This window comes from Myxine glutinosa, chromosome 3, assembly GCF_964187855.1.
Source record: "Myxine glutinosa chromosome 3, kmMyxGlut1.1, whole genome shotgun sequence".
Lineage (NCBI taxonomy): Eukaryota > Metazoa > Chordata > Myxini > Myxiniformes > Myxinidae > Myxine > Myxine glutinosa.
The window spans coordinates 58,647,043-58,791,221 of record NC_136263.1 but is presented as its reverse complement, the minus strand read 5'-3'; the positions used below and the strand labels follow the sequence as shown (position 1 = coordinate 58,791,221).

Sequence of the window (144,179 nt, the reverse complement as noted above, 5' to 3'; positions counted from 1 at the left end):
AAATTCGTCTCCACAATCCCTCTAACCAAAATTTGCCATCACCCAATTCATCATCAATCCTCATAAGGAGGAAGAGATGGAACAACAAAGCACAATGTCACACCCACGTCATGATGCGTCTCACAATCCAAACATTTGCACAGTAAAAAATAATCAAAACATGGCATGGTGTGGAGTTCCTGTCACCTCAGGTGAGTGGATGCAGATGGTGCGAGGAGACTCCAATCCTAACTATCCTCTAAATGATTTTAACACACTTTACACTACCCGGGGTCTCTCCCTGCCAATCCATTGGCCAGCTTACACTATGGGTTCTAAAAACCAATTCCCATTGACCAAACTGTGGTGCTTCTCAATTTGGGGTCTCACTCCCCCGATTCATCTCCCGGTGCCCTCGCACAATTTCTGGGCTGCGACGTGTAGCTCTCCCAGCAGGTCTACCCACCTGCACACCTCCACCACTGCAGTTGCCACCCGAGCTTACCTAGCTCCTCACCCTAACCTAACTAACTGGGGAAGGCCCTCTCCTGGCTCTGTCACCCCTTGGTGCCCTCTGGCACTGGGCTACCCGGGTCCGTCCTCCGGATCCTCGGGCCCCATCCACAACAACTACTACCGGCTCCCAGAGCCCACCTGCGGCCTCACCTGGCCGACATCCTCACAGTGGTGGAGCGCCCAACCAACTACACACACTAATAGGCTACACGCCCAGCCATTTCCACAACACTAATGCACCCATCCAATCACCATTCTTTCACCCGCACCACAGATGCCAATATCCAACCACAATTTACCTGTACCCTCAACCTAACACTTACACTACCCGCCCCGGGTATTCGTGATGGGGGTCCACTCTTCCCCCATTCACACCTTCGCACCACCCACTCCACTCCATCGTTTCCACCATACTCACTCCACGACCATCCATTCCAATACTCCATTTATTCCACACTACCATTCTCCATACCTGCTGTTGCACACCTGTGCCCTCACACCTGGTGCCACCTGCACCCTCCTCCTCTTCCTGAACCATTTGGTCAACACAACACACATCACCATCACTCACTCATACACTGCTCCACACACCTGTTCAGTTGCACACCTGTGCAATCACACCTGTTCAATCACACCTGTTCAATCTTCAAACACACGGCATCATCTCAGCTAACTACTCCCCTCTGAAACTTGCGCTTCCCAGTCGTCCCTTTAAACTATTGCGCTCCCACGTCATTATCATCCACACTAATCTACCTGCGTCCCCACTACAGGTATCAGTCACTAACTAAACCTTAACGTCACCTAATGTCATCTTCTAGGTCCCTACACAGAATATCCTAACCCACCCGGGCTAGTTTTCACTGCCATCAACCCCATAAGCTAGTGCTCCTTTGCCCCCATGTGAGGGATGGTGGATTTGCCATCCCTCCACATCGGGGAGGTCCTACTATCAATTTTGCACACCTAAATCCAACCAATCAAAAATTCTGCCAATCACTCTACCATCATCAAATTTTGCTTTTTTTTTCTAATTTCGGGTCCAAACCACTAACCTCATCACCCGTCTACTTATTAGATCCTCTCGGTGCGCCAATTCCCTTCTAAAGCTCGGCTTCGTACAGCCGAGCAATGAACGCGGGTTCTTTGGTGCCGGCGGCTGGATGCGTCCGGCACTCGGTGCAGGGACGGGGGCTTACCCGTGCTGAGATCCCACGCACCACCTCGGCGCGTAGCCATCCAATTTCCCGATCTCGACCTGCCGGCACGTATCAACAAAAAGTGGTCGCCCTGACGACCCTTCCTATCGGGCTGCCCGCTCCACCTAGTGGAGCCCGGACGCGGCCGTTCCGAGCGAGGCACAGCGTGGATCGCGTACGGCGGTTCTTTCGAAACCGCCGTGGTTCGGATCCCCGCTGGTCCTCGCGGCACGCAAAGCTGCCCGACGCGCACCGAGGGCCCGATTCGGCTATAAGTCGTTCTAACCTCTAACCCGGTTACCGTCGATGCTTCACCTGCATGCTTACAAGCATACGCTACCCCTTTCTTGCTCATACCTCCAGCTGTTCCCATGCTCCTCGTACCTTTCCTTACACACCCAGGTACACTCATTCCACTCCCAGCCTTGGTCACACACCTGACCACCGAACACCTTGGCACACATTCGTCGCTCGCACACCTCACCAACACACCTCTTCGCGCCCCCTCCTCGGTCACCTCCTCTGTGACAACCACAGGTGTGCTCTCACCCGCACACCCAACCACGTGCCTCACGACCAACTCAAGTGTGCATTCCCACACACGCTCTACCATTCCAGGTGTGCATCCTTCCATTCCAGGTGTACATCCTCGCTCACCTGTCATAACCAACTCACGCTCCGTGTCACTCTCTCTACTCTCACCTCCACTCTTGACAACGCACTCACCCTTACTCTCGACAGCGCACTCTTTCCCCATGCACCTGTCCGTTACACACCTTTCTCGCGCACACTCTTGCGCACACTCTCCCGTTACACCCTCTGTAACACTCACCACAGGCGTACACTTTCTCGTTACATCCTCTGTAACACTCACCACAGGTGTACACTCTCTTGTTACTTCCTCTGTAACACTCACCACACCGCGCTTCCATGTACCCCCTCGCACACGCGCTTCGACCAACTCACTCTTGACGGCACACTCACTCCTTGGCGTGCACTTTTTCCTCACACACCCCATGGTCGGACATTCTCGCACACCTCTTTTTTCGCACACCAGACCTGTCGCACACTTCACCAACGGCCTCTCACGAACACCCGGATCCAAACCAATCCCCAAGCCGACTGAAGCTTTCCTCACATCATATACATTGCCACTCACCTCCGTACCTCGTCTCCGCACCTCCTTTGCCACCTGCAAACTCTTTATTTGGTTAGTGAGCATCACATTATGAGTTGAGCACCGACCTTGCACATATTCCATCACCTCCTCCTGGATTTCTCTTTTAGTTTCTGTCCGTCCCTTCTTAATTTCACTCACCTCTTCTTCCACTTCCTCTAATTTTCGCTTCACCTCTTTTATTTCTCGGTGCGTCTCCTCAAGTTCGTCCTCTAAGGCTACCGTGACCGTCTCTATGTGCATCCTCACCTGCCGGTCCTTTGTCTCCATTATCTCTGTCACCTCGTCCACCCTCATTGTCAGTTCCTCACGTACCATCTGACATTGCCTCTGTGTCGCTATTAATTCGTTTTTAATTTCTTTTTGTGTCGCCTTTAACCCTCCTAGTACCGCAGTGTTCTTTTGAACCTGCTCCACTAGTTCTTTTTGTCCCTCCGTCAGCTGTTCCACCTCCTCCGTCAGATCTTCTATTCCCCCCTGTAACCTCGCCGTATTATTTCTCACCTCTTTCTCCATACGCTTCTCACCTCGCTTTACCTCCTCGCGTAGCCCCGAGACCTCCTCACCCACACCTCGTTGTATCTCCTCCTTCATCTCCTCCATCTCCTTTGTAGATGCCACCCTCATCTGTCCCAATTCATCCCTCTGAGCATCCAGTTTGGTTTCTACCCCGATTCTCACCTCCTCTAGCTGGTTCCCCATCTGTTCGATTTCCCGGGCGGATTGCTCCCCTATTTCCCGCAATTTGTCTTCCATCCTATTTTCTAACCCCATTAACCCATTTTTCACCTCTTTTATCCCATTGTCTAACTCCTCAAATTTCTTGTCTAATCCCTCACCTGTCTCGTCCTCACCCCTCGCTTCGTCCCTCATTACCCCCATTTGGTTTCCCAATCGCTCACCCTGAGCATCCATCCGGTTCCCCATTACCCCCATTTGCTCACTCTGAGCCCTCATTTGCTCACTCTGAAGGTTGAGGGACGCCTGCATTTGTACCATACTGTCGTTTTCTTTCTGCATTTCCACCATGAATTGGGCCATGAAGGCTTGCATTTGGGCCACCGTTGGTAGTACAAAGGGTGCGGCCGCAGCTGCCCCAACCTCGTATGCGAGAGCGCCATTTTGCGCGCCCGTAACCTCGTGCGCGAGGGCGCCATTTTGTGCGTCTGAAACCTCCGCAACCACATTGCCATTTTTCTCCTCCTCCCTTTCCTCCACATACATTTCCCCGAGGTCCTGGGTCGATTCCACCCTGTCTATCTCTCCCACCGACATCCGATCGCCTTGATTGTCCATGGCGCGATCTCAAAATTCGGGTTTTATAAAACAAAATAAATTTCGGCAGCTTGTAATTTTGAGCGCGTTAAGCGCGCTTCGGGTCCGATCCCACTCCTGACACCAATTGTTACAGACGCGGTTTAAGAGATGTTATTTTACCGAGCGGTTGGTATTACCGCGTCCGAACAGTTACTCCCCGATTAGAACCCGATTCCACCCGACGTTGACCAGATCGCACCGCAGATATTCAATCGGGAAACCTCTAAAGCGACCGAAAGAGAAGGAAAAGAGAAGAAGACAGAGTACGGAGGAAGAACAGATTTATTATACACACACAATCAAAAAGAAAGAGCGACCAAAATTATTTACAGCAATGGATGGAAGAAGCAGTCACACAGTGCATCATTAGCTTAAACTATTCAATTTACTTAACCCCAGGACAACGAGTAGGACAGACGACGTTCACACTTACACGGGGGATATTGCAGGCAGGTAGGGCTTGAGGTGGATTGCTGGAGAGGGAGGCAGGGTCGGAGGCAGCAGCTCTCAATTCCTCGCGGTTTTGGCGGGAAAACCCTCCGTCGCGTATCCGCTGCCGATGCTGTAGACGTCACGCACTGGCTCGGTCACACCTGCTCCTCTCCTTCTGGTGGAGCCGTCTCCCTCCTCTCAGCGCGTCTCTCCACAGCTGGTTTCCTCTCCTCTTTGGCTTGGAGCGTCTCGCATCTCACCGCTCACAGCTCAGCTCACAGCTCCTTTCGTATGTCACCTCTTCGCTCATCTCTCATCTGGTCATCTTTACAAAGCAGTCCCTTCCAGTCGCTTTTATCACTCCGGGCGGAATCAAGCCGCCGGCTGCGAGGGCACGCCTACCGGGTCGCTAACCGCGGTGCTGGTTGGCCAAGTGGGGTTGGCTCACTCCTCCCCTCTATGACGAGGTGGAGACACGCCTTTCTTCTCCGAGATTAGCACATGGGCAATGGCGGCTTGCGGGATTGAACACCACTCGCACCGCTTTTGAAAGGAACTTTGGAGAGCGGAGATGATTGGGGAAATTGGAAGGGCCTATGCTTATTTCGTTTGGTACAATGCAGAGTCGAGTGGGAAACACATATTTAACCTACATAGAATAAGGAAATACACTATTTAAAAAGATATATCGTGGCCTGCGTGTAAGTTTCATGAAATTAACTAGGAGGACGGCTGCGACCATTATTTACATTACGAGGGTGTTACACATAACAAACCCATACTTTTCACATTCGTTACACTTCCTCCAAAATTGTTACACTTCTCAAAAACCGTTACACTTCTCAAATTCGTTACACTTCTCAAAACCGTTACAATATATATATATATATATATATATATATATATATATATATATATATATATATATATATATATATATATATATATATATATATATATATATATTACTAGCCGAAAGCACCCGGTGTTGCCCGTGTTCTTTTTGAATGAATTTACTACCATAATTCAGCTTTTACTCACAGCCGTAAAAGATTGACTACTATAATTCAGCTCAGCTTTTAATTGTGAAATGCGCCCAGCCTGGCCGAAGGGCCCTCGACCGGCCTCTCCACCTAGCCTATAACCTTCCTGGGGCCCATCCCGACATTTTTGGTTCTTCTTGAATGAATTTACTACTATAATTCAGCTTTTACTTGCGGCTGTAGAAAATTGAGTACTACAATTCAGCTCAGCTTTTAATTATGAAATGGGCCCAACCCGGCCGAAGCGGCCTCGACCGGCCTCGCTACCTCACCTATAAACTTCCCGGGGTCTGTCCTGACATTTTTAGTTCTTTTTGAATGAATTTACTACTACAATTAAGCTTTTACTCGCGGCCGTAGAAGATTGACTACTATAATTCAGCTCAGCTTTTAATTGCGAAATGGGCCCAGTCCGGCCGAGGTGGGCCTCGACCGCCCTCGCCACCTAGCCTAAAACCTTCCCGGGGCCCGTCCCGACATTCTTTGTATTCGAGGTTTCCTCCTATCTTTCACCGTTCAGGAGATTAGCTTGAGCAGACAAACAAACAAACAAAAACTGTCTTTTATATATATAGATATCGAAGAATATATATATACACAAAGAATTAAGTTAAGCACCCCTACACAACGAATTAAGGTAAGCACCCCCTAATATATATTCTTTGTGTATATGTATACATTGGCATATATTCTAAGGTATGTGAGATCAAATAATGATTGGTATGACATTAGTTATTGTCGTTATTGACGTTATTGACGTCACTTACACGTTATTGACATTACACGTTATTGACGTTATTGACGTTATTGACGTTATTGACGCAAAGATCGCTAGAGGTCTTCTCAGAACAATGACTGTACGTTAGAAAACATAAACGTCATCCACACTGTCCGTGATGGACCTATAGCTCCATACTTAAATTGAGGTGAAAATATGCCTAAAATTCCCAAAAATTTTCACCTTAAATTATGCAGAATAAAATATTGAAAACGGCATGATTGTTATGTTTTTATGTGACCATAATATCACTTCTCCAGAAAATATAGCAATATCATGGGTATATTACACTGTTTTGACGACAACAAACTTGTAATGTGCGAGGTTGTAAAAAAACGGGGGGGGTGCTTAACTTAATTCTTTGTGTATAGAATATATCGAAGAATATATAGAAGAAGATAATGTTAAAAAAAAAAAAGAGCCTTATCTTCCAATGGTAAAAAAAAAATCCTACAAAAAATTCCTGGATCCGGAATAATATCCTGAGCCTCACCAAAAACTAATCAATTCTTCCTTATCCCAAGGGCAATCATCCCACCAACTTTCATCCAAATCCGTTCAGAACTTTTCCAGATATCTTGTTCACAAACACACGAACATACGAACACACATACACACACACACACACACACACACACACACACACACACACACACACACACACACACACACACACACACGATCGAATGCATTACTCCCTGGCGGGAGTAAATATTCTTCCCAGTCCTGTCTCTTGTTTAATTGACAATTTGGTACAAAACTAGGAAGAATTTTGAATACACAGAGATCTTTCAAGATTCATTCATTCATTCAAGACCTTCCTTGTTATGTCCACCTGTTGTCCCATTGTATGTTTGCTTTTCTTCCCTCTGTTACACTACCTCACTGCTCTTCCATTGGCCTATACTCTGCATACAAAAACAAACCCACCACAGGCCCCAAAAACGCAAAACACCGTAAATACCCAAAAGACACAGATGTTCAAAAAAAAACCAAAAACCCCTAAAGACCCTGAACACCCAAAATACCCTGAAGACCCTTAAAATACCCCGAAGATCCAAAAGACCCTCAAAGACCCCATGTCTGCAATTGATATCCACAAGCAGAAACAGAAATGGAAGGTTGAGAAATGGAGCGAGTATGTGCCAATCTCCCAATATATATATACTGTATATATATATATATATCTCTCTCTCTCTCTCTCTCTCTCTCTCTCTCTCTCTCTCTCTCTCTCTCTCTCTCTCTCTCTCTATCTCTATCTCTATCTCTATCTCTATCTCTATCTCTATCTCTATCTCTATCTCTATCTCTATCTCTATCTCTATCTCTATCTCTCTCTCTCTCTCTCTCTCTCTATCTCTCTCACGTTTGCTTGGAGAATCTCAACGTGTGCAAGAGGTCAAAGGGCATGGATTTAAAACAACGACGGCGAGCTATGACACGATGGAGATACTAACCGCATGCCGAGACATCACCGCGAACAAGATAGCCATGCTTTGATGAGGAAAACAGTGCAAAGTTTATTTCCTTGCCACCTCCGCGGCATGCGCATCAATCAATAAAATGGCATTAGTTTAGGCATTCGCACGTGGACACCGGCCAACGCTGTCTAGAGCATCAGAGGGAGGCTTGTGGTTAACTTTTATGGATAGACGAGAGCTCCTTCCAAATGCTGGCTTGACTGATGTACGGCGGCCTGCCCTTTCCTCCTCCACACACTCCCCGACTCCGTTCACGCCATTCTCATCGTCTCCTGATTTATGGTGCCTTGTCCGCTTCAGGGAGTTCCCGTTGCGGCTGCTTTGATGGATCAAGCTGCCTAGGTCGGCAGTGAGCACCTCTGGGCTTGTGAAGGAAACGCGTCAGCAGCTCCCACATTCTCCTTATCCCACACGTACCTCGCCATTACTGCTATTACCGTTGCCTTTGGGGGATGCTGGGTTCGCCTGACAAGCAAAGCTCTATCCTTGATATCCCAAAGGTCTCGGATTAGCTCAGCAACCAGGACTTCTAAATCACCCCCTCAAGGATTCGGGGTTTTAAATGTCCATGTTTTCAGTGGTACACACGTTTTGTGTCAGGTCGAGGTGGAGGTTGTTTGTCATCGCACGTCACAAACGAAGTGCAATGATCATGACATGGTGTGAATGTGTTAGTCAGCCATCTCTCCAAGCAGAAGTGAAGGCCACCACAAATTGAGTGCACTTCCGAGATCATTTCCACCAGTATGTTGTAGGTAGGGCACGGTCAGTGGGTATACCAGTTCACAAAGACTAATGATCAGCTAATGCATCAAGACAAGGATAGTAGAGATTTTTATTTGGATGTTTTTTTTTATAGAGGAAACGCCGCCCTGTGCGCAATGGTTATGGCACATTTCGATTTCATGTTGACATGACAAGTAGCACCAGCAGCCATACATCTTTGGAAACGGTGCCGCCGCTGCATCAATTCCATGCCATTAGACTCAAAAGGCCACTGGTTACTGCTCTCTTCACTGCCAATGGTCAGAGTCGTCGTGATTTTACAATTCAAGCTGCAGAATGCTCTTTCCATCTGCTACGCCCGACGTTTGTTATTTGCATCAGTTTGTTTGCACATAATGATTTCTTATTTTGTCACACTTGCTCAAGATATTCCAATAATTGCATTAAAAGCTTGCTGCATGTACGCCTATGGTAAACCAAACCAGGTATACTGTGACCCCACTTTGCCCCTAGAATTGGCCACCAATCTTGAAAATTACCATTTATACAAAGGTTTACTAGTTTTCCACAAAACGAGCAGAGATACATTCAAAGTATACCTTCTCCAGAGGGGGTGAATGCCAAATAAATATTCCACGCCATTAGACGCCATCAGACCTCCATCATCAATCCTCCAGCACGCGACATTGCCACCCAGAGATGATGCCATGCAGCACATGGAGACAGAATTGGGAGGGAGGGGTGTACAATAATTGATTGATTAATTTATTAATTGCGTAATTAAAATAAATAAATAACAATCGTAAAATAATTAATTTCTTAATCAATTAGTTAATAGCATAATTAAAACACCACAGTTTCATTCGAAACTAACTTTTTGAAAATTAATTAATTGTAAATTAAATATTTAATCGATTAATTAATTAATTAATCAAAAAATCAAAAATAACCTTTACAAGAACAGATACATTCAAAGTACACCGCCCCCATGCCAAATAATTAAATATCGTACAGCGCGGCATTGCCGGGGCACCTCCGGCGCCCGGCAATACCGCAGTGCAGCTCATCGAGGCTGCATTGGGAGGGAGAGGTGTACAATAATTGATTGATTAATTGTATAATTAAAATCAATTTTAAGATTATCACAAAATATTTTCTTAATCAATTGGCGAAAAGCATAACTAAACCACTAGTGCTTCATCCGAAGATGTATCTTATAGAAATTTAATCAAGTAAGTCATTAATAAAAAAATAAATAATTAATTGATTATTCAATAAATAATTAATCGATTAAATGATTAATCAATAAATCAAAAATATCCTTGATAGCCACATCACTTGGTCACTGTCATGTCCAAATATTAGCTTCCTAGCTCAAAAGATGCCTGAGATATTGGCCAAATGAGAAAGAAAATAAATAAATGATTAATAATGAAAATAAATAAATAATAAATAATGAAAATAAATAAATAATAATCATTTAAAAATCAAATTATTAATCAATTCGGTCATAGAACACATAAACCACCACCATTTCATCAGAATCTGTAACTTTAAAAAAAAAAATTTAGTCATTGATTGAATAATTAAATAATTAATCGAGTCATTGATTAATTGATTAATTAATAAATCAAAAATAGCCTTTGCAGCCAAATCACCTGGTCATTGGCATGTCCAAATATCAGCTTCCTAAATCAAAAGGTGCCTGAGTTAATGGTCAGAAGAGGAAGGAAATTTAATTAATTAAATAAGTATTTATTATTTATTTATTTATTTATTATTAAATAAGTACTTAATTAATCGCTAATAATTAAATAACTCCTCAATTAATTGATTAATCAAAAACAAAAAATACCGTTTTTGACAAAGGACTTGCTCACTATTGTGCCGAAATTTCAGCTTCCGAGCTCCAAGGATGGCTGAGATATCGCCCGGACAAACAAACAAACAAAGAAGTACAGATACATTCAAAGTACACCGCCCCCATGCCAAATAAAAAAATATCCTACAGCGCGGCATTGCCGGGCGCCATTGGCGCCCGGCAATACCGTAGTGCAGCTCATACAGGCTGCATTGGGAGGGAGAGGTGTACAATAATTGATTGATTAATTGTATAATTAAAATCAATAAAAGATTATCACAAAATATTTTCTTAATCATTTGGCTAATAGCATAACTAAACCACTAGTGCTTCATCCGAAGATGTATCTTTAAAAAATTTAATTAAATAATTCATTAATATAAAATAAAATAATGAATTGATAAATCAAATAAATAATTAATCGATTAATCAATAAATAATTAATCGATTAAATGATTAATCAATAAATCAAAAATATCCTTGATAGCCACATCACTTGGTCACTGTCATGTCCAAATATTAGCTTCCGAGCTCAAAAGGTGCCTGAGATATTGGCCAAATGAGAAAGAAAATAAATAAATGATTAATAATGAAAATAAATAAATAATAAATAATGAAAACAAATAGATAATAATCATTAAAAAATTAAATTATTAATCAATTCGGTCATAGAACACAAAAAGCACCACCATTTCATCAGAATCTGTAACTTAAAGCAAAATTTTTTCGTCATTAATCGAATAATTAAATACTTAATCGATTCATTGATCAATTGATTAATTAATAAATCAAAAATAGCCTTTGCAGCCAAATCACCTGGTCATTGGCATGTCCAAATATCAGCCTCCTCACTCAAAAGGTGCCTGAGTTAATGGTCAGAAGAGGAAGGAAATGTAATTAATTAAATAAGTACTTAATTAATCGCTAATAATTAAATAACTCCTCAATTAATCGATTAATCAAAAAACAAAAAAAAGTTTTTTGACAAAGGACTTGCTCACTATTGGGCCGAAATTTCCGCTTCCTCGCTCAAAGGATGGCTGAGATATCGCCCGGAAAAAACAAACAATCTGTTCAAATCTGGTGTCTGGTCAAATCTGTTTCTGGTGTTTGTTCCCCCTCCATCCCCTCCCTCACCTCAAACGGCCACACGGCTGACTCCGCATGTGAAAAAGCTGAATGCCTCAACTCTGTGTTTGCCTCTAAATATTGTGTCCCAACCCCATCCCTCTCTGTACCCACCGTACCCAGTCGTACCCAGCTGCTCCTGGACTCTGTGTCCTTTCCTCCTGACAAGGTGGAAAAGTTTCTGTCAACCCTCGACACTGATTCTGCAACTGGACCTGACGGCATCAGCGCACGGGTCCTAAAATCCTGTTCTTCCGCTCTTTCACTCCCTCTCTCTGTTCTCTTCACCCTCTCTTTTGCTCAAGGTCATCTTCCATCTGCTTGGAAATCTGCAAACATCACCGCTTTGCACAAAAAAGGTGCAAAAACAGCTCCCAGCAACTACAGACCAATCAGCCTTCTCCCAATTATCAGCAAAGTCATGGAACCCATCATTGCTTCAGATATGAAATCTTTCCTCTTCTCCAATGGCTTGATCTCTGATCATCAGTTTGGTTTCAGACCTGGTCACTCTACTCTGGACATGCTGCTTCTGCTTTCTCAACAATGGATGGAGGTCCTCAATGCCAAACAGGAAATTAGAGCAGTCTCCCTTGACATATCATGTGGCTTCGATACGGTCTGGCACCCCGCTCTGCTCACCAAACTCTCCTCTTTTGGTATCCATGGAAATCTCCACGCATGGCTGGCGGACTTCCTCTCTAGTCGTAGTCAACGTGTGGCACTGAATGGGTTTCTCTCATCTCCTCTTCCTGTTCAGGCTGGAGTTCCCCAAGGCAGTGTTCTGGGCCTGTGCTTTTTCTGGTCTTCATCCATGATCTCTCTGACTCTCTTGAAAATCCTCTCTATCTCTTTGCTGATGATGCTACTCTCTGTCGCCCCATTCTTCATCCCTCAGATCGGCAGTCTGCAGCCTCCTCACTTTCTGCAGACCTGGACAAAATCACAGACTGGGCAAACAAGTGGAACATGTCTTTCAATCCTGACAAATCTCACACTCTTACGATGTCTCTCCGAAAAGACCGACTGGACAACCCTCCCATCCACTTTCTGAATAATCCTCTCCAAGAAGTTCTGTCACTCAAGCTTTTTCTCAAGGGTCTCACTTTCTGCCATGATCTTTCCTGTGAAAACCACATTCCAAATCTGGCCTCCAAAGCCAGTCGTCGACTGGGCATCCTCCGTCGTGTGAAGTCCTTCCTTGGCACACCTGAGCTCCTCACCACATACAAGGCTTTCATCCGCAGCTCAATGGAATACTGCTCTCCCCTCTGGGCTGGTGCTCCTGCCTCACTCCTAGCTCGTCTTCACGCTGTTGAAACCAAAGCATTCAGAATCATTGGAATCTCCCGCGATGAAGCTAACTCCAAGGGCCTCTCACTCAGGTGGTCTTTCTGTCTTCTACCAACTCCTCTCTGGCCTTGCCCCCCCCTCCCCCCATCTCTCTCTGGGCTCTGTCCCCCAAATATTCCTACAGGTCGCACAAGATCTGCCTGCAACCCTCTTATGGTTAAACTGCCAAAATCAAGACTCTCTGCCCCGCTTCACTCCTTCATTCCTCCTTTCTCCCGCCTCTGGAACAAACTCCCTCACTCTCTTCAATCCCACTCCACCCTCCAGGTCTTTAAAACAGCTGTTCACCACCATCTCTTATCTTCCCCCATCCAAAATCTTGATCTTTGCTACCCACGCTAATTTCACCCCAATTCCACTTTTTTGAAATACCAACTTCTGTCCTGGAAGTCCTTGGTGTCCTTGTGTTTTATACTTCTCCCTCCCCCCCCCCCCCCCACCCTCCTTCCCACGCCTCCTCCCCCCAAGCCCTCTCCCTTCCACACATCTCCCTGCTCTCAAATGTTGTGTTCGTGTGCTTCCCCTTCTCTCCCCATCTTGTCTTCCGCTCCCTCTTTTTATATATTTTGTTTGTTTGGTTGATTTGTTTGTGAAGTAAATGTTAGGTCTTTCACGAGCCTCGATTCAGTATACAAAAAAAACAAAAAAATAAAAACAACCAGAGTGAAAACTGCGTACTCCCTTTCAACGTGCATCACTGCCGAGCCCCCTTCGGTGCCCGGCAATGACGATTTGCAATGCCTGGAGATGGCATAGGAAAGGTGCGGTGTACAACAAGTACAGATACATTCAAAGTACACCACCCCCATGCCAAATAATTAAATATCCTACAGCGCGGCATTGCCAGGGCACCTCCGGCGCCCGGCAATACCGCAGTGCAGCTCATCGAGACTGCATTTGGAGGGAGAGGGGTACAATAATTGATTGATTAATTGCATAATTAAAATCAATAAAAGATTATCACAATATATTTTCTTTATCAATTGTCTAATAGCATAACTCAACCACTTGTGCTTCATCCAAAGATGTATCTTTTAGAAATTGAATTGAATAAGTCATTAATAAAAAATTAAATAATTAATTGATTAATCAATAAATCATTATTTAATTATTTGATGAATTTCTAAAAAAAAAAAAAACTTTAAGTTCCACATTCTGATGAAATGGTGGTGATTTATGTGTTCTATGACCGAATTGATTAATAATTTAATTTTTTAATGATTATTATTTTTTAATTTTCATTATTAATCATTTATTTATTTTCTTTCTCATTTCGCCAATATCTCAGGCACCTTTTGAGCGAGGAAGCTAATATTTGGACATGACAGTGACCTAGTGATGTGGCTATCGAGGATATTTTTGATTTATTGATTAATCATTTAATCGATTAATTAATTAATCAAATAACTCCTCAATTAATTGATTTTTTTAGGGGGGGGGATACAAGATCGAGGCTCGTGAAAGAGCGAACATTAATCACACAAAAAGTCAAACCGACACACAAAACACAAAAAACAAGAGGAGCAGCAGACAAGATGGGGAGAGAGGGGGAAGGACACAAACACAACATTTGAGAGCAGGGACATTGGGAGGACTTGGGGGGAGGTGGGAGAGGTATAAAACATATGAACACTGCAAGGACTCTGGGGTGAATTAGCGGGGGTAGAAAAGATCAAGGTTTTGGATGGGGGAAGATAAGAGATGGTGGTGAACAGCTGTTTTAAAGACCTGGAGGGAGGAGTGGGATTGAAGGGAGTAGGGGAGTTTGTTCCAGAGGAGGGAGAAAAGGGGTATGAAAGAGTGAAGGTGAGCATAGAGCCTAGATTTTGGCAGTTTAACCATAAGAGGGTTGCAGGCAGATCTTGTGCGACCTGAAGGAATATTGGGGGGACAGAGCACAGAGAGAGCTGGGGGAGCAACGCCGGAGAGGAGTCGGTAAAAGACAGAAAGACCACCTACCTGCCTGCGGTGAGTGAGTGAAAGGCCCTCGGAGTTAACTTCATCGCAGTAGATTCCAAAGATTCTGAAAGCTTTGGCCTCAACAGCGTGAAGCCGAGCTAGGTGTGAGGCAGGAGCACCAGCCAAGAGGGGGGAACAGTATTCCATTGAGCTTCGGATGAAAGCCTTGTATGTGGTGAGGAGCTCAGGTGTGCCAAGGAAGGACTTCGCACGACAGAGGATGCCCAGTCGGCGACCTGGCTTTGGAGGCCACCTTGGAAATGTGGTTTTCCCAAGAAAGATCATGGCAGATAGTGAGACCCAAAAGCTTGAGCGACACAACTTCTTCGAGAGGATTGTTGAGAAAGTAGATGGGAGGGTTTTCCAGTCGGTCCTTTCGGAGAGACATTGTAAGAGTGTGAGATTTGTCAGGATTGAAAGACATGTTCCACTTGTTTGACCAGTCTGTGATTTTGCCCAGGTCTGCAGAGAGTGAGGAGGCTGCAGACTGCCGATCTGAGGGATGAGGAATGGAGCGGCATATAGTGGAGTCATCAGCAAAGAGATAGAGAGGATTTTCCAGAGAGTTGGAAAGATCATTGATGAAGACCGGAAATAGCACAGGGCCCAGAACACTGCCTTGGGGAACTGCAGCCAGAACAGGAGGGGAGATGAGAGAAATCCATTCAGGGCCACACGTTGCCTACGACCAGAGAGGAAGTCCACAAGCCATGAGTAGAGATTTCCATGGATACCATAGGAGGAGAGTTTGGTGAGCAGAGCTGGGTGCCAGACCGTATCGAAGGCACGTGATATGTCAAGTGAGACAGCTCTGATTTCCTGTTTGGCATTGAGGACCTCCATCCATTGTTGAGACAGCAGAAGCAACATGTCCAGAGTAGAATGACCTGGTCTGAATCCAAATTGATGATCAGAGATCAAGCCATTGGAGAAGAGGAAGGATTTGATATCCGAAGCAATGATGGATTCCATGACTTTGCTGATAATTGGAAGCATGCTGATTGGTCTGTAGTTGCAAGGATCTGTTTTTGCACCTTTTTTGTATAAAGCGGTAATGTTTGCTGATTTCCAAGATGCTGGCAGATGACCTTGAGTAAAAGAGAGCGTGAAAAGAACAGAGAGCGGGTGAGATAGAGCGGAAGACCAGGATTTTAGGACCCGTGGGCTGATGCCGTCTGGTCCAGTTGCAGAATCAGAGTCGAGGTTTGATAAAAACTTCTCCACCTTGTCAGGAGAGAAGGACACAGAGTCCAGGAGCAGTTGCGTTCGACTGGGAAAGGTGGGAACAGAGAGAGATGGGTTTGGGACACAAGATTTTGAGGCAAACACAGAGTTGAGGCATTCGGCTTTGTCACGTGCGGTGTCAACTGTGTAGCCATTTGAGGTAAGGGAGGGGATGGAGGGGGAACAAACACCAGAAACGGATTTGACCAGACTCCACCAGGATTTGGAGGAAGGAGACAGGTTTGAGAGTTCAATCTTGAGTGTGGAGAGATAGTGCTTCCTGGCACTCCTGAGAGTGGACACACACTTGTTTCGAGCTTGGTGGAAGGATCTGAGATTGCCTTCAGTTGGATTTGCCTTCCAAGAGACAAAGGCAAGTTGTTTCAGGGCAACTGCCTCACCACAAGATTCAGTGTACCATGGACGGGAGGAAGGGTAAGACAACTAAAGACGAGATGGGATAAATCTGTGCTTGAGAGAGAGCAGTTTGCTTTGGAAGAATTCCCAGGAAGAATTGATGTCAGAGGCAGTAGAGATGGGAGACCAGTCCAGATGATTGATGGCTGCTTGCAGACCGTGCCAGTCGGCCTGAGGGAAATGCCAGACTTGTCGGCACTGAGGAGGCTCTCTGAGAATGGCCAGAGAGATGTCCACTTTAACAAGCACATGATCAGAAGAACCAATTGGAGCAGAAGAAGAACAGCAGACATTTGCAGGGAAGTTAGTCATAACCAAGTCCAGAAGAGAAGATACTCCATTGACTGAGATCCGGGTCGGGAAATTGACAGATTGTGTCAGTCCCAATGAGTCGCAGAAGTCCTTTGCTGAGGTGCCATGGCTGGTGAGAGATGAACCCACACCCAGCCAGCTGGCATGATGACAGTTGAAGTCGCCACATATGAGGATAGGAAGAGAGAGTTTGGATGAGTTGATAGAAGTTAGTCCATGTTGTCCGACAGCGAAATGTAAATGGAGTCATCACTGTTTGGAGGACGTTACAGAACACATATGAACAAAAGGTGGGAGCGGAGAGGAAGCCGTAGCCAGAGGTACTCCTGGGGGTGGGGTGGAGAGAGGGCAGTGCAGGCAGAGTTAGGAAGAGAGTTTTTGATAAAGATAGCCACCCCACCACCAGGACGAGGCTCGGGTCTATCGTACCGGAGGAGGGAGTAACCAGGAAGAGATATTAAGGAATCAGAGACATCTTGAAGGAGGAAAGTTTATGTTTAGCAGAGCAAGTCTGGTTTGTTAGAAGCAACCTGAATGGAGAGATCAATCAAGTTTGAGCGAAGGTCCCAGATGTTTGAGGTCCATACCGTGAATGAGGAGATAGGGGGAGCATCGGGTGCAGGACAGCGGAGGGGAGGGGAGGGGTAGGGTCAGATGAAGGGTGAGAGGGGGAGGTAGGAAGAGCAGTTGATAGTGTGTCAGAGATTGCAGAAGAGTTACAAGAAAGGGAAGGATGAGGAGGATGAAAGGTTTGATGGTGATGGGATGGGGCACAGTGAGGGGTTGTTTGAGGGGGGCAGAGGAAAGTAGAAGGTTGGGGGAGGTGGAGGTATGAGATAGAAGGGAGACGAAGTGAGGAGGAGGCAGATTTGAGAAGGAGGTGGGAGGAGGGAGAATTTGGGAGGGATGGTTGGGGGGTAGATTTCAAGGGGAGCGGTTGGGGGAGAGTTTTGAATGGGAGGGGCAAGGGGGGAGTTTAGGAGGGGAAGGGCAAGGGGGGAGTTTAGGAGGGGAGGGGCAAGGGGGGAGTTTAGGAGGGGAGGGGCAAGGGGGGAGATTTGGAGGGGAGGGGCAAGGGGGAGATTTGGAGGGGAGGGGCAAGGGGGGAGTTTAGGAGGGGAGGGGCAAGGGGGGAGTTTAGGAGGGGAGGGGCAAGTGGGGAGATTTGGAGGGGAGGGGCAAGGGGGGAGTTTCGAAAGTGGATGATTAATGAAAGATGAACATTTATAACAAATTGGGTTTGTTGTGATTTTCAAGTTAGCGATCCATTTAAGAACGATGGAGGAGGGGTGGAATGAATGAGAATTTAAAGCATTGAGTGATTTTGAATCATAAGAGATTGAATATTTTTTTGAAATGGAATGAGTTGAAAAGGAAATTGAAAGGAGCCTTTTAAATAGGAAGAAAAACAGCGTGTTGTAATATACGACTGAATAAAACATTCCAGGGGAAAGTTTAAACATATTTAAACAGAACCGTGAAGAACAATCTTATATTCACAAAAATACCAATGGGGAGAGGGAGCCTAGAGGGACGACCACGAGTCACTTCAACAGGGCAAAAGGTGGAAGGCAAGGGGAAAATGGGGGCGGGGCGAGACAGCGCACATGGGCAGAGGCAAAAGCACACAATGGGACAAAAGCACACGAGGAGAAAGGGAAATAAAAGTTTTTTGTTTGTTTGTTTGTTTTTTGCGGGGGGCGGGGGGGCGGTGTGGGGGTTACAACGTTAGACAAATAGTAGATGTTCGGTGAAGTTTGGGGGAGAAGGGAAAATCAAAAAACCGAGCAAAACCAGCGAAGGAAGAAACAAACTTCGATGGGGGAAACCTGAGGCTGCAAGGCCTCACACGCTGCGCGGCAAACAAACGATTAATTTATGAAAGATAAACACCAAGAACCATCCAAGGGACACACTATAAGTTCACACGCCGAAAGATAAAATACAGTGACGACAAAATACAATTGTGAACAGACTTAACTTTGAAAACGTGGAGACCGTGTGGAGCTTCGAAAATTTGTGACGTCGTCTCGAGATCTCGCCAATGACCAATTAATTAAAACAAAAACAATTTGTTTAATCAAAACAAAACATTAATTCATTACATGATTGATCAAAAACATGATCAAGAACATGATTAATCAAAAAACAAAAAATACCGTTTTTGACAAAGGACTTGCTCACTATTGTGCCGAAATTTCAGCTTCCTAGCTCAAAGGATGGCTGAGATATCGCCCGGCCAAACAAACAAGAAAACAAGTAAAGATACATTCAAAGTACACCGCCCCCATGTCAAATAATTAAATATCCTACAGCGCGGCATTGGGAGGGAGACGTGTACACTAATTGATTGATTAATTGTATAATTACCGTTATTGTATAATTACCGATCCACCGTTTGCCCTTCACGTGACTCGTGGTGGTCCCTCTCGGCTCTCCCCCCGTTGGTATTTTTGTGCACATAAGATTGTTCACGGTTCTGTTTAAATATTATTTAAATATGTATAACCTTTCCCCTTCAGTGTTTTACTCAGTGGTATTTTACAACACGCTGTTTTTCTTCCTATTTAAAAGGCTTTTCTCAATTTCCTCTCCAACTCATTCCACCTCAAAAAAAAGAAATTCAATATCTTATACGTCTCCCTCACTACATGGTCTAAATTCACATTCATTCCATCCCTCCTCCATCATTCTGAACCGGATTGCTAACTTGAAAATCACAACAAACCCAATTTGTTTTCAATGTTCGTCTTTCATTAATCATCCACTTTCTAAACTCCCCTCTTGCCCCTCCCATCCAAATCCCTCCCCTTGCACCTACACTCCTAAACTCCCCCCTTGCCCCGCCACTCTTAAACTCCCCCCCTACCCCTCCACTCCTGAACTCCCCCCTTGCCCTTCCACTCCTGAACTCCCCCCTTGCCCTTCCCCTCCTAAACTCCCCCCTCACTCCTCCCCTTCAAAACTCCCCCCCAACCCCTCCCATTCAAATCTCCCCCCATACCATTCCTCTCCAATTCTCCCTCCTCCCCCCTCCTCCTCAAAGCTGCCTCCTCCCCACTTCGTCTCCCTTCTATCTCATACCTCCACCCCCCCCCCAACCTTCTTCTTTCCTCTGCCCCCCCCTCAAACAACCCCTCACTGTGCCTCATCCCTTCACCTTCAAACCTTTCATCCTCCTCATCCTTCCCTTTCTTGGAACTCTTCTGCAATCGCTGACACACTAACAACTGCTCTCCCTACCTCCCCCTCTCATCCTTCATCTTACCCTACTCCTCCCCTCCCCTGTCCTGTACCCGATGCTCCCCCTCTCTCTTCATTAACGGTATGGACCTCAAACATCTGGGGCCTTTGCTCAAACCTGACTGATCTCTCCATACAGGTTGCTTCTGACAATCCAGACTTGATCTGCTTAACAGAGACTTTCCTCCTTCAAGATGTCTCTGATTCCTTAATATCTCTTCCTGGTTACTCCCTCCTCCGGTATGATAGACCTGAGCCTCGGCCTGGTGGTGGGGTGGCTATCTTTATCAAAAACTCTCTTCCTCACTCTCCTTGCACTGCCCTCTCTCCTCCTCACCCCCAGGAGTATCTCTGGCTACGGCTTCCTCTCCGCTCCCACCTTTTGTTCATATGTGTTCTGTACCGTCCCCCAAACAGTGATGACTCCATCTACATTTCACTGTCTGACAACATGGACCAACTTCTATCCACTCATCCCAACTCTCTCTTCCTCATATGTGGTGACTTCAATTGTCATCATGCCACCTGGTTGGGTGTGGGTTCCTCTCTCACCAGTCATGGCACCTCAGCAAAGGACTTCTGTGACTCACTGGGATTGACACAATCTGTCAATTTCCCGACCCGGATCTCAGCCAATGGAGTATCTTCTCTTCTAGACTTGATTATGACTAACTTCCCTGCTAATGTCTGCTGCTCTTTTTCTGCTCCAATCGGTTCTTCTGATCATGTGCTTGTCAAAGTGGACATCTCTCTGGCCATTCTCAGAGAGCCTCCTCAGCGTCGACGAGTCTGGCATTTCACTCAGGCCGACTGGGACGGTCTTCAAGCAGCCATCAATCGTCTGGATTGGCCTCCCATCTCCACTGCCTCTGACATCAATTCTTCCTGGGAATTCTTCCAAAGCAAACTGATCTCTCTCATGCACAGATTTATCCCATCTCGCCTTCAGTTGTCTTACCCTTCCTCCCGTCCATGGTACACTGAATCTTGTGGTGAGGCAGTTGCCCTGAAACAACTTGCCTTTGCCTCTTGGAAGGCTAATCCAACTGAAGGAAATCTCAGTTCCTTCCACCAAGCTCGGAACAAGTGTGTGTCTACCCTCAGGAGTGCCAGGAAGCACTATCTCTCCTCACTCAAGAATGAACTCTCAAACCTGTCTCCTTCCTCCAAATCCTGGTGGCGTCTGGTCAAATCCGTTTCTGGTGTTTGTTCCCCCTCCATCCCCTCCCTTACCTCAAATGGCCAGACAGTTGACATCGCACGTGACAAAGCCGAATGCCTCAACTCTGTGTTTGCCTCAAAATCCTTAGTCCCAAACCCATCTCTCTCTGTTCCCACCTTTCCCAGTCGAACCAAACTGCTCCTGGACTCTGTGACCTTCTCTCCTGACAAGGTGGAGGAGTTTTTGTCAAACCTCGACTCTGATTCTGCAACTGGACCAGATGGCATCAGCCCACGGGTCCTAAAATCCTGCCCTGCCGCTCTATCTCACCCTCTCTCTGTTCTTTTCACCCTATCTTTTGCTCAAGGTCATCTGCCAGCATCCTGGAAATCAGCAAACATTACCGCTTTACACAAAAAAGGTGCAAAAACAGATCCTTGCAACTACAGACCAATCAGCCTGCTCCCAATTATCAGCAAAGTCATGGAATCCATCATTACTTCGGATATGAAATCTTTCCTCTTCTCCAATGGCTTGATCTCTGATCATCAATTTGGTTTCAGACCAGGTCACTCTACTCTGGACATGCTGCTTCTGCTGTCTCAACAATGGATGGAGGTCCTCAATGCCAAACAGGAAATCAGAGCTGTCTCCCTTGACATATCACGTGCCTTCGATACGGTCTGGCACCCAGCTCTGCTCACCAAACTCTCCTCCTATGGTATCCATGGAAATCTCCATGCATGGCTTGCGGACTTCCTCTCTGGTCATAGTCAACGTGTGGCCCTGAATGGATTTCTCTCATCTCCCCTTCCCGTTCAGGCTGGAGTTCCCCAAGGCAGTGTGCTGGGCCCTGTGCTTTTTCTGGTCTTTATCAATGATCTCTCCGACTCTCTGGAAAATCCTCTGTATCTCTTTGCTGATGACTCCACTCTCTGCCGCTCCATTCCTCTTCCCTCAGATCGGCAGTCTGCAGCCTCCTCACTCTCTGAAGACCTGGACAAAATCACAGACTGGTCAAACATGTGGAACATGTCTTTCAATCCTGACAAATCTCACACTCTTACTATGTCTCTCCGAAAAGATCGACTGGACTACCCTCCCATCTACTTTCTCAACAATCCTCTCCAAGAAGTTCTGTCGCTCAAGCTTTTGGGTCTCACCATCTGCCATGATCTTTCTTGGGAAAACCACATTTCCAAGCTGGCCTCCAAAGCCAGTCGCCGACTGGGCATCCTCCGTCGTGCGAAGTCCTTCCTAGGCACACCTGAGCTCCTCACCACATACAAGGCTTTCATCCGCAGCTCAATGGAATACTGTTCTCCCCTATGGGCTGGTGCTCCTGCCTCACACCTGGCTCGGCTTCACGCTGTTGAATCCAAAGCTTTCAGAATCATTGGAATCTCCCGCGATGAAGCTATCTCTGAGGGCCTTTCACTCACTCACCGCAGGCAGGTAGGTGGTCTTTCTGTCTTCTACCGACTCCTCTCCGGCCTTGCTCCCCCAGCTCTCTCTGTGCTCTGTCCCCCAAATATTCCTACAGGTCGCACAAGATCTGCCAGCCACCCTCTGATGGTTAAACTGCCGAAATCTCGGCTCGCTGCTCACCTTCACTCTTTCATTCCTCTTTTCTCCCGCCTCTGGAACAAACTCCCACACTCACTTCAATCACACTCCTCCCTCCAGGTCTTCAAAACAGCTGTTCACCACCATCTCTTATCTTCCCCCATCCAAAACCTTGATCTTTTCTACCCCCACTAATTCACCCCAGATCCACCTTGTTTGAAATTCCAACTTCTTTCCTGGAAGTCTTGGCAGTGTCCATATGTTTTATACCTCTCCCACCCCCCCCCCCCCCCTTCCCATGCCTTCCCCCCAAAGCCCTCTCCCTCCCACAGTTCTCTCGATGTCTCCATGTCTCTCGGTCCCTGCTCTCAAATGTTGTGTTTGTGTCCTTCCCCCTCTCTCCCCATCTTGTCTACCGCTCCCGATGTTATTTGTTTTGTGTGTCTGTTTGTCTTTCTGTGTGATTAATGTTCGCTCTTTCACGAGCCTCGATCTTGTATACAAACAAAAAAAAAAAAAATTAAAATCAATAAAAGATTATCACAAAATATTTTCTTAATCAATTGGCTAATAGCATAACTAAACCACAAGTGTTCATCCGAAGATGTTTCTTTTAGAAATGTAATTAAATAAATCAACACCAAAAAATTAAATAATTAATTGATTAATCAATAATTAATCAATTAATCAATAATTAATTAATCGATTAAATGATTAATCAATAAATCAAAAATATCCTTGATAGCCACATCATTTGGTCACTGTCATGTCCAAATATTAGCTTCCCAGCTCAAAAGGTGCCTGAGATATTGGCCAAATGAGAAAGAAAATAAATAAATGATTAATAATGAAAATAAATAAATAATAATCATTAAAAAATTAAATTATTAATCAATTCGGTCACAGAACACATAAACCACCACCATTTCATCAGAATCTGTAACTGGAAAAATAAATTTTTTTAGTACTTTATCGAATAATTAAATAATTAATCGATTAATTGATTAATTGATTAATCAATAAATCAAAAATATCCTTGATAGCCACATCACTTGGTCACTCATGTCCAAATATTAGCTTCCGAGCTCAAAAGGTGCTTGAGATATTGGCCAAATGAGAAAGAAAATAAATAAATGATTAATAATGAAAATAAATAAATAATAATCCTAAAAAATTAAATTATGAATCAATTCGGTCAGAGAACACATAAACAACCACCATTTCATCAGAATCTGTAACTTTAAAAAAATGTTTTTTCGTCATTAATCGAATAATTAAATAATTAATCGATTAATTGATTAATTAATAAAGAAAACAGAAACCAGAGTGAAAACTGAGTACTCTCTTTCAGCGTGCGTCACTGCCGAGCCCCCTTTGGTGCCCGGCAATGACGATTTGCAATGCCTGGAGATGGCATAGGAAAGGAGCAGTGTACAACAAGTACAGATACATTCAAAGTACACCGCCCCCATGCCAAATAATTAAATATCCTACAGCGCGGCATTGCCAGGGCACCTCCGGCGCCCGGCAATACCGCAGTGCAGCTCATAGAGGCTGCATTGGGAGGGAGAGGTGTACGCTAATTGATTGATTAATTGTATGATTAAAATCAATAAAAGATTATCAGAAAATATTTTCTTAATCAATTGGCTAATAGCTTAACTAAACCACTAGTGCTTCATCCGAAGATGTATCTTTTAGAAATTTAATTAAATAAGTCATTAATAAAAAATTAAATAATTACTTGATTAATCAATAAATAATTAATCAATTAATCAATAAATAATTAATCGATTAAATGATTAATCAAGAAATCAATAATATCCTTGATAGCAACATCACTTGGTCACTGTCATGTCCAAATATTAGCTTCCCAGCTGAAAAGGTGCCTGAGATATTGGCCAAATGAGAAAGAAAATAAATAGATGATTAATAATGAAAATAAATAAATAATAATCATTAAAAAATTAAATTATTAATCAATTCGGTCACAGAACACATAAACCACCACCATTTCATCAGAATCTGTAACTGGATTATTTTATTTTTTTAGTAATTAATCGAATAAATAAATAATTAATCGATTAATTGATTAATTGATTAATCGATAAATCAAAAATATCCTTGATAGCCACATCACTTGGTCACTCATGTCCAAATATTAGCTTCCGAGCTCAAAAGATGCCTGAGATATTGGCCAAATGAGAAAGAAAATAAATAAATGATTAATAATGAAAATAAATAAATAATAATCATTAAAAAAATAAATTATTAATCAATTCGGTCAGAGACCACCATTTCATCAGAATCTGTAACTTTAAAAAAAAAAAAACATTTAGTCATTAATCGAATAATTCAATAATTAATCGATTAATTGATTTTGTAAATAAATCAAAAATAGCCTTTGCAGCCAAATCACCTGGTCATTGGCATGTCCAAATATCAGCTTCCTAACTCAAAAGGTGCCTGAGTTGATGGTCAGAAGAGAAAGGAAATTTGATTAATTAAATAAGTACTTAATTAATCGCTAATAATTAAATAACTCCTCAATTTATTGATTAATCAAAAAACAAAAAAATACAGCTTTTGACAAAGGACTTGCTCACTATTGTGCCGAAATTTCAGCTTCCTAGCTCAAAGGATGGCTGAGATATCGTCCGGACAAACAAACAAACTAACAAACAAGAAAGCAAGAAAACAAACAACGAGAGTGAAAACTGAGTACTCTCTTTCAGCGTGCGTCACTGCCGAGCCCCCTTCGGTGCCCGGCAATGACGATTTGCAATGCCTGGAGACGGCATAGGAAAGGTGCGGTGTACAACAACCAGAGTGAAAACTGAGTACTCTCTTTCAGCGTGCGTCACTGCCGAGCCCCCTTCGGTGCCCAGCAATGACGATTTGCAATGCCTGGAGATGGCATAGGAAAGGTGCGGTGTACAACAAGTACAGATACATTCAAAGTACACCGCCCCCATGCCAAATAATTAAATATCCTACAGCGTGCCATTGCCGGGACGCCTCCGGCGCCCGGCAATACCGCAGTGCAGCTCATAGAGGCTGCATTGGGAGGGAGAGGTGTACACTAATTGATTGATTAATTGTATAATTAAAATCAATAAAAGATTATCACAAAATATTTTCTTAATCAATTGGCTAATAGCATAACTAAACCACTAGTGCTTCATCCGAAGATGTATCTTTTAGAAATTTAATTGAATATGTCATTAATAAAAAATTAAATAATGAATTGATTAATCAATAAATAATTAATCGATTAATCAATAAATAATTAATCGATTAAATGATTAATCAATAAATCAAAAATAAACCACCACCATTTCATCAGAATCTGCAACTGAATTTTTTTTTTTTTGTAATTAATTGAATAATTAAATAATTAATCGATTAATTGATTAATTGATGAATCAATAAATCAAAAATATCCTTGATAGCCACATCACTTGGTCAATCATGTCCAAATATTAGCTTCCGAGCTCAAAAGGTGCCTGAGATATTCGCCAAATGAGAAAGAAAATAAATAAATGATTAATAAGGAAAATAAATAAATAATAATCATGAAAAAATTAAATTATTAATCAATTCGGTTATAGAACACATAAACCACCACCATTTCATCAGAATCTGTAACTTTAAAAAAAAAAAATTTAGTCAATAATCGAAGAATTAAATAATTAATCGATTAATTGATTAATTGATTCATTAATAAATCAAAAATAGCCTTTGCAGCCAAATCACCTGGTCATTGGCATGTCCAAATATCAGCTTCCTAACTCAAAAGGTGCCTGAGTTAATGGTCAGAAGAGAAAGGAAATTTGATTAATTATATACGTACTTCATTAATCGCTAATAATTAAATAACTCCTCAATTAATTGATTAATCAAAAAACAAAAAATACTGTTTTTGACAAAGGACTTCCTCACTATTGTGCCTAAATTTCAGCTTCCAAGCTCAAAGGATGGCTGAGATATCGCCCGGACAAACAAACAAGAAAACAAACAAACAACCAGAGTGAAAACTGAGTACTCCCTTTCAGCGTGCGTCACTGCGAGCCCCCTTAGGTGCCAGGCAATGACGTTTTGCAATGCCTGGAGATGGCATAGGGAAGGAGCGGTGTACAACAAACAACCAGAGTGAAAACGGAGTACTCCCTTTCAGCGTGCGTCACTGCCGAGCCCCCTTCGGTGCCCGGCAATGACGTTTTGCAATGCCTGGAGATGGCATAGGAAAGGAGCGGTGTACAACAAAGAAGAAAACAAACAAACGGAGTGAAAACTTGGTACGCCCTTTTAGGGCGTGTTATCGCCTGGAGATGGAATAGGGAGGGGTGGTGTACAACAGGTAAACTGACATGAAAGACTCATGTAGAGGGAAAGTTTGTATCCGCCACACCCAGGTGAATGTGGAGTTTTGCAAGATTGTCGGTACAGCTGACACGGTTGAAGCAGACGATGTTTTGTGCATACAGTCTGCAATTCAAGCGGATAGTTTGCCTTTTGTTACCTCCGCCACCGAAGGTAGATGGTTATGTTTTCACATCTGTCTGTCTGTTTGTGAACAGGATATCTCAAAACATTGTGGACCGATTGGGACAAAATTTTGTGGAGAGGTTGGCTGGGCGACAAGGACGAAATGATTAGATTTTGGTGAAGATCTGGATCTGGGTCTGACAATTTCTTATATGATTCTTCACCATTGATTCTTCACCTTCACCATTGAATGAGAACCACTATATCACATATTTCAAAAAGTTGTGGAGGACATATGACAAAAACTAGGTGGATAAGTTGGGGGAAGTAACAAGGACAAGCCAATTAGATTTTGGTTCAGGTCCGGATCCAGATCCGACCTATCATTGGGATACAAAACAAACTGTTCAGCTGGTGAAGGTATGCACTCTAGAGCACTGTTCTAGTTCTATATAATTTGGGAGCCAACACAGAAAAGGCTAAAATGGTACAATGTTCTTCAATTAACCCAATGAGCTTAATCGTCGAGCAAGGTCAGCTCAGATTCCTGCTTGGCTTAGTTTTCGCCATTTTGGATGCAGCGCAAGCATGGCATTAAATGCTTTATAGGTTATGGTTCTTCAGCCATTACTTCATTTAACAGACAGGACCAATTCGGTCGATAGTGAGCCGACCCTCAAAGTACCAGAGAGACAATAGACATTGCATCAGTGAAGCACCTTATAATTCCTGGCAATTCAAGCCAATAGTGGCCTGAAAAAGTATTCACCCCCTCCAAAGTTTTCATATTTTGATGCCACCTGAGTTTATTACCCCCATGCGCATGAAGCAAAAAGTGAGGTTAAGCAATTGGCATGTATGTACGTACGTAAGTATGTGTCTGCATTTGCTAAGAGCGTACATTGAAAAACGTTCAACGGAGGAAATTGAAACTTTACCATATGTTATATGACCATTTGATATAGTGACCCAGGAGACCCAAAAGCGCCCAAAAGAGCCCTAAAGACCCCGGAGATCCCCAAAAAATTAAAACCCAAAAGACAAAAAAAACACCACAAACCCTTCAAGACCCTGAAGAACCCCTAATGACCCTGTCGGAGGTGTATCAATTTGAATGTCCACACACCAATAGCAACTTGAACATTTAATTCTCCGGAGAAGATTTACTCGAATACACACAAGGATTACAAGAAAGTTTAACAATACTATGCCGGCATACACAACCACAGAGCATCACAAACGTTTCCCAGATAATCTTCTGTCGAGGGGTTGAATGTAGTTCCTTTTATAAAAAAAAGTTTGGCAACAAAGGAAATCTTCAGCTGTCTGAGGAGTCAGACTGGGGAATGGAAAGGTCAGGGGCTTTGCAGATAGTCTGGTGCCTTAGCCTCAATGAGGCATCTGGTTGTCATTACACTTGACCATTGAGGATAAGTATCTTAAGATAAAGAAGTGCAGACTTGTTGTTTTTCCCAGCATGGCACCTCCCGGAGGCTTTATCTGTTCTTGTCTGAAAACAGTTACATTCGCCTTCTGCACATTTCAATACTCTTTCAAACATTGTACAGTCACGTGAAAAAGTAAGTACACCCTATGTAAAGTTTTGACTTTTTCAATATATTTCAACATACAGCTATTTGATCTTCATTTCAACAAAATTGATAGATAAAGGTGATATAATATAACAAATATCATGAAACATTTACATTTTGTAGTCCATTGTATAATTAAAATGAACATAAATGCAAATTTTGCATGTGGAAAAAGTAAGTACACCCCTACATTTATCATTACTTCAAACACCTAAAATTAGAATCAGGTACACCAGCTCAGGTGCAAATGATTAGAACATAATAGAGAGGATCTTGGAGGAACCTGTCTTATTAAAACCTCAAACATTTAGTTTGGTTTGCTCTTTGTTGTTGAAGTGTGCGGCGTCCCCATGCCGAGATCAAAAGAGCTCTCTGAGACCTTCAGAAAGAAGGTTATAGATGCCTACGAGTCTGGGGAGGGATTTAAAAAGATCTCCAAACAATTTGAAATCAATCATTCGATTGTCCGGAAGATCATCGACAAGTGGAGAAGATTCCAAACAACTGCCAACTTGTTCAGACCAGGCCGCCCCAGCAAGTTCAGCCCGAGGGCAGACCGCAAGATGCTGAAAGAAGTCTCTATGAACCCCAGAATGTCATCACGGGACCTACAGGTAGCTCTTGCCACTGTTGATGTTAAAGTGCATGAGTCTACCATTAGAAAGAGGCTGCACAAATTTGATCTACATGGGAGGTGTGTCAGGAGGAAACCTTTGCTGTCCAGATAGAACATCAGGGCAAGACTAAAGTTTGCCAATGAACACCTCGGCAAAGACCAGCACTTCTGGAACAATGTGCTCTGGACAGATGAGTCAAAGGTAGAGCTATTTGGCCACAGTACCAGAAGACATGTTTGGCAAAAACCAAAGACAGCATTTTCCACAAGAACCTGATACCAACTGTAAAGTATGGTGGTGGAAATATTATGGTTTGGGGCAGCTTTGCTGCATCAGGGCCTGGGCAGCTCACCATCATATAATCCACTCTGAATTCTTCATTGTACGAGAGGGTGCTTGAGGATAATGTGAGGCCATCTGTCGGAAATTTGAAGCTCAACCGAAGGTGGACCTTGCAACATGACAATGACCCCAAACATACCAGTAAATCTACCAAGGAATGGCTGAAAAGAAAGAAATGGAGGGTTCTGGAATGGCCAAGTCAAATCCCGGATCTAAATCCTATCGAGATGTTGTGGGGGGATTTGAAACGAGCTGTGCATGCAAGAAACCCCTCAAAAATTGCACAGCTGAAAGAATTCTGCATAGAGGAGTGGGCAAAAATTTCTCCCAGTCGATGTCAGAGACTGCTAGACAGTTATAAGAAAGGCCAATTGAGGTTGTTTTTGCCAAAGGGGGCAATACCACCTTTTAGAGCCAAGGGTGTACTTACTTTTTCCACATGCGAAATTTGCATTTATGTTTATTTAAATTATACAATGGACTACAAAATGTAAATGTTTCATGATATTTGTTATATTATATCACCTTTATCTATCAATATTGTTGAAATGAAGATCAAATAGCTGTATGTTGAAATATGTTGAAAAAGTCAAAACTTTACATGGGGTGTACTTACTTTTTCACATGACTGTATCTCTTTCCTTGCATAGATGATCAATGTTAGCCTTATTTCCAAGTACTTCAAGCTACAGCAACACACAATATCTATAATTCATAATGCAGGTTCCTCAAAATTTGATCACTAATTATACTCTTCACCTTTATTGGCAATATACATTTTGAAGATTATGATTGGTGTGTCATGAGATATGTGGATTTAAAACAACTAGTAGAAGATACCATCATTTAAAATTTGCCATTGTCTTCAAACAGCAACGACAAATAATATTTATTAATGCTGAGAATTAAAACATATGATAAAACAAATTTGAAACAAGATGCCGGTGATAACTCACCTTCTTCTAACAAGAGAAACATGTCATTACAGGTGGGAGTCTAATCGGACTCCCACAACCCCAAAGACCCAAAAGACACAGAAGTTCCCAAAGACCTCAATGACATAGGGATTCCAAAAGGCCCTTAAAGACCCAAAAAATCCTGAAGACGCAAAATACGCAGAGGTACCAAAAGACCCCAAAGAACCTTAAAAACACCCAAAATACCCCGAAAACCCATAAAGACCCCAAAGATCCAAAATACCCTGTGTCTGCATTTTGTTAAGAGCGTACATCGAAAACCGTTCAACGGAGGAAATTTAAACTTTACCATATGTTACTTGACCATTTCATATAGCGCATATTACTTGGATGATGCCTGCCACCTCAGAACTTACATGGTGAATTAAACAAATCCTAATGCCCATAGGCAATGTCACTTCCTCATGTGAGAAATTAGAATCATTGCAATTGCTTCAGCCTTTATTGTGCTCGGCTGGTGGAAAAAAAAAGGCGAAGAGGAAGAAGTTAATTTGCTATTTTAACGATCTCCTAATTAATACTTTAGCGATCTATTCTGGCCTTTAACAGGGTTGGTAATTATGAAAACACTTGATAAACACGGCAGACACGAGAATAAAAACTACTTTGCAAAGGCTTATGATTTAGCGATCTCTTTTGCAGACTTTTCAAAGTATAATTTGTACACATTTACATCAGAAGTGTAGAGTTCCGCCTCAAAAAAGTGCCGCTCTGAGAGGACGCCACTTCCGATCAATGCAAAACTTTAACTAATTAATCAACTACCCATGGGAAATTTCGTTTGATAAAAGTGATGTCTTCGGTCACGTGGTCTGGCAGCCATATTGGATCAAAGGAAAAAAAAACAACAGAAGAGTTGGTTCGCACCAAGTCCGTTTCAAAACTGCGTGAGGTAAATATTCTATGAATACCATCTATTTTCATGATGCTTTCAAAACAAACTTAATAGATAGAGTCTTGACAAACAACTCCAAAGTGAGAAAGCTAAAAATTCACATAAAATGTGAATACGTCAGATTAACAAAGGAATTCAGATGATTCTCAGTTGCATAAGTATTCAAACCCAAATCCAATCTCACCCCTCCCCTCCAAATCTTCCCCATCACCCCTGCCCTCCAAAACTTCCCCATCACCCCTCCCCTCCAAATCTACCCCCTTGCCCCTCCCCTCCAAATCTTCCCCATCACCCATCTCTTTCAAATATTCCCCCTTGCCCCTCCCCACCAAATCTTCCCCATCACCCATCCCTTTCAAATCTTCCCCCTTGCCCCTCCCCTCCAAATCTTCCCCATCACCCCTTCCCTTCAAAACTTCCCCATCACCCCTCCCCTCCAAATCTACCCCCTTGCCCCTCCCCTCCAAATCTTCCCCATCACCCATCTCTTTCAAATATTCCCCCTTGCCCCTCCCCTCCAAATCTTCCCCATCACCCATCCCTTTCAAATCTTCCCCCTTGCCGCTCCCCTCCAAATCTTCCCCATCACCCCTTCCATCCAAAACTTCCCCATCACCCCTCCCCTCCAAAACTTCCCCATCACCCCTCCCCTCCAAATCTACCCCCTTGCCCCTCCCCTACAAATCTTCCCCATCACCCATCTCTTTCAAATCTTCCCCCTTGCCCCTCCCCTCCAAATCTTCCCCATCACCCATCCATTTCAAATCTCCCCCCTTGCCCCTTCCCTCCTAAACTCCCCCCACACCCCTCCCCTCCAAGACTCTCCCTCGCTCCTCCCCTCTTAGACTCCCCTCGCACCCCTCCTCCTCAAAGCGTCCTCCCCGCTTCTTTCCCCTTCCAACTTTCACCTTCATCTCCCCCAACCTTCTGCCTCGCTCTTCCCCCTCCTCAAATAACACCTCACTGTGCCTCACCCAATCACCATCAAACCTTTTGTCTGCCCCATTCTTCCCTTTCTCCAAGCTATTCTGAAATCTCTGACACACCTTCAACAGCTCTCCCTACCTCTTCCTCCTCTTCCACATCTTACCCTACCCCTCCCCCCCTGTTCTGTATCCGATGCCCCCCCCTTCCTCTTCATTAACGGTATGGACTTCAAACATCCGGGGCCTTCGTTCAAACTTAACTGATCTCTCCATACAGGTTGCTTCTGACAAACCAGACGTGATCTGCTTAACAGAAACTTTCCTCCTTCATGATGTCTCTGATTCATTGGTATCTCTCCCAGGTTACTCCCTCCTCCGGTATGATAGACCTGAGCCTCGTCCTGGAGATGGGGTTGCTATCTTTATAAAAAAACTCTCTTCCTCACTCGCCTTGCACTGCCCTCTCTCCACCTCACCCCCAGGAATACCTTTGGCTACAGCTTCCCCTTCGCTCCCACCTTTTGTTCATATGTGTGTTGTACCGTCCACCAAACAGTGATGACTCCATCTACATCTCACTGTCTGATAATATGGACCAACTTCTATCTACCCATCCCAACTCTCTCTTCCTCATATGTGGTGATTTCAATTGTCACCATGCCAGTTGTCTGGGTGTGGGTACCTCTCTCACCAGCCATGGCTCTTCAGCAAAGGACTTCTGCGACTCACTGGGACTGACACAATCTGTCAATTTCCCGACCCGGATCTCAGCCAATGGAGCATCTTCTCTTCTGGACTTGGTTATGACTAACTTCCCTGAAAATGTCTGCTGCTCTTCTTCTGCTCCAATCGGCTCATCTGATCATGTGCTTGTTAAAGTGGACATCTCTCTGACCATTCTCAGAGAGCCTCCTCAGCGTCGACGAGTCTGGCATTTCACTCAGGCCAACTGGCACGGTCTTCAAGCAGCCATCAATCATCTGGACTGGTCTCCCATCTCGACCCCCTCTGACATCAACTCATCCTGGGAATTCTTCCAAAGTAAATTGCTCTCTCTCATGCACAGATTTATCCCATCTCGTCTTCAGTTGTCATATCCTTCCTCCCATCCATGGTACACGGAATCTTGTGGTGAGGCTGTTGCCCAGAAACAACTTGCTTTCGTCTCCTGGAAAGCAAATCCAACGGAAGGAAATCTCATTTCCTTTCACAAAACCCAAAACAAGTGTGTGTCCACCCTCAGGAGAGCCAGGAAACAATATCTCTCTGTTCTCAAGACCGAACTCTCTTATCTGTCTCCCTCTTCCAAATCCTGGTGGCATCTTGTCAAATCTGTTTCTGGTATTTGTTCCCCCTCCATCCCCTCCCTCACCTCAAACGGCGACAGGGCTGACTCCGCACATGAAAAAGCTGAATGCCTCAACTCTGTTTTGCCTCTAAATCTTGTGTCCCAAACCCATCCCTCTCTGTACCCACCATACCCAGTGGGACCCAGCTGCTCCTGGACTCTGTGTCCTTTCCTCCTGACAAGGTGGAAAAGTTTCTGTCAACCCTCGACTCTGATTCTGCAACTGGACCTGACGGCATCAGCCCACGGGTCCTAAAATCCTGTTCTTCCGCTCTTTCACACCCTCTCTCTGTTCTCTTCACCCTCTCTTTTGCTCAAGGTCATCTGCCATCTGCTTGGAAATCAGCCAACATCACCGCTTTGCACAAAAAAGGTGCAAAAACAGATCCTAGCAACTACAGACCAATCAGCCTTCTCCAAATTATCAGCAAAGTCATGGAATCCATCATTGCTTCAGATATGAAATCTTTCCTCTTCTCCAATGGCTTGATCTCTGATCATCAATTTGGTTTCAGACCTGGTCACTCTACTCTGGACATGCTGCTTCTGCTTTCTCAACAATGGATGGAGGTCCTCAATGCCAAACAGGAAATTAGAGCTGTCTCCCTTGACATATCACGTGCCTTCGATATGGTCTGGCACCCCGCTCTGCTCACCAAACCCTCCTCCTTTGGTATCCATGGAAATCTCCACGCATGGCTGGCGGACTTCCTCTCTAGTCGTAGTCAACGTGTGGCCCTGAATGGGTTGCTCTCATCTCCTCTTCCTGTTCAGGCTGGAGTTCCCCAAGGCTATCTTTATAAAAAGTGTTCTGGGCCCTGTGCTTTTTCTGGTCTTCATCAATGATCTCTCTGACTCTCTTGAATATCCTCTCTATCTCTTCGCTGATGACTCTACTCTCTGTCGCTCCACTCCTCATCCCTCAGATCGGCAGTCTGCAGCCTCCTCCCTCTCTGCAGACCTGGACAAAATCACAGACTGGGCAAACAAGTGGAACATGTCTTTCAATCCTGACAAATCTCACACTCTTACGATGTCTCTATGAAAAGACCGACTGGACAACCCTCCCATCCACTTTCTGAATAATCCTCTCCAAGAAGTTCTGTCACTCAAGCTTTTTGGTCTCACTATCTGCCATGATCTTTCCTGGGAAAACCACATTTCAAATCTGGCCTCCAAAGCCAGTCGCCGACTGGGCATACTCCGTCATGCGAAGTCCTTCCTTGGCACACCTGAGCTCCTCACCACATACAAGGCTTTCAGCCGCAGCTCAATGGAATACTGCTCTCCCCTCTGGGCTGGTGCTCCTGCCTCACACCTAGCGCGTCTTCATGCTGTTGAAACCAAAGCGTTCAGAATCAGTGGAATCTCCCGCGATGAAGCTAACTCCAAGGGACTTTCACTCACTCACCGCAGGCAGGTTGGTGGTCTTTCCATCTTCTACCAACTCCTCTCTGGCCTTGCCCCCCCCCCCCCACCATCTCTCTCTGGGCTCTGTCCCCCAAATATTCCTCCAGGTCGCACAAGATCTGCCTGCAACCCTCTTATGGTTAAACTGCCAAAATCAAGACTCTCTGCTCCCCTTCACTCCTTCATTCCTCTTTTCTCCCGCCTCTGGAACAAACTCCCTCACTCTCTTCAATCCCACTCCACCCTCCAGGTCTTTAAAACAGCTGTTCACCACCATCTCTTATCTTCCCTCATCCAAAACCTTGATCTTTTCTACCCCCGCTAATTTCACCCCAAATTCACTTTTTTGAAATACCAACTTCTGTCCTGAAAGTCCTTGGTGTCCTTGTGTTTTATACTTCTCCCACCTCCCCCCCCCCTTCCCATGCCTCCTCCCCCCAAGCCCTCTCCCTCCCACACATCTCCCTGCTCTCAAATGTTATGTTTGTGTGCTTCCCCTTCTCTCCCCATCTTGTCTTCCGCTCCCTCTTTTTATATATTTTGTTTGTCTGGTTGATTTGTTTGTGAAATAAATGTTAGCTCTTTCACGAGCCTCGATTCAGTATACAAAAAAAAAATAAAAAAAATAACCCTTTGCCTAATTAACCCAAAATCACTTCAGGAGCGAATTAATTGTTTGAAAGGATACAAAACAAGTGTAATAGGTTTCACCTGTATGTAATCTGTTGTTTATCTTAAAAATTAAGCTCCCCCACTTATCTCAGGAGTTTTAAGGTGCAACTCACTTGGTCAACCAACATGGCAAACATGATGACCAAGGTGCTTTCCAAAGAAGTCAGACATAAAGTGGTGGCGAAGCACCGTTCAGGAGAGGGTTATAAGAAGATTTGAAAGTCACTCCGGTGAAATTCATCGTTAAGAACTGGAAGACATGTCATACCACCCAGAATCTACCCAGTTCAGGTCGCCCGTGCAAACTCAGCAGCGGAGCAAGCAGGAAACTGGTTTGTGATGCCACGGTAAATCCAACAATGGCTTTGAAAGATCTTCAAGTCTCTATGTCTGAGATGGGGGTCATTGTTCATCAATCAACAATATCCCTGTCCCTTCACAAAGCTGACCACTGTGGACAGGTGGCAAGAAAGAAGCCATTACTGAAAAAGACATCTAAAAACCCATATGGAGTTTGCGGGGAAAAAACTAATTAATGATACTGCAGGCATGTAGAGAAAATTTTTGTGGTAAGACGGGCAAAAATTGAACTTTTTTTTGGTCTAAATTCAAAGCGTCACGTCTGGCACAAGCCTAACACTGCACATCACCAAGTCAACACCATCTCTACTGTCAAGCATGGTACTGGCAGCATCATGGTATGGGGCTGCTTTTCATCAGCAGGGACTGGCAAGCTTGTCAGGATAGAAGGGAAAATGGACGGTGAAAATACAGGAGAATCCTTGATGAAAAACTTCTTGAATCAGCCATGAATCTGAAATGAGGTAGGCTATTCACATTTCAGCAGGACAATGAACCGAAGCACAACGCTAAAGCCACACTGAAGTAGCTGAATAGAAAGAAAATAAATGTTCTTGAGTGGCCCAGTCTAAATCCTGATTTGAACCCAATCTAACATTTATGGCGAGACTTGCAGATTGGAGACCATCGACGATCCCCATCAAACTTGGCAGAACTAGAGCAATTTTCACATGATGAATGGGGAAAGATTTCACCATCTCACTGTACAAAGCTGATAGAGACCTACTACCCAAAAAGACTCATCGCAGTCATTGCTGCAAAAGGTATTTCCACCAAGTACTGAGCTAAAGGGCCGAATACTTTTGCAACCAGTTAATTTTGATTTGTACATGTTTTTACAGGTATTCCTGACATGTAACCTCCTTCAACTATAACAGTGTGGAGTTTGATTGCTTTGGTTATGAATAAAAAAGTTCATTTGGAAAAATTGTTTCTACATTATTCGCAATTCATCTAAATGTGGCATTAATGGCAGGGGGGTGCATACTTTTGTAGGCCACTGTTAGTTTGTTCACGTACACCACCGCAGATGCATGCGAGGACTCACCTCTCCGATCGACTATTCTGCACCGCGAACCCAGCCATGAAACACCTATTATTCTAAGAAAGATCACATTACCACCATTTCGAGAGCATTGCAAAAGTAGAACCATTCCAGCACAGCATTGTCATTGCCGACACTGAAGCCATTACGAGTTATTAAGTAAAACCTACCCCACGTCCCCCCCCCTCGCCCCCCCCCCCCAAAAGTATTGGTTTTAAGAACAAGCCAGGGAAAGGGAGAGGGTGTCAGGAGCAGCCGTTTTGTTAATTTGTGTAATCCACAGGAAGTATGTAATCAACTACATCCCTGTTTGTTGCAATTTTGACTAATGGTTGCTTTGATGCTATCAGGATGATATTTAGAGTTCGCCTTGATGTTGATGTTGCTGCCTGATTGGTCTCTTTTTGTGGCAGTTTCATTGATATTTCAAATACGAGTAACAAATTCACGAGACAGTGTGCAAGTTAGAAACAACAGCTTGGACGTTTCATGTGTGTCACTGTGTATTCTTATCAAAAACAACTCGTCATGCCATGTCGAGTTTGTAATAAACCTTGTATAACGAGGATTCGAGCTTCGTTTGTGAGTCTTGTTTAAAGACAGCGCGGGCCATCTGCTCCGTACGTCATTCGGGCCTTCAAGAACGCACCACCATTACAAGAGACTTTGGTTGTCAGTTTTATTGAAGTCTGTTCTCGCCATGTTGTCCCAACTTGTATCCATTTCATTACGTTTGTACAGCTCCTCTTGTCAGTAGCACTTTTGAAAAACAAAACCCTTGACATGCGACTTGCCGGTCTCTGCCATGACCACCGGTCCTGCGTCTTACAGTGAGAGATTGGCGCTAAAAACAACAAATCAAACCCCATTCCCTTCTTTAGGATGCATAGACTGTAGACAACAGCTCTACCATCTATATGTGCATCAGCTGTACAGATAAAGGTGTGGCCGCAATATTACTATGCACTACCTCATAAAGTGTAAATGACCTTGGTGTGATCTCTTTTGGAATTCCTCCATCAGCTGCAGGCAACTCCGATTTCAAGGGACCAGAGTCAAAAACTGTGAACTGCTATATCATCCACATTGTGCGCTCATTGCCAGTTGCCAATAAATGATTGATGTGTGTTTGCGCTCTCTCTCTCTCTCTCCCTCCCCCTTTTTCTTTCTTTCTTTCTCTCTTTCTCTCTCTTTTTCTTTTTCTTTTTCTCTCTCTCTCTCTCTTTCCCTCCCCCTTTTTCTTTCTTTCTTTCTCTCTTTCTCTCTCTTTTTCTTTCTCTCTCTCTCTCTCTCTCGCGCCCCCTGCTGGCCGTTCGTGTGTTGGGTGCGGTGTCATGGCGTCTGTTCGTGTCTTGGCATTGTAGCTCCGTGCTCGTGGTTTGTATCTTTACCCTCCCCTTACCTTTTCTCACCTTTGTTCCGTCTTTTGTGTGTCACCCTTCCACGTTATCATACCCCCCCCCCCCCCCCCCTCTTGAGAGTGAGAAAGTGAGAGAGCACACGTGGTGAGACCGGTAAAGGTTCCCCCTTAGGGCGGTTCCCTCTTCGGGTTTTTTTTCGCCTCGTGTTACAAATCATAATCCTTTTTCCGTTTCTTTTTTCGTAAATATTTTTATTTTTCGTTTGTTTACTGGAGCTTTTTGGCTTCATTAACCTTTATACATTTACCCTTTGTTTAAACGTGCAAACGATGGCGGATAGCTCTCGTTACACGTCTCTTGAAGCGCTAACCCGGATAGTCTAGTAGGAAGACTAGGTCCCCCTGCACCCCCCGGAGATATACTTCTAATCAGTGTTTCTAGATTGGACAAAATGTGTAGAAAATGACTAGCTATGGCCCCAAGCTGAAAAAATGTCCCACATACCATTTTTATGCAAATTACTGCTGCAAATTTTATGCAAAATTATGCAAATTTTATGCAAATTTTTGATGAGGAGTAGAGTTGAGGGGTCTTTGAGGGCTTCATCGAGGTGCTCTCGGTTGCAAGACTGGGTCATTCTGAGAAGCACAGCAGGGTCAGAGATCATGATGTTCTCCTCCTCAGTGAATCTCTCCATCAACAGCCTCTCCATTGCCTCACACACTGTTTTGAGGCAAAAGAGGGACTTTGCGTAGGCCTTTCCACTGAGAACACCTTTGAGAGATCCACTTGTTACTAGTTGTGCCTCAAAGAGAATCTCTGCATATCCAGAACCACGCATCTTGTGTCCAGTGAGCATCCCGATGTAGTTCATGGATGTGTGGAAGGGTCCAATCGTTACTACATGACTAGCAAATTCATTTGGCCAGCGCCAGATGATGGGAAGGGCTTTCATGCAGACACCCAGATCAAATGTATTCAGGACCCATCTCTGACCCACCTCAGCAGTTGCTGCCTCGGAACGCTTCAGTAGCTCACGAACAACTGCGTTGTCTGTGATCGGTCTGTGCCTGGTGCCTGCATGGCATGGCAATGGCCTGCAGCCTGTGCCTGGGCTAGGGGGTTTCACCTCTGCAACTGGTTCTCCCCCACCCAGCAAATCAACAGTCGACTACTGCACGCCTATCCACCAACCGATCACAGACAACGCAGTTGTTCGTGAGCTACTGAAGCGTTCCGAGGCAGCAACTGCTGAGGTGGGTCAGAGATGGGTCCTGAATACATTTGATCTGGGTGTCTGCATGAAAGCCCTTCCCATCATCTGGCGCTGGCCAAATGAATTTGCTAGTCATGTAGTAACGATTGGACCCTTCCACACATCCATGAACTACATCGGGATGCTCACTGGACACAAGATGCGTGGTTCTGGATATGCAGAGATTCTCTTTGAGGCACAACTAGTAACAAGTGGATCTCTCAAAGGTGTTCTCAGTGGAAAGGCCTACGCAAAGTCCCTCTTTTGCCTCAAAACAGTGTGTGAGGCAATGGAGAGGCTGTTGATGGAGAGATTCACTGAGGAGGAGAACATCATGATCTCTGACCCTGCTGTGCTTCTCAGAATGACCCAGTCTTGCAACCGAGAGCACCTCGATGAAGCCCTCAAAGACCCCTCAACTCTACTCCTCATCAAAAATTTGCATAAAATTTGCATAATTTTGCATAAAATTTGCAGCAGTAATTTGCATAAAAATGGTATGTGGGACATTTTTTCAGCTTGGGGCCATAGCTAGTCATTTTCTACACATTTTTTCCAATCTAGAAACACTGATTAGAAGTATATCTCCGGGGGGTGCAGAGGGACCTAGTCTTCCTACTAGACTAGGAAGCATGGGTTAGTTTGCTCACCTCCGTCGGGAATCGATGTCGAGGCCATTATCCTTGCGGTCGGAGAGTTAATCGGTTTGGATAATGTAAAAGCGGCTTCTCGCATGAATAAACGCGTGGTAATCTTTGTTTCCACAGTGCCCATGGTTGCTCAAATAGTCGAGCACGGGCTATTCTTTGCTCCCGACGTGTTTGTTCAGGTATGTCCACTCGACACGCCGGCAGTTCGGGTTTCTCTCTCTAACGCTCCTCCGTTCCTTAAGAACAAAGACCTGGTTACTGAACTAAACAAACTTGGTTCTGTTGTCTCTTCAGTTACTTTGGTTCCTGTACGAGGGAAAAATAACCGTTTAAAACACGTCATGTCCTTTCGTCGTTTTGTTTATATGATTTTACCGCGTGGTGTAACCTCTTTAAATGCGGTATTGCCTTTCAAGGTCGAAGGTCACACTTATCGGGTCTTTGTCTCCACAGAGTCTCTAGTTTGTTTTGAGTGTGGTCAATATGGTCATTTAAAAGACTCGTGCCCGAAAAAGTCCGCAGATAGAGCCACTAGCCTGAATGGTGATGAACAGCAGGGCTCTACTGAGATCGTTGTCGATGAGGTAAACAGTATGGGTGGTGCTGATGCAAACCCCATTGTAGACAAACAGAGAACCAGGAAAAGAACCCTCCCACCTTCTAGCGACCTCAACGAGCCTGATAATAAGGTCTTGGCCTGTCCTCCAACCTTCGCTCAAGTGGTTAGTGAAGGTTATGGTGGAGCGCGACCTCCTCCTCAGCAGTTTCCTCCAGTTGAGGAAATTGCTCAACCTCCCCCGCCTTCAGAATACTCTGAGGGTAATGTGATAAATGCTGAAAATGTATGTGTTGGCCAGACAGCACCTGAGTCTCTCCAGTGTTCTGAGGGTAAACCTCCATGTGAGGTTGAGCCTCCATGTGTGTCCCCTGATGAAGCTTGTGTTGATTGTGCCACCCCTCCCTCTGTGGGGAGTGGTGAGTGTGTTGGAACTAGTGATCTGTCTGTGGAATCCTCCATTGAGGCAGCTGAGCCTTGTCAAGCTCATGGTCAGCAGGGCGATAGTGCTGAAGTCTCAGATTTTCACGTCGATGAGCCTGTTGCCTCAGCAATGGACTCTCAATGCAATGATTGTGACTCTGATGGGGGTTCTTCCGTTGCCTCACTGAGTGATGGTGAGGCCGACTTCTCATCGGAGCATGTCTCTGGAGGCTCCGTCCCTCCTGCTGAAATCGTGGATTTCCTACAAAAAACTTACCGTAAAAAGCGCGTGAAAATCTGCGATTTCTTCGTTGATACTCACGCCTTCATTAGTGGGGCTCAGGAAGTTGTACAACAATCTGCGGCCCTTCATATTTCTGATCAATCACTGAAAAGACTGAAGAGGTACCTTGTCACAGCAAGGAAAGAATTAAACCTGTAATGGCTGTGTTGCTGCCTATGTTTCTATGAACATAGCAAGCTTGAACATTAATGGTGGGCGCAGTCAGCTGCGTCGGTCCCAAACTGTGCAATTAGCCAGGAGGGAAAAGATTGATGTACTTTTATTGCAAGAAACCCGTGCCACTGCAGACTGCATGGCTGATTGGCAGCAACAGCTGATTGGCACTTGGTTTTTTAGTAATACAGATTCTGTGAGTGCGGGTATTGCTTTTTTTGTCAGTTCACGTTTGTCTGTCTCCCCCCCCATCTTTAAGGAAATCGTACCAGGCTATCTAGCCTCTGTAGAGCTTGAATACAATCAGCAACGATTTATGTTTGTTAACGTCTATGCTCCAAGTGATAGCACAGATAGAGGAACTTTTTTTAATCAGTCCTTTAATTTCCTGAGACACCTCTCTTCTGATACGTTGTTGTGCTTAGGGGGTGATTTTAACTGTACTTTAAACCCAACTTTAGATAGGAACAGTGCAGAGCCACATCCAGCTTCAAGTAGGCCTCTTTCCAGTATAACTTCGCGGCATGACCTCAACGATGTATGGCGGCAACAACACCCAAACCTGCAGCAATTTAGCTGGTGTCGGGTTTTACTAAATCATCTTTCACTTGCTCGTCTTGATAAATTTTATATTCCTAACTCTGCTGTCAACCTTGTGACATATACGGCTATTGTCCCTTCAGGCTTCTCTGATCATTCTTTGGTAAAACTGTGCTTTTCCTTTCCTCGCTTCAAACGCCGCACTCTGTATTGGTCTTTTAACACCTCACTTCTGAGCGATCCTTTCTTTAAATCATCCTTTGTGGTTTTTTGGGACAAGGTTGTGGATTTCCAACATCGTTTCCTAAATCTCTGTCAGTGGTGGGACTATGCTAAAGCGCAGATCCGTGTTTTCTGTCAGCAATACAAAACCAATTGCTCTCAAAGTAAACAATTATGTATTGATGCCTTGAAACAAGAAATTCTACGATTGCAGGAAGGTGCTGAGGTCCTCAGTGATGAAAGACGGTGTCAACTCCTCTTTGAAAAACAAACTCTGCTTAAGGAATTAATTCAAGAAAATGGTATTGGTGCCTTAGTCAGGCTGAGAGTTAATAGTTTACTGTCGTCAGACACATGTTGTAAAGATTTCTTTAAGTTTGAGAAGACGACGAAGGCGAGCCAGCAAATGCTTAGTCTTCGGGCTAGTGATGGGCATATTCTTAGTGATAATACGGAGATTGTTCACTTTGTTCGGTCTTATTTTGAGAATGTGTTTTCCTTTAAGCCCAATGATGTGCCTGCAATGCAGAATATTACGACCAATTTACCGCAGATAGATGAGCATCAACGGCATGTCTTGGATGAGAACATTACTCTCGGTGAACTTAAAACTGCGCTCGATGGCCTTGCTGATCATAAGGCTCCTGGTTTTGATGGGCTACCAGCTGAATTTTATAAAACCTTTTGGGACATGCTTGGTCCTGCTTTGCACTCAGTGTTTTTATACAGTCTGCGTGAGGGATTGTTACCCCTTAGTTGTCGGCGTGCAGTTGTTTGCCTTATCCCTAAGAAAAACGACCTGCAATTGATACAGAACTGGCGTCCAATCTCTCTTCTCTGCACAGATTACAAGATTTTTGCCAAAACGCTAGCTAACCGTGTAAAGACTGTTCTAAGCACAGTTATACATCAGGATCAATCGTACTGTGTTATGCACAGATCTATGCACGATAACATTTTTTTGGTACGAGACCTGTGGGATGTGTGTGCATTTCAACAACAACATACCGGTCTCTTTTTTATTGACCAAGAAAAGGCTTTTGACTCTGTTAATCATGAGTATTTGTTTCACATTTTAAAGCAATTTGGTTTTGGGGCATCCTTTATTTCATATGTATCCTTATTGTATAATCACATTTTTAGCTTGATCAAAATCAATGATGGTCTCTGTTCACCTTTGCGGATTGGGAGGGGAATTCGGCAAGGCTGTCCCTTATCTGGAATATTGTACTCTCTTTGCATTGAGCCCCTTTTGATTCGTTTACGATCTTCTCTTATGGGATTTTCAGTGACTCCCTCAGAAAATCCCGTTATCATTTCGGCCTATGCTGATGATGTATGTGTTGCTGTTCGCAGCAGTAATGACATTGCTCTGCTATTTGAGTGCCTACGGGTTTACTCTCAAGCATGTACAACGCAAATTAATTGGTCGAAATGCAAAGCAGTTTGGGTCGGCGGTACGCCACCTTCTGCCCTTCCAATTCTCCCTATGAATTTGACATGGGAAAAAGAAGGTGTGAAATACCTCGGTGTTTACCTTGGAACCCCGGGCTTTGTCAAAAGGAATTGGGATGGTTTGCTCCACAAAATCAGCAACAAATTAAACAGATGGAGAGGAATTTTGTCGACCTTGTCTTTCCGAGGTCGTGCACTGGTCATTAACAACCTGGTGGCCCCTCTCTTATGGCATAAAATGATTGCCTTGCAGCCACCTGCAACGTTGGTGTCGTCAATCCAAAAATGTTTACTTGACTTCTTTTGGGATGGCAAACACTGGCTAAAGCCAGAGACTATTTGCCTCCCACTGGCAGAAGGTGGTCATGGGCTTGTGGACATTCTTTGTCGGGTGATGGCCTTCCGAGTCTCCACAGCTCGTCGTTTTATATTTCTGGAGGCCTTGCCCTGGAAATCGACTGCAAACTGTATACTAAAACAAGCCGGCATGCTTGGGTACAATTGTGAACTCTTCTTCATGGAGCTGCAACATGTCGATGCTTCGCTGCTCCCTGACTTTTACCAAGATGTCTTGAACGTCTGGCGGTCCATTTCAATAACTCGCCAAATGGAGACATACAACAGTGAAAGGTTCCTCCGGGAACCCCTTTTCTACAATGCCCTCTTTCCTGCTATTCCTCGCTCACGTGCCTTTGTGCAACGTTTTGTGAGTGCTGGCGTGAAAACGACTCGGGACCTTCGTGACTGTAACAGGAACAGTTGGTTCTCCGCAGGACATCTTCAAGTAAGAACTGGCATCAGATCTTTGAGGAGCGTAGCCAAGGTCCTACAGGAAATCCTGTGTGTTTTTAGGCACCTGGGCCTGAGCTCAACCGCCAACAATGGTGACCACCGTACACCACCACAGATCTGTGCTAGCTCTAGCCTGCCAGCTGATAGCACCACAACATCTATCTTGCTATCCTCATCGCCACTTTCCAGCAAGGATAAAAAGAGACTGTATCGTTTGTGTATCTCAGTTCGGTTTCCCTCGTTACAGCCTCTTTCTTTTGGGGCTCGATGGAAAGAGAAACTGCCTTCTGGGTCTCCCTCCCATCCGCAATGGTCTGCAATGTATGTTTCACCGATTGTTAAAAGGACTGGTGATATTGCTTTGAGACTCGCCCATATGGTGTTGCCCTCCAATGTTTTATTACATCGTTTTAATGAGGATAATTCAGTGGAATGCCCCTTTTGTATGATTTCTGAAGACCTTTTCCATGCTTACGTAGATTGTGCAAGACTCTTTCCCTTCTTTGGTTTTTTATCAACTTTTTTTAATCGTATGAACTTTTCTTTTTCTACACGTGTTTTTATCTTTGGAACACCACTTAGTTATAAAAAACGCTCTGAGACTGCTCTTGCTAATTTCTTAATTTCTATTGGAAAATTAGCAATCTACAAAACAAGAAAAGCAAAGCTCCTGGCAAATGCTGATATTTTATGTGATGTGGTAATTGTGTTTAAGGCTCTAGTCATGGCAAGGTTACGCATGGAATTTTCTTTTTTCCAAATGAAAGATGATTTACAAACCTTTGTGGAAAAATGGTGTGCAAAGGGTGGGTTTTGTAAACTTGATCATGGTTTGTTAAGTTTTTTATTTTAGTGTTTGGTGTTTTTATTGTTGTTGTTTGGCTGCACATGTTTTGAATTGTGGTGACTTTATTATTTGCATGACTTGTATGGGTTTCTTACCTTTATAATAAAAGAGCTTCAAAGTCTCTCTCTCTCTCTCTCTCTCTCTCTCTCGCGCCCCCTGCTGGTCGTTGGTGAGTCGTGCGTGGGTGTGACAATCATGGCTGCTGTGTGTGAGGAGCTGTGAGTACTGTGTTGTGTTGTTGCCTTTCCCATCCCCCATTTCACTCCCTCTGTGTCCTTGTACGTGCTTGTGAAGTTTTCCCCGTGTTTTCCTTCTTTGTTGAGACAAGAGAGAGAAAGAGAGCGCGCACGGTGAGTTTGGTGCGAGTCCTAAAGAACCTTGTGTTCTTCGGGCCTGTGCTCTGTTTGCCGTGTTCTTCATCATCGTCGTTTATCGGCTCCCTTATTCTATTTCTTTTCATTTTACCTTCGCCTGCAGGTTTTGCTCGCGACAGGTTCTCTTTTATTTTATTTCGAAACCGTTTCTTTAGTTTCATTTATTTTTAGCTATGGCGAACGTTCGTTTGCACAATAGCAGGTATGAGTCATTGACTCGCAAACACGGGCTTATTGCTTGCCCGCCTGACGGAGTGAGCGTCGAGGACGTGGTAACCAGTATTGGTAACATTGTCGGCCTGGATAATGTCCTCGCTGCCTCCAGGATGAACCACAGAATTGTGGTTTTTGTATCAAAGGAACACCTCGTTAATGAGGTGGTGGAACACGGTTTGTCCTTATCCCAGGGCATTTATTTAAGTGTTAGTCCGATGGACACACCGGCGGTCCGAATCATCTTGTCGAACTTACCGCCGTTTATAAAGAGCGAGCACATTGTCTCTTCGCTTAATCGTTTCGGCACCGTCGTGTCCCGGATATCGATGATCCCCCTGCGACTTCGAGCAGACGCCTCGCTCCGACACGTCATGACCTTCCGGCGTCATTGTTATATTATCCTCAAAGACAACGCTCAGACGCTTAATGCAACCATGACGCTGTCGCTCAATGGTCATAACTATCAAATATATGTGTCGACCGAAACGACGACCTGTTTCATTTGCGGGCAACACGGACATGTTAAAGGTGCCTGCACGAAGGTAACTGTCCCCGTGGGCACGCCTAAACAGGCGGCACCTGGTAATGCTGTGGACAATCAGCCGTCGACATCGACAGCAGCAGTGAGGGATTCCTCCGTGAATGATGAAGGTTTCACTGTTGTTACTGCTCGGAAGAAGCACAAACGGCCGAACGTTAATGACGAAGCAGCAACGAGGGATTCAAAAAAGATTGTGTTGACTGGAAGCGACAATGGACCCCTCACTGAGGTGGCTCCTTGTGTTACCGGCATAGCCTTACACAATAGATTTGCATCTCTAACTCCTGATGATGATAAAGAATTAATGAATCAGAGTGAAAGGGCATGAGGAACCTGAGGAGGTCGTGCCTCAGAATGGCCTGGGCTGTGCGGACATGGAATGCACAGTTTCTGTCTGTGCGGGGCATGAGGCACCTGAAGAGGTCGTGCCTCAGAATGCCCCGGGCTGTGCTGACATAGAATGTACAGTCTCTGTCTGTGCGGGGCGTGAGGCACCTGCGGAGGTCGTGCCTCAGAATGTCCAGGGCTGTGCGGAATGTACAGTTTCTGTCCGTGCGGGGCGTGAGGCACCTGAGGAGGTCGTGCCTCCGAATGTCCCGGGCTGCGCAGACATGGAATGCGCAGTTTCTGTATCAGCTGGGCATGATGCACCTGAGGAGGTTGTGCCTCAGGATGTCCCAGGCTGTGCCCTCAAGACATATACAAGTTCTGTCGTTGAAACGCCTCATATAATTCCGGAGCGTGGCATGACCATAGCGGGTCATGAAGAGGTGAATCTCGCAACACCTGTTGCATCATTGTCTGATTTGCAGACGTGTCCAAAACCTGCAGACATTCAGGGGATGGCACACACAGCATCTGCTGCACCGGCACCTGCTTTATCGTTAGAGGGTGAGACTCACGCTGATCAATTGGACTATGACTCCGATGGAGCCTCATCCCTCACGTCTGGCATCAGCATCGAGGCTTGGAACGAAGTGTTGTTGTCTCATGGGCCGGAGGGTGACCCGGGCATCACACCTGCAGAAATTCTAAAATTCCTGAAAGACACTTTTCGGAAGAGGCGAGTAAAGGTGAAAGATTTCTTTCCAGACCTAAAAATCTTCATAACATCCGCGAAATATCTCGTCCTGAAGTCCAGCCAGTTCGGAGTTGGGGAACGAGAAGTATTCCGCCTCAAGAAGTACATCGTCAAAGCGAAGGAAGAGCTACAAGTAGACCAACCTTCCGCTATATAACCCCTTCCCCTTCTTCTTCACATGACCTTTTCTGTAGCTACCTTGAATATCAATGGGGGGCGGTCCCCATTGCGCAAGACCCAGGTGAAATTACTCACTGAGGAAAAGCATATTGATGTCATGCTTTTACAGGAGACGAGATGCAGTCCTTCGTGCGAAAGCCAATGGCGAAGGTTGATGAACGGCCAATGGTTTTTCAGTAGCTTGGCTTGCCCTAGAGCCGGGGTAGCTATATTCTTCTCATCTTCTTTTTTCCTCCAAACTGACATTGTTTTTGAAGACATAATTAAGGGGTATCTAATTTCTGTGTCTTTCACCTTCAATGGTTACAGGCACACACTTTTTAATGTCTACTCACCCAGTGACAGCACTGACAGGGTCACCTTCTTCACACAGTTAGAAACATCACTCACTCATGCAGATTTTAATAATCTTGTTTGCTTGAGTGGGGATTTTAATTGTACTCTAGACTCTGCCATGGATCGGAACGGTAAAGAACCTCATCTAGCTAGTACCATCCCACTGGCAAGGGTTTTATCTAAATTCTCTTTCGTTGATGCGTGGAGACTTCACAACCCCCTCATACGCCAGTATGTACATGGTGTCGCTGTCTTGACGGTCGGCTTTCCTTCGCTCGGCTAGATCGTGTTTACATAAATAGTAACTTTCTTAACATGATGGGCAATGTGCAAATTTTACCAATCGGTTTCTCCGATCATCACATGGTCACCTTTTCTCTTCTCTCTCCGATACGGAACTATGGAGCTGCACATTGGATTTTTAATGTGGACCTTTTAGAGGATCAAGCTTTCCTTAAAGCCTTCCGGGTTTTCTGGGGTACACTGCTTTTGCGGAAACCTTCTTTTTCTTCCCTCAATCAATGGTGGGATAATGCCAAGGTGCAAATTAAAACCTTTTGTCAGCAGTATAGATTCTTTTGTACAAAAGATGAGTCTCTCTTTAAAAGTGTTATTGAAAAAGAAATTTTAGCTTTGCAAAGCCATCTGTCACCTTCCAACACAATGGAAACGAATCTTTCATTGGCCAAAAAGAAAGCTATTCTCAACAGGCTATGTGTAAAACAAGCTAGAGGTGCCATGGTTCGTCTCCGTGTGGAGAATTTGCGTCATCTGGACGTGCCTTCTAGTTTCTTCTTTCGACTTGAACACACTTCAAAGGGTAGCGAGCAGCTCACCTTGTTACGGACTGTGCAGGGCAATATGATAAAGGATCACAAGGGCATTAGAACCCTGGTTAAAGATTACTTCTCTGATCTGTATTGTAGGAAAGACATTGATGACGAAATGGTGCATTCTTTAACCGCGTCCTTGCCCACCTTGTCAGCTACTGCACGTCAAGAGCTGGACAGAAAGATAACTATGGAGGAACTGTTTGTTGCACTACAAGCCTTGCCGAATGGAAAAGCCTCTGGCTTGGATGGACTCCCCGTAGAGTTCTACAAAGCTTTCTGGGATCTCTTTGGGACGGAACTGTTGGAAATATTTTCTGACAGTTTACGACTCAACCAACTGCCACTCAGCTGCCGTAGAGCGGTGCTTGCCCTAATACCCAAGAAGGGAGATCTGCATCGGGTGGAAAATTGCCGTCCGATATCCTTGCTATGCGTGGATTATAAAATCTTTTCCAAGGCTCTCACCAACCGGCTCAGAGTCGTGATTGGGGAGATCATACACCCAGATCAATCTTACTGTGTCCCTAAAAGGTCAATTCACGACAGTATCTTTATTGTACGTGACATGATTGATATCTGCTCTCTCGAACAAAGAAATGTTGGTCTGGTGTTCCTCGATCAAGAAAAGGCCTTCGATGCCATCGATCACTTTTATCTTTTCTCTGTTTTACGGGGGTTTGGTTTTGGTGAATTTTTTATCTCTCACGTACAGCTACTGTATAATAACATTTTTAGTTTAGCAAAAGTTAACAACATTTTATGTCAGCCTTTCCTGGCTAGTAGAGGCATTCGTCAAGGTTGCCCTCTTTCCGGCCTCCTGTACTCCCTCGCGATTGAGCCTTTGCTCGTTCGTTTGCGCGCACGTCTTCCCGGTTTCGTTCCTCAACCAACTGCGAACCCGTTCAAGGTGATTGCTTATGCAGACGATCTTTGTGCAATCGTTCACTCGGATGAGGACGTCTTGGCCTTGGTCCAATGCGTCCATGAATTCAGTTTGGCAAGTTCGGCAAAAGTGAATTGGAAAAAGAGCAGAGCTCTCTACCTTGGTCCGCAAAATGGCGCCACTCCTCCGACTCTGCCGGAGCAACTCGAATGGGCATGGGATGGCGTTCTTTACCTTGGTGTCTTTCTTGGTACCGAAAACTTCATTTTGAGAAACTGGGAATCTCTCATAATTAAAACTGAGAGGCGGCTGCTAAAATGGAAGGGCTTACTCTGCCAACTCTCCTATCGGGGCCGAACCCTCATTATAAATAACCTTGCAGCATCGATGCTTTGGCACGTTTTTATGGCACTGCAGCCCCCGGATTTTATTCTTAAAAAACTGCAATCTATTTTTATTGACTTCTTTTGGGGGGGGAAGCACTGGCTCAAACCTGGTGTGTTAAACCACCCGTTGCTGAAGGAGGACAGGGTCTGATTGCCATTACCAGTAAAGTTATGGCGTTTCGCCTCCTGTCGCTTCGTCGACTGCTGTACACAGACGTCCCGTGGAAGGCATTGGCTCACTGCCTGCTTCGGCAGGCAGGGAGACTCGGCTACGATCAGGAGCTGTTCCTTATTGGCAGCAAGAAAGTCGATATGGCATCAGTCCCCCTGTTCTACAGGAGTGTGCTGGAGGCATGGCAGGCGGTTACCGTTCGCCGTGATAACAGTAATTATTCTCTTGAAATGTTCTTAAACGAGCCAATTTTTTTAAACCCCATTTTTGAAGGGGTCTGCAGTGATCGTACTTTTATGCAAAAGTTTATTGATGCTGGATGCACCAAGGTTAAAGATTTTAGAACCCCTCCTCCTTACAAGTGGAAACCAGCTGCTGACGTCGCTGTTGCCACTGGAGTTAGGTCCATTCGGGTCATTGGGAGGATATTCTCTGTGATTCTGCGCTTTTTCAAGCAAACCAAGCTAAAATGGGCTCCACAGGTGGAAGCTGGCCCTCTCTCATCCCAACACCCCTTTCCAGAGCTTTTGCTTCTTTTTCAAGGTTTCACCTCCTTTAAGTTGATGGAAAAATCCTCTGTTTATGGCATGTGTGTCAAAACCCTTGTTTCTGATAGACCTGCAGAACCACAAGCGCACTGGAGGAGAATGCTCCAGACTACTCATTCTACTTCGATAAACTGGCTTGTTATGTACAAGGTACCCATTGCCAAACGCTCCGGAGACTTGCAGTGGCGATTGGCACATCACATTTTACCCTCAAACGTTTTGATACACCGAATGTGTCCACATGTCCTTGAAAAGTGCCCTTTTTGTGATGCCCAGGAAACTCTTTTTCATGCCTTTGTTGGATGCCCAAGATTGACACCACTTTTTACTGTTTTATCGCATGTCATTCAAGGGTTGGGGTTGGTTTTTACACACTGTGTTTTTATATTTGGTTTTAGTATTAAACCCAGATGTAGGCACGAATGTTTTTTAGCCAACTTTTTAATTTCTGAGGCAAAACTTGCTATATATGTGTCCAGGAAAAAGAAAATCCGGAACAGTGTTGTTCCAGTGGATGACGCTGTAGTCTTTCTTAGGTCATTGGTGTCGTCTCGGCTGAACCTGGAATTGTCTTTTGATAACTGTGGGGACTTCCAGAAACGATGGTGTGTTCGGTGTTCCTTGTGCAGTTTAACTGACGGAGTCCTTACATTGAACTTGTAATATAGCATTGCTCTCTTATTTGGTGTAATGTGAAATGCTTCGAAATGGTACCTTTTTATGACTGTATATATCAACTTTATTTGCTGTCTGTTTTGATTTGTAACCATGGTTTTCTTTTTCTCACTGTCTGTATTTGTAGAAATGCTCTCATGACCTGTAAATATTTTTTGTTTTACCTGTCTGCATTGGTGGAAAAGGTTTTTTCCTTCAAAAAAAGGAATGAAATATCTCTCTCCTCTCTCTCTCTCTCTCTCTCTCTCTCTCTCTCTCTCTCTCGCGCCCCCTGCTGGCCGTTTGTGGTGGGTGTGGCGTCATGGCGGCTGTGAGCAACTGCTCTGTGGTGTAGTGAGTTCTTTGTGAGTTTTTCTCCTCTCCTGCCCTCCCCTGCCCCCCCTCCCTCTCCTTTTCCATCCGTTGTGCTTCGGCATCGTGTTTCCATCCGTTCTGTACCCTTGTCTTCAAGAGAGAGAGGATTGAGAGCGAGCCCATTTTGGGTGCGGCCTACTGGCTTTGACGACGCTTTGTAAGCCTTTTCTTGCGCTTATAATGCACGTTTATTATTTACTTTAGTTTGATTATTTAGGTTTGACACCTTCTTGTCCGGTTCGGACAAGGGGGGGGGGGGGGGGGGGATTTCGCCGGTATGGCGAATACACGCTCTCGTTGCGAGGCGTTCGAGAAATTGACACGTAAGCATGCATTCGCATGTGTTCCGCCCGAAGGAGCTCCTACTGAGGACATTATCCTTGCCGTGGGATCCATCATAGGAGACGGTAATGTTCGTGCGGCGTCACGAATGAACCAAAAATTTGTTGTCTTCGTGTCAGAAGAAAAACTCGTCCATGACGTCGTTAGTACCGGTCTAACCATAAAAGGGGGCCATTACATTACGGTATCCCCTATGGATACGCCGGCGACCAAGATAACAATATCCAACGTCCCACCATTTGTGCCAGGCGAGAAACTCCTATCTGTTCTGTCTCGTTATGGAAAAATTGTTTCCCGAATCTCAATGATCCCGCTCGGGTGTCGCAGTGATCGTGTTAAACACGTGATGAGCTTTAGGAGGCAGGTGTACATGATCCTCCCGGATCGCGGAGCCGATACAGGTTTAAATATATCCTTTAAAGTATCGTTGGATGATCGAGAATACCACATGTATGCTTCCTCAGCCTCCTTAACTTGCTTTAATTGTGGAGAATTCGGACACGTTAAAAGATTCTGTCCTAGGGCCGCTTGTCCGAAGTGTGGTGAACCGGGACATAACGAAAGGGCTTGCAAAAAGGCCAATCCCTCCACCGCGCCTTGTGACACCCCGACCATGCTCGCTGACACCCGGACCGTATCTCCTGTTACCCCTACCGTACCTTCCGTCACCCGGACCGTATCTCCTGTCACCCCTACCGTACCTTCCGTCACCCGGACCGTACCCTCTGACACCCCGACCGCACCTTCGGACGCCCGGACCGTACCTTCTGACACCCTGACCGTACCTTCTGACACCCCGACCGTACCTTCCGTCACCCGGACCGTACCCTCTGACACCCCGACCGCACCTTCGGACGCCCGGACCGTACCTTCTGACACCCTGACCGTACCTTCTGACACCCCGACCGTACCTTCTGACACCCCGACCGTACCTTCTGACACCCCGACCGTACCTTCTGACACCCCGACCGTACCTTCTGACACCCCGACTGAGTCGTCTGTCACACCGGTGCTTTTCGATTCCAATGTGATGACACCCACCGATGCGACTGACACAACTAGCATTGCCCCCTTTCCCGAACCCATGAACGAAGAATCCACAGTGTTTTCTAAAAAGCGAAGAGCACCAGCGCCAAGCAGTTTCGCTGGTGCTGCAAAGAAGGCGGTCATGGGCGGCACCATTTCCGGCGCACACGTGTCCGAGTGCCCCTCTGACATTCCCTCACTAACTGAGAACATGGATACCGTTGCCAATGACACCAGTGAGTCTCATTATGTAAATGAGCCAAAAAATAAAATTTGTACCTCTCACCTGGAAGTTTCCGAGTGCGAAACCTCCAGTGAAAGTATTACCATTTCCGAGCTGGGAAATGGTTTTCCGCCTGCCCCCCCTTTAAATACCGAGCAGACTAAGGATTCAATAAACGCTCCCACTGTACAAACGGGGCCAGCAAATCTGAGTTTGCCGGGATCTCAAACCCAAGCTCCGACCCCAGAAACAAATATCCACCAAAGTGTTAACGAGTGCCCTCGGGAACACCTTGAGAAACTTGTGAAGGTGCCCCCAGACAAGACCGCGGGGGCAGCGGGTAATACCCCAGATCCCGACGACATGTTATCTGACGTGTCTGAGTCCGAAGATGACATTGAGGCAACCGCGCTGTCACAAACAATGACAGGTCACTCGCAGGTATCCCCTCAACTCGTTCTTACCTTCCTTAACGAAACGTATCGTCACCGCAACATTGTCATTAAAGACAATTTCCCTGACTTGGCTGCATTCATGTGCACCGCAAAGTCAATAATCAAAGCGCGTGAGGATTTTGACCTGACGAAATCTCAACTCCACAGGTTAAGAAAGTTTGTTACCCGAGCAGGTGCAGAGTGTTCCCAAGCACAGGGCGATTTCATTACCACGGAATGAAAAACATTTCCTTTGCGACCTTAAACATGAATGGTGGGGGTGCAAGCCACCTCCGTCAGGCCCAAGTCAAAAACTTGTTTGACCGTAAAAAGGCAAATGTTCTTTTACTACAAGAGACCCACATCACACCTAACGTGGAACATGACTGGTGCCAAACTTTCAAAGGGCAATGCTATTTTAGCAATCTGTCAGCCTCATCTGCTGGGGTTGGGTTTTTTCTAAAGCCAGGCCTAGCTTTCGAGTCTTGTCATTTTCAGGAAGTCATAAAAGGCCGGCTTATTTCCCTCCAGCTTGCACATCAAAACTTCCGCTGTACCATTTTCAATGTGTACGCACCTAGTGAGAGCAGGGACCGAAAGGCCTTCTTCACTTCCATGGTAAACCACCTGAAATCAGTTGATCTCGATCAATGTGTGTGCATTGGTGGTGACTTTAATTGCACCTTTGACCCTCCGAAAGACAGAAACTCGGCAGAACCCCACCCCGAGTCCCATGCGGACCTATCCCGTTTCTTTAAGACGGCCGGTCTACTGGATGTTTGGCGATTGCACCACCCCAACACAGTCCAGTTTACCTGGTGTCGATGTGCCAATGGCCGGGTGTCTTCGGCAAGACTCGACCGCTGGTACATAAATGTACCCTTTAAGAACGTCGCGGCCTCGTCAGGTTGTTTTCCGTCATTGTTTTCAGACCACCATATGGTAACCTTAGATCTTTCTTTTCCTCGACCCACATGCAGAAATAGTTACTGGAAGTTTAACGTTAAACTTTTAGAGGACAGTTTATTTACAGACTCCTTTCGTGATTTCTGGGCTGAAATGAGTACTAAAAAATCTTCTTTCTCCTCAATTAGCCTCTGGTGGGATAACCTAAAGGCCCAAATTCGAGTATTTTGTCAACAATTTAATTCGCACTGTACCAATGTAAAACATATCACGATGGCTTGCTTGGAAGCAGACATCTTAAGGTTAGAGAGCAAGTTGGCCAATGAGAGCAACCCAGTGAACTATCGGTTGCTACTCGAGAAGAAGGCCCAATTAAGGGATTTGATCCATGAAAAAGCAGCGGGCACACTAGTTCGGCTAAGAATACAAAATATAAAGGTTTCAGATACCCCAACTAAGGCTTTCTTTCACCTAGAAACTATAGAGAAACCAGCACGACTCATATCTTCGGTTTTGGACCCAGGGGGGAACATCCTAACAAATCCGAGTGATATAAGATTAAATATAATCGATTTCTTTTCTGAACTTTTCAAGGCCAAAACAGTTTCTCACGAAATGATGAATGTTTTGACCTCTCACCTTCCTTCCGTGGCTGAGGCCCAACGTCTGGAACTGGATGCTCCAATTACCCTTCCAGAGCTATCCGGTGCACTCGCTGAGATGGAGTCGGGAAAAGCCCCTGGCATCGATGGCCTACCGGCCGAATTTCTTTCGGCATTCTGGGACATTTTGGGCCCAGAGCTGCTCAATGTTCTGGATGCATCTCTTTTATCCGGAGAATTACCGCTCAGTTTTAGAAGAGCAGTACTCTGCCTGCTACCCAAGACTGGCGATCTCCGACACCTGTCAAACTGGCGTCCGATCTCGTTGTTGTGCACGGATTACAAACTGTTTTCCAAGGTCCTTGCAAACCGGTTGAAGACAGTTATCGGGGACCTGGTGTCACCTGATCAAAGTTGCGGCATCCCTGGCAGATCCATCTATGACAACATATTCCTAGTCAGAGATTTGTTAACTGGTAAATGTGTTAAAGAGGATTTTGGATTGGTGTTTCTTGACCTGGCAAAAGCCTTTGATAGCATTGATCATGAGTTTTTGTGTCATGTGTTACAAGCTTGCGGGCTTGGCACAAATTTTAGAGCCTACATAGCTTTGTTATATGCAAACATCTCCAGCCTGATCAAAGTTAACAACGAATTTTGCCCACCCATAAAGGTTCAGAGAGGGGTAAGGCAAGGTTGTCCACTTTCAGGTCTATTATTTGCCCTCGCCTTGGAGCCCCTCTTAATCGCCCTCAGAAAGGATATCCCTGGACTTGCCCTTTCTCCAGGACACCCACCTTTGACCCTGTCAGCTTATGCCGACGACCTGTGTGTCATTATAAAAAGAAAATGCGACAGTGACGCCATGGCAAAGTGTTTGTCGGACTTCAACCTTGCCTCATCATTAAGGTGTAATTGGGGGAAAAGCAAGGCTCTGTGGATCCCCTTTCCAAAAAACGACTTATCTATGCCACCGTTATTACCACCACCTCCCCTTCCTGCAGAACTAGTGTGGGCAAACGATGGCATCAAGTATTTGGGCGTCTTCCTCGGACCTCCTCAGTATGCCCAGAACAATTGGGACAGGATCATTGACCAGGTAGACGGGCGTTTGAGCCGATGGAAAAGAGCTCTACCCCACCTGTCCTATAAGGGTCGCGTGCTAGTTGTCAACAACCTCGTCACTACCCTTTTGTGGCACCGGTTCATCTGCCTGCAACCACCGGAGGTTTTGCTCCAAGCTATCCAGAGGAAACTGGTGGATTTTTTTTGGGGAGGCTACCACTGGCTTCGACCCAGCGCCATATGTTGTCCCTTGGCCGAGGGTGGTCATGGCCTAGTCGATGTGAAATGCCGCCTGTTGGCCTTCCGGCTCCGCTCCATCCAACGCTTGCTGTATGCAGAACACCTACCAGGAAAGCCCTTAGCCTGCTCCATTCTTCAACGAGCTGGGAGGCTCGGATACGGACAGGAACTTTTCCTGACCAACCTTCAACACACCGATACAATTCTGCTCCCAGTTTTTTATCAGAGCCTCTTGAATGCCTGGCAGGGTGTTTCGATAAGTCGCCAAACAGACTCGTATGGCACTAACATGTATGCACATGAGCCTTTATTTTTCAACTCACTTTTCCCCGATATCCCGAGGAGTCGCGACTTCTGCCAGCATTTTATAGCGGCCAACATCCTGAAAGTGTGTCATCTCCGACACGACTCTGGACAGGGATGGAAGCCTGCGAACGAGCTGGCGGACCTAACAGGTGTTCGGTCCAGGAGGCAAATCGAGAATATACTAAGAGCGGTGATCCGAAAGGGCCACCAGCTAGGCCTACATTGGACGCAGGACATAGAGGTCGAGCCCACAGTCCCAAAATTAGGGGTCACTTTTACCCCAAACGAGCTGCTCCCCATGAGCGCAGGGTCACCCCCCTTCCATGGCATGAGCAGCAAGAGTATCTATAGGTCTTGTGTGAAACTTCTTCTTGGGGACCCACCTCTAGCTGGGGTTACCCGGTGGAAAGGACTCTTGCCTCCCGGTCCCCCCTCTGAGCCTTTATGGGATACAATGTATGCTGGACTTATTTCTAAAAGAACAGGTGACCTTCAGTGGCGTTTGGCCCACTGGATTGTTCCTTCCAATGCTGTCATCCGTTTTTTTTCCCCCATTTCCGGCTGTTGCCCCTTTTGTCCGGCGAGGGAAGATTTGCTTCATGCTTTCATTAATTGTGAAAGACTTTCTCCTTTGTTTCATTGGTTAAATTTTATTTCCCATAGATTGCAGGTTACCTTTTCTTTGAAAGCTTACATCTTTGGCTTTCCTCCCAAAAAGGGAACCACATCCATTGTATTCGGGTTCCTAACCGCTACTGCTAAACTGGCCGTATACCTGTCGCGGAAGGCGAAGCTGGGCGGCAGACCCATGCAGGAATGCAGTATCATGGTGTTCTTTAGTTCATTGGTGTCAGCAAGGCTCAAGCTTGAATTTGGCTGTGTCCAAACGGCAAACGACCTTGCTAATTTTGTTGCGACTTGGTGTGTTGGAGGGATTTGTGAGGTCCAGGAAAACAAATTGTTAATCTCCGTATAATACAGTGCGGGTGTTTCTTATCGTGTGCTGTTTTTTTCTGGCATTTGCACCTTTCTGTTGCTGGGTTTGCAGTGCACCGTTTGTTTTTTTTCCTTTCGGGATTGCTATGATTTTACTGATTGCCCTGATTGATTGCTTTTGGTGGTATTCTTGTTTTATACTTTTATAATAAAAAGAGCTTAAAAGTCAAAGTCTCTCTCTCTCTCTCTTTTTCTCTTTTTCTCTTTTTCTCTTTTTCTCTTTTTCTCTTTTTCTCTTTTTCTCTTTTTCTCTTTCTCTCTCTTTCTTTCGCTTAATTTAATTAAACGCTTAATTTTGCTCTTGATGTGGTCATAGCTCTTGCATGAGCATTTCCTTTGAAATTGTTTGTGGTTTTGTTTGTGTCTTTGGTTTGTAAAACCTTTGGTTTGTAAAATTTTTATACTTGCTGGTTTCCTTTAAATATCCTTTGCTCCTTTTGGTGAATTCATGATCCTTACGAAATGTTTCTTTAAACTGGTTGCTTTGCTTACAACCGCTTTGTGGAATTGCTTGTATTTTTATAATAAAAGGGCACAAAAGTCTCTCTCTCTCTCTCTCTCTCTCTCTCTCTCTCTCTCGCGCCCCCTGCTGGTCGTTGGTGAGTCGTGCGTGGGTGTGGCGTCATGGCGGCTGTGAGCAACTGCTCTGTGCTTTGGTGAGGCTGGTGCGTTTTTCCCCTCCCCTCCCCTGCCCCCCTCCCTCTCCTTCTCCATCCTGTGTGCTTCGGCATTGTGTTTTCATCCGTTCTGCACCCTTGTCTTCGAGAGAGAGAGGATTGAGAGCGGGCCCTTGTTGGGTGCGGCCTACTGGCTTTGACGGCGCTTTGTAAGCCATTTTTGTGCTTAGAACGCACGTTTTTTAGTTACTTTAGCTCCATTATTTAGGTTTGATACCCTCTTGTCCGGTCTGGACAAGGGGGGGGGGGGGGGGGGAATTTGATCTGTTTGTTGGTGTTCGACAAACATTGGGTTCTCTCGGTTCTTGGCTACGAACTTTTATTTGGTCGAGTTAGAATGGCGGGCGAACGTTTCCGCATTGATACGTACGAATCGCTAACTCGTAAACACGGGCTAGCTTGTGTTCCTCCCAACGAGGTGGAAATTAACGATGTGCTTTCCGCCATTGGAAACATCGTTGGTGCACACAGTATTCGCGCTGCCTCTCGTATGAATAAGAAATTTGTCGTTTTTTTGTCCGAGGAGCACATGGTAGCGAGTGTAGTCGAACAAGGCTTGTTCATTGAACCGAACACGTTCCTCTCTGTGTTCGCTTTACAAGCCCCGACGGTAAAGATTAACATCAGTAATATCCCGCCATTTATTAGAAATGAGGAGTTACGTGAACAATTAAACAAGTTCGGTAAGGTCGTATCGAGGATTTCGATGGTGCCGATGCGAAATGTTTGCGATCGATTCAAACATGTCATGTCCTTTAAGAGAGTGGTGTACATGATACTGCCTGCAAATGTAAAAACGCTCAATGTCGTGTTGAGTGTGAAAATCAACGGCTTTGAATACAAAATGTATGCCTCCTCGGAGGCTATGACGTGTTTCGAGTGTGGGGCTTACGGGCATGTGAGGAGTGCCTGTCCCAATGCGGTTAAACCGCAGGAACGCGGAGGATTAGTGAGGAGCGACTCCTCTTCACCGCACCATGAAGGGGAGGAGGCGGATCGAGTGGTTGATCCACCCACCGCACCGACTGCGGTGAGTGAAGCGCCAGACCCGTCCCCCCTGACCGGGGGGGGTGGGGGAGGGAGTGATAGACTTAGAACGTGAGGTGACTAACCCTGCCCCTCCACTTAAGGTGGGAATAAAAGTGGTTGAACCCTCTCTCATTTCGTCCACGGTACACGACAGTGCGGACGATACCATGGAAGTATCCGTAGTGGACACCAGGAAAAAAGGTCAGAAGCGTTCAAGTGATGAATCCTGTGATTCCGAAGATAAACAAAATAAGATTCAGATCGTGTCAGGTTCGCAGGACCTCCAGGGTGAGGCCTACACCGGAAACTCCTTGGCGGTAATGGAGATGGTACAGGAAGTGTGTGTACATGAGGAAGATTCGCTGGCACCACTTGCTGAGATTGAGTATGACCCGGAAAATAGTCGATCCTCTCAGGATGTGGTAAGTCCTTGTCCTGATAACCAAACTCGCTCAGACGAGTTAGCAGCTGGATCTGCTAGTGAGGAAAAAATAGATAAAGGGGAAAGTCCTTGCGACTGTGAGGATAACGTTAACCCTTCCCTGACAGATAAAAATGAAAGGGATGATGAGGTGGGGGACATACTTACAGCCACAGAGGATATGGTAAATTTGGAAGGGTCTGCAAAGAGTGTGGAGGTCCTTGACCCTGTAGAATTGCTGTTTCCAAAACTAAGTGTTCAGCAAATAGGAGGAAAAGATGCAGATCAAGATGAAGCACTTGATTCTGATGAAGCCTCTTCTACTCCACTCTTTAGTGCTTCAAGTGCTCGAGAGAGTGAGGCGTGTGATGACAATACCATCACCATGGTTTCTCAAGAAAATGTTATCAAGTTCCTTGAAGAAACGTTCAGGAAAAGACATGTAAAAATCAAAGACTACTTTCCGAATCTGCATGATTTTATTTTGACTGCAAAGAACATGATTCGTGAACCTTATCAGGTTAACATGTCAGAACCTCAATTCCAGAGGCTAAGAAAATGTGTAACTCGAGCGGGCAAGGAACTTTATGAATAGTTAACAGAGTGGAGATAAAAGTAGCATCCTTAAACATCAACGGTGGTCGCAGTTGTGTGCGTCGCCTCCAGGTGTTTCAAATGTTTCAGAATGAAAAAATTGATGTGCTGATGTTACAAGAGACGCATGCAAATCAGTCTTCTGAGGTTGAGTGGCGTAAAATCTTTAAAGGTTGTCACTTTTTCTCCAGTGCTTTTGTTGATGCCAAGGCTGGTGTTGCAGTAGTCTTACATCCTAGACTCCAGCCGTTGGAGATCAGATGTAGAGAAATTTGCAAGGGCCATTTACTATCTGTGGAGTTTGTCAGCGGTAACCAAAAGATTTGCACGACTAATGTATACTGCCCTAGTGCGAACTCTGCAAGAAGTGCTTTTCTTCACAAGTTAGCAGGTTTTTTAAGCACTATTGACCTGTCCATGTTGGTTTGCTTGGGGGGAGACTACAACTGTACCCTCAACCCACAACTTGATAGAAACACTCCTGAGCCTCATCCACCGAGTGCAAGGCCTTTGGCACAGCTCATTAAAAAATTTCAACTTGTGGATGTGTGGCGGGTACAGAACCCTAATATCCGGCAGTACACGTGGGTTTGTGCCGCAAGAAATCTTTTGACAATGGCTCGTTTGGATAGAATTTATGTTAACCATGATAAGGTAAATCTTGTCAAGAATTCATATATAAGGCCATCTGGTTTTTCTGATCATCACATGGTTGTTGTGGTATGTGGCCTACCTCATCACGTGTGTAGAAGTGCATATTGGACTTTCAATGTCAAACTTTTACAAAGTGAGCATTTCAAAGAAGCATTCAGAATGGTATGGAAGGAATGTGAAATGCAAAAGTTTTCCTACCTAAATTTAAGGCAATGGTGGGATTGCACAAAATCCCAAATTAAGTGTTTTTGCCAGCAATACTGTCGTTATAATACCTGTAACACACTCGGTGTGATAACTGCCTTAAAAAACGATATACTTTATTGTGAGCAGAAATCTGGAATGTCCAATGAAAATGTCCAGCAGTTGTCAGAGAAAAGAACACTACTGGCTGAAATGGTGAGAGAGCGTGCATCTGGTGCTTTCGTCCGACTGCGAATGGACAATATCCAACTTGACAAACCAAACAAAGACTTTTTCAACCTGGAAAAGACAGCCAAGACCCCTCAACAAATTCACGCTTTGCGCTCTTCTGCCGGTGCGCTTCTGTCTTCTCAAAGTGACATCAAAGATGAATTACGAAACTTTTATTCAAAGCTGTTTGCCTTGAGAACTGTGAACCAGGAAAACAGAAACGAGATGTTTGAACTGCTCCCATCTTTGTCTGAAGACCAGCGACAACAACTGGAGCCTGGCATCTCTCTCGGAGAACTTACTGTTGCTCTTAAAGGAATTCAAGATGGGAAAGCCCCTGGACTTGACGGCCTCCCAGTTGAATTTTACAAGGCTTTTTGGGACATTCTAGGCCCTACTCTACTTGACATCTTTCATGATAGCCTTGAACAAGGTGAATTGCCACTAAGTTGTCGGAGGTCAGTTTTGTGTCTCCTTCCAAAAAAAGGGAACTTGCAAGACGCCACAAATTGGCGGCCTGTGTCACTCCTAAATACGGACTATAAAATACTGTCGAAGGCGCTCGCGATACGTCTAAAGGAAGTCATCCCCCTTTTGATTGATATTGATCAGTCTTATTGTGTTCCTGAGCGTTCTATTTACGATAACATTTTTTTGGTGAGAGACTTGATCAGTCTCGGTCATACTACATCTCATGGTTTTGGTTTGGTTCTTTTAGATCAAGAAAAAGCTTTTGACAGTGTTGACCATTCTTTTTTGTTTGCTGTACTACAGAGAGCTGGTTTTGGACAAAATTTTGTTTCCTATGTTAAGTTGTTGTATGAAAATGCATCCTGTCTGTTGAAGGTAAACAACAGCTTATGTTGCCCTTTTCCCTTTCAGCGAGGCATCCGTCAGGGCTGCCCGCTTTCAGGAATGCTATACAGTCTCTCGGTCGAACCTTTACTAGCTTTGCTCCGAAACTCAGTGGAAGGAGTCTCCTTAACAAAAAACCACAAAATGGTTACTTCAGCTTATGCGGATGACATTTGTGTTGCTGTTTCCAGCCAAAATGATGTGGGTGAGGTCTTTCGATGTCTGTCCCAGTTTGAGCTCGCCTCCACGGCAAAGTAAATTGGAACAAAAGTGTTGCCTTATGGGTGGGCCCCAGTCCACCTTCCTCAGCTCTGCCTGTGTTACCAGGAGGAATGCAGTGGAACAAAGAGGGGTTTAAATATTTAGGGTTATTTCTCGGAGTCCAAGCATATGAACAAAAAAATTGGGAGGGTTTCTTGGAAAGAATTAAGCAGAAACTGGCTAGATGGAAACGGTTGCACCACCTTCTATCGCTTAAGGCAAGGGTGACAATAATAAATAACCTGGTGGTTCCTTTTATTTGGCATAAAGTTATCCCCCTCCAACCTCCGAGATACTTGGTCACAGGCATTCAGAGGGTTCTAACTCAGTTTTTCTGGGGAGGCCACCATTGGCTTGGACCAGACACGGTGTGCAGACCCCGAAATGCAGGTGGCCAAAGCTTGATACATGTTCCGAGTCGGATAATGGCTTTCCGCATGTGGACGATAAAGCGTTTATTGTATGGTGAGTGTGTCCCGTGGCGGCCTCTCACAAACGCTTGGCTGCAGGAAGCAGATGGGTTGAAGTATGACCGAGAGCTCTTCCTCATGGACCTGCAGCATGTCAACACGACTCTGCTCCCCGAGTTTCATCAGAGCCTTCTGAATGCCTGGCAAGTCCTTGGAATACAACGATTAATTAGAGGTGTCCTACGATGCAAAAAAATATATGCATGAGCCATTGGTTCTGAATCCTTTATTCCCTGAAATTTCAACCTCCAGGTCATTTATGCATTGCTTCACCTGTAATGGAATAAACAGAGTGCGGGACCTGATGAAGCCTTCCCTAAATGGATGGTTATCCACCGGTTCTCTCACATCAAAAGTGGGGGTTCGGTCATCTAGAATGGTGGACAAAGTTTTGAGAGTTGTGATTAAAACTTTCAGGGAATTAAATATCGGGTGGACTGGGGCAGATGAAGTGGTGGACTCTCGTCTCTATTTCCCCGAGCTCCAAGTCACCTCAAAAAAACAACAGGGTGTCTTCTCAAAGTCAGATGGTTGCGGTGTGTTCCATGTGATGGAAAAAAAAGTTATTTATGGGATATGCCAAGAGGTGCTTATACCGGGTTTCACAAAACCTTTAAAAAATCGGTGGGATGAGATCATTCCGGCTAATTCGTTCCTATCTCCAGTGTGGAAAGAGATGTATAGGTCTCCAACCTTAGGTCGAACCGGAGACTTAAATTGGAGACTAGTTCATCAGGCCCTGGTCACCAAATACTTACTTAATAAGTTTGATCCTTCTGTACTGAATGTTTGTCCTTTTTGTGAAGAGGCTGAAAATGTGACCCATGCTTTTGTGAAATGTAAGAGATTGGTACCCCTTTTTTGTTTCCTCCAACAGCTCTTTTATAAATTTCAGTTTGTTTTTTCTGTTGCAATTTTTGTGTATGGCATTGAAAGGAGCACCAAGAACAAGACAGCGGTCCCTTTCTTGAATTTTCTGTGCGGAATTGCTAAACTCGCAATATATAAAACTAGAAAGATCAAATTGAGTGGCAGAGATGAAAATGTGATGTTTTGCTTCAAAGGAATAGTGTCGGCCCGGATAAGTTTCGGCAGTGTGAACGACGATTGCTTTACAGATGAGGTGTTGAGTTTGTTTTTGTAAATTATACCTACGCTCAATGTCCACATATACATGTATATACATTCTTTTTGCTTGTACAACTTTCTTTTTCTTGTAAAAATTTTGCGGTGTTCTTCCATGTGTGTTTTGATACTTTTATAATAAAAGTCATCTCTCTCTCTCTCTCTCTCTCTCTCTCTCTGTCTCTGTCTCTGTCTCTGTCTCTGTCTCTGTCTCTGTCTCTGTGTGTGTGTGTGTGTGTGTGTTTGGGCGCGGCAAGATGGTGGCTGTGCATGTGTGGTGAGGTACGAGCTGCTCTGCTGTTCTACTCTTTTGTCCCTTTCCATGTCGTATCTCACCTTTTCCTTCCCCCTGTTCGTTTATCTTTACATCCTTACTCTGCATTTGTGCCCCAACCCCTCCCCTTTGATCAGACCCAACACTTCGGGGCTTCGGCCTCCCCCATCCCCCTCTGCCTCCCTTTTCCCTCCTCAATTCCCTTTTCTTATCTCGTTTGTATTTATATTCACTCCGTGTCCTTTGTTTCCTTTTCCTTTTCTGAGAGAGAGAAAGAGAGCCCGCAGCTGTTTGTGGATAACTTTTGCATTAATCGGCGGCCCATCCCGTCCTCCGGCTGATCGCTTTTTTCTCCACCAGCTGTGTTTGTTTTCGCCTTTGAAAATCTGTCTCGGCTCGTAATTAATTAATCACTGTTCGAGAGCGATATTCACTCTCCCGTCCTCGTCCCCCTCGTCCCTCGTCCCCCGTCCCTCGTCCCTCGTCCCCCGTCCCTCGTCCCCCGTCCCTCATCCCCCGTCCCTCGTCCCCCGTCCCACCCCCACCCTCGTCCCTTGTCCCCCCCCCCCTCGTCCCCTGTCCCCCCCCCCCTCGTCCCTTGTAAATTATGACTTCGTTTTCACGTTACGCGGCATATGAAGCGTTAACTCGTAGACATGGCGTTGTTTGTGTCCCACCGAACGAGGTCAGCGTCGAAGACCTCGTTATTGCTGTGGGCAACATAATCGGTATTGATAAAGTTCGCGCGGCCTCACGAATGAACAAACGTGTCGTTATTTTCGTATCCGAGGCTGAACTGGTTCACGAGATTGTATGTACAGGATTATCGACAGATGACGGACATTTCGTACTCGTGTCCCCTCTCGACACTCCAGCCGTTAAGGTCATCATCTCGAACTGTCCTCCATTCCTGAAGAACGAGAGACTGGTCTCCGAACTATCCCGTTATGGTACTGTGGTTTCGCATGTCACGATGTTACCTTTACGTTGCCAGGACGACCGAGCTAAACATGTGATGTCTTTCAGGAGACAAGCTTATCTTGTACTTCCTCCTTCTAACGTCGAAAGAACGCTGAACATTGTTTTGAAATTCAAAATTGATAATCATGATTACCAATTATACGTAACCACTGACACCTTGAAATGTTTTGAATGTGGTAAATTCGGACACCTGAAACGCTCTTGCCCAAAAACGGCTTCGTCGAACGATGGGACAAACCACGTAAACAACAAGGATTCTTCTTCTTCATCTTTTGCTTCGGCTGTGAAGGGAACATCTTCCATGTCCGGCAATAACGCTCAGCCTTCCCATCCCGATGATCCAAACAGCACAACGAACGTCGGGGATGGTTTCACCATTGTTCCGTCAAGGAAGAGAAAGACCTTTCCCGACGGTCATTTAACTCAGAAAAAGGCAGCATTTAACAATAAGCAACCTGTCGGTAACACCCCCCCAGTCGTGACCGATGCCACTCTACAAGGCTTACCTGGGACAAACCCTGTACCTGCAGCCAACAAGTTCGGCCCCCTTTCATGTGAGGACATAGACGTTCCACATGCAGGGACTGGTTTACCTGTTAACAAATCAAATGGAATCGTCTCACCTGTTACGGACTCGGCTATTGGAAAGTCCTCTGATGATTTTGCTGAGACCACTGGTGATGAACCTGCTGAGACCACTGGTGATGAACCTGTCGAGACCATGGATGATGAACCTGCTGAGACCATTGGTGATGAACCTGCCGAGACCACTGGTGATGAACCTGCCGAGACCACTGGTGATGAACCTGCCGAGACCACTGGTGATGAACCTGCTGAGACCATTGGTGATGAACCTGCCGAGGCCACTGGTGATGAACTTGCTGTCACTTTGGAAAATGTTAATCCTGAGCATGATGATGCTGAATTCCCGCCAGCAGAAAATAGCGAAACTGTCCCAGTTACTGCTCTCACTTCATCACCGGGTGAAGCTGGAATCGCAGGAATCAATATCTTGCAAGAGACTCCTATTCTGCTAGATACCGCCACACCATCGGAGGTTGTTGCAGTCGGGGGAAGCAACATCGCTGCATCTGCTGATGCTGTTTCTGTTTCACAACATCCACAGATTATTGCTGTTATTCCTCAAAGCAATGTTCCCACGGTGGGAGAGCACACAGATGTTACAACTAGTGCAGGTCCGTGTGCCAATATTGATGACAGCAGCGACATGCAGGATTATACAAGCTTGTGTGATTCGGAAATTAAAACTGACTCTGACGAATCTGACCTGGAGGAAGCAAACAGCCAGGTGGAAGCAATGGAGAAACCTACCAGTCTAGGTCCTACTTCCCCTGAACAAATACGACTTTTCTTGCAAAATACGTACAGGAAACGCAGTATAAACCTAACAGAATACTTTCCCGATTTACCGTCCTTCCTTGAGTGTGCTCAGGCTATTATACGCAGGCCTGACTTATTCAACTTTCCTCAGACACATTGTCACCGTTTAAGAAAATTGATCGCCAAGACGAAAAAGACTCTAAGTTAATTCATGGTGAGTTTCAAGATTGGAACAGTAAATGTCAATGGTGGTGGAAGTTCACTCCGCCAGATCCAGATCAAGCAGCTGATAAACGCAAACGGTCTCGACATAGCTTTGTTGCAGGAGACCCACGCTGTCAGATCTGTTCAGGCCCAGTGGCGGCTCATTATGGATAAGGAGTGTTTCTTTAGTAACAGCTCCTCGTCTAAGGCAGGAATCATGTTTGTCTTAGGGAAACATTTCCAACCATCCTCGCTTCAATTTGCGAATATCATTGATGGCCATCTTGCCTCTGTGACCTTCTATCTCAATCAGGTCAAGTTTACAATCCTTAATGTGTATGCTCCAAGCAAAAATGGTGAGCGGATCTCCTTCTTTGCTGAACTGAGAAAGTTCCTCCAAACACTGGATCTGCAGACTTGTCTAATTATTGGTGGCGACTTTAACTGTACTGTTAATGCCTCATGCGACCGAAACGGGCCGGAACCTCAACCATGTACCGCAAAACTCTTTGCAAATATCATCGCAAAATATAATCTCCATGATGTCTGGCGCTTGCAACACCCTTCCGAACAATCCTACACATGGTGTCGTTGTTCCAACAACCACATCTCACTTGCGAGGCTTGATCGCATTTATGTAAATTCTCACCTGTTACATGGAGTTTGCAAATCTGACATCGTGCCTTCCGGTTTCTCCGATCACTTCCTAGCTCGAGCATTCGTTCAACTCTCGAAACCGTGTCCAGGGAGTTCTCACTGGAAATTCAACAATAGTTTAATAGAAGACTTCAATTTTATTCAGGCTTTTGAATCTTTCTGGACAGATCTCTTGGAACGGAAGTTAAGCTGTTCTGTTAACCCACTGGTGTGGTGGGATCTAGTAAAAACCCAAATCAAAGGTTTCTGCCAACAATACCAGAGCTTCTCAAAAAGGGCTGATTATGAAGCAAGGAAATTATTGCAATCAGAGATTTTACATCTTCAGAGGGTCACAGGACAAAATAATAATGTGCAAAGAGCCTTAACCGAAAAACAGTCTTTATTGAAAGAAATAACTGAGAGGAATGCACGTGGTGCCCTAGTTCGGATGAGGGTGCAGCACCTTAACGAGACAGACATACCAACTAAGTACTTTTTTTCCTTAGAGAAACGCCTCCCGAACAAACAGCTCTCTCAACTGCGTTTGGCAGACTCATCCATCACTTTCAACCAATCAGTTATCAAACTTTTTACAAAGGAATATTCTCGAAAATATACTCGATGGAGCAAATAAATCCTGTCAGTGTCGCCTCTATCTCCGTAGGGCTGCCAGTGTTGTGTGAGGGTGGACGTTCCTACCTGGAGGTGCCCATTACCTTGGACGAACTTGGCACCGCTCTGCACAGCCTTGCTGTTGGGAAAGCGCCTGGATTGGACGGACTTACAACTGAATTTTATAAGAAATTCTGGCATCTACTGGGTCCCGAACTCCTCAACACCTTGAACGCAAGCTGCCAGCTTGGAGAGCTCCCTCAGAGTTGCCGACGGGCTATTCTCACCCTCATTCCAAAGAAAGGAGACTTGCTCTATATTAAAAACTGGCGCCCAATCTCTTTGCTATGCACAGACTATAAAGTATTCTCAAAAGCCCTGGCATCGCGACTCACTCCTCATCTCTCCTCATTGCTGAAAGAAGACCAATGCTATTGTGTACCCAAGCGCTCCATCTATGACAACATCTCCCTCGTAAGAGACATGATTGAACTGTGCAAAGAAAACCCCACAGATTTGGGACTTCTTCTCCTTGATCAGGAGAAGGCCTTTGACCGCGTCGATCATCGGTACCTCTTCAAAGTGCTTGAACGGTTTGGACTTGGTCCGACCTTCATTTCTTACATTAAGATACTGTATAACAATATCTCTAGTGTGCTTAAGATAAACAATGGACTTGTTACACCCTTGCCTGTCAACAGGGGAATTCGACAAGGTTGCCCCCTCTCTGGCTTGCTCTATGCTCTCTCCATCGAACCCTTACTGGGTTATTTGCGTGCTAGACTAACCGGGGTTGGGTTTTCTCATCTTGAACGGCCCATTAAGGTGCTGGCATATGCTGATGATGTGTTTGTCTTTGTGCGGAACCTCAATGACATTAACGTTGTCCGTTATTGTCTATCCGTGTTTGAAAAGGCTTCTTCAGCCAAAGTGAACTGGGAGAAAACGAGCGCCATTTGGCTTGGTCCGTCATGTCACTCGGCACCCAAACTTCCTGCTCCTCTTGCATGGGCCACTGATGGCGTGAAATACCTTGGAGTGTTCTTGGGTAATGACGCCACAGTAGCAAAGAATTGGGCTGGTCTGTTGGATTTTGTTGAAGGAAAACTGCAAAAATGGAGAAATCTGATAACACAACTGTCTTATCGTGGAAGGGTCTTGGTGATCAACAGTTTGGTGGCCTCTACCCTATGGCACAGGTTCTTTGTGCTGCACCCTCCGGTAGTGTTGCTTCAACAGCTCCAGAAGTGCTTTGTGTCTTTCTTCTGGGATGGAAAGCACTGGTTGCGACCCGAGGTCCTCAGCTTGCCACTGACCGATGGAGGCCAAGGCCTGGTTGACATAAAGAGCCGGTTAATGGCCTTTCGACTTTCGGTTGCTCTACGCATGCTGTACATGCACCCCTCTCCACCTTGGGTCGACGTCGCTCGTCGCCTTTTGCAGCAGGCGGGGAGACTAGGCTATGACCACGCTATATTCTTGATGGATCTCTCGCATCTTGATATGTCTCCCCTCTCCAGGTTTTATCAAAGTGTACTAAACGCATGGCGAACTCTAACGACAACAAGAGCTATGCATTCGTACACAAAGCAAATGTTCTTGATGGAACCTTTGTTTTACAATTCAATTTTCCATGATATGCCTGCTGATAGGTGTCTCGTTCAATGCTTTGTCGCGAAGAACATAAAATCGGTCGCCGATCTTTTAAGCCCAAGTGGCAGTTGGATTGGAGCTGATGCATTGGCAAGCCTGGTTGGCGTGCGATCCTCCAGAGTTGTGGCACGTATGCTACGCTGTGTGCTTCATACCTATGTACAGCTTGCACCTAACTGGGAGCAAGTCCAAGCAGACAACGAACAAGGTGCTTCTCCTGCTACCTTTCCTGAACTTATTTGCAAGTTTTCTCTTGCCAACTCTCCTCCATGTACCCCCTTTAGCATAGGATTCAATGGGTTTCCTAAACAAAAAGACCTCTATTTGGGTTGCGTAAGTTTCCTTTTGCAAGGGCAAATGACACAGCGGAGGGTTCGATGGAGAGACCTCTTACCTTGTTCCCCCCCATATTTTCCTAATTGGAAAGGATTCTATCATCCTCCTGTGCCGCCACGACATGGTGACCTCCAATGGAGACTTGCACACTGGATCCTCCCCTCTAACCACTTGCTGCACCGCTTCTCAAGTCTCCTAGCAGATGAATGTCCCTTTTGTAAAAGGCCTGAAAACCTCTTTCATATTTATGTTGAATGTCAACGGTTGGCTCCTTTATTTATCTTTCTTAAGAATTGTTTTGGTAGGATTGGCTTGGTTTTCAACACTTGTGTTTTCATTTATGGCCTAGACATCTCACACAAGAATATGAATGATGTGTTAGGTAATTTTCTGATTGCACAGGCAAAAATGGCAGTGTATAAATCAAGAAAAAGAAAAGTTGATGATCTTGGAGCTAATGAGGAAAATGCCTTGTTCTTGTTTAAAAATCTTGTGACGAGCCGTGTAAAGTTAGACTTCGCCTTTTTCTCCATAACAGGAAGGCTGCCACAGTTTGAGACCAAATGGTGCATGAAAGAAGTCATTTGTAAAATCCTGGAGAAACGTTTATTGTTTTGTGAAATGTTTTGTGCATAATTTTACTGTATTAATATTTTTTGTTTGTTTCTCTGCTTGAAATGACAATGTGACCCCTATTTGGGGGTTTTCTTTTTCTATTTTTATAATAAAAAGATACAAAAGTCTCTCTCTCTCTCTCTCTCTCTCTCTCTCTCTGTCGCCACCTATCGGCCGTCGTTGCGTTGGGTGTAGCGTCATGGCGGCTGTGAGCAACTGCTCTGTGTTTTGGTGAGTTCGTCGTGAGTTTTCCCCACTCTCCTGCCCTCCCCTGCCCCCCCCTCCCTCTCCTTTTCCATCCTGTGTGCTTTGGCATTTTGTTCTCATCTGTTCTACACCTTTGCCTTCGAGAGAGAGAGGATTGAGAGCGGGCCCATTTTGGGTGCGGCCTACTGGCGTTGACGGCGCGTTGTAAGCCATTTCTGTGCTTATAATGCACGTTTATTTTTTACTTTAGTTCGTTTATTTAGGTTTGATACCCTCTTGTCCGGCTCGGACAAGCGGGGGGAGGGGGGGGGGTATTTTCGCCGGAATGGCGAATGCACGCTCTCGTCGCGATGACTTTGAAGGCTTAACCAGGAAGCACGCGTTTGTGTGCGTGCCTCCGGATGGAGTCCCTGTCGAGGACATCATCCTCGCTGTGGGGAGCATTGTTGGGGATGAAAATATACGTGCAGCTTCGCGTATGAACCAGAAAGTGGTGGTGTTCGTTTCGGACGAGGAACTCGTCCATGACGTGGTAAGTGCGGGAATAACCACGGAAAGCGGTCACTTTATGATGGCATCGCCGCTATTAACTCCCGCGACGAGAGTGGTTATTTCTAACGTACCTCCATTTATCCCAAATGACAAGTTAATGACCGTGCTATCACGGTACGGTAAAATTGTATCGAGGATTTCAACAATCCCTCTTGGGTGTCGGAATGAACGTGTTAAGCACGTAATGAGCTTCCGCAGACAGGTGTATATGGTCCTTCCAGACCGTGGGGACGACACAGGCCTCAACATCACTATCAAAATTAATTTTGAAGAGGCAAATTTCCAGCTATACGCATCGTCCACCACCTTAACATGCTTTCAGTGTGGAGCGTATGGACATTTAAAACGTTCTTGTCCCAAAGCCTCGTGTGTCAGGTGTGGCAAGACAGGTCACACTGCCATAGTTTGTAAGGAGGAGGTTGCTCTGCTAATGAATACGCCCAGTGGGAGGGAGGTAAACGCTGCTCCACTAATGAATACTCCCAGTGGGAGGGAGGTTAACGTTGCTCCACTAATTGAGATTCCCAGTGGGGGGGAGGCTATCACGTTGCCACCGCCTAAAATTCCTAATGAGGGTGAATCCAGTGTTCCAAGCGTGAACGTATTTATTCCTCCTCAGCAAAATGTTGAAATGGACACTGATAGCAAGGTGGGGACGAGTAAACGAAGGGCTCCGCATGATAGTGACTCATCTGGAGCAGGTAAAAAGGTTGTGCTCGATTTGCAGGCTGTTAGTGAAAAAACTCTTCAGGATGCACCTGGAATCTCTCTGCAAAGCTCGGACCAAATAAATAAAGAGGAAAACCCAGAAAAGAGCATCAGGGTTCAGCCGCTAAAACAACGCGCTTCCATTACTCACACAGACGACGTTAATGATGTAAATAATTCAGGCCACGATACCGTGAATGGCGCATCATTGATCCAAGCGAATGTCGCCGAACAGGTTGACATCCATAATAAATCTGCCAATATAGCAGAAAAGGGCGGAAACATAAATCCACAGGAATGTGGGAATAATGATTTCATGCCAATTGAGGAAATCAGTAATCAATGTGCTGATGTTTCCCAAACACAGCACTGCGTGGACCCCCCAGACAAGGGAAGGCTAGGTTGCATAGCAGGAGAAGAAAACGGTATTGACCCAGACCCCATTGGACCACTTTCTGATTTATCAGAATCGGAAGAGGAGGTGGAGGTAACAGCATTATCACAATTAATGCCAGATCAACCCCCAACCCCTCCCCATATTGTTCTCTCATTCCTCAATGAAACGTATAGACAGCGAAATGTCATCATTGGGGATCATTTCCCTGATTTGGCTCCCTTTATTCAGGCTGCAAAACTAGTCATAAAAAAATCTGAGGAACTAAACCTAACAAAATCGCAGTTTCATCGACTAAAGAAAATCATAACAAAGGCAAAGACTGAGTACTCACAGTGTCAGACAAAATTTACTAATGAGTGATGAAAACGCTTAATCTTGCAACACTCAATATAAATGGTGGAGGGGCCAGTCACGTCCGCCAGATCCAAGTGAATAGTTTATTCAAAAGGAAACAAGTCGATGTAATATTACTGCAAGAAACTCATATTATTGAGAAGGTTGAACATGACTGGAGCAGCATGTTCAAAGGTAAATGTTTCTTCAGTAATATGTCATCTGTATCTGCTGGAGTGGGGTTTTTGCTAAAACCAGGACTTGTACCTGAATCTTGCCTCTTTCAGGAGGTGATTCGGGGACGTTTTGCCTCCCTAGAATTGGTGATCAATAGCCTGAAGCTTATTATTTTTAATGTATATGCACCAAGCGAGAGTACTGACCGTAAAGCCTTCTTTACTGAAGTGATAAACCATTTAAATTTGTTTGACCCAAATCAGTGCATATGCATGGGGGGAGATTTCAATTGTACGCTAGAGCCCAAAATAGACAGAAATTCACCGGAACCACATCCTGAGTCCCACGGTGACCTCTCCCAGTTCCTTTCAGGTGGGGTTTTTTTGGATGTATGGCGATTGATGCACCCAAATGACCGGCAGTTTACATGGTGTCGATGCTCCAATGGCCAAGTATCCTTAGCGAGGCTTGACCGCTGGTACATCACCCCACGATTAAGGAATATTGCAACCTCCTCAACTATTACCCCTTCCATCTTCTCTGACCACCACATGGTCACGATGGGCCTATCTTTCCCACAATTCAAACGGAGGAGCGCCTATTGGAAATTCAATACAAGCCTTTTGGATGATACCCTGTTTAAGGAAGCCTTTCGCATCCTATGGATAGCAATAGTTGGAAAAAAGCCCCTCTTTGCTTCCACTAACCTTTGGTGGGATAATATGAAAACTCATATACGACTGTTTTGTCAACAGTTTAATTCCCACATCACCCATGAAAATCAAATCACATTGGCACGGTTGGAAACCGAAATTCTAAAACTGCAAAACAAAATGGCAGAGCAGGAAAATGAGGCAAATTATAAATTGCTCCTTGAAAAAAGGACCCAACTCCGGGAACTATTACAGGAGAAGGCTGCAGGACTGCTAGTTAGACTGAGAGTAAAAAGCATCAAAGTATCGGATAGTCCTAGCAAAGCCTTCTTTCACTTAGAAGCTGAAACGAAGCCTCCCCAGCTTATTTCATCAGTTAAGGACCCCAGTGGGAATGAAATTACAAGTTCTGATGGGGTAAAAATCACTATTAGAAAGTATTATTCTGAACTATTTGCTAAAAAAGATATAAATGAGGATAAAATAAAATGTTTTACCTCCCATCTCCCAACCCTAACTGAGACTCAACGCCTGGAGCTGGATGTGCCCTTAAGCCTTGATGAATTACAGCGTGCCCTGGTTGGAATGGAATCTGGAAAGGCTCCTGGAATTGATGGCCTGCCAGCTGAGCTTTACATGGAATTTTGGGACATCTTGGGCCCAGAACTATTGATTGTAATCCAAGAATCCTTGCGAAAAGGTGTAATGCCACTAAGCCTAAGGAGAGCAGTGGTGAGTCTTCTCCCAAAGTCAGGAGACCTCCGGCGGATGGAGAATTGGAGACCGGTTTCAATAATGTGTACCGACTATAAACTGTTTTCGAAAGCAATGGCAAATCGCTTTAAAAAAGTCTTTGGTGATCTGGTTTTACCTGATCAGACATTCTGCATCCCCAGTCGTTCGATTTACGACAACATTTTTTTCGTGCGGGATTTAATGTATGCTCGCCATGACCAAAATGATTTTGGAATATGTTTTCTAGACTTTGAAAAAGCCTTTGACAGCATTGACCATGTTTTCTTGTGCCATGTTCTTGAAGCATGTGGGTTTGGGGTAATTTTCAGGGCCTTTATAACTTTATTGTACACTGACATCTCCAGTGTAATTAAGGTGAACAATGAACTAGTTCCCCCATAAAGGTTCAGAGGGGGGTACGGCAGGGTTGCCCAGTCTCAGGTTTGCTTTTTGCGCTAGCAATGGAGCCATTTCTTTGCACACTGAGAAAGAATATCTCTGGCCTGACCTGTTTTCCTGGAAGCCCACCAATGACTATATCGGCCTATGCAGACGATGTTTGCGTCATTATAAAAAACCACCATGACATTGTTGCTCTTGTAAAGTCCTTAAGAACCTTTTTCATGGCTTCATCTCTGAAGGTTAATTGGACGAAAAGCAAAGCTCTTTGGGTGCCATACCTTAATAGCTGCCTACCTGTCTCAACACATCTGCCTGCTCTTCCAGAAAACTTGGAGTGGAAAACAGATGGTGTTGATTACCTTGGTGTGTCCCTGGGCTCTACACAATTTGAGAAAAGGAATTGGGAAGGTGTGACCGGAGAAATAGACAGGAGGCTGAACCTGTGGAAAAGAGCCCTACCGCACCTCTCATTTAAGGGCCGAGTCTTAGTGGCAAACAACTTGGTTGCTGCAACGCTGTGGCATCGCTTTATTTGCCTGCAACCACCAGAAGTGTTGCTGGACAGGATACAGGCCAAACTTGTGGACTTTTTTTGGGGAGGCCATCATTGGCTGCGGCCAAGTGTAATATGCCTTACTTCATCGGAAGGTGGTCAGAGCCTTGTTCACGTGAGATCCCGTCTCATGGCTTTTCGCCTGTGCTCCATTCAACGCCTCCTATTTGGTGAAAACCTGCCAAACCATGCCTTGGCTTGCCATATTTTACAGCAGGCGGGTAGACTCGGCTATGGTCTCGAAGTATTCCTGACTCACCTCAAGTACGTGAATACATCAACGCTCCCCATATTTTACCAGAGCCTTCTCAGTGCCTGGGAAAGACTTTCCGTGAGCCGTAAAGCAGACACCTACTCCCCAGGGATGTTCGAGGTTGAACCCCTGTTCTTCAATCCTCTCTTCCCTGATGTTCTCAAGAGTCGTCATTTGTGCCAACGCTTTATTGAGGCAGGCATAAACAAAGTATGGCACCTTCGGCCAAACTCCGGTGTCGGGTGGAGGAATGTGGAGGAAATTTCAACCTTGACGGCGATTCGGTCCAAGAGAACAATTGGAACGATTTTGAGGAAAGTTGTTCAAAAACGTCATCAGCTACAGAAACTTTGGACTTGGAATACTTTTGGACACCCCAACGAGTCCCCGTTTCCGAAACTGATTTTTGCCTGCTTTCCCAACGAACTTCCACCTGTAAGCACAGGGACAAGTGTATTGCATGCTGAGAGCAGCAAGAGCCTGTATAGGTGGTGGTTATCTCAAGTTCTTGGTATTCCTCCGCTAAATGGAGTAGCACGATGGAAGAGGCTACTCCCTGCCGGGCCCCCCAATGAACCTGTATGGGAATCAATGTATAGCAAGCTGATCAACAAAAGAACAGGTGGTCTTCAGTGGCGCCTTGCCCACGGGATCATCCCATGTAATACATATGTATGGAATTTTGCCCCAATATCTGCATGTTGCCCCTTTTGTTCTGTAAATGAGGATGTTTTTCATTTTTTCATTGGTTGTGAAAGACTTTTTCCTTTATTTGAATGGTTAGACTTTGTGTCGTTCAAAATGAATTTCAGATTTACTTTTCGATCCTTTATTTTTGGGCTCAAAAAGAGACGGCAACACAACAAGGACTATGAACTGTTGTGCTTTTTTGTAGCTACAGCAAAGCTTGCCACTTACCTGTCCAGAAAGGAGAAGCGGAATGGTAAGCCCATTCATCAGTGCAAGGTCATGACGTTTTTCAACGCACTGTGTGCTGCAAGGCTAAAACATGAGTTTGAGTTTTCCAAGAGCATGGGCGAAATTGATGGATTTGTGGAAAAATGGTGTTTGAAAAGTGTCTGTGAAGTCCGCCAAAACGAGTTGGTATTATTTTTCTCATGATTGTTCATAATTTCTACAATTCATAATAGTGCTGCAGAAGATTGCACTTGTTTTCGGTAAAAGTTGAACTGATCAACGCATATATCTGTATTGTTTCCTCGCTTCATCGTTTTCTCTTGTTTTTGGCTTTGTTGATTTTATACACTGTACATCCATGCACTTTATAATTTTTGGAATAAAAGGACGTCAAAAGTCTCTCTCTCTCTCTCTCTCTCTCTCATTTTCTCTCTCCTCCTCTCTTTCTCTCTTCCACTCTCTCATTCTCCCTCTCTCACTCTCTCCCTCTCTTCTCCCATTTTCTCTCTCTCCCACTTTCTCACTCTTTCCCTCTCTTCTCCCATTTTCTCTCTCCCTCTCTCCCTCTCTTCTCCCATTTTCTCTCTCCCTCGCCCTCTCCCTTTCTCACTCTCTCCCTCTCTTCTCCCATTTTCTCTCTCCCTCGCCCTCTCCCTTTCTCACCCTCTCCCTTTCTCACTCACCCCCTCTCTCTCATTTTCTCTCTCCCTCTCCCTTTCTCACTCTCATCCTCTCTCTCCCATTTTCTCCCTCTCACTCTCTCCCCTCCCTCTCTCTCTCTCTCTCTCTCTCTCCCTCACCCTCACCCTCTCTCCCCCTCTCTTTCTCTCTCCCACTCTCTCTCATTCTCTCTCTCTCTCTCTTTCCCTCTTTCCCTCTTTCTCTTCTCTCTCTTTCTCCCTCTCCCTCCTCCTCCCTCCCACACCTTCTCTTTCTCTCACCCCTCTCTCTTCTCTCCTCTCTCTCTTTCTCCCAGTACAAAAATCAGTCGATCTGCCCATTCACGCCCAATGAGAACTCCCAGTCTTTTATCTCAGCAGATCACACATCGGCAAACATCGCCACTAACAGTGTACTGCCTTTCATCAAAGTTACCATTCACCAACATAAACTCAACTGAACAACTAACGAGCTGCATCGCATTATTGACACAAAGGAGCAAATATTTGTGCATAAGGAATTTCAAAGGGATTATTGCGAATAATGGGGGATAGAATTGTAAAGTTAAAAGGAAAACTGATTTGTTTGTTGTGACTATCTGAGTCTTTGCCTCAAATCAAATGATGTGTTGTGATCCCAGGTTCAACGCACAAATCTCCTAACATACAGCAATGATGTGTGCATTGTTTACCAATTAACTCGAAATTCATAGAAAGGTAAATTTGTGTCTCCTCCGATAATCCCCTTCTTATTTACGTGAAAATACATTGATATTTCCGAAGGTCCTTGATACCCTCACCAGACGAGACGGTATTCCATTTGGGTCCGTTTGTTAATTGCGAAAATTGAATATTTTTCAAGTATATTGGTTGATCTTAGTTTTTCTGTCTGTTTGCTTGTCTGTATTTCAATCGCCTACAGGTCACAATTTTAAACCGATCTTTACGAAACTTCACAAAATGGTACAGTTGGTCATAAGGAAGAAGCTTTTTGGTTTTGAGGTCGAAAGATCAACATAGGCCAAATGTCAACAACCTTGTCAAATTTCTAAAATCCTCAATTTTCATTCGATTGACATGAAATATGAAGAGGATTTACATATCACGTCACTGAATGCAACCACCAATTATTTTTGAGGTCAACATCGGCCAAAAAACCACCATACACCAAATTTCTGAAATTGTCAATTTTCATCCGATTGACTTGAAATTTAAATAGGATTTACATATCAGATCACTGAATGCAACCACCAATTATTTTTGAGGTCAACATTGGCCAAAATATCAACACAGGTCAACAACTTAGGTGATATTTCTAAAATCCACAATTTTCATCCAATTGACTTGAAATTTGAACAGGATTTGCATATCCCGTCTCTTAATTCAACCACCATTTATTTTGAGGTCTAAAGGTGAAAAGGTCAATATAGGCCGAATTTCTAAAATCGTCAATTTTCACCTGATCGACTTGACATTTGAAAAGGATTTGCATACTTGATCATGGAATTCAACCACCAATAATTTTTAGGTCAACATATGCCAAAAGGTCAATGTAGGCCAAAGGTCAACAACTTAGGTGAAATTTCTAAAATCATCAATTTTCATCCAATTGACTTGACATTTGAAGAGGATTTGATATCAGATCACTGACTTCAACCACCAATTATTTTTGAGGTCAACATAGGCCAAAGGACAACAACCTATTTTAGGGATTTCACAAATATCTTGCAATGCACAACATATTTCTTGTTTGTTTGTCTGTCTGTCTATCTGTCCGCACATGATGTGCTAAAGTAGGCCTCAACCGCCACCAGGTGGAAGCCAGTATCACATGTTATCTGATTATTATTTTTTTCAACCAGTACATCGATACACTATAATAAGTATGTCCGATTAAGAATGTGAGTATGTCTATAAAATATGTACAATTTGAATGTGAATACGTCTATAAAATACATACTATTCAATTGCATGTATGTCTATAAAGGATGTACTATTAAGAATACTAGCAACAGTACCCGCCCTTTTGGCGGGGCTTCAATTGGGAAGTCCAAATGAAAAGGTAAAATATCAGAAATTGAAGGCTTTTTTATTTTAAACGATTCATATAAACATCCGTTGAATCATATCACACGCAAATCATCAAAATCTAAACAGTACATGGCTAAACAGTACATGGACGATCACGTACCACGTATGTCTCGCGTCTCGCTCGCTCTCATGTTGTCCCGATAATGATCCTTCCGCAGGTTCACTGACGGAAACCTTGTTACGACTTTTACTTCCTCTAGACAGTCAAGTTCGCTCATCTTTTCGGTGCACCGGCACGAGCCGAGAATGGCCCGTGCAGGGGCTGATCCGAGGATCTCATCAAACCGTCCGATCAGTAGTAGCGACGGGCGGTGTGTACAAAGGGCAGGGACTTAATCAACGCGAGCTGATGACTCGTGCTTACTGGGAATTCCTTGTTCGTGGGACACTGTCTCAAGCCCCAGTCTCCATCACGGATGGGGCTCAGCGGTTTACCCGAGCCTGACGGCGAAGGGCAAGGTACCCTGGCCCGTCCAGTGTAGTGGGTGTGCGGCCCCGGACATCGAAGGGCATTAAACGTTCATTAAACATTAAACGTTCATTAAACATTAAATGTTCATTAAAGGATTACGAAACGAAAAACATTACGAAATTACGTTCACACCGTCACGTCTAACACTAGCGTGAACACATACATCGTCACAACATCGTCACAATGAGAACATCGTCACAATGAACGATATGCGAACGCGAATGTTATGCGGGAGTCCAAACCTGAGAATGCTGGAGACCAAAGCTGAAATTGGGAAAAGTAAATAGCCTATTTTACTCCTGGAGATCCCAGGATTACCCACCCAAAATATCTTTGCGATCGGTTCAGCAGTTTTTACGGTACCTTCGAAAAGACAGACAGACGGACATTTGGTGAATTATAGTAAGATCGTCACAATGAGAACATCGTCACAATGAACGTTATGTGAACGCGAATGTTATGTGGGAGTCCAAACCTGAGAATGCTGGAGACCAAAGCTGAAATTTGGAAAACTAAATAGCCTCTTTTACTCCCAGGGGTCCCAGGATTACCCACCCAAAATATCTTTGCGATTGGTTCAGCAGTTTTTATGGTACCTTCGAACAGACAGACGGACATTTGGTGAATTATAGTAAGATGAGTACGTCTATAAAGTATGTGTAGAAAGTATGTAATTGCATCTATAAAGTACATATGCTCCGCTATTCGAGGATACATTACTGGAAAATCCACGAATAGCGAAACCCACGAATAGTGGGGCATTGTTTCAATGGAAAAAGGGGGATAGGTTTCCGAGTCACGAAAATCCGCAAATAGGGAGGCAAAATCCGCGAATGGCAAGACAAAATCCTTGAATGGCGAGGCAAATGACGCAAATGTCAACGATAATCCGTGAAGGTTTTATAAATACCGAATGTGAAGATAACAGCTTGTTAATTTTTTTTTTTTTGCGTCCCTGAAAAACCGCGAATTCATGGAACACGTCCACGAATAGGAAAAAAAACCCCGCAATTTCACGGAACATGGCCTCGAATAGAAAAAACAACCGCAAATTTGCAGGACACTTTTCCGCAAATAGAGAAACAGGTCGCATTTTATCACCCGCAAATACGCGGAACCCGTGAAAAACTGAACCGCGAATAGTGGGGTCCGACTGTACTATAAAAATAAGTCTTCGTCAGTAAAATGTGTCTACTATCTATAAAATACATACTATTGGAACATTAATCTGTACAATAAAGCAGAAAAGGTCTGTTTGGCTGCGGTATGAACATACACCTACATCGTCAATGCATCGTCTACACACCACACAAAACTAGAACAACACTCGGTAGAGCGCATACCTCCACCAGGCTAAACAGTTTACGTTTTGTATCCCAATGATAGGCCGGATCTGGATCCGGATCTGAACCAAAATCTAACTGCTTCTTCTTGTCACCTAACCAATTCATCCACCAAGTTTTGTCATAATCCATCCAAAACTTTTTGAAATATCATGTTATATATTATTTTTGGCCCCATCTCTTAATTATGAACTCACTTTTTGAGATATCTGCTCACAGACAGACAGTCAGACAGAGGTGAAAACTGAAAACATAACCTCAGTCCACCTTAGGTGGTGTGCATGTGCAATGCACCAATCATGGGCCCAGTCCTGTTCCTCATAAACATGGAGGTAACAAATCCTGATGAGGGTCTGCAATGTCTGTTTGCTCTTTCTAATTTTGTATGGCATACATACGTATATATGCATTTATGTGTGTCACTGTGTACAGGCTCTTCCATGGGCCTTGGGCAATAAATAAATATCAAAGCATTTAAGCAAGTGTTGTTCAAGAAATAATGTATCTTTAACCCCCTTTGAATAATGACCACAACCGAAAGACACATTTCTTTCCCCCTTGAACCCTCTTACTTGGTGGTGCGCACCATGTCGGCAAGAAGAGAACTGGCATAGCCTGGTCACACAAAGGGAAGAAACATGACGGGAGAATATACAGCCAGCTTGTGAATTAGGTGATGGCAAGAGCTGGGCACGCGATATCCTGTCAACACAATGGCCGCCGCCGAGACAACAGCACATTCGGCGTTGCATTTCATTTTGAACTTCATTTAAAATTCCCGTGGGCATCTGATGCGGCCGTCAGATTGTCCGATGAATAATTGAAGGCAAGGCACTTGACGGATCTCTTTAACCGTCGCCTCGACCGTGTTACAGTCTCCTCGCCTATCAGCGTCACTGTCACAATGTGAAGCTGGCCTTGTCATGCTAGCAGGTGCACGTTCGATTTTTTTTATCCATATGAAAATGCTTCATTCAGCAAGGCCTTCAGGTTGGGCCACCTCCACTCTGCTTGGAAGTCAGCAAGTATCACTCCAGAAAAAGAAGAACCACCTTTAGAGGCCATCTTTCCCCACAGAGCAGTCGTTGGCCTTTTTTGCACAGCATGGTCCCCTTTTTGAAGCAATGTTGTACAGCCGGATGCCAACCCTGTTAGTCGCCTCTTGCGACGCACAGGGAATTACCAGTTAACTGGTACTCAATTTGCCGACCTCGGAAGGATGACAGGCTGAGTCAACCCCCCTGGCGTTAATTCAGCGGGATTAGGAACCCAGGATCCTAGGATCCCAAGCCAGCACCCTAACCGCTAAGCCAACACCAGGCTCAAGCAAGTATCACTCCGATGCACAAAAATGGTCCAAAAACATATCCTCTTAACTACAGGTCGGTTGGCTTGATATAAAAGAAGCCATGGAATTCATCATCGCAGCCGACATCGTCTTTCCTCTTTTCAAACAGTCTCATCATTATTCATCAGTTTAGATTGCATCTCAGTCCCTCAACTTTCAAAATGCTCCTGCTTCTTTCAACAATCGGTGGAGGGCCTGAATCTCAATAAAGAAGTTGGGGCTTTGTCCCTCTACATATCTCAAGTATTTGACGTGGTCTGGGATCCTTCTGTGCTTGCAAAGCTTTCTGCCTGTGGCATACAAGGCGACCTTCTTTTCCTGGCTTGCTGATTTCTTTGACATGTGCTATCAGTGAGTAGCTCTCAACGGAATCCTCTCATCTCCTGTCCTGGTCGAGGCTGAAGTGCCCAAAGGCAGCATCATGGGCCCAGTCCTGTTCCTCATAAACATTAATGAACTCTCTGATGCTCTGAGAAAATCTCCTTTAATCTTTGCAGAGGATACTACATTATACTATACAATACCGCATCGCATCGACAGGCTGGCAAGCAGCTGCTTCCATCCCTGCTGACCTAAAAAAGATCAGATGCTGATCTAACACTTGCAACATGTTATTCAATTCAGGAAAATCTCATATTTTCACCCTGTCTCTCCAGAATAATCATCAAGCCAACACAGCTATCCATTTCCACAATTAACCAATTGAAATGTTTAGTCTCTGTAAATTCTGGCCGTCACCATCAGCCACCAGTTCTCCAGATTATGGAATCATATATATTTTCCCCGAAGACATATTCCCTGCTTCAAACCTGTCTTTCCTGGATCCTATGGAATCCAAATCTTTCAACATAATTTGTATTCCCCACCAAAAGCAGCATACGGTGTGCTTCTCTCTCATTGCAGACAAGTCGATGGCCTCCGTTTTGACCACCACTCCTTTGGTCTTGCTCCCTCTACCCCATCATTCCATCCTTCCCCAGTCTCCTCCAAGTCACGTGCATTCTTTAAAAAGTTACTGCTCCTTGTGAAACTCCCAAAATCAAAGCTTACTGGTCACCTTCACTCCTTTGTTCCTCGATTCTGCTGCTTGTGGAATCTCCTTCCTTCGTCTTAAATCCCAATCTTCCCTCCATGGTTTCAGTTTGCCAGGACAACACCAACTCAGAAAATCATCAATCCCTATGTACGATCTTTTTTATCCTCGCTAACCCTTTTTTAAAATATTGACTGCAGCAACAAGTAATCTGCTCAAATAAATAGGCAAATCTAGGTCAAAATACAGGAATTTTTGAGTGCTGTTTCCGAACAACAGCGGCCAGAAATCTTTTTAGGAAGGTGGCTGCACGTGAAATGTCATAGATGCTCACTTTTTCAATGACAATTAAAACCTAAGTGCCAAGCCAATGGAAGAGGTTCAGTCTCTTCAACTTCTAGGTCTCATCATTAGCCATGATCTCTTTTGAGTGAATTATATAAAGTCGTGGCCAAAAATATTGGCATCCTTGCACTTTTTTCAAATAATGCACCAATTCTTCCAGAAAATTGTTCAAATTAAAAAATATTTTGGTATCCACATTTGTATTTCTTTGGTTTGCAGTGGGGAAAAAAAGCTGAAAAAATTACTAAATCTTAGCTTATTCCACACAGAAATCCTAAAATGGCCGGGACAATATTGTTGGCACCTTTTAGAAGTTGTGAGAAATAATTAGATTTCAAGCAGGTGATTCTCCTTTACTTTGGAATTGAAATCACCTGTGGTGAGTTGAAGGTGCCTGCAATATAAAAATCACTCATTGAACCAGTTTGAATAGAGAAAAGGCGTCATTCTGCTATTTTGTGTCACTGTGTGTACAGCAATGAGCATGGAGAAAAGAACGAAAACCAGAGAATTGTCTGAAGAGGTCAGACACAATATTGTAGCCAAGCATGGACAATCTCAAGGCTACAAGTCCATCTCCAGAGACCTTGATGTTCCTGTGTCCACCATATGCAAAGCTATCAGGAAGTTTAAGGCCCATGGCACTGTAGCCAACCTACCTGGACATGGTCGCAAGAGAAAACTTTATCAAAGATTACAGCGAGGATGAGACCAAATTAGAGCTTTTAGGTAAAGCACATCATCTCTATGCTTACAGAAAACAAAATGAAGCCTTCCAAGAAAAGAAAACCTTCCCTACAGTCAAACATGGAGGAGGTTCAGTGATGTTTTGGAGTTGCTGTGCTGCCTCTTGCACTCTGTGCCTTGAATGTGTGCATGGCATCATTAAATCAGGAGATTTCCAAGGTATTTTGGAGCTCAATGTTCAACCCATGTGTCAAAAAAGCTGGGTCTCTGTCGAAGGTCATGGGTCTTGCGGCAGGACGATGACCCCAAACACACTTCAAAAAGCACACCGGAATGGTTCAAGACAAAATGCTGGACGGTTCTAAAGTGGCCAGCAATGAGTCCAGATCTAAATCCCATTGAATACCTGTGGGGAGATCTGAAAACAGCAGTTTGGAGAAGGCACCCTTCAAATCTGGGAGAACTGGAGCAGTTTGCAAAACAAGACTGGGCCAAACTGTCAGTATAGAGGTGTGGGCAGCTCATTCATGGCTATGGGAAGCACTTGACTGCAGTTATTTTGTCCAAAGGCTGTGCTACCAAATATTAAGTCTAGGGTGTCAATAATTTTGTCAATGCCATTTCTTTTTATTTTCTGATTTAAAAGGATATGTTAAGGTCTAAATCAAAAACAAAGGTTCTGTAATAGTAATAGTGAAATACAGAATTGTGGAGACCAAATACATTTGTCAATTTCAACTTATTTTCAGAGAAAATTGTGAGTTATTTGAAAAACGTGCAAGGGTGCCAATATTTTCTTATTAACTGTACATATATGTATATATCCCCTCAGCTGCCAGACCGGTTTCATCGCTAATTGCCAAATCATCAGAGACAGCACAGACACAAATGCATACCATATCGTGGCTCCCAAGCATGTACCATGAGAAAACGCCAAGCAGTCAACCGACACATGAAAAACAAAGACCCACCCACACATCTCACATGTGAATGGAGGAAATCATCAATCATCTAATCTGGCAATTATGTCATGGCCGACACATTTTTGCAGGGCTTCAGCACCTCAAAATTTGGCACTACACCACTGATTATAATTGCTTGTGTATTTCCGCAATTTTTTCCTTGCTAGCTGCATTTAAACCTATATGGTATGAAGAACTGTGTCTTGACTTATCCTGTTCCGGTTTGGCTGGAGGAAGCACTCCGGGGATAATGAACCCGATCAGTTGATTGGTATTTGATAGGCTATAGGTTTCAGCGTGTAACTTTGGTTCGTTCAGCCATTTGATATCTGTTGCATGACCGCTGGCACGGTTCCCATTCTTCTTCATTCATCCCACTGGTGTGGTAAACCGACACTAGGCGCGAGGATCCAACCAGAGTTGAGTGTTGTAGACGGCGACCGCGGTCCTTTCGGAGTTCGAGCTTCCAGTTTAGAGGCGACATCCATCACAATATTATCGAACGTGCCCACACATCCCATTCATCTGTACCTTCATACTTTTCAATCTCAGAGTCCAGATATGCCCTGCAACTCTCTTCGTCTTGAGCCGAGTAACCCAGCTGACACATTTATGTGATGCCCTTCCTGTAAAATGACAACCAGAATTGAAAGTATTACTCAATATGAGGCCTGGGAAGACCGCTCTCCAATGTCAACACAGATTTCTTTTGTTATTCGCCAACTGTACTTAGATTCAAATTTATTCATGTTGAGCTGGCTGTTTGGTGAAGTGGTTGAAGAATGTTCACACATCTCTTTCTCGCTCTCCACCCACCCACACTGGTGTGGGTTCAATTCGCATAGCTGCTCACTCTTAAAATTCGCACTTGAAATGTGTGTGGCTAAGTATGCAAATGTACACTTCAACATAATTGAAGGAGACCTTCATCGTGCAGTATACTGAAATAAGGTGGTTTAGGGGTTCTTATTGAACTTGCTAGTTCATACCTGAGACTGGGCTACCTGAAAAACATCCCCGATAACCTGTAAGTAATATAGCACCGAGTGTTTTGTCCTGCAGGAGTTTAAAAACCACAACAGCTGAATCATGATGGGGTAGGATTTCAATGTCACAGCTGTGAGATGTCTCGTAAAGTGGCGTATCTTTGAATAACTATGCAGATGGCTGCTTATTATAATTCATTAGTTTTTCTTTTTACTACATGATCTGTATTCGGCACTGCACACATAGAACAAAACTGTGATTTTTCTTCTTCCTCGCAATTAAAATACAAAAGAGGGATGAATGCAGAAAAATTATACAGCGTAGTCTAACTAACTCCCAGCTTCGGAGTAATTATTGCAAGTTTCAGGAGGCGTGCTTGATAATTATTTTATGCACAATGATGGATACTCCTAACAGATCACTTAGGGCCACAATATATGCCTCTCAAGCAGCTGCCATTAACACCATATAAAGTTAGCATGAATATTTTTTTTTCAGGAACGTCAGGCCCAAAGTCTCTGTTGCTTATAACTGGGCTTGGTTGATGCTAATACCGTCAGGTCTTGCTAATTTGAATAAATACATATAAATACGAATACATACTTCAAATGTATTTGAATAAAGCTTTACACTTACAGGCTTGACCCATGTAACAGATGAGATACACCAGACAATGTTTACAACAAGAAAGACGTCATGCAGAACACAATACTTGCAAAATCCACCCATCCCCAAAATAGAAAGTTGCCATGGATACATCAAATTGTCCATTTCACGAAGATTAAAATTCACGATCTTAATCAAAGCTCAGATCAATCGGATGAAAATTGATGATTTTTCAGATGAAAATTGATAATATTAGAAGTTCGACCTAGAGTTGACGTTTTGACCTTAAAAATAGTTGGTTTTCCAATTCAATGAGGCACTATGCAATTGCTGTTTAATTTTCAAGTCAATCAGATGAAAATATATGATTTTGGAAGTTTGACCTTGAGTTGACCTTTTGACCTAACAAGAGTTTGTTTCCCAATTCAGTGAGGCACTATGCAATTGCTATTTAATTTCCAAGTCAAGAGGATGAAAATTTATGATTTTTCAGATGGAAATTGATGATTTTGGTAGTTTGACCCTCGAGTTGACCTTGTGACCTTAAAAATGGTTGGTTTCACAATTTCGTGAGACACTATGCAATTGCTGTTTAATTTTCAAGTCAATCGGATGAAAAAATAAGATGAAAATTGATGATTTTAGAAGTTTGACCTTGAGTTGACCTTTTGACCTAAACAAGAGTTGGTCTCCCAATTCAGTAAGGCACTATGCAATTGCTATTTGATTTCCAAGTCAAGTGGATGAAAATGTATGATTTTTCAGATGAAAATTGATGATTTTGGAAGTTTGACCTTGAGTTGACCATGTGACCTTGAAAATGGTTGGTTTCCCAATTCAGTGAGGCAATATGCAATTGCTGTTTAATTTCCAAGTCAATTGGCTGAAAAAATTAGATGAAAATTGATGATTTTAGAAGTTTGACCTTGAGTTGACCTTTTGTCCGAAACAAGAGTTGGTCTCCCAATTCAGTGAGGCACTATGCAATTGCTATTTAATTCCCAAGTCAAGTGGATGAAAATTTATGATTTTTCAGATGAAAATTGATGATTTTGGAAGTTTGACCTTGAGTTGACCTTGTGACCTTAAAAATGGTTGGTTTCCCAATTCAGTGAGGCACTATGCAATTGCTGTTTAATTTCCAAGTCAATTGGATGAAAATTGATGATTTTGGAAGTTTGACCTTGAGTTGACCTGGTGACCTTAAAAATGGTTGGTTTCCCAATTCCGTGAGATACTATGCAATTGCTGTTTAATTTTCAAGTCAATCGGATGAAAAACATAGATGAAAATTGATGATTTTAGAAGTTTGACCTTGAGTTGACCTTTTGACCTAAACAAGAGTTGGTCTCCCAATTCAGTGAGGCACTATGCAATTGCTATTTAATTTCCAAGTCAAGTGGATGAAAATTTATGATTTTTCAGATGAAAATTGATGATTTTGGAAGTTTGACCTTGAGTTGACCTTGTGACCTTAAAAATGGTTGGTTTCCCAATTCAGTGAGGCACTATGCAATTGCTGTTTAATTTCCAAGTCAATTGGATGAAAATTGATGATTTTGGAAGTTTGACCTTGAGTTGACCTTGTGACCTTAAAAATAGTTGGTTTTCCAATTCAATGAGGCACTATACAATTGCTGTTTAATTTTCAAGTCAATCAGATGAAAATTTATGATTTTGGAAGTTTGACCTTGAGTTGACCTTTTGACCTAAACAAGAGTTGGTTTCCCAGTTCAGTGAGGCACTATGCAATTGCTATTTAATTCCCAAGTCAAGTGGATGAAAATTTATGATTTTTCAGATGAAAATTGATGATTTTGGAAGTTTGACCTTGAGTTGACCTTGTGACCTTAAAAATGGTTGGTTTCCCAATTCAGTGAGGCACTATGCAATTGCTGTTTAATTTCCAAGTCAATTGGATGAAAATTGATGATTTTAGAAGTTTGACCTTGAGTTGACCTTTTGACCTAAACAAGAGTTGGTCTCCCAATTCAGTGAGGCACTATGCAATTGCTGTTTGATTTCCAAGTCAAGTGGATGAAAATGTATGATTTTTCAGATGAAAATTGATGATTTTGGATGTTTGACCTTGAGTTGACCTTGTGACCTTAAAATGTGACAAGACAAACACTTAACACAGCCACTGAGCTCGGGGGAAGTGCCATCATTAACGTCACTTCCCGGGATACTCTGAGCTGTGAGCCCGGTTTTCAAGTGGTATATCGCTAAATGATACATTATTCAGTTCAACGGAGTAAACAGAATGATACACGGAAGAAGCAAAAGCTCTAACTAAAAAAACCAAAATACTTTTAATTGGTGGCAAGTTGGGGAGCATGGTCTACATAGGACACGATGGCATTGGCTGAATATTAATTGCCAGGTATTTGTGGCGTATTGCCATTTACATATTAATGAGTCAGCTTTACATCTTCAATGTGGTCTAGAAAGGAAGCCGTCTCCAATTTTCATCAAAATTCCATGCTTGGTATTTGAATAATGGCAAAAGGACTTTTGACCTGATGATCCCATGATAACCAACTTAAAATGTAAGATGGAAGTTGGCTCAAACAAATTTTGAGAATTAGCATTGCAAAGGAGGTTTCGGCCAAGTTCTGTGCAAATCTCTTGATTGACTTCAGAAAATAACCTTGAAATGTTAATGGAAGCAGATGGAAAATGTAACATGGCATAAGCTCCACAGAAAATAGCTAGATATTTAAATTGTTTTTAATATTATTCATTACTATTATACAATGAAAAGATATGTTGTTATCAAAATACTGAAAACAAGGCTTTTAATCCATAATGGAACAAGAAAGTTCATATGACATGATGCCCCGCACAGGGTGTGTTGCACAAGGAAACTAGGCGCAGGAAGAGGTAATCCAGCCCATCATGTCTGCGTCACATCAACACCACACCAATTTTTATTCGGGACAAATTCAGAGCCAATATAGTGTAAAACGACAGACTTGTCTTTCTATTCATGTTCCGATTCGTGTTCAAAATTTAACATTCGATTAAAATAAGCTGTACCACGATCATAAACTGATGATCATGAACTGATAATATGTACAGACGGCTGGACGGACAGAAAGGAACCAATTGCTTAACCCCACTTTTCACTTTACATGCACGGGTTAACATACGAGGTCATAAAAAAACACATGAAACAAAAAAAACATAAGGAAATTTGTAAAGGAAAAAATAATACACAACCAGAACTCCACGGACAAACGCCTTTATAATGATATGAGATGAATAGTCCCTGGTCAATTAGTTGAAGAAATAATCGCCGGAAAAACAAACAAACAAACAGAATGAAAAAATCACTCATAGAGCGACACTTGGCAAAACAGAACAAAGTAGCATGGCACTCAGTAGAGCATCCTTTTGACCTCAAAAAATTGGTGGTTAAATTCAGTGACCTGACATGCAAATCGTCTTCAAATTTCAAGTCAATCGGATGAAAATTGAGGATTTTAGAAATTTGAAAAAAGTGGTTGACCTTTGGCCTATGTTGACCTTTTGGCCTTTGCTGATCTCAAAAATAGTTGGTGGTTGAATTCAGTTAGCCGATATGTAAATCCTATTCAAATTTCAAGTCAATCGGATGAAAATTGAGGCTTTTAGAAATTTGGAAAAAAAGGGGTTGACCTTTGGCCTATGTTGACCTTTTGACCTTTGACCTCAAATACATATAGGATTTTGTCGGACCACGAACTCTACCATTTGGTGAAGTTTCGTGAAGATCGGTTTAAAATTGTGACGTGTAGGCAAGTATAAGTGAGCGGACAGACAAACACATAAACACACGCACAAACACACAAACACACGCACAAACCCACAAACACACGCACAAACACACAAACACACAAACCGGAGTGATCAACATACTTGCAAAAAAATATGAAACTCAGTATGTTGGTGATTGAATTCAGTTCACTGTTAGATTTTGAAAATATGAAACAGCACTCAGTATGCATACCTCCGCCAGGCAGAACAGTTTCCGTTTTGTAACCCACTGATTGGCCGGATCTGCATCCGGAGGTGAACCAAAATTTAATCGGCTTTTTCTTGTCACCTACTCAACTCATCCACCTCGTTTCGTCCGAATTCGTCCACAACGTTTGAAATATCATGCTCTATGGCGTGTTTGGCCCGATCAATCTCGAGTAAAGAATCACTTTAAAAATTCTCGTATCCAAATCAGGATCCAGATCTTCACCAAAATCTAATCGATTCGTCCGCGTCACACAACCAACCTGTCCACCAAGTTTTGTCCGAATCCGCCCATAACTTTTTGAGATATCCTGTGCACAGAAAAACAAATCGGGGTGAGTACATACATAACCTCCATCTTCAGTGGCGGAGTTAATAAGTGTATAATTCATATTGGTGAAACTTTATTTCTTTAATTACTCTTTTGTAGACATCATTGAGGCTCGTGGAAGAGCCGGGGCAGAATGGAAGGAAACAACATTTCTAGCACCTTTGATTTCGCTTAAACAGCTTCAATGCAACATTGTATGTAATGCCATGTCAAGTGTCTGTGAATGAGCTGTCCACGTTTACAAAGCGGAAAATGCAAACACCCACGTCATCTATCTATAATTCCAGTAATCTCTGTGTGTATGTATGTATGTATGTATGTATGTATGTATGTATGTATGTATGTATGTATGTATGTATGTATGTATGTCTGTGACCGCTGTTTCTCGACAACCACGGGTCCGATATACTTTAAACTTGCCAGGTATATTGCTGGGGACCCGAGGATGTGCCTTTTCAAGGTTTCATATTAATCGGACAAGTAGTTAGCGAGCTATGTCCAAAAAACGATTCAACCAATCAGAGAGCAGCGAGCTATCACGTGTGCCGAACGTGCCGAACAGACTCTGCCTCGGACGGCACATTTGAGAGCGTATTCATTTATTTCACGTTGGCAAACTATGTTGCCGCTATGTTGGCGTTAAACGATGTTTTAAAACTAATTAAAACTAATTTGCGATTCTTTCGCTTTCCTGCGCGTTTGTGCATGCTATGGCGATTTCTTTACCAAACTCCGCAAGCCGTTCGCTTTGGACCAAACCATTTCATGTAAATAGAGGGGGGGGGGGGGATTGTCACCGTACTCGCAAGCCGTTCGCTTTGGACCAAACCATTTCATGTAAATAGAGGGGGGGGGGATATAATTTTAGATATATATATAGTACGGGCATGCCCTAGTGAATGCAATTTGTAAAATCAGGGTTAACAAGATGGGAAAACACTTCGTTGTTCCTAATTTAATTCCTATTAGCAGGCGAACCCAGCGTTGTCAGTGCTATTCTAATCTTGTTGGCATTTTGAAGAAATCAAAGTGATAACTTTTTCCTATATTGTACACCACTCCTTTCCTCTGCCATCTCCAGGCGCTGCATAACGTCATTGCCGGGCACCGAAGGGGGCTCGGCAGTGACGCACGCTGAAAGGGAGTACTCAGTTTTCACTCTGGTTGTTGGTTTGCTTTTTTGTTTCCTTGTTTGCTTTCTTGTTTTCTTGTTTTTTTGTCCGGGTGATATCTCAGCCATCCTTTGAGCTAGGAAGCTGAAATTTGGGCACAATAGTGAGCAAGTACTTTGTCAAAAATACTATTTTTTGTTTTTTGATTAATCAATGAATTGATGAGTTACTTAATTATTATCAACTAGCAGAAGTACCCGGCATTGCCGGGCGGGGTAGGGGAGGGGAGGGGAACGGGGGGGAGGGGAGGGGAACGGGGGGGAGGGGAGAAGAGGGGGGAGGGGAGAAGAGGGGGAGGGGGAGGGGCAGAGGTGGAGAAGAGGGGGAGGGGGAGAGGGGAGAAGAGGGGGGATGGGGAGGGGGGAGGGTGAGGGTTGGGAGGGGGTGGGAGGGATGGGAGGGGGGAGGAGGAGGAGGGATGGGAGGGTGAGGGTTGGGAGGGGGTGGGAGGGATGGGAGGGGGGAGGAGGAGGGATGGGAGGGTAAGGGGGTGGGAGGGGGGAGGTGGAAGGGGGAGGGGGGGAGGAGGGGGTGAGGGGAGGAGGAGGGGGGAGGGGGAAGGGTGAGGGGGGTGGGAGGGGGAGGGGGAGGGGCGAGGGGGGAGGGGGAGGGGGGAGGCAGAAAAGGGAGGGGGAGGGGGGAGTCGGAAAAGGGAGGGGGAGGGGGGAGGGAGTGGGAGGACGGAGGGGGAAGGGAGGGGGAAGGGAGGGGAGGACGGACGGGGGAGGGGGAAGGGGGAGGGAAGGGGAGGGCCAGTCAACAATGACGTTGCAGTTCTCATGGTTGGAGAGCAGCACAACAATCGCGACATCGTCCTGCATCTTCGCAAGAGCACGAAGCGGATTTTGGAGACTCACCGATCCTGTGACCCACGCCCTCCAGTACCGGCGTTGCCGGGCGGGGGAAGGGAGACCCGTACATTCCCAACCCGTACATTCGCCCTCTCGACTCAAGCTCATATTCGATTCGAATTCGAAATCGAAAGGGGAAAGTGGAAATCCTTCATATTCGAATTCGTAAACACGAAATATGAATTAAAATTTAATTCATATCGTACAAAATCGACACAAAACACGATCGCATAAAGGTGAAAAAACGCAATGGCTTTTCGCCCTGAATTACGTGCAAACGTGTGACGTGTGACGGGATGGAACATCACGTGATCGCTCTGAGCGAATCAGCGAGCTGCTCGCACTGGCTGAGATTAGCGGGTACTTCGCTGAAATGCGCTGAGGTAAATATGAATAAAAAATATGGATCTCGTCAAATATGGTCTCGGCCATGTTCGTCCCAGGCTCAATGGCCATGTCTATGCCAAATATCAAGCACGTGAGCCTCTCCGTTTCGGAGTCTATCGGTAACATTACACACACACACACACACACACACACACACACACACACACACACACACACACACACACACACACACACACACACACACACACACACACACACAAACTGTGTTTTATATATATAGATTAAGTAATTATACATTTCCTTTCTCTTCTGAGCATTATCTCAGACACCTTTCGAGTTAGGAAGCTGATATATTTGGACATGCCAATGACCAAGTGATTTGGCTGTAAAGGCTATTTTTGATTTATTGATTAATCAATTAATCGATTAATTATTTAATTATTCAATTAATGACTTCCTTTTTTTTAAGTTACAGATTCGGATGAAATGGTGTTGGTTTATGTGTTCTATTAGCCTATTGATTAATTATTTAAATTTTTATGATTATTATTCATTCATTCATATTATTAATTATTTATTTATGTTCTTCTTTTTTTTCTTTTTTTTTTGTATACAGGATCGAGGCTCGTCAAAGAGCTAACATTTATCACACAAAAAATCAAACAGACACAAAGTATATAATGAGGGGAGCGGTAGACAAGATGGGGAGAGAAGGGGAAGCACACAAACACAACATTTGAGAGCAGGGACATCGGGAGATCTGTAGGAGGGAGAGGGCTTGGGGGAAGGAGGCGTGGGAAGGGGGGGGGAGGGGTGGGGTGGGATAAGTATAAAACACAAGGACACTGCAAGGACTTCCAGGAAAGAAGTTGGTATTTCAAAAAAGTGGATCTGGGGTAAAATTAGTGGGGGTAGAAAAGATCAAGGTTATGGATGGGGGAAGATAAGAGATGGTGGTGAACAGCTGTTTTAAAGACCAGGATGGAGTAGTGGGATTGAAGAGAGTGAGGGAGTTTGTTCCAGAGGCGGGAGAAAAGAGGAATGAAGGAGTGAAGGTTAGCAGAGAGTCTTGATTTTGGCAGTTTAACCATAAGAGGGTTGCAGGCAGATCTTGTGCGACCTGTAGGAATATTTGGGGGACAGATCCCAGCGAGAGCTGGGGGAGCAAGGCCGGAGAGGAGTCGGTAGAAGACAGAAAGACCACCGACCTGCCTGCGGTGAGTAAGTGGCAGGCCCTCGGAGTTAGCTTCATTGCGGGAGATTCCAAGTATGCTGAAAGCTTTGGTTTCAACAGCGTGAAGCCGATCTAGGTGTGAGGCAGGAGCACCGGCCCAGAGGGGAGAACAGTATCCCATTGAGCTGCGGATGAAAGCCTTGTATGAGGTGAGGAGCTCAGGTGTGCCAAGGAAGGACTTCGCACGACGGAGGATGCCCAGTCGGCGACAGGCTTTTGAGGCCAGATTGGAGATGTGGTTTTCCCAGGAAAGATCATGGCAGATGGTGAGACCCAAAAGCTTGAGTGACAGAACTTCTTGGAGAGGATTGTTCAGAAAGTAGATGGGAGGGTTGTCCAATCGGTCTTTTCGGAGAGACATCGTAAGAGTGTGAGATTTGTCAGGATTGAAAGACATTTTCCACTTGTTTGACCAGTCTGTGATTTTGTCCAGGTCTGCAGAGAGTGAGGAGGCTGCAGACTGCCGATCTGAGGGATGGGAAATGGAGCGGCAGAGAGTGGAGTCATCAGCAAAGAGGTAGAGAGGATTTTCAAGAGAGTCAGAGTTGAATCATTGATGAAGACCAGAAAAAGCAGAGGGCCCAGAACACTGCCTTGGGGAACTCCAGCCTGAACAGGAAGGGGAGATGAGAGAAACCCATTCAGGGCCACACGTTGACCTCGACAAGAGAGGAAGTCATTAATTACATCATTAGCCCCCATTGGACTTAGTCCGAAACGGGGCTTATGGATTTGGTCTCATGCATCCGTGTGTCTGCAACCATATCTCGGAGATTGTGTATGGACCAATTTTGTTCATACTTGGCACAGACAATACATGATGGTATACATTTTATGCACATCATTTTTTTCGCGATGCGATCAAAGGTGGCCGACTAGCGGCCATTTTAGTTGTAAAAAAAAATACCGATATTGAACACGTCCTCAACCATTTCTCGGACATGCATTTGCCGATGTTGTTCAAACTTGGCACACAGATAATGAATGATGTGTTACATATGCTGTATGTAAGATTGTCATTTTTTTTAGATCAGAACCAAGATTGCCGACTGGCAGCCATTTTGTTACTTAAACGTGTCTCCAACAATTTTTCGTTCATGCATGATCCAATTTTCTTCAAACTTGGCACAAAGACAACCGATGAGTGTTCATATATGCAGATTTTTTTTTTGTAATTCAGCCAAAGATGACTGAATGGTGGCCTTTAACTCCGTACAGCAAAGTTACTAAAACCATGGCGGGGGTTATGACATTTTATGTCTTTTTCTCCTCTTGTTTTATTATCACTAGTGAGATACCCGTGCTACGCACGGGTGAGAGGCCGGAAGCAAACAGGCAATGCAGACACAGCGAATGCTAAAGAATGGAACCAATACATTCCACATTCCTGTAGCACCCTCAGTCACACGTCAGACATGGACAGCAAGTTCGTGAAGAACATCCATGAAAAACGTACCCGTTCGCAAACAAACGGGTACGTTCACGTATAGAAACATCGATCGTGGGTCCGTGGCGAATCTGCATATGGCAATCCACGAAGTTCATGTTTAGAAGTTGGAAACCATCACGGCATGTCATCATTTACTTGAACTCGATATCTCTTTTTTCATTCCAAACAACATAACTCCAATCACAAATTAATTACAAAATAAACTTTTACCAACATTGTTAATGTTTCCTTCATTGCAAAAACTACCAAATCAACAGTTAAAAGGATTTTGAGCCGATAGGTGTTATGGCCTCGGCAAGATCGATGGAGACAGCGATCTGTTAGCATATACACCGCCCAAATAGCTATGTGGAATTCTCTCCTGTAGAGATTAAACTCACGTAGTTTGAACTTTGGCCGAGGTCATTATTTACTTTTAGTGATGTTTATATACAAATCAAAAAGAGGATAATTGGTTTTGGGTCGTCCTTTCCGCATATCTCGTGGGATTGTGAGTTTGAGAGACGACCATGATGGCGGGGAGGGGGTTGGCATTCTCTCAAGCAGGGATTCAACCCATGTCCTTATAAAAGGTCTTTGTCCGAGGTCACCGAGTCCGATCGGTTATAAACAAAGTTCTACAGAATGTTGTTGAAATAATCTGAGAGAATGTTGATGTCCATCTGCCATCTAAAATGTCACTAAATGAAATTCCTGGTGCTAAGGAAATGGCAAGATGACATTTAAACATAATCTGTTCATGATAGCATTACAATTGTATTAACACCGATTTTAAAAGAATGAATTAACACATTGCTGCATAGTTTCATCCAGCTCCCGCTGTAATTAAAACGACTGTAAAATATGAGTTGCCTGTAAATTGGGGTGAGTGTGAACACTGCAATAAGCAGTAAAATGACTAACTGTAAAGTTGAAAATATTTGGAGAATTTTCAAAATTCTCAAAGCATTTCAAAGCTTTGGCTGTATAGTGTATATTCGAGCCCTTAAAGAGGAAATGTGAAGGGTTGAAGAAAGACTTTTGAGGATGCTAAAAGATGGTAAAAGGATTTTCAAAGAAAAAGTCTTGTAATCTTGCAGGAAGGTCAAGAAGGGAAGGATATAGCTGAAATAATTATTTTATTAACTACACCTTCTCCCAGGCATTGAGCTCATCATAACCAACCTGGGAACATTTCCAAAGCAGAGGGTAAAATTTATTCTTATCATAAATGCGACATGACATGGCAACACAACACCTGCAAAAATCATTTTCCGGACAATCGTTAAAAACATCATCTGAAATACCAGGCGAGCATCATTAATGGAAATAAGACACAGTAACCTTTACCAGCAATGGAAATCATTATGGTACTCGATGACAAAGTGGGATACAATGAACAACAAAGGCAGGGAAAGGTAATTCTGCCCATCCAACCTGCGACATGACCCCTCTAATCATTCGTTTACCTGCCGACCCCAACATTGTTAAGGCATGCTTGTTATGCACCCGGATGATGATGACATCTGCCACTGCTTCCACATAATTGTTACACCTGTTACACCTGCCTGCATTAAAATCGGTCATTAACTGGTAAAATGTCGAGAATTCCAATATGTGACCGATTAACAACATTCCCATATTATTCAAGACTAGTGTTCTGAAGTTTGCTCACTAACCATAAAAATAAAAAACCACCTTTAGAGGCCACCTTTAGTGCTCACTAACCATGATAATAATAATATTTTTTTATATCTCACAGCTGACCAAAACAAAAATGTCATTGCTATCTGATGAGAGCATCAACTGTTATATATGGATTCATTAAAATAAAAATCGAAACATCAAAATGAAATGACGAAACCCGATCCGTGTGATAATGATCTAAACTTTAAATGTAGTTTGTGTACTCTCGAGTTTAATGAAAAAGAAAACAAATATAAAGCTTTCCCAAGTGACATCACAAAGAATGGACCACGATGTTATGCCTGCAAATTCCTTAAAAAAAATTTAAAAAAATAAAAGTGGCTTTTGCATGTCTTCAAATAAAACTAAAATAATTGTCTCTGTATCTGAGGTTAACAGGTCAAAAGCCTAATGGTAAGATGGCACTCTATTTCCCTAAGTATCTCCTGCTGGTATCAAGTCTGCCATTACTTTTCCTGCCTAGCTACTTCACCTTCACCATCACTCACTCATTCACATTGCCGACATACCAAGGGCTCTCCCAGGAGGTCCAGCCAGCCAATTATGAGACCAGACCATTTATTTATTAAATGTAAGTCTGATGTTATCCTCGATATCAGTTCAACCCTCAGTGAGCATCAACTCGGTGACTTCATTACTTGGCAAAAAAAAAAATATATATTTGCAAGTATGTTGATCACTCCGGTTTGTGTGTGTTTGTTTGTGTGTGTGTGTGTGTGTGTGTGTGTGTGTGTGTGTGTGTGTGTGTGTGTGTGTGTGTGTGTGTCCGCTCACTTATACTTGCCTTGCCCAAAAAAAAAAAAACACCTTTAGAGGCCATTTTTTCCCCGCAAGCGGGGGTTGGCCTTTTTCGGGGACCGTGGTTGTTGTTGTTTTTCGGTCCCCTTTTTGAAGCAATGTTTTACGGCCGGATGCCCTTCCTGCCGCCAACCCTTTTTGTCGCCTTTTACGACAAGCAGGGAATTACCAGTGAACTGGTACTCAATTGAACGTTGATCTCGATTAACCCACACGAGGTTTTGGACAACTGCTGGGCTCTTGGAAGCTGAAGGCCGCATTGGGCTTGACGGTAGAGAATCGAAAGGAGGCCGTCTAATCTGCTCGCCTCACGCTTGTTGTGTCTTCGACGCGCGGTGTTCGACACCGCCATTTTGGACCACTTCCCGCATGAGTGGCTAACCCAGTTTCAACAGCCGCCAAGCTCCTGAAAGTACTCTTTGGGACGCCAAGCTAAGTGCCGGCTGAAGGGGTTTATTTTCATTTTATCTTTACCTTGACGCCGAGGAGTTCTTGAAATCTCGCAAGATTGTGAAAGAAAACATCTGTCATTATTTACTTTTAACAATGCGTAGAAAGCAAGTCGTATAAAGCATCGTGGCCTGTCGGAGCGTGCGGGTGGACGGAGGGCTTCCTCGCGCCGGAGCTTGGAGCCGCGTGTGGACGGTGGACAAGACGACGGACAGATACCACATTTCCCCACACGAGGTTTTGGACAACTGCTGGGCTCTTGGAAGCTGAAGGCCGCATTGGACTTGACGGTAGAGAATCGAAAGGAGGCCGTCTAATCTGCTCGCCTCACGCTTGTTGTGTTTTCGACGCGCGGCGTTCTACACCGCCATTTTGGACCACTTCCCGCATGAGTGGCTACCCCAGTTTCAACAGCCGCCAAGCTCCTGAAAGTACTCTTTGGGAAGCCAAGCTAAGTGCCGGCTGAAGGGGTTTATTTTCATTTTATCTTTCCCTTGACACCACCCACCCCACCTCCACCCCCCAGAATTTCCATGTTTTAAACGTTTCCCGGTGTGTACCCTGGATAAGAATAGGTACACCGTATCCCTGCGTGTCGTTAGAGGCGACTAAGAGGGTTGGCGTCAGGAAGGGCATCCGGCCATAAAAACATTGCCTCAAAAAAAAAGGGAACCATGACAATTACAACTACATATGGGCAGGGTACAGCCCGAAGTGGAGATCGGTTTCTGAGGTTTGGGACATGGAATGTAGGGACAATGACAGGGAGATCAGGAGAAGTGGTGGAAGTATTGGTCAGAAGAAGAGTGGACATATGTTGTGTGCAAGAGACGAGATGGAAGGGAAGTGGTGTGAGAATGGTGAAGGGTAGGCAGGGACAGAAATACAAGTTTGTGTGGCAAGGCTGCCCGGAGGGCGTGAATGGTGTTGGTGTCCTGTTTTCTGAGGAGTTTGTAGACAGTGTGGTGAGTGTGACTAGAGTGAGTGATAGGTTGATGATGGTGAAAATGATGATTGGAAAGCTCTTGGTGAACGTCATCTCGGGATATGCTCCGCAGGTTGGTCGAAGCGATGAAGAAAAGGACACGTTCTGGTGTGCGATAGAGAAGCTGATGGAAAACGTGAAAGATGAGGAAGTTGTTGTGGTAGGAGGAGACCTAAATGGACATGTGGGAAGGAGTATGGATGGTTTTGACGGAGTTCATGGGGGTTACGGATATGGTGTGAGAAATGGAGAAGGTGAAAGGATTTTGGAGTTTGCTGATGGAGCTGATTTGTTGATTTGTAATACTCAGTTCCAGAAAGAGGATAATAAGCTTGTTACATACACGTCAGGTGGGTCGACGACAACCGTTGACTACCTGATGGTGCGTAGGCGAGATAGGGGTCACCTCCGGGACACAAAGGTGATCCCGGGGGAGGAGGCTGTTTCACAGCACCACTTGGTTGTCTGCGACGTAAGGGTGAAAGGTGCGAGGAGAGCTCGGCGGGTGAAGTACCAACCGAGAATGAAGGTGTGGAGGTTGAAAGAGGTGACAGTAAGGGAGGCATTAAAAGAGAGGCTGAGTAGGGTCGAGGATGATGTGGTTGAGCTTGAAAGTGGTTGGATGTCAATGAAAGCTTGTCTGTTGGGAGCCGTTGGTGAGGTATGTGGATGGACAAAAGGACCACCGAGGCACTCGGAAACATGGTGGTGGGATGATGAAGTTGGAAAGAGGATTGACGAGAAGAGGAAGAAGTTCAAGGAGTGGCAGAAGGCGAAGGGTACGGGAGCAGAAACAGCAGAGCATGAAAGTTATAAGGCAGCCAGGAAGGCTGCAAAGAAAGAGGTAGCAAAGGCGCAGGAGGCATGTAGGAAAATGTTCGGAGAACGCTTGGATTCGGAAGAGGGTCAGAAAGCAGTATTCAGGATTGCAAAGCAGATAGCGAAAGAGAGGTGTGATGTGATGGGGGTGAGTTGCTTGAAGGATGAAGTGGGACAAATCGTTGTCGACCCAGATGGAATTAAAGGAAGATGGAAAAGATATATGGAAATGCTGTTGAATACAGAGAATGAATGGGATGGCAACATGGAGAGTAACCCTGTTTTAGGACCGGCAGAGAAGATAACTGAGAAGGAAGTTGAGGAAGCGATAAAAGCAATGAAGGGTAGAAAAGCGGGAGGGCCGACGGGAGTTGTGGGAGATATGTTGAAGGCAGCAGGAAGTTGGGGTGTGAAGAGAATGACAGAGATCTGTAATCTGGTGGTGAAAGAAGGCCGCATTCCAGTGGATTGGACTCTGAGTACCCTCATCCCTCTATACAAGGGGAAAGGTGACCCTCTGGAGTGTGGCTCGTACCGAGCGATAAAGTTATTGGAGCATGGAATGAAGGTATTGGAAAGGGTGTTGGAGAGGAGGATAAGGAAGAAAGTGAAGATCGACGAAATGCAGTTTGGATTCATGCCAGGAAGAGGAACGACAGACGCGCTTTTCATTGTGAGGCAGTTGCAGGAGAAGTACATGGAGAAGAGGAAGAAGTTGTTTCTTGGGTTTGTTGATCTGGAGAAAGCATTCGATAGGGTACCACGCAAAGTATTGACATGGGCATTGAGGAAGTTAGGAGTGGAGGAATGGTTGATCAGAGTAGTGATGGCAATGTACAAAAGAGCGCGCACAGCTGTAAGGACGAAGGACGGGAACAGTGGTGAGTTTGAGGTGAAGGTGGGAGTGCATCAGGGGTCGGTACTAAGTCCATTACTATTTGTAGCTGTGATGGAGGTGCTGGCTCAGAACGTAAAGGAGGGTTTACCGTGGGAGTTGTTGTATGCAGATGATCTGGTGTTGATTGCGGAAAGTATGGATGGACTGAAGGAAAAGATGACCACGTGGAAGGAATGTATGGAGACAAAAGGTCTGAAGGTGAATATCGGAAAGACGAAGGTGATGGCAAGTGGTAAAGCATGTGGTGAGGTGGAAAGAACTGGGAAGTGGCCCTGTGCTGTGTGTAGGAAGGGTGTCGGAGTGAACTCCATTCAATGTACAATGTGCGCTGAGTGGGTTCATCAAAAATGTAGTGGTCTGAGAGGGTCATTAACCAGTGTGGCAGCTACATTCAAATGTAAGGTGTGCACAGAGGGAGCTGCAGATGGAGGAAATGTTGAGTTGGATCTTGGAGATGGCGTGAAGCTGGAAGGTGTGAAAACATTTTGCTACCTCGGAGACATGCTGAATGGAGAAGGTGGATCAGACTCGGCAACGGTTGCTCGAGTGAGATGTGCATGGAAGAAGTTTCGGGAACTGGGTGGCGTGCTGATGATGAGGAGAGTGTCGTTGAAGCTGAAGGGAAAGGTGTATGCTGCATGTGTGAGAAGTGTTATGATTTATGGGAGCGAGACATGGGTAATAAACGTAGAGCAGCAACGAAGGTTGGAAAGGGTGGAAATGCGAATGGTTCGGTGGATGTGTGGAGTATCGTTGAGAGAGAGGAAGACAAATGATGAATTGCGAAAAATGATGGGAATAGAGCCTGTGATTGATGCTGTGAAGAGGAACAGGTTGAGATGGTTTGGTCATGTGTTGAGGAAGGATGAAAGTGACTGGTTGAGAAGAGTGATGGAAATGAATGTAGAAGGAAGCAGAGGACGGGGAAGACCGAAAAAGACTTGGCTAGAGATGGTGGAAGAAGAAATGCGGGCAAGGGGGTTAACAAGGAGAGATGCAGAAAATAGGGCAAAATGGAGAAGATTGTCATGGGGACCGCAAGGCTAACCCCCGCTCTAGCAGGGAAAATGGCCTTTAAAATGCATGTTGTTGTTGTGTTGGTACTCAATTGGAACTGGCCTACAGGTCACAATTTTAAACCGATCTTCACGAAACTTCACCAAATGCTAGAGTTCGTGGTCCGACAAAATACTATATATTTTGAGCTCAAAAGGTCAAAAGGTCAACATAGGCCAAAGGTCAACCACTTTTTTTTAATTTCTAAAATCTTCAATTTTCATCCGATTGACTTGAAATTTGAAGAGGATTTACCAATCGGCTAACTGAATTCAACCACCAACTATTTTGAGATCAGCGTAGGCCAAAAGATCGACATAGGCCAAAGGTCAACAACGTAGATGAAATTTCTAAAATCCTCAATTTTCATCAGATTGACTTGAAATTTGAAGTGGATTTGCATACCAGGTCACTGAATTCAACCACCAAGTATTTTTGAGGTCATCATAGGCCAACAACTTATTTTAGGGATTTCACAAGTATCGTGCTATGCACAACATATTTCGTGTTACTTGCAAAATCGAAGATTTTTCAAGTATATTGGTCGGTTGTGTTTGTTATTCTGTCTGTCTGTTTGTTTGTCACTCGCATACAGGTCACAAATATAAACTGATCGTCATGAAACTTCACCAAGTTGTGGAGGTCGTCACAATTGAGAAGCCTTTTGATTTTGACATCAAAAATTCTAAAATCGCCATTTTTCATCTGATTGACTTGAAAATGGAACATAATTTGTATATTGAGTCAGTAAATTGGGAAACCAACTATTTTTGACGTCAAAAGGTGAACTCAAGGTCAAACTTCCAAAATTATCAATTTTCATCTGACAAACCGTCAATTTACATCCGATTGACTTGGAAATTGAACAGCATTTGCATAGTGCGTCACTGAATTGGGAAACCAACTCTTGTTTAGGTCAAATGTCAACTCATGGTCAATCATCTAAAATCATCTATTTTCATCTGTAAAATCGTCACTTTTCATCCTATTTACCTGTGCTTTGATCAAGATCGTCAATTTTAAACTTGATTAAATGGACAATTTGATGGATCAATGGCAACCTCTTTTCAGGAGGGGGTGGGGGGGGGGGTGATTTTGCAAATATCGTGCTCTGCATGACGTGTTCTTGTTTGTTTGTGAGTCTGTTTGTGAGCAGGATATCTCAAAAGGTTATTGACGAATTTGGACTAAACTTGGTGGACAGATTGGGTGTGTGACAAACAATAGTTGATTCGATTTTGGTGAAGATCGGGATCCAGATACTAGAATTTTTAAGTGATTCTTCATCTTTGAGAAATAGGGCCAAAAATGATATGTAGGCCAACACGATGTCTCAAATGTAGCACGTGTAGCACGATGTCTCCAAAAAATTATTGACGGATTCCGATGAAACTTGGTGGAGAGGTTGGGTGTGTGGCAAGGATTCGAGAAGATCCAGATCTGGATTCGAGAATTAAAAAAGGATTTAAGTGATTCCTAACCATTGAGAAAGAAAGCCAAAACGATATGTAGCACAATATCTTAAAATGTTGTGGATGGATGACAAAACTTGAGGGACGAGTTGGTTAGTTGATCGGAACAAGCCGATTCGATTTGGGTTCAGGTCCAGATCCAGATCCGGATCAAGATCCGGCCTATCAGTCGGTAAACTGGTCAGCCTGGCGGAGGTATGAGCTCTACCAAGTGTTGTTCTAGTTATCATTGTTTTTATGATTATTCTAAAGTGTGCTATGATATTTTTAATTGAGATCACGTTTGGTGATGTATTTATTATTTAGGTTGTGAAGTTGTTTAATGATTATATTCAGTTGTTTAAGCAGGCTTTTGATCTGATCTTCGAAAGGATTTATGCTATACTAAATAGAGAATGACAGAAGAAGAAGAAGAAGAAGGAACACCTTTCGAGGCCATTTTTCCCCGCAGAGCAGGGGTTGGCCTTTTTTTGGCACCGTGGTCCCCTTTTTGAAGCAATGTTTCATGGCCAGATGGCCTTCCGGCCCTTCCTGCCGCCAACCCTGTTAGTCGCCTCTTGCGACATAGTGAACTGGTACTCAATTTGCCGACTTCGGAAGGATGACAGGCTGAGTCAACCCCCCTGGTGTTAATTCAGCGATCGACCGGAATTCGAACCCAGGATCCTAGGATCCCAAGCCAGCACCCTAACCGCTAAACAAACACCAGGCTAAATAGAGAATGACACTTAAGAGCTATTTCAAATTTCACATCTTAAATATACTTCCATGCAGCAGGATTTTTTCATGTTTTGTCTGACATGATAATTGATTATTCGTTACGATTTTGAATGTTTCACTGCAGTTCATAGAGAAATTCCATTGGAAGGTTGTTCCATGAATACTGAAAAGTTTCTCATATTTCGTCTTTAGTTTTGGTTCTTTTAAGGTTTTCTTCCTGTCCAAATAATCCCAGACAGCTTCTATGATGTTAAGGTCAGGACTTTGAGGGGAACTCTATTAGTTATAGAGTTCCTAACTTTGTTTTTACCATCGCAACCAACGGTGGATGGAGGTTATGTTTTCACCCATGTCTGTCTGTCTGTCTGTCTTCCTCACTCGCCCTGCACTGCACTCTCTCCACCTCACCCCCAGGAATACCTTTGGCTACGGCTTCCCCTTCGCTCCCACCTTTTGTTCATATGTGTGTTGTACCGTCCACCAAACAGTGATGACTCCATCTACATCTCGCTGTCTGATAATATGGACCAACTTCTATCAACTCATTCCAACTCTCTCTTCCTCATATGTGGTGATTTCAATTGTCACCATGCCAGTTGGCTGGATGTGGGTACCTCTCTCACCAGCCATGGCTCCTCAGCAAAGGACTTCTACGACTCACTGGGACTGACACAATCTGTCAATTTCCCGACCCGGATCTCAGTCAACGGAGCATCTTCTCTTCTGGACTTGGTTATGACTAACTTCCCTGAAAACGTCTGTTGCTCTTCTTCTGCTCCAATCGGATCATCTGATCATGTCCTTGTTAAAGTGGACATCTCTCTGACCATTCTCAGAGAGCCTCCTCAGCGTCGACGAGTCTGGCATTTCACTCAGGCCAACTGGCACGGTCTTCAAGCAGCCATCAATCATCTGGACTGGTCTCCCATCTCTACCACCTTTGACATCAACTCATCCTGGGAATTCTTCCAAAGTAAATTGCTCTCTCTCATGCACAGATTTATCCCATCTCGTCTTCAGTTGTCATACCCCTCCTCTCGTCCATGGTACATGGAATCTTGTGGTGAGGCTGTTGCCCAGAAACAACTTGCCTTCGTCTCCTGGAAAGGAAATCCAACGGAAGGAAATCTCATTTCCTTTCACAAAGCCCGAAACAAGTGTGTGTCCACCCTCAGGAGAGCCAGGAAACAATATCTCTCCGTTCTCAAGACCGAACTCTCTTATCTGTCTCCCTCTTCCAAATCCTGGTGGCGTCTGATCAAATCTGTTTCTGGTGTTTGTTCCCCCTCCATCCCCTCCCTTATAGTAAGGGAAACATATGAAAATCTGTTAACTAAATTGTTACCAAAAAATTTCTTCACCAATATGTTTGTAAAGGTGTGTAATAACATGTGTTAAAATGTTGAAGGTCAACTCCCGTGGGAAACCCAGAAAAAAAGCTGTTGAATTCGGGTAGCGAAAAATTATTTTCGAGAATTTTTATTTTTTTAAATCGGCCCTTAAGTAACTTATGAGGCGTCAAATAAGGGTTTTTCATGATTCTGAGTTGATTGTTAACATTTATATTTCACCACAGACACTCCTTTGTGGAAAAATAATTTCTAAATATATCTCATTTTCTACTTTGCAGGACATGGAGTCTAGCAATATGGATGAAGACGTTACTCCACCTGTGCTCAATTGCTTTAACTGTGCACGCTCGGATACACCAGCTGAAAGGCTCATACAGGCAACTCCAAAGGGATACTCAACTTTATTGAAACAAGCAGAAACTGTCGAAAATGTTACTGTTGTGGAATGTATGAAGGAGGCTCAAAAGGAAGGAAAACTGAGGTACCACCAGAAGCGTAAAAATGATCTGTACAACAACTTTGTTGCAACCACCAAGAAGTCAGCTCAAGCATCAAAGGCAGAGAAAGAGTCATCAAAGTTGAAGAGAAGACACACTACTTGTGAGTTCAGTTCATCAACTGGCTGCAGTTCTAGAAGATCACAGTCAGTTGACCTCCTGTATAAGGATGTATGCATTCTTTGCAACCAACCAGCCCAGCTCTACAAAAATAATCCAGCACAAGCTAGAAAGAAATACAGAGTGCCAGATAATTTGACTGCAGATACACTGAAGGCAAGCTTGCTGAAGACAGCACGGAGTCGCGGGGATGACTGGGGCACTGAAGTCACTGGACGCCTGGAAGGGATCAACGACTTGGTAGCAGAAGAAACACTGTACCATTTGCGATGCAAACTTATGTTTGCGAGAGGTGACAGTTTGTCCAAGACTGATGAGGAAGGAAAAAGGAAGAGAGGACAGAGGAGTATTGATGAGGAGCGAGCGGCAGTTTTTATTGAATTCTGCGAATGGTTAGACTCAGAATTAGAGCATGGGGTAATGAACATGGACCAAGTCCATAAAAAGCTGCAGGAGTTTGATCAGTCACCAGAGAAGAGCCTTTCTTATTCAAAGCATTGGCTAAAGATAAAACTTCTAGAGAAATACGAAGACACCTTGTATTTCACAACACAGGAAAGAAGGGCAGATGTTCTCTGTCTCAAAGATGGCACCGACAATATTCTGCGAGAGCATCATGCTAATCTTGACCATGGAGATGAGAAGACTCAGATCATAAAGACGGCACTCAAGTTCATATCCAATGATATTGCCTTGATTGATTTAGGTCCAAAGTCATACCCCACCACACACAGTATGACTGACATCGATAGTCAGCTGACACTTGTTCCTGCAAGCCTTCAGATGTTCTTGAGACCGATTGTCAAGACAGACGAAAGAGTTGCCGTTTGGGGGCAGAATTTTATTAAGGCCTGTCGACCTCGGTCTGGAGTATTGCCACACCAAATGGGGCTTGCCATACAACTTGATCATAGATTTGGGTCAAAATGGATGCTCAACAAGTTCCACCCGCTGGGATACACTGAGTCTTACACGGAGACACAAAACTACAAATACTGCTTCCTTAATAGTAGGAGTGGAGATGATGTTCCAGATACTTCTGGCACTCTTGACACCATTGTGGAGGAAACCGATGAACAGATCAATGATGAGGTTGCGGTTGATGCTGCGCTTGAGGATCAATCAGTGATGACAGCCAAAGTGCCAGCCAGTGAAAGTGAATTGTCAAGTAATGATCAGGTGGTCTTTATGGAGGTTGGGGAAACAAACAATGCAGTCACTCAGTTTGTTGGAGACAATATAGATTTAAACATTGTCTCTATTCACGGAAACACTCCCTTTCACTCAATGGGTTGGATCGAAGTCACCTCTCCGGCACCACCTTTGCCAGATCCACAGACAACAGCAGCTTTCCCCCAGGTGAAGTTGAAGGCACTCGACAAAGCTAAGATCCTGAGAGGAACTGAAGTAAAGATTATTCCATTTACGAACAGGAAACAGATAGGAACGAACGCGATCATGTTTCTCCCCCTCGCTGAGCTTTCCTCCTCCCTGGCTCATGATCAGCCACTCCTCACTCCAGGTGACACACTCTGGGCAGTGGGGTGGGTGATCAAAGCCAACGATCCTGAGTTCCCACACTCCAACTGGAATGGCTGGATGAAGAGAATCCATGCTAATGATGCAAAGCAGAGCACACAGATCGAGTTCCTCCCAGTTATTGAAGGAGACCCTAATGACCTCAACACCATCTTCACCACTCTGAAAGAGTGCATACGGCGCGCTGGGGTCGCTATAGTGACCTTTGATCTTCCGATTTGGCTGAAGGCTGTGAATATAATAAAGCAGGCAAATCTACCCGTCATTCCAAGGTTGGGTGGTTTTCACCTGCTGAAGTCTTATCTTGGATCAATGGGTAACATCATGGAAGATTCTGGACTACTAGATGTGATCCAGTTGATCTATCCTGGAAGTACGACAGCCAACCACATCATGGATGGAGGATGTTTTGACAAGGCAATCCGTGTTCACCTCCTCATCGATGCAGCCATCTATCAACACATCATGAAACTTGCCTTCACTGAGGAGGAGCGTGGTGACATGAAGACCTTCATGGAGAATGTGGCTGATGGGAAGATGGGAGCCAGACACTCAGACCCAGTAGTGCCAGTGTTTGAGCAAAGGTTTGAAGAAACCTTCAAATGACTCGCAAAAGGAGGTGGAACACCTGCACTCTGGGTGGAGTACCACCACATGGTAGATGTGATCAAGGTCTTTATCAGAACCGAGCGACTTGCAGACCACAATGGGCATCTGTCCTGCATTGTTACCAAGATGCTTCACATCTTTGCCGCTGCAGGCCATCATCAGTATGCCAAGGGCGCACGGCTGTACTGTCAACTCATGAAAGAACGAGAAACTTTGCCTGCTTACAAAGACACCTTAGAACGTCTCACTGCCCACGGGAACCACGTTGTCCGTTACTCAAGTCATGAGTGGTCCGGCACATGGTGTGACATTTGCATTGAGCAGACATTAATGAAGGCAGCCAAGTCACAAGGTGGACTGAGCAGAGGAAGAATGAGAAACAGTTTTTCTGGCCACAAATGCTGGGTGCTCACCCTCAGTCACCTGTCTGATGTCAACCGGCGGATGGAGGAGGACATCAGTAAACATGTTCCAGTCCACAGAGACCTTGCCAAGACACAGATGAAGCGAGATGCAGAGGCAGTTGAACTTGTCCTAAAATGGTTTGAGGAGATCAAGCCATTCGACAACGATAGAGACAAGGAGTTGCTCGTGTCTTTCTCAACAGGATTCACAAGCACTGGAGATGACGCAGTCAATGCTGAGAGAGCAGCTGAAGTTGGGATGGAGATGCAGATCAAGCTGGATGGACAGTCAGTGACGTCGACCATGGATGTCAAGTCAAAGATAAAAGCCCTGTCATCACTAAGAAAATTTCCCTTGGTCAACGAGAAAAAGATTCACCTTGACTCACTAAAGTTGTTCAACCGACTGATCATTTTCGCCCAGCGGGATATGACAGTTGAGACAAGCTTACAGTATGAGCTGACTCCCTTCCCATTGTCCCTGTTCAGCAACAAAGATCAGAAGATGAACAAGGCAAACAAGGCAGACTTTTCAAATACAAGCCTGAAGGCGTTAACTGATCCACTTCACTTGACTAACCAACCCTGCTGCACCCTCGTAATTGATGGCGGATGGCTTGTCTACATGGTGAAGTGGGAACAACGTCAGACCTGGCAGGAGATCGCCAACAGTTACCTGAGCTACGTGCAGTATCTGGGCCGCTGCTCCCAGAAGATCATTGTGGTCTTTGATGGCTACAGCAGATCACCAAAAGATCACGACCACATCCGGCCTACCAAGAATTCCTGCTGTAATCTCCAGATTCGACCGGATATGTCCAACTGGACCCCAAGAGCAAAGTTTCTGGACAACACTCATAACAAGAGTGAGCTCATCCACCTTCTCTCTTCAACCTTCCGAAAACATCACATCACTGTGGAGCAGTGTGACAATGATGCTGACACTTCAATTGTGAGAGAGGCATTGGCTGCTGCTTCAGATGGCTCTGTTGAGGTCAGTACCATTTGTGTCTTCAGTTAGTATAACTATTGGATGGAGCCCGGGGGGAGATGGGGTAATTTAAAAATAAGAGAATTCACACTGTTGAAAAGTTAAATCTGTTCTTGAACGGTTCATTATGCTTTGTACATGTTGTTATATTTTCAGGTGCGGGCAGAAGATGCAGACGTGCTGGTAATGCTGGTGCACCATAGCTCAGACAGCCACCATCCACTCTTCTTAACCACATCAAACGGCTCTTATGACGTCCGAAAGATCAAAGAATCTCTCTCCGAAACACAGAAGAGCTACCTGCTCTTCTGTCATGCCTTCACGGGGTGTGATACGGTTTCTGCAATCGCTGGTCATGGGAAAACAACTCTATTTGCCAGGTAATAATGATAATACTACTATTACGTCGGCAAATAATACTAATACTAATAATAATAACAATTATAATCATTGTCATCATAGTATAAATGTTAAAAATAATTATTATTTTATTTCTGTTTTACATTATACTTTACTTGACATAGACCAGGTGCTTTTTTTTAGGTTTTGCGAAGGGAACGCGGCTGAGTACATCGACATCTTCCTTGACACAGAAGCCACCAAGGAAACAGTGATTCAGGCTGGTACTGCGATTTTCAAGTACATTTACCATGGACGAGATACTACATTGGGTGAAATTCGGTACAACATGTTCTCAAGGAAGGCAGCGGCAGGAGTGATCAAACCAGAGACTCTACCTCCAACAGAGGGTGCAGCTGCACAACATTCACTCCGTGCCTACCTGCAGACCCGGGACTGGATCCTTCTCTGAACCCCAGAATGTCTCTGAACCCCAGTGACTATGGATGGACAATAGGTGTGCATGGGTATGAGCCAGTTCCAACACTGGACCCCACGGCTCCTGAGGAGCTATTGCAGTTCACGAGCTGTAATTGTCATGGAGATTGCAGCAACCGGCGATGCAGCTGCAAGAAGAATGGGGTCACGTGCATCTCGGCCTGTGGAGTCTGTAATGGCATTACATGCAGAAACTGCAGTCATGATGTTGTTGAGTCTGAAGAAGACATAGACAATGACTGTTGAAACTTCTGACATTGTGAATGAGAAATAACTCTTGAGTATTATATATGTATGTGAAATAAAAGCTACTTTGTGTGTAAATGTAAAAGTGAAAATATAAATGTTAACAATCAACTCAGAATCATGAAAAACCCTTATTTGACCCCTCATAAGTTACTTAAGGGCCGATTAAAAAAAATAAAAATTCTCGAAAATAATTTTTCGGTACCCGAATTCAACAGCTTTTTTTCTGGGTTTCCCACGGGAGTTGAACTTCAACATTTTAACACATGCTATTACACACCTTTACAAACATATTGGTGAAGAAATTTTTTTGTAACAATTTAGTTAACAGATTTGTGAAATATCTCATAAAATGCCCTTACTATTACCTCAAACGGCTACACAGCTGACTCTGCACGTGAAAAAGCTGAATGCCTCAACTCTGTGTTTGCCTCTAAATCTTGTGTCCCAAACCCATCCCTCTCTGTACCCACAATACCCAGTCGTACCCAGCTGCTCCTGGACTCCGTGTCCTTTCCTCCTGGCAAGGTGGAAACGTTTCTGTCAACCCTCGACTCTGATTCTGCAACTGGACCTGACGGCATCAGCCCACGGGTCCTAAAATCCTGTTCCTCCGCTCTTTCACCCCCTCTCTCTGTTCTCTTCACCCTCTCTTTTGCTCAAGGTCAAATGCCATCTGCTTGGAAATCAGCCAACATCACCGCTTTGCACAAAAAAGGTGCAAAAACAGATCCTAGCAACTACAGACCAATCAGCCTTCTCCCAATTATCAGCAAAGTCATGGAATCCATCATTGCTTCGGATATGAAATCTTTCCTCTTCTCCAATGGCTTGATCTCTGATCATCAATTTGGTTTCAGACCAGGTCACTCTACTCTGGACATGCTGCTTCTGCTGTCTCAACAATGGATGGAGGTCCTCAATGCCAAACAGGAAATTAGAGCTGTCTCCCTCGACATATCACGTGCCTTCGATACGGTCTGGCACCCCGCTCTGCTCACCAAACTCTCCTCCTTTGGTATCCATTGAAATCTCCACGCATGGCTGGCGGACTTCCTCTCTAGTCATCGTCAACGTGTGGCCCTGAATGGGTTTCTCTCATCTCCTCTTCCTGTTCAGGCTGGAGTTCCCCAAGGCAGTGTTCTGGGCCCTGTGCTTTTTCTGGTCTTCATCAATGATCTCTCTGACTCTCTTGAAAATCCTCTCTATCTCTTTGCTGATGACTCGACTCTCTGCCGCTCCATTCCTCATCCCTCAGATCGGCAGTCTGCAGCCTCCTCACTCTCTGCAGACCTGGACAAAATCACAGACTGGGCAAACAAGTGGAACATGTCTTTCAATCCTGACAAATCTCACACTCTTACGATGTCTCTCCGAAAAGACCGACTGGACAACCCTCCCATCCACTTTCTGAATAATCCTCTCCAAGAAGTTCTGTCACTCAAGCTTTTGGGTCTCACTATCTGCCATTATCTTTCCTGGGAAAACCACATTTCCAAGCTGGCCTCCAAAGCCAGTCGCCGACTGGGCATCCTCCGTCGTGCAAAGTCCTTCCTTGGCACACCTGAGCTCCTCACCACATACAAGGCTTTCATCCGCAGCTCAATGGAGTACTGCTCTCCCCTCTGGGCTGGTGCTCCTGCCTCACATCTAGCTCGTCTTCACGCTGTTGAAACCAAAGCGTTCAGAAGCATTGGAATCTCCGCGATGACGCTATCTCCGAGGGCCTTTCACTTAATCACCGCAGGCAGGTTGGTGGTCTTTCCGTCTTCTACCGACTCCTCTCCGGCCTTGCTCCCCCAGCTCTCTCTGGGCTCTGTCCCCCAAATATTCCTGCAGGTCGCACAAGATCTGCCTGCAACCCTCTTATGGTTAAACTGCCAAAATCAAGACTCTCTGCTCACCTTCACTCCTTCATTCCCCTTTTCTCCCACCTCTGGAACAAACTCCCTCACTCTCTTCAATCCCACTCCTCCCTCCAGGTCTTTAAAACGGCTGTTCACCACCATCTCTTATCTTCCCCAATCCAAAACCTTGATCTTTTCTACCCCCGCTAATTTCACCCCAAATCCACTTTTTTGAGGTGACTTTTGACTTCTTTCCTGGAAGTCCTTGGTGTCCTTTCGTTTTATACCTATCCTGCCTCCCCCCAGGCCCTCTCCTTCCAAAAACATCTCCCGATGTCTCTGCTCTCAAATGTTGTGTTTGTGTGCTTCCTCCCCTTCTCTCCCATCTTGTCGACCGCTCCCCTTTTTTATATACTTTGTTTGCTTGTTTGTTTGATTTGTTTGTTTGATAAATGTTAGCTCTTTCACGAGCCTCGACTCTGTACACACAAAAAAAAAAAAAAAAAAAAAACGATTCGGATACGATAATTATTTAATTACCACGTGATTTTTCACCATTGAGTGATCGGGCTAAAACCGATACAAAGCAGGATTTCTCAAAAGGTTATGGACGGATTTGGACGAAACCTAATGGACCGGTTGTGTGTATGACAAGGACGAATCGATTCGATTTTGGTGAAGATCTGAATATGGATTCAAATGCGATTATTATTCAATTTTAAAGTGATTCTTCACCATTGAGAGTTCGGGTGAAAAGCACTAAATAACATGATATTTAAACGTCATGGACGAGTTATGACTAAACTTGGTGGACGAGTTGGTTAGGTGATAAGAACAAGCCGATTAGATTATGGTTCAGGTCCGAATCCAGATCAGGCCTATCAGTGGGATACAAAACATAAACTGTTCAGCCTGGTGGAGGTATGCGCTCTACCGAGTGCCGTTCTAGTTATGCTTCTGTGTTGCTTGAATGCCACATATGGAAATACCTCTTTTGCAGTATATTTCTCTCTGGGAATTGCCTTCTTCGTTTAAAACGATTATTTTTAGTTTCACCGTTTGATATGTTGGGCATGGTGTGAGTTTATACAGTAGAACCTCGCCATTCATGGCAGTTTCGCATATTCCGAGCCCTTGCCGCTCAGGTTACATTCTTTATAATCTGTCTCATTAACCTCCTGCTGTTAGCCTCTGCTGTTGCATATGAATGAATATCCTTGGATGGACAGGATTTGTGGTGATTCAAACAGGAGATTTCCTTTTTATGTTATGTGTGTGTATGTGTGTGTGTGTGTGTGTGTGTGTGTGTGTGTGTGTGTGTGTGTGTGTGTGTGTGTGTGTGTGTGTGTGTGTGTGTGTGTGTGTATGTATGTGTGTGTGTATGTGTATGTGTATGTGTGTGTGTATGTGTATGTGTATGTGTATGTGTACAGTCACGTGAAAAAGTAAGTACACCCCATGTAAAGTTTTGACTTTTTCAACATATATCAACATACAGCTATTTGATCTTCATTTCAACAATATTGATAGATAAAGGTGATATAATATAACAAATATCATGAAACACTTACATTTTGTCCTCCATTGTATAATTTAAATAAACATAAATACAAATTTCGCATGTGGAAAAAGTAAGTACTCCCCTACATTTATCACTACTTCAAATACCTAAAATTAGAATCAGGTGCACCAGCTCAGGTGCAAATGATTAGAACATCGTTAGAGGATCTTGGAGGAACCTGTCTTATTTAAACCACGGACATTTCGTTTGGTTTGCTCTTTGTTGTTTAAGTGTGCAGCGTCACCATGCCTAGATCAAAAGAGCTCTCTGAGGCCTTCAGAAAGAAGGTTATAGATGCCTACGAGTCTGGGAGGGATTTAAAAAGATCTCCAAACAATTTTAAATCAATCATTCGACTGTCCGGAAGATCATTTACAAGTGGAGAAGATTCCCAACAACTGCCAACTTGTTCAGTCCAGGCCGCCCCAGCAACATCAGCCCGAGAGCAGACCGCAAGATGCTGAAAGAAGTCTCTAAGAACCCCAGAATGTCATCACGGGACCTACAGGTAGCTCTTGCCACTGTTGATGTCAAAGTGCACGAGTCTACCATGAGAAAGAGGCTGCACAAATTTGATCTACATGGGAGGTGTACCAGGAGGAAACATTTGCTGTCCAGAAAGAACATCAGCGCAAGACTAAAGTTTGCCAATGAACACCTCGGCAAAGACCAGCACTTCTGGAACAATGTGCTCTGGACAGATGAGTCAAAGGTAGAGCTATTTGGCCACAGTACCAGAAGACATGTTTGGCGAAAACCAAAGACAGCATTTGACCACAAGAACCTGGATACCAACTGCAAAGCATGGTGGTGGAAATATTATGGTTTGGGGAAACTTTGCTGCATCAGGGCCTGGGCAGCTCACCATCATAGAATCCACCATGAATTCTTCATTGTACCAGAGGGTGCTTGAGGATAACATGAGGCCATCTGTCAGAAAGTTGAAGCTCAACCGAAGGTGGACCTTGCAACATGACAATGACCCTAAACATACCAGTAAATCCACCAAGGAATGGCTGAAAAGAAAGAAATGGAGGGTTCTGGATTGGCCAAGTCAAAGCCCGGATCTAAATCCCATCGAGATGTTGTGGGGGGATTTGAAACGAGCTGTGCATGCAAGAAACCCCTCAAACATCGCACAGCTGAAATAATTCTGCATGGAGGAGTGGGGAAAAATTTCTCCCAGTCGATGTCAGAGACTGGTAGACAGTTATAAGAAACGCCTACTTGAGGTTGTTTCTGCCAAAGGGGGCAATACCACCTTTTAGAGCCAAGGGTGTACTTACTTTTTCCACATGCGAAATTTGCATTTATGTTTATTTAACTTATACAATGGACTACAAAATGTAAATGTTTCATGATATTTGTTATATTATATGACCTTTATCTATTTTTTTTTCTTTTTTCTTTTTTTTATATCACCTTTATCTATCAATATTGTTGAAATGAGAGATCAAATAGGGGCCTAGGTTATTTGATTAATACAACGCAGATTCAACTATTGGAAACAGATCCTTACCTGAAACACAGACTAATAAATAACTAAAGAAGATCCTATGGTGTCCTACGTGTTGTACATGGCCTAACTAGGGTGCGACCTTTGACCTTTACACCAAACATGGGAGTATTTACAGGGGATTATTTATAAGGGAACATTTACAAAAATTTGCTAGTGAAGGGTTCTCAAAACCGCAACACGGCACCCTCATTACCTCCATGGCCGTCCCGGCCCGAAATAACTTTAACTTAGTGTGACACTCAAGTGTGGTAACCCTCTACTATTAACTTCACCCTGAGTGCGACATTTTTAAAACAACTAAGTATGTCCCGCCTGCTGCGTTGCATTCTATCTAACAGAGTCACGCCCACAGGATAACCGAATCACGGAATTGTCTTCAAACTACACATGGACGGTGGGGAGCATTATTTACAAAGACACTACTTGGTATTTACACGTGAACCCAGGACCTGTCTTTTGGGAAACAAAATAAGATGGTTTGATAAGAGGAAAGGCATGCACTGCATGCACTGCACTGCACTGATATCACCAGCACCAAAAGCCCCAAAGCACCAAAATGCACAGTCATCACTGTGCATTAGGAGGTCATCACTCCTGACACCAATTGTTGTGGATCTCGAAGCACAACACTCCCGGAAATGAGCCCCGCCCGAGCCACGGCTGTAATGGACACGCCGAGCGAAGCTAGCCATGACTCAGGCCGTTAACAAAAGGACTAAACCCGATTACAAGCGGTTGGCCAAATCGTGCCACAGGAACTCAATTGGGGACAGGACACAAGCGATCGGATGAGAGGAAGCAAAGAATAAAAAGGGTGAAGGAAGAACAAATATGGTTTATTGACTATCTAAAAGAGGAAAAGAAAGAAGGGAATATACAAGAAGAGGAAACAAAAGGACATAGGGCAACCTTATACACTCTTATATAACACGCCCAGGACAAACAGACAGACTCACACGGAATGGTAGCTGGTAGGGGAGGAAGGTCCAGGCAGATGGTTCCAGGCGATGGGATGGTCCAGGCTCCGGGTCCGCGGGCGAAGAACGGCTGGCAGCTTAATGTGCGACCGGACCTTACATATGCGAGGGGCTGGAATGCACGTACGTATAGCGTGCCGAACGCTCTCAAAACCACGGCAGTTCGTATCGAAAACGATCGTCCCAAACAATCCTCCGCGCAATGTTCTTCTATTCGCCGCCTCTGCGCTGTTCCCACAAGTTTGCTGATCTTCTCTTCTCGCATCTGCCGATCTCCCCCGCATCTGATCTCTCCGAAAGGGCTTTGCGCTCGTGCTTTTATGACAAGCCTCGCGTATCAAGCCGCGTCCGCTTTGCTACGCCTATCGGTGAACACGCCTCGGCCCGAATTGGTCGTGAGGGTTCATTGTTACCTCCCCTCGTGACGCGTTGATGGGGCCATGCCTATGTTCCTGGCCGCTCCTCCCTTTTTCTCCCACTCTGACCACGTGCGTAATGGCGGTGGGCAGGAACAAACCAAAAGGCAGCGATGACGGCAATACGGCTACTGGCACTTTGGAGAGAGAGAGAGAGATTGGGGATAATTGAAGGGGCCTAGGTTATTTGATTAATACAACGCAGATTCAGCTATTGGAAACAGATCCTTACCTGAAACACAGACTCATGAAATAACTAAAGAAGATCCTATGGTGTCCTATGTGTTGTGTGTTGTACATGGCCTAACTAGGGTGCGACCTTTGACCTTTACACCAAAAATGGGAGTATTTACAGGGGATTATTTATAAGGGTACAGTTAAAAAAATTTACTCGTGAAGGGTTCTCAAAACCGCAACAGTATCATACCTTAAAAGAAGATGTCAGCCCGGTAAACTGGAACACACTACCTACACTTGGAATGTTGGTGTTCTTCAAGGAAAGCCATGATACCTATGGCTCATTTTTAAGAAACCAGATGAAGATGAAGGTACTGATAAGAATAATGCGCTGAGTGATAATGCTAAGGTGAAATAACTTCGGGTTTCTCTTGATGGTACACTTTAACCGCAAGATCGTTTGGAAATTGATTGGGAAAAAAATGATTATGCGGAAGCCTACAAGTCTTACCAAAAAGTGTGTGAAAGCAATGGTAATCAAGAACCCATTTTGGATTTGACTGTGTTTCAAAAACTTTATACAATCTATGCAATTGACCTGAGTTCTCAAAAGGAAACTATAAAGTCTAATAGAGTGGATACTACTCTGTACATTGAAAGAGGGGAGAGTGAAGATGTTGATACATATTGTTTGCTTTTGGAAGAAACAGAATTGCAGATTAATACAGATAATGGTGTTATGATTAATATCACATAGATTTTTCTAATAAATAAATGAGTAGGAATGAACCAACTGGGGTATATATTAATCAAATCAATCTTAATAAACTATTGTTGTGTATTCAAAATCAAAAGCCTTGTATTATTAATGTTAATACAATTCCAAGAAAAGGACAGTAAGAATTGATGTTTTGCTCACAAGAGAGCAGGTGAAAACACTAAATGATACTGGCTCACTTACATTTAAAATATCAAAACCTATGTTGAAGAAATATTCAATAAAGGAGACAAGAGGAGGATTTCTTCCATTTCTAATTCCTTTATTTGCTGGTTTAAGTGCGGCGGGAGCATTGACAGGTGGTATTTCAGCAGCGGTAAAAACTGCTAACGAAAGGAAGGCACAAGTAAAAGCTCAAAAATAATTGGAAAGACATAACTAGAAGTTGGAAAACAAATTAGTGGAAGTGGTGTAATTGTAGATTTTGCTGAAAAGCTTGAAAGCCTACCTGATAAAGCGAGATTGTTAGTTGGTGATATGCTTTCTTCTATTGCACAGGCAGGTGTTAAACTAACTAAAAGTGGTAATGGATTATATCTCTCATAAATAAATGGATAAATGGTTTAAACAATTTGGAAAGAATACAACATCAAATATAGAACTTGCTAAGTATTGTAAAAAACTAAAAATTGACAAGTACAGACACATTCAAAGTACACCGCCCCCATGCCAAATAATGAAATATCCCACAGTGCGGCATTGCCACAGCGCCTCCGGCGCCTGGCAATATCGCAGTGCAGCTCATAGAGATTGCATTGGGAGGGAGAGGTGTACAATAATTGATTGATTAAAATCATAATTAAAATTAAAATCATAATTAAATTATAATATCATAAGCATAATTTAAATCAATAAATGATTATCATAAAATATTTTCTTAATCAATTGGCTGATAGCATAACTAAACCACTAGTAGTCTAGTAGAAAGACTAGGTCCCCCTGCACCCCCCGGAGATATACTTCTAATCAGTGTTTCTAGATTGGAAAAAATGTGTAGAAAATGACTAGCTATGGCCCCAAGCTGAAAAAATGTCCCACATACCATTTTTATGCAAATTACTGCTGCCATTATCAAAAAAACGATTTTTGACATATCTCAGCCAATATTGCAGATAATTGAAAAATGAAGGTGTCTAGACCCATGTTTTGAAGGGCATAGATCATGATAGAACTATTCATAACATGATTACATGTGTCTATGGTATACTAGTATGCATATTAATGCTGTAATTACAAAATAATCAGTTTTACAAATGATAAGGATACGTTAATACTGCAGATAACTTAACATGGTACATAAGGGGTCTAAACCCAGGTATTTTCAAGGTTAAATGTCAACAAGATGCTCCTGAGTCTTGCATAGGGGCGGGACATTGGCAGTAACATTGGTACCACTCAACTTTTCTTCCCACCATTGACTTTGTATTGCGAGAGATTTTCACTTGCTTATTTAAAGGTTTCTCACCCAGCCCACGTAAAATCTACCAACTCCTGCTGTTAACTCCCAAACATATTTTTTTATGTTATCCAATCACAGTGCAGAAATGACAGACTAGAGATCCAAATTAGTGCTGCTATACCTGCCATTTTACATTTCCATCCATGTAACATGCGCGCTCGCGCGCTCGTATCAATTGGTAATGTCGCGCGCTCGTATCAATTGGTAACGTTGATGTTATTGAATACCTCAGTTGAAAGTTCAGTCTTCCATTCCATCTGTGTGTTGTTCTTGGTATTCATCCTCCAATCTAGCCAGGTAAGATGCTAACTATAATGTTACTCACACTCTTGACTTCAGTTTCTGCATGAAATCATAAACAGGCAGAATAACAGCTGAGCCAGCTAGCACCATGTTAGCTAACGTTAAAGCTAGCCTCATCTATGTACAGTATGTTCCTAATGTCGGTGTAACTTAAACTTTTGTTAATGCCAAACATGAGACATATCTGTTGACTTCTGTATATGAATTGAACCAGAAAGAGGCACGACAGCTGAGCTAGCTACAGTAACTTAGCACAATGTTTCATTGGCCTAGATAGCTAACGTTAGTGTGGAAGAATTTAGATGTTTTAGCTATTAGCACTTTTGATGCCACTAAACATGATTTAGTCAGCTAAAAAGTACCCTAGTGTAGAACATGACTCAGAACCTCTGTTACCTCACTGAAAACTCAGAGCCTCCTTTCACAGGCACTTTTAACATCATTCGTGATTTCTTATTTGTCATTTAACAGTGATGGTAGACATCGACAGCAAGCATGCCCAAAAGAAAACGGAGTGTAGAACCTGCAGCCCAAAGCTCTCCTCCTACATGCATCCTTCATGTACCATCCATGTCTGATCATGGGGATTTCACGCCCCTCCGTAAAATTAAAGGATCTGCTTCAGAAAAACTGCAACTGCTTCAAAAGATCCGGGATAGACGTCTCAACCAACCGCATGACTCCCCATGTCGTATGCAATCAGTATGTGATCAGATCCCGGCAACTCTTCCTGATGACCTAGAAAGAGTAGGATATCACAGCAAGTGTTATAAGCACTTTGTCCGCCACTTTCATCGTCTGGGAGATGATACAGAACCAGGGCCATCAACCTCATCATGGCATCACTCTCCTCGTAAACCAGGAGGTTCTGCTGAACCCATCTTCCCGCCAGAGTGTATATTTTGTGAGAAAGTTGAGACCAAAGATGCTCATCGCAATACTGAGAGGCCTACAACCTTCCCATCCTTTAAAAACAAAGAAAATGCATGGGAGCAAATCGAAACACGGGCTGAGAAAATGGGTCTCTATCGACTCCATCGAAAGGTGAAAAACAAAGACCTCTTTGCATGTGAGGCCAAACACCATCCGTCATGTTTTAAAGCTTTCCGCACAGCATTCTACAACTATGAGCGTGCGATTCACAGAGCCGAAGCACCAAAGGAGCAGGCTTGCATGTCAGCCGCCCATGAAAAGGCATTCAACTCAGTACTGGAACACATTCAAACCCAGGTCATCCAGCAGAATAAAGTTCTACAGCTTTCTTCCTTGCGCTTGCTCTATGTCGAGGAACTGAAACTGAATGGATATGAGAACTCAAATTATCGGTCAGAGAAACTACTGAAACGCCTACAGAATGACCCAATCAAGGAGCATATCCACTTCACGAAGGTTGATCATGACAAATGTGATGTCATTTCTTTCTGGCTTGTGCACAGCTCAAACATAACAGTTTCCAATGCTCTCGCACGAGCATTCACACTCGGAAGCACAAACAAGAACCAAAATGTTGCCCTCCAACTTCGCCAGGGTATTCTACAGGCTTTCAGAGAGTGTAAAGACCAACCATGGCCACCAACAGCTGAAGACATGGAGCTCAATCCTGAAGACATCCTACCTCCAGACCTTGTCCGCTTTCTCAGCGTGCTAATGACTGGCAAGGAGGGCATCGAGACAGAAAAGGTGAAGCGTCTGGTCTTCTCCATTGGACAAGATCTGTGCCGTGCAGTGTCAGATGGAAAATGGAAGTTACCAAAGCACATTCTCCTCTGTGTGACTGTAAGGCACCTGTTCCGAAGCAAACAGCTCACCACAATACTACACAGGCTTGGACACTCTGAGAGCTACGATTTCGCCTTGGAGTTGGAAACTGCTCTCGCCAAGGTCCTGGATGAAGTCTCAACTTATCGTACACCACAAATTGTGACAGGAGAGGGCAACCTTGTATTCAACTGTGAGTGGGACAACTTGAATAAAACCACTACCAGTGTGCACGGCAGCAACATTGTAAACAGTGCTGGAGGAATCATGGTGCAGGAGGTCAAGCCCGGGTTCGAGAGCAGCAAGGACCGAATGCTACCTACCATCAATAGGTCACAACAGCGTAGCCTGAAGGTCGACACACCAAAAACTCTCCCACCCTTGCACTTTACTCGCGTTGGCCCGAAGTTCCCTGAAGGCTCATCATTCACACCGCCAGCAGAGAATGACACAGTCTATGCCACTACGATGCAAGAGTACTACATCTGGCTCTTCATCAGATACATCGGAAGCTGTGGCCTGCAGCCTGTGCCTGGGCTAGGGGGTTTCACCTCTGCAACTGGTTCTCCCCCACCCAGCAAATCAACAGTCGACTACTGCACGCCTATCCACCAACCGATCACAGACAACGCAGTTGTTCGTGAGCTACTGAAGCGTTCCGAGGCAGCAACTGCTGAGGTGGGTCAGAGATGGGTCCTGAATACATTTGATCTGGGTGTCTGCATGAAAGCCCTTCCCATCATCTGGCGCTGGCCAAATGAATTTGCTAGTCATGTAGTAACGATTGGACCCTTCCACACATCCATGAACTACATCGGGATGCTCACTGGACACAAGATGCGTGGTTCTGGATATGCAGAGATTCTCTTTGAGGCACAACTAGTAACAAGTGGATCTCTCAAAGGTGTTCTCAGTGGAAAGGCCTACACAAAGTCCCTCTTTTGCCTCAAAACAGTGTGTGAGGCAATGGAGAGGCTGTTGATGGAGAGATTCACTGAGGAGGAGAACATCATGATCTCTGACCCTGCTGTGCTTCTCAGAATGACCCAGTCTTGCAACCGAGAGCACCTCGATGAAGCCCTCAAAGACCCCTCAACTCACGAAGAGGAGGAGGAAGAGGAAGGAGAAGAAGAGTTTGACTCTGACGATTTCGATGAAAATGATGATGACTGACTCAGTGTAGAATCACTAATGCTAATGATGTTTATCTAAAACAAGCAAGAGAAGAGTGGTCACATTGAGTGCTAGGACTATTTTGACAGTTGTAATATTTAGAAAAATAAAACTTTGTGTTAACGTCTGTGTAGACGGACCTTAATATGAGTCTATTATTTCGTAAAACTGTGATTATTTTGTAATTACAGCATTAATATGCATACTAGTATACCATAGACACATGTAATCATGTTATGAATAGTTCTATCATGATCTATGCCCTTCAAAACATGGGTCTAGACACCTTCATTTTTCAATTATCTGCAATATTGGCTGAGATATGTCAAAAATCGTTTTTTTGATAATGGCAGCAGTAATTTGCATAAAAATGGTATGTGGGACATTTTTTCAGCTTGGGGCCATAGCTAGTCATTTTCTACACATTTTTTCCAATCTAGAAACACTGATTAGAAGTATATCTCCGGGGGGTGCAGGGGGACCTAGTCTTCCTACTAGACTACTAGTGCTTCATCCGAAGATATATCTTTTGGAAATTTAATTAAATAAATCATTAATAAAAAAATTAAATAATTAATTGATAAATCAATAAATAATTAATCGATTAAATGATTAATCAATAAATCAAAAATATCCTTTATAGTCACATTACTTGGTCACTGTCATGTCCAAATATTAGCTTCCTAACTCAAAAGGTGCCTGAGATATTGCCCAGATGAGAAAGAAAATAAATAAATGATTAATAATGAAAATAAATAAATAATAATCATAAAAAATTAAATAGTTAATCAATTGGCTAATGGAATACACAAACCACCACCATTTCATCCGAATCTGTAACTTTAAATTTTTTTAATTAAGTCATTCATCGAATAATTAAATAATTAATCGATTAATTAATTAATCAATAAATCAAAAATACCCTTTACAGCCAAATCACTTGGTCATTGTCATGTCCAAATATCAGCTCCCTACCTCAAAAGGTGCCTGAGTTAATGGTCAGAAGAGAAAGGAAATTTGATTAATTATATACGTACTTAATTAATCGCTAATAATTAAATAACTCATCAATTAATTGATTAATCAAAAAACAAAAAATACTGTTTTTGACAAAGTACTTGCTCACGATTGTGCCGAAATTTCAGCTTCCGAGCTCAAAGGGTGGCTGAGATATCGCCCGGACAACCTAGAAAACAAGAAAGCAAGAAAACAACCAGCGTGAAAACTGAGTACTCCCTTTCAGCGTGCGTCATTGCCAAGCCCCCTTCAGTGCCCGGCAATAACATTATGCAGCGCCTGGAGATTGCATAGGAAAGGAGCGGTGTACATTAATGTGGTTATTTGTATGAGAGATGAATTAACAAAGTTGTCCAAGAATACAAAGAATATTATTATGAATTTAGACATACAGAATGGTTCTCATTGGGTTTGTATTCATAATAGTCAGGATAAATATTATTTTGATAGTTATGGTATACCACCACCTGTTGAAGTAATACAATTCTTACAGAATGGTGTTTGTCAAACATTTCAAGTCCAAGACATTAATTTTAAATGTTGTGGTCAATTATGTTTATATGTATTATTTCAACGCAATAATAATTTAAAATTTTATGTCATTTTTAATCTAATATAAATGACTTATGTTGGAAAAGGTGGTTCTATCTTTGGAGAATCCCGAGAGTTGGATATTGATTTATCAAATTATTATGCAAAGGCACAGGCTGAACGACAAAAATATAATATAACAAAAAAATTAATATGAAAAATACTTATAAATTAAGCAATTATCCAAGCCCCACAGATGCCAATGACTTGTTAGATTAAATGTTTTATCACAATATATATCTTTAAATAAAATGGCTATATATTCAAAAGATGTAGAAATGTTGAATACATCCCCAGGTCAAACATAATTCACAGTTCCAATTAAAATTAACTTTTATAAAGAAGGACGTATCGTTTTTATGAGAATAGAACATTGGGGGTATGATATGTCTGATTTAGGGTCTAACTGGTCTTTTCCAATAAACCTACAAGACCTGCAAGAATTAAATCAATCACGTAAAGAAGAATATTATCCACTTGGTGAGGATAATGAGATATGTGGAACCACTGTTATTTATCAACAAATAAAGGAATTTAATAAAGCCAAAATCAACAACAGTTTTGCCATAGTTTATTTAATGAAAACACAAAGAACAGGATTTTTTTTATAGTAAGCCAGGGAATACAAACTGATTTAACAACAAGAAGATGGGGAGGTATTACCTGTCATCATATTAATCGCTCATATATTTCTGATACATAAATGACAGGGAGAAGACTTCAAGAAAATTATAATTTCTGTATCCAAGCATACCTACAAGAAAAGGGTATTCGGTATTTTAATAAATATGTTATACAACATAAGAATGGGAGTTTTTCAATAAAAGATTGGTTTTATACTAATGTTAATAAACCTACAAATGTAGATTTAATTAAAATGTTAAATAATGAAAAGGTTTTAAAGTTGATAAAATACAAAGGTCTTTTAGAAATTCAGAAGAAATTTTATTGGTTTCCTGTTGTAAAAATTTTTATTTTGGATACAGGAATATCTCAAAATCCAGATGAATATATGTTTGATATTCTATGGGGCTCAAACTCAAGGGTAGCAGGGGATGAGGAAGGAGTTGAAGAAGAGAAGGAGGCAAGGGAGGAAATAGAGAGGGATGAAAGGTAGAAGGAGGAGAGGGAGGAAAGAGGGAGGAAAGAGGGAGGAAAGAGGGAGGAAAGAGAGAGGGAGGAGAAGGAGGCAAGGGAGAAAAGAGAGAGGGATGAAAGGGAGAAAAAGGAGAGGGAGGAGAGGGAGAAAAATGAAGAAATGGAAATTCTACAGAAAATATTATCTTCAAGAGTATCGACAGCAATGTCTTCACTTTCAGGGAGGAGATTTAAACGAGAAAGTGGGGGATAAAGAAGCAGAAGGAAAATATTGTGTAGTTTATGATGTTGGTGTTATTGTAACGGTTACCGGTAGCATGACACATTTACCCTGCACAGGCCGATGACGCAACCGGTGAGCGGTCACGTGTCCGGACTCGCCCGGGCGTGTTGAGACTTGTCTTTACCGGGCGAACGCTTCCCTTGCATACCACGCCCCGTTGAGAGGCGTGGCTTATCTATTTGTATACCACGCCCCACCTGAGAGGCGTGGCTTTTGTGTGTTGAGTTTCTGATATATATTGCCGCCCGTTCGATGGGCTGATTCAGTGCTTTGGAGTTCGTTTGAGTGAGCTGGGAATAAATAGCTCAGAGAAACTTCATTCCTGGCGTCGTCCATTTTGTCCGATTTTATCGTGCGAGCGCAGCTCCCACAATTGGTGACCCCTTTCTACGAACACGGCGATGGAGTCAGCTGTAGCTTTGAAGCTCCCGGACTTTTGGGAATCTCATGCGGCCGTTTGGTTTACTCAAGCGGGTTCTCTCTTCGCCCTGCTGAACATTACGGAGGACACGATGCGCTACCACCACGTGGTCTCCGCGCTCAACGCCTCCTCCGCTTCCCGGGTTCTGAGCTTCCGACAGCACCCGCCGGACGCCGACAAATACGGCGTGCTCAAAGACCTACTCCTCAGTGCGTTTGGACTCACGGAGACCGAATGCGCACGACAACTACTACACCTCCCGGAGCTGGGTGAGGCCCGTCCATCCGAAAGCATGGACCACATGCTTGCTCTTCTCGGTGACCACAGCCCGGACTTCCTCTTCCACGAGCTATTCCTCCAGCGGCTACCCGGGCAGGTACGGTTAGCTTTGGCTAATTCGGCCATCACGGACCCTCGCGCCCTGGCCAAGGAGGCCGATAAATTTTGCTCGGCCAGGCGACACGTCGGAGCGGCCACCTGGGACCCTGGGCTGACCGATGCAACGCCCGCGCCATGACCGGTGCCTCCACCGGCCGAGTCCACGCCACTGACGGCTGCGGCTGCCACGACGCCCTGTCGACCGAACCTGACGCGACCGCCGGAGCCTCCACCAGACCGGACCATGTGCTATGACCACGCCAGGTTCGGGCAGAAGGCCAGAACGTGCCGCCCACCGTGCACTTTCGGCGGGTCGGGAAACGACCAGGCCGGCGCTCGCTGCCTGCCATGAGTGTCCGCCATTCAGGCAGCCTTCTGTTTATCATGGACACGGAGTCCGGGCGGCGTTTTTTCTGTGACACCGGCGCTCAGCTGAGCGTGATACCCACCTCGGTGGAGGACAAACAGGCCGCACTTTGCGGCCCCACTTTGGTCGCCACAAACGGTTCCTCCATCCGCACCTTCGGTTCGCGCAGCGTCGAATTCTGCTTCAGGGGCCAGCGCTTCAGGTGGGACTACATCACGGCGAATGTGCCCATGGCCTTGCTGGGTGCAGATTTTCTTTGCGTGCATGGGCTTTTGGTCGACGTCAAACGGCGTTGGCTCATCAACGTGGAGATCTTCAGCTCGCTCGCTTGCTCATTGAGCGGCTCCGCTCCGACCAAGCTAGCCTGCGTGCTCCCGACCATGGACGATTTCACCCGCCTACTCGCCGAGTTTCCCGCCCTCACGCAGCCGACGTTTTCGGCCGTCGCCATCAAGCACGGCTTCGAACACCACATCCCGACCACAGGTCCACCGGTCTACGCCAAGGCTCGCCGCCTCGACCCGGCCAAACTCGCCATAGCGAAGGCGGAATTCGACGTGCTGGAGCGATTGGGAATTGTGCGACGTTCAAATAGCGCGTGGGCCTCGCCCCTGCACATCGTGCCAAACCGAGTGGCGGATGGCGACCATGCGGCAATTACCGCTGCCTCAACGACGCCACCACCCCCGACCGGTACCCGATACCACACATACAGGACTTTTCCGCCCGTTTGGCGGGGCGGGTGATCTTCTCCAAGGTCGACCTCATTCGGGGCTATCACCAGGTACCTGTCTGGCCGGCCGACGTTCCAAAGACGACTGTAATTACACCTTTTGGCCTCTTCGAGTTCCTCCGAATGCCGTTCGGCCTTAAGAACGTGGCCCAGGCCTTCCAGCGGTTGATGGACAGTGTGCTGTGTGATCTCACCTTTCTGTTTGTCTACCTGGATGATATTCTCATCGCCAGCACTTCCCGGGCGGAGCACCTCGTCCACCTGCGCATGCTTTTTGAGCACCTCGGCCAGCACGGCCTCATCATCAACCCGGCAAAATGTCAGTTTGGCGTAACGGCCGTCGACTTCCTGGGGCACCGCATCACAAAGCGCGGGGCCGTCCCGCTGCCTACCAAGGTGGAGGCAGTCACAAGTTTGCTGCGCCCTCGCTCCATCAAGGCCCTACAGGAATTTTTGGGGATGGAAAATTTCTACCACCGGTTCGTGCCTCGCGCCGCCCAACTCATGCGCCCACTGTACGAAGCCCTCCGGGGCAAGCCAGCCAAGCACGACGTCGCCTGGACCACAGAGATGGACGCGGCATTCACGGGCGCTAAGCTGGCCCTCACCAACGCGACCATGCTGGCGCACCCGGCGCTCGACGCACCCATCGCCCTCACCATGGACACTTCCAACTACGCGGTGGGCGCCGTGCATGAACAGTGGGTGAACGGAGCTTGGCAACCGCTGGCCTTCTTCGGCCGGCAGCTTCGCCCTAACGAGCGCAAGTATAGCGCTTTCGACCGCGAGCTCCCCGGCCTTTACCTGGCTGTTCGCCACTTCCGCCATCTTTTGGAGGGCCGCCCGTTCACGGTGTTTGTGGACCACAAACCCCTGGTCTTCGCCATGGCCAAGGTTACGGAGCCGTGGTCGGCCCACCAGCAGCGCCACCTCTCCGCCATGTCCGAATTTACGACGGACATCCAGCACGTCGCGGGCAAGGACAACGCTGTGGCCGATTGCCTCTCCCGGTCCGGCGCGAACGCCGTCCACCTGGGTGTGGACTTTGCCCACATGGCGGCCGACCAGACCGCCGACCCCACGGTGCAAGCCCTCCGGACAGCGGACACAGGCCTGCGGTTGGCCGACGTCCCCTTCAAGGACACAGGCACAGTTCTCCTGTGCGATGTCTCCCTGGGCCAACCTCGCCCCATCGTGCCGACTGGATGGCGGCGGCACATTTTTGACGCCCTCCACGGCCTTTCCCACCCGGGCCGGAAAGGATCACAGAAGCTCGTGGCAGCAAAATTCGTCTGGCACGGGCTCCGTAAAGACGTCCGCGACTGGGCCAATGCCTGTGTCGCCTGCCAGCGCGCGAAGGTCCACCGGCATACCCAGGCCCCGTTGGCACCATTCGACGTGCCCGCGCGGCGCTTCCACCACGTCAATGTGGACCTGGTGGGACCACTTCCCTCCTCGTGGGGCTTCACCCACCTCCTCACAATGGTGGACAGGACCAGCAGGTGGCCGGAGGCCATCCCGCTGGCATCAACAACATCCGCCGACGTGGCGCAGGTCTTCATTGGCACCTGGATTGCCCGTTTCGGCGCCCCCTCGGACATCTCCTCCGACAGAGGCCCGCAATTCACCTCCGAGCTTTGGCGTGCGGTCGCCCAGGCCTTGGGGGTCAAGCTTCACCGCACCATGGCCTACACCCCCAAGCCAATGGCTTGTGCGAGCGGTTCCACCGCTCGATGAAAGCCGCTCTCAGGGCCAGCCTCCAGGATGACGGTTGGGTCGACAGGCTCCCATGGGTCCTATTGGGCCTCCGAACGGCCCCTAAAGAGGACCTACAGGCTTCCACCGCCGAGCTGGTCTACGGCCAGCCACTGCGCGTGCCGGGCGAATTCATCCCTGACGCCACCGGCCCCTGGTCCGCGGCTCGCCAACGCTCGGTCCTCCAGGAGGCCGCCAGGAGATTTGCCCCCGTGCCCACGTCCCACCACGGCTGCCCCCAACCCCACATCCCCCCAGCACTTCGCACTGCGGAGTATGTTTTTATCCAGCATGACGCACACCGGGGACCGCTCCGGCCGCCGTACGATGGACCTTTCTGGGTCCTGAAGAGGGACGACAAGTCGTTCACCATCGACATCGGTGGCAAGGCGGACCGCATCTCCATGGACCGCCTCAAGCCGGCCCATTTGGACCTCAACCAACCTCCACGGTTGGCCCTTCCTCCACGACGGGGCCGTCCCCCGTCAACCAGGCCCCCCGCCCGACCATCCACCGCTCCGCCACCTACCACCCCCACACGAATTAGTCAGGGGTCGTTTCGGCCGGGTCATCAAGACCCCCCTCAAGCTGACTCTCCCGGTGCATGTTAATTCTGGGGGGGCGCATGTAGCGGTTAACGGTAGCATGACACAATTACCCTGCACCGGCCGATGACATAACCGGCGAGCGGTCACGTGTCCGGACTCGCCCGGGCGTGTTGAGACTTGCCTTTACCGGGCGAACGCTTGCCTTGCATACCACGCCCCGTTGAGAGGCGTGGCTTATCTATTTGCATACCACGCCCCGCCTGAGAGGCGTGGCTTTTGTGTGTTGAGTTTCTGATATATATTGCCGCCTGTTCGATGGGCTGATTCAGTGCTTTGGAGTTCGTTTGAGTGAGCTGGGAATAAATAGCTCAGAGAAACTTCATTCCTGGCGTCGTCCATTTTGTCCGATTTTATCGTGCGAGCGCAGCTCCCACATTATTGACTTTCGTTAGTTTTATTTGTAAATAAATGGAGGAGAGAGTGAAGGCATTCCTAAGGATTATTTATGTTTTAAAAATCAAGATAGAAATGTATATGTTGAAAACCAAAAAGGTTTTTGCACTCTGTATGAATTTTTCTCATAAATAAATGAGTTAGTGTGTTAAATGTAAGATAGAAATGTATATGTTGGAAACCAAAAAGGTTTTCACACTCTGTATGAATTTTTCTCATAAATAAATGAGTTAGTGTGTTAAATGTAAAAAGAAAACTAATACTAAAAATATATCGTATGTTAAAGGTAAAAATAATAGAGTTTATGAAAAGGGGATATGTTTAGTGTGTGGCTCTAAAAAGTGTCAATTCATTTCTCAGCATAAATGTGGGGGAGATAAACAAAAGTTTTTGTCAGAGAGTAAATTTACAACAACTGGAATTCCAGGGCAATTACACCTTCCGGGGTATTATTTCTGTGGTCCAGGAACAAACTTGGATAAAAGATTAGATGAGGCTGACACTCCTAAAACTTGGTCTAAACCTCTAAATAGGGTTGATGAAGTGTGTATGATGCATGATATTGATTATGGGAATACCACTACGTTGACTGAAAAACATAAAGCCGACAGAGAAATGTTGTATACATAATTTGTCTTTGATACAAAATCCAATGTTGAGAGAGAAAGTTGATAGGTTTATTGTGAAAAAAATGATGTGCTAAATTGAAACTTGGTCTTGGTTATCAAAAAAAACTATTAGGCTCTAATGATGTCATCAAGACTGAGGAGCTTTTGGCTGATGAATTGCATAAACCTATAATCACAAAGTTTAAAAGAAGGAAAGTTTATTCTAAAGGCACCGACCACATTTGGTCTGCTGATTTCATTGAACTAAATAATGATAAGGGATACAAGTATGCTTTAACTGTTATTGATTTGAGGAGTAGATTTGCATGGGTTGTTCCTTTGAAAAACAAAAGGGGTAATACTCTAATGTTAGCTTTCAGTGGAATATTTAGTAAAAGTAAAAGAAAACCAAAGATGTTATGGACTGACGAGGGAACAGAGTTCTATAACAAAATATTTATGAAATTTCTTAAGGGGGAGGGTATTAAATTATACAGCACCTTTAATGAAGGGAAGGCAGTTGTTATTGAGCGTTTTAATCACACTTTGAAAGAGAGATTATATAAAAAATTCACACAACTTGGTTCTCAACAATGGGTATATTTAATTCAGGATATTGTTGATAATTACAATAATACAGTTCATTCATCAATAAAATCAAAACCATCAAACAATTACAAAATTAGAATATGAAAAGGAGATTAATTTGAAAAAACCCAAGTTCAAAGTTGGTGATATTGTAAGAATATACAGATGGAAAAGCCATTTTTGAGAAAGGTTATACAAAGAGATGGACTCATGAACTTTTTAAAATCGTTGATGTAATGGATACCGTCCCTTGGACCTACAAATTATATGATATGAATGGGGAAGAAATCTTGGGTTCATTTCATTCACAAGAATTACAAAAGACACAAATAAGCAGATAATGCCCTTGAAAGCAATGGGTTGGCGCTTAACAATCCTCTACTGTACACCGCTGTGGATACTCGATGGCCAAGTCCGGGGTGTATAGTAGGGGGTATCTGCTTTTCCTCACCCTAAACCAAGACCTCACCCTAAAATATCGCCATAGAATTGTGTTTCTGCATAAATAAGGAGGGATATTGAGTGAAATAGCTCTCATCACTTATCTGTAATTAGCAAACCCAGGATTGTGAGACCAAAAAATCTGTTTAACAAGGATGAGCAATACCTGAACATAATATGGTTTAATTAACAACAGAACCACCAGAAGGCTCAGACATCATTATCCAACCATCAATAATATGGTCACTCTTGAAATCAGGACTTAAAGGATGTGTTGCAATAAGAAAACCTCTGTTAATAAAATGAAACAAGACTAAAATGCTAAAGTATGCACAACAAAGAAATTGTACTGTGGGACAATGATCAAAGGTGCTTTGGACAGAAGAGTTGAAGTTTCAGTTATTTGGATCTAAGGAAAGTATATGAGACAATGAAAAGTTGAAAGTTATAAAGAGCTTTACTTGAAGCCAACAAATAGACATGGATGAGGTTTAATTTCAGTTTGGAGTGCATGTCCTCAAGTGGTGTTTGGAAATTCCTGAATATTGATGGTATATTGACTGCAAGGTGCAAACAAATTTTAAGCAAGGTGCAAACACCTCCATGGGATTGTACTGCAGCAATACTGGGAAAAGGATTTAATTCTCAATTTTATAGAGCAGCCCACTCTGGAGATGGATCATCCACGGATACGTGTTGCGAGCTTGTTGGCCCTTGTCAGGATGGATCAAAGCTCCTCCCCGGAGCGAGGTTCCCTCTGGAGTATATATATATATAAAATCGAGAAAAATTCTCTTCCCGGTATTGTGTGCAGTAAAACCGACTGAGATGTAGGGGCATATATGTATATATATATGTATATATATATATATATATATATATATATATATATATATATATATATATATATATATATATATATAGACGTAAGCTCAGATTACTCTGAAATGCCAACACATATGTAAAAATACCACGGACGCCATCTACAACACTCACCTCTGACCGGATCCTCACATCCAGTGTTGCTTTACCATATCTGTGAGATGATTGAAGCAGATGGCGATCCGTGCTGAGGGCTGTGCAAGGGTGTCAATTGGCAGAGTGCGACCAACATTACGCGCCACCCTATCACCTATCAGATACCAATCAACCACTTGGACTAATTGCCCCCAGCAGCACTATATTCACCAAACCCGAACAGGATAATTCAACACACCGTTATTTATACCAATGGGCTTAATTAAAGCAAGGAAGACAGAAAATGGTGAGAGATATGAGCAATGGCAATTCAAATAAGAAATGGTGGGAAACCATGCAATGCGATACAGGATATATTTACAAACATTACAGGCACATATACATTTCTCCTGGCTACCCCTACAAGACAAATCCCCCTTCAGAAACATAATCAATTACTTAGCATCGTAACTTATTTGGCGCCAAACATACACATGAAGAAGTGAGAGATGGGGGAGGGGTGATAATAAGAAGTGGTGAGAAAAAAATAGTGGGGTCGTTTGTGTGCCCTCACTCACCTTGTAAAAACCGAGCTGGATTGCCGCTGCCCAATGATCTGGCCTGATGGTCCATATAATCACTGCACTCACACTCCCTCACAGATTCCTCCATCATCTCTGTTCATCTCCCGATCTCCTGGGGTGCCCGGTGGTAAATGGCTCATGCGATGGATTGTGTAGCTTTGGCAGAAAACGGCTGCTGGTGAGGCGAGGTGAGGTGGACAGCTCTGACATGGCCGGGCGGGAAGTTGAGCGACCAGGCTGATACGAAGGTGTGCACTATGCATGGCTTGTTGTGGGATTGTGTGTTTGGTGCGATGAAGAGAAAGAAAGGGTGCGAAAATAAACTAAGACTGTGTAAAGATCGAGTGTAGGGAAACGAAGTGAGCAAACCCGGAAAAAATAAAGGAAAGGAAAGTTAGAAAAAGAAAGATGAGTGTGATTGTACATGTTTTTTAAAGGGATGAAACAATGCAAAGAGCAGAGTCATGGTTTATGGTTCTGGACACAGCTCGAGTCCCACGGCAGGTCAAGTGCTGGTCCAAAGTTCAAGTCCTTAAGTCTTAAGAGCTAAAGTCCCCGTTTCAAGTTCAAGTGCAGATTCCCTCTCTGTGTTTCCTCCTTTATTCCTTTGCCCCTACCATTCCTCATGGCTCTGGGACCCTCATTGATGGAGAGCCCACAAGTGTGGACCGACCATCACTGCTGGTAATTAGCTAGGCAGGTCCCATTCTTTTGCCTGACAACAGAGCCCTATTGGTGGGATGGGGTCCCCATGGAGGCCTTTCTGTAAAGGGTGAGGAGTGAGAATTTGGCATGCAATATATATACTTTATGTTCATTCATGGTCCACAAATTTATTCAAGCCTATACTCCAACTCTAGCACATGGCAGCCATTTTATATCCGGTTCACAGCTCATTTCTGGCCATGAACCAAAGCATGGAATTTTCAGGCTGTCTGGATAAAGCCATGCCATCATCATTGAGTTTGGCTCTTTCTTACATCTTACAACAACTGTTGTGATCTCATATTATGCACACTTAGAGCACCCGCTCCCTATGGGTTGGCCAAGGAGGGTTGTGCTACTATGCTAATTCAAACGTGTAATTCAAAATACCTCTTGCTGCATAATTCAAAACATCTCACTGCACTGGAAAATGTATGGACAGGAACACTGTACTTTTAAGGGTCGGGAATTGTAATACCCTCTCCCACCTGGAGAAGCGCTACACGATACACATTTACATAGATAATTTTCATCGTCCCTCCTCCCATCCCCAAGACCACCGGCAAGGATAAAACACCCATATGCACTGTAAGGTATCTCGACAGACTACAATCGATTGTTGCACACGTTTATTGACTCTGCAGATACAGGCCCGATTCACCCAGCGCCGTCTGAGCTGGGGCGTAACTTCCGGAAACGGAAATAAACCCACGGTCATGGTGTCTGGATAAAACGGTGAATATTTGCACCTTCATACATGACATGCACTAATTGGGGTCATGCTGATCATCTGTCGCAAGTGTGGATATAATCACCCCAGAAATGTATGAAGAGTAGCGCAACAAACACACAGCCAAAAAAAACAAATACACACCGGTCCATATATTATAGTAAGGATATAATCTAGTATCCATCCCTATGCTCAGGCCTAGGATGAGCAGGCCTACATGATTGGCACAGGATAACGAGCAGACCTACATATTGAGCATGTGATGTGTAGGTCAACCACAGTGGGCCTAGAATGCATAGGGCCTCATCATCTGCACTACTCTGCCTTATGCAAGCATTCACTAGCATATGACTCTTTTCGCATTACTCTTCTAGCAAGTACTACAAAATGTGGACATCAGCTGTGTAAGTGAGAAAACAATAATATTCCTTGCCAGATATGGAAAGTTGTTTTCTAAAGCATTCAAAGTCCAAACAGACAAGATTTAGGCACACACAGTTCTCAATCACATTGAAGAGCTGTACTATTTTGTTCTTATGCAGCATAAAAAAGACAGATTACAAAAGACAGATTATATAGACTAAGAAGTAAGAAGGTGTGTGGAAGAAATGCAGGACACAAAGATGTCGTTGGAGCTTTTAAGAGGATATTGAAACAAAGATTCTTGCTCGGGTTTTGCACCAGTCCCTGCTTAAAATGCTACAATGCTACAGTCAATACTTTCGTGGGTGGTTAGCGTTCCAAACAAGGCAGCTCGTGCCCTGCTGTTCTCAGGTGTCCTTGCTATATGTAAAACGTGAATCAATTTACAACTCGTGCTGCGATACAAAATCTAATTAAAATCCAAGTTCATAAGCTTGTATCAATATGTCCACATGACATTGCAAGGGCTTTTGGACAAATGTTCACAGAATGGTGCCTGATATCTATAACTGACAAAAGGAAAGCACAGACTACTTATCAGGTAATATCAGGTATCATACAGACTACCGGATCTATCTCTCTTAAACCTCAATAATGTTGTCCCCTTGTAGCTTCATCCCTCAAAAAGGTTTTGTTTTTTTTACGAGATCTGATGAGGTTCTCATCAGAGTTACATCAGATCACTTGAGAAATCATTGGAGTTTTTGTAAGGGAATTCCTTATTTAGCCGCACTTACTTCGAACATTGTTGTCACCGTTTCATTTTGACAAAGGTGTCAAAATAGCTCATTCCAAGAATTATAACCTAATGTTGTTAACTATATCGCTAATCCGTCTGGATTTGATACTCCAGAGATAGAGACTTGTTCTGTTAGATGTTGTTAGGATGTTGCACAGGTACGGTGATTGTTGTTGAAGCCATTTTGAGAGGGGACTCTTTCAAATCAAGATCAAGGATCCTGGAAGAGTGAGCTGACAGCAGGTAAATACGCAATAAGCAAGGTAGTGAACGGACAATAAAAGAGAGGAGTGGAGAAAATACTGTGGCCTGCAAGTAAGACGGTTTGATTAGTTGGGGTTAATTGGAGCAAAATATTTGGGGTAGGGATGGGGATGACATGAGATCGTAGTGCACTGCCAGCTTCAACCTCGGGAGGGGAAAAATGAGATAGAAGAGCCTCAGGTAGGCACTTCCACAAATGGGAAAAAGATGAACAAAGGTGTTGGGGTGTGCAGGCAGCCTGGATTTTCTGAATTAAACCAAGAAGGGGTTACTACAAGAATACCAGCATCTTGGAGTTGCTGGGAAAGGTCTGTTCTGAATGACGATAGAAAATTCCAATATTTGGGAAGTGCATCCGAGTTTGACAATACAGCTTGTTCAGAGAGCCAGCTTGTAAAGAGACTGCTATAACTCTGCAAACGAGGTGAACTCGAAGCCATGAAAGCCCACAGAATCTTGTTTCTCAGTCTGAGAGTCCTTTAGGTGCTTTTTTGCAAACTCCAAGCCGGCTTTCATGTGTCTTTCACTGAGGAGAGACTTCCGTCTGGCCACTCTGCCATAAAGCTAGGATTGGTGGAGTGTTGCAGTAATGGTTGTCCTTCTGGAAGTTTCTCCCATCTCCACACAGGATCTCTGGAGCTCAGCCAGAGTGACCATTGTTACGTGCTCCTCCCCAAACCCCGGTCACGGTGTACCTCCGAGCCCCGAGAGGAGTCACGGCAGAAAGATGTGTTATTCTGTATGTCAAAGGTCAATGGTCAAACCACACCAATTGTTACCAACAAACAAGTATTGTATTAAGGTCACACAAGAATAACAGTACAATAACAATATTAATCAATTGTACAACCAATATATCATTCCTATGATGGTAGCATCAGTTTCGTACAATATAACTCACTGTGCTCCAAGTGAGCGAAAAGAACATTCCCAATGTCTCTGTCCCAGCTTCAAACCAAAGTCGATCCATGCTCCAGTGATCATCAGAACGATGTTGTATCGAGACCAGAATTCCGCTCGGTTGACAGTCACACTGCCAAAGATTGGCAAAGGTACCCTCAAGAGGCGACTGGGAAATCACACCTTCGGGTATGGATGTTCAACGGCTCCCCACACGGCGAACCGCAAATTCCCACTCGAAATCCACGTCACACATGCAAACCAGGCTAATGGCTGGATGCGTTGAAATGGTTGGAGCGATGTGAAAAACCTGGAGCGATGCGAAATCGGGCGTGAGACAAAACGGCAAACGGCCCGTACTCGAGACGTAACGGCACTCCAATGATTCTCTTCGGAATCAGCCGCAAAACCCGACACGCAGGTTTATTTATCACAGCGATAACAACTCTGTTGCAGGAATCCCTTTCCCAGGAAACCCAAAGTTCACTCGTGACCCCCGTTCGCAAGCGTTTGCTCAAAACCTCAACGTAGCTCGGCTCCTTGTCCACCTCACTCGCTCCCCCTTTTCTTCCTCTTCTTCCTTTTCTTCTCTTCGTCCGGTTCCCAATCCGGTTTCCGGTTTCTTTTAAAACACTAACTTTTTTTTACCTTTTGAAAATAGTTATCTCTATTTCACTGAAATGATAACAATAATAGTACATGCAACCAAAAATGTTTACAGTGGATGAGAACCACAACAACGGAAGTGACGAATCCGTAACACCATCGGGTTCTTGGTCACCTCTATTACCAAGGCCCTTCTCCCCCAATTGCTCAGTTTGACCGGGCGGCCAGCTATAGGAAGAGTCCTGGTTGTTCCAAACTTCTTCCATTTAATAATTATGGAGGCCAATGTGCTCTTGGGAACCTTAAATGCAGCTGAGATTTTTTTTTGTAGGCTTCCCCACATCTGTGCCTCAACACAATCCTGTCTCTGAGCTCTTCAGGCAGTTCCTTCGACCTAATGGCTTGGTTTTTGCTTTGATATGCATTGTCAGCTGTGAGACCTTATATAGACAGGTGTGTACCTTTCCAAATCATGTCCAATCAATTGAATTTACCACAGGTGGACTCCAATAAATGTGTAGAAACATCTCAAAGATGATCAAGAGAAATGGGAGGCACCTGACCTAAATTTCAAGTGTCGTAGCAAAGGGTATGAATACTTTTGTCAATGTGATATTTCAGTTTTTTCTTTTTAATAAATTTGCAAAACTTTGTAAAATCCTGTTTTCTCTTTGTCATTATGGGGTATTGAGTGTAGATTGATGAGGGAAAAAATGAATTTCAACGATTTCAGCATAAGGCTGCAGCATAACAAAATGCGAAAAAAGTGAAGGGGTCTGAATACTTTCTGAATGCACTGTAAATTTGGAAGCAGTGTGAAGAGAAGAAAAGCCAGTCATCAGTTGCTTTACTGTATACAGTGCCATGCCAGAGTGCTTCGTGTATCACTCGTGCTTTATCTTTTAAATAAACACAAGTTTGGACTACATCCGTCTACTGGGTAGACATCGATTGATTAAAGAACTTCAGGGTCTGTGACACTTGGAGGCTCATCTGGGGTTAATATTCCCACCAGCAGTATTGAGTATGGCATGAACTGTACATGGATGGTATAGAAGTGTGTGCAGCGGTGAATATGGCATGCGGTCTTTCATCTCTTCTTGGTGGCACAGTGGTTTGGTGTGTGCATCTCAAAGGCTGTGACAACCTTCATCGGAATTGGCCCTCTCGTGTGAGGAGACCCGTGTGCACGGAAGAGAGGGCGAGAGGAACGTTCTCGCTGAAGTGGTTGTGAAGCCATGTTGAACTGTGTCGTTGTTAGTCCATACCGGTGAGTGGAGAGGGTTGCGAGCTGTGAACAACTGCACCACTTCAATTTTTGGGTCTTTCAAAGGTCTGTACAGGGTGTTCCATGAAGATCCAGACAAATTTGGTTATTAATATGTTTAAAATGGTTTATATGATACAGAAACCCATAAGGTTTTGTGGACACCAATACACTTCAACGTGAGCTCTGTCTTTCGTGTACAGGACATCAAGGCGGTACAGGAGTTCTTGCCATGTTCGGCTCAGCATATTTGCGTCCACCAGTGTGCATGCAGCTGTGATCCGAGAGTGAAGATCCTGCAGGTTTGCCACCTTGGTGTTGTCGACAACATCTTTGAGAAACCCCTACAGAAAAAACATCAAAGGGGGGTTATGTCTGGTGATCGTGGGGGCAGGCTGTTGGTCTATCTCGGCCAATCTAGCGAACTGGAAATTTTTCATTCAGCATCTGCTGCACTTGTACTTGGTCGACCGGTACTTTTCTGTTTCTGACTATTTCCAGTCTTCTTAAACCTCTTGTACCACTCTCTGATACTAGTCCTTGATGGCGGATTCCTTCCATACGTTGTACGGAAAATACGCTGAACTTGCGTGTCGGATTTCGTCTCGATGAGCCATTCGACACACTGAGCTTTCTCCTGTGAAGTCGCAATTTTCGTTTAAAATAAACTACCAGAACTGAAAATGAAGAAAACTTTAAGAGTTTCTGTATCATATAAACCAAAGGGTATCGTTGTATCATTTGTGGTACTAAATATATTACCAACCAAAGTTGCCCAGGTCTTTTTGGAACACCCAAAACAAACAAAAAATTTACTTCAGACTTCTGAGAGGAATATTTTAGATCCAACAACAAAGTACTGTGAGTTCGAATAATTAATCAATAGGAAGAGTTCGTTAAAAGGGGTCTCTACTATATATAGTGACAATATTAGGCTCCTCATTTCCTTCGTAGGCCCACACTGTCCTCACTGGATATTTTCAAGCTGTTTTTCTCGATTTTGTTTCTCAATGAAGGCAGAAATATATCTCGAAGACTGATGCAGTAAATTCTGAGCTGGTTGTTGGAATATATTTGTCACACCTATCCTAACTGTATTGCAACCACTTCCCCTATTCGCTTTTACAAACAAGAAAGAGCAATCAGAGATTGCAGACACTCGCCAGGAGATGTTTTTAGTGGTTTTCAAGGCTTTTGTGGTGAAACAAATATGGCGGCCGAACCACGTGACAGATGACTTCATCAAGATTTTTTCCCCTCCACCAATTTATCCCTAGATGACGCTCAATACATTTCATCTCCATTGGATGAAGTTTTGTACTTGTCGAATTATGAAGTCATAATGGAGGCACCTATGACATCATCATTAACATATGTTATTTCCCATGGAGAGTTCTTGACAATGAGCCATGTCTCAATTTTTCCTATGCAGCGCTTTCGGAGATATAGAAGTGCAAAGTTGTCCGGTTTTTCAAGATGGCACCCGTACCACGTGACCTATGACGTCATAATTATCATTTTAAAATTTCTATATGAGGAGGCACACCAATGGTGAAAAATTTCCTGTCAATCGGACCAACGGTTGCAGAGAAAATCATATTTATTCGATGCGGACAAACAGACAGACAGACAAACGGACTCAAATGCAATACCCTTTCCTCTGGCGAGGGTAATAAATGCCAGGAGAAAGTGGTTTTCAGGTCTTTCGCAGGTCCATATGGCTTCAGATCTCTGAGAGAGGAATCCTTTAGAGTCAACAAATTTGGCCTGCATAGTCCCTGATGATGGTCACCTCGATGCAGAACATCTCAATGCATTATTATTTATTTTTTTCTGGTGAATTTTGCTTTCCTCCCAATATTGCCTTGCAGTTATCGATGCTCAGTTCCACAAACTCTGACTGCAATGCGGAATGCCTTCTTTGTGACTGGGGCTCCTTAATATCTTGTTTGTGCTTTCCTTGGCAATGACAAATCCATCACCTTGACACCAATGGATAATCAGTCAACTTCAAACAGAACACATACATTCTGTGGACTAGTGATTGTACATCAAAAATTCATTACAACAAGATGTCCTCCAGCAGCCCCAAATCCAAGGTCTCCATAATATTTAGGCCAACATGCGTGACAAACTGTTGTGACATCACTCATAAATGTATAGAATCCGAACTTTCCTTGAAATTTCACCTTGTTTGGTTCAATCTGCAGTTCTCGTTTCACTAAAAGAGCTTTTACTTAAATTCTCAACTATTCCTCAACGGATTTGGATTTTTCAAATATTTAATTTCCACGTTTTAGTGTTTGTTATGCAGAGTTACATTTTGGTTGTTAAATCGTGATTGTCCACAAAAAAGTGTTGTTTGTTCCATTAATTATGAGTTATAAAGAGTATTCTTTACAAGGTCACTCGACTTTACTACATGTACTATTTAAGCTCCTATTTTCATTTTTGTATCTAACGTGTCTTCGCTTGATATTTTCGATC

The 144,179-nt window shown here is 44.4% G+C and overlaps 1 protein-coding gene across 1 annotated transcript; it reads left to right on the top strand.

Moving 5' to 3' along the window:
* Positions 1-111,453: 111,453 nt before the first annotated feature.
* LOC144891199 (uncharacterized) lies at positions 111,454-112,996 on the top strand. The gene is made up of 3 exons (XM_078773569.1): positions 111,454-112,188; positions 112,342-112,565; positions 112,729-112,996. Exons 1-3 carry the CDS (start codon positions 111,454-111,456, stop codon positions 112,994-112,996), a joined length of 1,227 nt encoding a protein of 408 aa, XP_078629695.1.
* The last annotated feature ends 31,183 nt before the right edge of the window (positions 112,997-144,179 follow it).

What these genes read in the sequence shown, in the direction of transcription:
- LOC144891199 (XM_078773569.1), top strand. Translation starts at nt 111,454, where the DNA reads ATGGAGATGCAGATCAAGCTGGATGGACAGTCAGTGACGTCGACCATG. An exon ending in CTTCAGATGGCTCTGTTGAG is followed by an intron (nt 112,189 to 112,341) that starts GTCAGTACCATT and finishes TTATATTTTCAG; the next exon opens with GTGCGGGCAGAAGATGCAGA. An exon ending in AAAACAACTCTATTTGCCAG is followed by an intron (nt 112,566 to 112,728) that starts GTAATAATGATA and finishes GCTTTTTTTTAG; the next exon opens with GTTTTGCGAAGGGAACGCGG.